The sequence below is a fragment of the Panthera pardus genome, unplaced genomic scaffold, assembly GCF_024362965.1.
Source record: "Panthera pardus isolate Hobbes unplaced genomic scaffold, ASM2436296v1 HiC_scaffold_21, whole genome shotgun sequence".
Lineage (NCBI taxonomy): Eukaryota > Metazoa > Chordata > Mammalia > Carnivora > Felidae > Panthera > Panthera pardus.
In genome coordinates, this window is record NW_026526777.1 from 16,111,895 (window position 1) to 16,256,073 (window position 144,179).

General features: G+C 37.3%; 1 long non-coding RNA gene across 1 annotated transcript; it reads right to left on the bottom strand.

The window, feature by feature from the left end:
• Positions 1–22,644: 22,644 nt before the first annotated feature.
• LOC109276567 (uncharacterized) lies at positions 22,645–54,748 on the bottom strand. Its single transcript, XR_002084728.2, has 4 exons — positions 54,667–54,748; positions 40,008–40,138; positions 23,600–23,745; positions 22,645–22,979 (listed from the first exon to the last, which is right to left on the bottom strand). It is a non-coding gene; the product is annotated as an uncharacterized LOC109276567 (long non-coding RNA).
• Between the last annotated feature and the right edge of the window lie 89,431 nt (positions 54,749–144,179).

Below are 144,179 nucleotides of genomic sequence, written 5' to 3' on the forward strand. Positions count from 1 at the left end.
CACTAAGCCCATAATCCCTGGATTAAAATTTGAAGATGCATATTTTTCCATGAAGGTTTAATTTGTCCAACACATTTAACCCTGCATAGTTTTAGCCATTTATTATGGTTATTTCTACCAGGCCTATTTACCTTGCCTTTTCACAAATGACTGAAGTCAGCTCGGTCAGGAAAAAATTGTAAGTGATGTCGTGAAACACAATCCAAAAGAGAGATAGAAGCAAAGACAAAGAAAAAGTCAAGAAGACATTGAAGATGATTAAGAGATACACACACACAATGTCAGAGAGTCAGCAGACAAAGTTTTCAAATGCCTGCTAGAATAAGAACATCTTCAGGATCAAAATGTACTCAGGGTCAAAATGCTAGGGTCAACCCACATGCTTCAGGAGTCCTAAATTACGTAGGTACACAAAAGGTAGACTAGAAATAGCAAGTTTCTTTTAGAAGATGTGACAATCTTTCTCTCTTAGACTGGCTAAAGAGAATACTTTATGTGCTTGGAAATCATGAGAAGTAGTTCGCTGTGGGAAGCCAAAGTCTAACTTTTTACTCCCCCTACCTAAGAAAAAGTTCTATGGAGGATATAAGGAATATTTTTACCAAGAAAATTCTTCCTGTAAAAGCAGATTATGGGGCTCTTCGAACAGGAATTTCCACTGATGGCTTACAAATGAGGAGACCAAGTAAGTTAAGTATATCTTGGGATGACTTTCAACATATGTGTAGTAACCATTCGGTTGTGAATGAAACAAAACAGCTTTTGCTATATTGCTCTATATCTGATACACACGCTTCTAAAACCTGGTTCCTTCTCAGCTCTGCAACATCTGAGGGAGGAAAACAATTTGGCTATTAGCTTACCAAACTTTGGTTCATTCTTGTCTGACTAAAGGATTTTCTACCTTCAAAACATTCAAGATTGTCGCTATAGATGTTTGGATCTCAGATGTATATGGTTCACATTGTTCTTTTTAAGTTTCAAAATTTCTTTTTACTAGTGTAAGCCCTAGAGGAAAAATGAATTGGCTTTCAATATTGATAATACATACTCTGAGGGGAAAGCCCTTAACACTCTAAATTTTGAGATCAATTACAGAATGAATGGGATATTGGGAGAGTAGACCCTCTGGACTCATGAATGCTTTATGGGATCTATCTTGTGCTTATTATTTAAGTATGAAAATATTTACAATTGAAGAGAAATGAAATACAAAAGAAGCAATAATGAAAGAACTAATGACTTCTTTTATGTCAGGTTCTAGATTGAAAGCTCTATTTGCCACTTGAGCCTTAAGTAGCCAATTTCACGCACAATTCACTTAAACCTAAGTTCCATAGCAGAGAGAAATTTTAACTGCTTCTTTTCCTGTATATAATACACTATAGGAGAAGTTAACATGATTAGTTATCACAAGATCTACTGCAGCAGTTTCACAAATGGCTATGAGGCATTTGGCAATTTTCCCAATTATGATACCCACAACTTTCCTCTCTGTCTTATACTGTTTGGATCTACCAGAAATTCCTCCCACTGGAAGAAGCCAAAGTAATACTAACCCACCTAATCCCTCCTTCTATACTCATAAAACCTGCCAAACTCCCAAACCTGAGACACTTCTTTGGGAGACAAAGGTATTCTTCATTCTTGATAGTAACTCATCTTTTCTTTTTGGTGAGTCTAGAGAGATATGTTGAAAAAATGTTTTTGCATTATTTTCTCTCCTGTAACACAGAAGAAGACGACGACGACGACGAAGATGAAGAAGAAGAAGAAGAAGAAGAAGAAAGAGAGGAAGGGGAGGAGGAGGGGGGGAGGAGGGGGGAGGAGGAGGAGGAGGAGGAGGGGGAGGAGGAGGAGAAAACCCCCAACAACACAGAAGTTATACAGTTCTTTGGTGCTGTAATAGAGAGGTTTTTGTTTTTTTTTCTTTGTGGGTAGAGTCACTCAGTTACGTAAGAAAATCAAGTATGGATTTTGGGGAAAAACAAACTAGTCTTTTATCCCCATGTCTGGCACAAATTTATGATGTAACTTCAGTAAATACCTTCTTACTTTCAGTTTTCTCATTCCATAAAGTGAAAGAGTTGGATGCAATAATTTCTAAAGTCATTTTAGTCAACTAAAGTAAATGGTACTAGTTGTGCTGCTGTTTCTAGGCAAAGAAGTCATGAGGTTGGCAGCTACTAACTCAATTGTTGCATAGCTCATATGTCCTCTAAGAAAACAGGAGAGAAAAGCTGGAACACACATTTGAGTGGCATGAGCATTTCTTTGCTACCTGCAGTGGCGCGGTCATAGCTACCAGGTGCCACTATTCACTGGGTTCCCTCCTGGTCCAGTTCTAGTATGAATCTGGGAGGGACAGGGATGTTCCTCACAATCTCCTTCACAAGCCTCATTGCTCAGACACAATTAAAATAGCCAACAGATTCCAAGAATCTTTCAAATAGAATAAATCTAAGACTCTTCTATTAGACTACCAGGTCTTTGTCCTATTGGTGACAAAAAATAAACAAGAGAAAAGAATAATTTGAAGCTTACTCTCTCAGGTGTAAAAGGAATTGCTGACATTTTCATTGTGCTAGAAAACTAGAGCAGAAGGACACATGGCAGCAGCAGGGAGCTTCTCCAACTATCTTGACAACTTGCTACTTTGACAGTTTCTATGAGAGTCCCAGCTGTGACCAAGGTAAGTGGGATGGCGTCACTTGAACACTGCAGCTGCCCTCTTGGCAAGTCGAGTTTTGTGTGATCCTTGGGAAGACAAAATATATAACATTTCAAAGAGGGGCCACTTTGCTACCAAATCAATCTCTACAAGTCTTTAATGAGTTGACTGAAGGAAATAAAGTCTTAATTCTTCGTTTAGAAGGGCTAGGATCACCAGGTGGCTGTGAATTCCTCCTCAGTTTTACCAGAAGCAAAGAGACTAAAACTGAAAGACAGATGTCTGACCAATTAGGTATGTCAGACTATTTCTTTCATTTTATGCCTTGCATAAGTTCATAGTTTTCCAAACCTGTTCAAAGTTGATGGACAAAGAAGGTGATTTACACTCAACTACTGAAAGGTATTAAATCAGAGCTGAGCAGTTACTTCAGGCTACTTGGGAGAGCATGATAATCTGCAATTATTTGGAAGCTATAAATATTGAGACAAGAGAGGAGGCATTTAATAGGGTATTTCAGAGTATAATAATAAGAATGACATAATGTTTAGAGCCTGGCTATTACATCAGGGATAATCACACGATGTTAAAAGCTCCTAAAAAAAAAAAAAGCTCCTCATATTCTCATGAGGAAGGCTGCAGAAACCCCACTCTTGACAAGTCTGCCACTGAACTTAGAAAAATGGAACAAACAATGGATTGAGTAATATAAAAAAAAAAGCAGACTTGTAGTGGTATCATAGCATGTTGATTATTTGACTATAAACTTCACAAGTAGTGTCTACTCTTGGAAACTATTTGAATTGTGTCTTCTTACCTGTTCCTTAAGAGTCTCTCTTTTTCTGTTGGGATCGTAACAAGAGGCATTCTCCTCTCTCAAGCTGTCCCCATGATTGCTACATGTTGTGCTTCTCCCTCCCCCAAGGCTATGAAACAACTTTTGCTTTTCTCCCACTCTTCTACTTCCTTGGAAAACATTACTTGGCTAATTAGATGGTGAAGTGGTACTGGCTGATAGTGCTTAACATAGGATTTTAAAAAGGCCTCCCACATACAAAGCAATGACCCTCTGAAAGGAAGCTGCAGACAGGCAGGTCAGCAGCAACTGGGGCCTTCTTAGCACCTCGCAGGCCAGAAGATACTCCACAGGTGCCCAATTCTGCACATCATTCTCTGTAAGGACTCGGATTATCATCTAGACTTTTCACTCTCTCCTTCGTTTACTGGTTATGTTGATAAAACTAAGCTTAGTGTTAAGCATGGGATTCCCTACTGAGAGAAAGAAATGGTAGGGCAATACATATCAGTTGTTAGCTAGTATACATAAACTCAAATTTATCATATGCTTTCTTATCAAAGAGTTATATTAACGATGAGCCAATTTAAAGCCTAGTTCTCAGGGGAGGTATATGAGATCATTCAAAGTTCACCATTGGTTCTGCTAAAAATGGAAAACTAAAAGCAGCTTATAATCCCAGGGACAGATATTCCAGCATCCCTGTCCTCTCAACAGATATGGGCGTGACGATTACATGCTCAGTTTTTGTAGAGGTGGTGTATGACTGGCAGAGGTGACATTAACCGGAGGAAGTTGATAACAGCAGCTCGTGCTTTTGAGATATTCTAAGAATAAACTGCTATGTTAGAGCAGTTGTAAAGAGACGCTTTCTTTTTTGGATTTAAAGATTCATCAAAGAAAAATATGTACACATCGCTACAAGGCAAATACAGAAGAATGAACATTATGAACATTGACAAAAAAACTAAATGTAATAATTGCAATGGCTAAGGGATGTGGAATTATGAAAACACGAGAGGCTTTTAGGATTCATCTAAACTTAATAAAACTTTTTTTTTTTTTTAATTTTTTTTTCAACGCTTTTTATTTATTTTTGGGACAGAGAGAGACAGAGCATGAACGGGGGAGGGGCAGAGAGAGAGGGAGACACAGAATCGGAAACAGGCTCCAGGCTCCGAGCCATCAGCCCAGAGCCTGACGTGGGGCTCGAACTCACAGACCGCGAGATCGTGACCTGGCTGAAGTCGGACGCTTAACCGACTGCGCCACCCAGGCGCCCCTAATAAAACTTTTTAAATTGCTGCAATAGAGAAATTCTGTACAAAGCCAAGGTTTAATGATTACTGGGGAGATTGCCTAGACTATAAGTCAACCTTGAATTCCTGAATTCAAGTTTAACATTTTATCATCTATTTTACATAATTAAATTTTGTTACCTGAGCAGTGCTGGTAAATTTTGAAAAGCTTTCCGAAGGTTTAACAGGATACTAGGGTAAGAGGTTGAGTAAGAATTGCTCAAGAATCTGCACTCTTAGAGAAGCCTTCTGCTATGGGTGTAAGTTTGGGGTGTAAAGTGTTTAAGATGAATTTTATCGAAGGAAGAAAATGTGTACTTAAATGTTCCTTCCAGGAGAGGAAAGAGAAGGAAAAGAACTCATCGCCATGACCTTGCTATAGTTTCCTGAAGAAGAAACTTTTCCTCTTAATGAGGAAATTGGTCTCTCTCTTGGAACTGGTTAACTGGGACCAAAAATGTAAAACTTCTGCTGTATTCTTCTTCTCTCTCTTTTGTTTTTTAAATATTAGACATCTATGAGACCTAGACTTTAGAAAGAGTATTTTCCCCTGGACCCTGTATTAATTTGCTTGGCTGTCATAACAAAATACCATAGACAGGGTGTCTTACGCAACATAAATTTATTTTCTCTCAGTTCTGGGGCTAGAAGTCCAAGATTAACATGTTGCAGGTTTCTCCTGAGGTTGGTTTCTCCTGAGGCCTCTCCCTCTTTGGTTTCCAGATGGATATATTCTTGTTGTGCCCTTATGTGACCTTATCTTTGTGACTATGCATTCTTGACGTCTCTGGTGTCCTAATCTCCTCTTATAAGGATACCAGTCAGATTGGAAGAAGGCCAACTGTAATAACCACATTTTAACTTAATTACCTCTTAAAGGCCCTATCTCCAAATAGTCACATTCTGTGGTAGCAGGGGTTCAACATGAATTTAGGAAGTGTAATTTAGCCCATAATGGACCTTTTGTTCAATAACAAAGGGAAAAATAACCATAATTTTTGGCACAGGTAAATGGAGTTTAGACTTCTGATATATGTCATATTCAGAGGTACAGTTGTTAAGAACTTCAGCCAGGGGCGCCTGGGTGGCTTGGTCAGTTAAACATCTGACTTCGGGACTTCGGCTCAGGTCATGATCTCACAGCCCGTGAGTTCGAGCCCCGCGTCGGGCTCTGTGCTGACCGCTCAGAGCCTGCAGCCTGTTTCAGATTCTGTGTCTCCCTCTGTCTCTGCCCCTCCCCTGTTCATGCTCTGTCTCTCTCTGTCTCAAAAATAAATAAACGTTGAAAAAAAATTAAAAAAAAAAAAAAAAAGAACTTCAGCCAACATATTAGGAGAAATTAGCTGTTTGGCTTTTCTCTTTTTCTTTCCCATATTGGACTCACTTTGCCTCTCTTAAATTCCCTGTAAGGTATAAAAATATTTACCCTCAGGAAATATTTAAGCAGTAAACTCTCCCAGACCTACAGACTTTAATGATTCTGATAGACTTTTTCCTTTTTTTTTTCTGATAAAAATGTAGCTTTAATGTAGCATTATATTGCATTATAAAATTGAGATGAGAGAATGATTTTTGTTTGTTTGAGAAATGAAGACATTATGAGGCCAAAAACCAGGGAGAGAAAATAGTGACAGAGGGAGAGAATACTCAAAACTCAGGCACTCATCCTGGGGAAAGAGGGGGATAGCTACTACATGCACAGGGCTCCGGTGGTGGACCTAGAAAAAGACCATCTTGGGAAATCTGACAATAAATGTTTTCACCAATGCCTAATGATGAATATCTGCATAGGCAGACTGTGGTTTAAGTATTATTTACAGTGACGGGAATTAGCATGTAGATCTACTTGTCTTGTCTACCCTATTGTCAAGTCAATAAAATATTCCCTGTGAAAGAGGTTAAGGTAATTTGACACTCCAAATGTATAGGGCAAATGTCCTCGGAGATATGGTCAACACTCTGAGACCATACCCAGAGTGCTTGTGGGTCACCAGGTCAGTCATTATCTTAGGTAGAGGCAGAAAAATGGAGAAAGGAAATAGCCCAGTTTTGAGCTATAGTATGTGATTAAGGAATAGAACTTCCCAGCAATGTCATTAGGGTGACTCCACAGGCATTAAAATTTAGTGTGGAGGGGAGCCTGGGTGGCTCATTTGGTTAAGTGACTTCGGCTCAGGTCATGATCTTGTGGCTTGTGGGTTCAAGCCCTGTGTTGGGCTCTGTGCTGACAGCTCAGAGCCTGGAGCCTGCTTCAGATTCTATGTCTCCCTCTCTGTCTGCCCCCCCCCCCCCCCCCCCGCACTCATGCTCTGTCTCTCTCTCCCTCAAAAATAAATAAACATTAAAAAAAATTAAATAAAATTTAGTGTGGAGCTAGAGGAAATTAGGATGTTGTAGGATTTTGTACTGCTTAGTAAAGTGTCCTGTACAAAATGAACGTTACTCTTTGATCTTAAGTACATTCAGTGTAGACTTTAGTTGTCTGAGGAAGGAATGAGACAAATAGAACAAACCCCGTACATGCATGTGTGTGTATGTTTGTGTGCATATGCGTGTGTATGTGTGTATGTGTGTATGTGTGTGTGATATCTTACCTTCTACCTACCTCACCATCTTCTTATACTTTTAGAAGTCAAGTTCAGAGTCTGATGACTTTGAGGCACTCCCAACAGTCAACTAGTTGCTGTTAGTGGGAGGCTCCCTGTCCTGAATAGAAGGTAGTTGTTTCTGGCATTTCACTTTGGCATCATACAACTGAGAGGTAGGTTCATTATGAGCCAAGTTTTAGCAATGGCTAAATAGAATCCTCTAATGTATTATCTCAATATTAATTAAGTTACCAGATGACTTATGTTTCTTGCTAATCCCAAATCTGAGATGGAAAAGTGCCATAAAATGCAGGTAATTCAGAGATAACAGTTTGGTGACATTTGGATCACACTAACAACATGGGGAATGTTGACTCCAGTATTTCTTTTTATCCAAAAGAATGCTTCCTCATGTATAACCTTTGCTTAAATATTTCTCATTGGAGGTAAGCTTCACAGACCAAAAAAAAAAAAAAAAAAAAAAAAAAAATGGAAATCATGCGTTGCTCAAGTCAACCGGCTGAAGTAATTCCTAAAGCTAGCCGCTCTGGAATCCCCCTGACTCTCAGTCTGCACTAGGTACAGGGTAGCTGAAATGCTTTACACTGAAAAGTGCATTTCCCAAAATATTGAGTCTATCAGTGCTTTTGATAAGAAAAATTATCCCAGTCTACTCCAAAACAGGGCTTGCCAAAGCAGAGAATGAAAGTACTTTTTCTGAGCACAAGCTAAGGACTATTAACTTATCTCAGAAGGTGATGAGAAGGCATAGATGGAAGAGGATAGGGAGGAGTAAGACTCACAGGGAGAAGGTAAATCAAGGTAGTACTTCTGGCTTGGGGGCTCCATTCAATGTCTGTGCGAATGCCACTGTCTGGAGCAAAGCTCCATGAAAAAATACATGTGACTGGTACTCCTGGAGGCACCCATTAAAGTGTCCTGGTAACATGAGGCTCTGAGTGGAAAATAATTTTTCCACGACATGTACATATATACATTCCTAGAGAAATGCATATATTTTCCATTGGGGTTTATTAGATGTGAAGAGATTTGTCCCATGGAATGCACTATGCCTCTAAGCTATTTTTCTTTCTATTGTTTATAATTTAACAAAAATAGCCATGTTTGAAAAGTAACCTCTGGGGAATTCTTTTCTTGAAATTCTATAAGGTTTCAGTAACAAGGAGAAATCTCTGGTAGTGGAAAATGGCAGAACCCTCCTTTTTTCATTTATCACAACTATCCTTATGTTCTGTTGCTCTACTTTTGAAGCACAGACAAAAATATATAAAGATTTACTAAAAGAGACCTTTGAGTTAAAGATTCAATCAGTAAACAAATATTTATTGTCTGTATTATATGAAACTCAGTATAGTAATTTCTTTTTCAGTTTGCTTCTAAGTATAGAATTTTTACTTGATAACCAGAAGGAACCTAGTTAATGTATAGGCCAAAAGCAACAAGAATTGATCATAAAGAGATATAGTCATAGAGAGACCAATAGGTTAAATGTAGCTTCCAAATATCTCAGTAGAAACAAGTAGATTTTTCATAGAATTTGGTGTTGAAAAAAGTCATACATGTAAACTATGTCAGGAATTGATAATTGTCTTCATTCTCTCTCCCTCCCTGCCTCACCCTTGCACCAGGATTGTACACAGGAAGGAAAATTATACGTGTGAGTGTTGGATGCTTGTGTTGTTTGGAAATCAAGAAAGGATTTGAAATTTTACTTGCAAGTCAGGGACTGAGAGAACCTGTAGAATGTAGGATAGTAAGGTGCTCCAACAACATACTTCTATAAAATAACCACAAAATTCAGTTGGCTTAAAACAACCATTATATTGTATCTCATATCTGTGTCAGGAATTTAGGCATGCTTAGTTGGCTGATTGTTCTATTTTATGCACATCAATTTATGGATATTGCTCATTAGTATTCAACTGGTAAATGGGCTAGACTGTTGGTCCCAATATGGCTTAATTCACATATCCTGAATCTTGGTAGGGAGACTGAAAAGCAAGGCTCAGCTGGGATGGTTTTCCAGAGCATGGCCTCTTCAACATGGTGGACTCAGGGAAATTGGTCTAACTTTTTACACGATGACCCATGTAAAATATTTCAGAGACAATATTCAAAAAAAAAAAAAAAAAAAAAAAAAAGGAAACTGAAGGGCTATTTGTATCTTAGCCTCAGAAATCTCATCCTTTTACTTCTAATGCATTCTTCTGGCCCAGCTAGTCACTAAGGCCAAGCCAGATTAAAGGAGAAGAGATTTCGAATCTACTTTTCCATGAAAGAGTCGCCAAAAAATTCATTGCTATTTTTAATCAGTTACAAAATGCTACCCATAAACACGAGTAATTCAGTAGGGGTAGGAGATTGGAGCCCAAGATGTCTTTAAAAATATTAACCACTTCCTCTCCCTCCATCTTTTATTTTCAGAAATCTTATTTCCGTAGCTTATGAAAGAGGGTTTTGGTCAATCTAACCAGCAACTGTGTTGATTACCCATTTTTCCCTATACTCATTAAAAGGTAATGAGGAAGGGCATGACCCATAACCCAACAGCACCACTAAGAGGTCTGCTTTAGAAACAGACTTACCCCTCAGTTTCAGCAGTAGATCTCTGAATAGCTTGGGGAGACCAGAGCTGTGATCTGAAATTTGAAAAGCATACTTCTGCAAAGTTTAGTTGTGATATATTTGAGACTCAGTGGAGGGTGGTGCTAAAGTGCCCTGCAGTCACTAAAAGGGTAGCCATATTTTTGGAAACAGATGGCAGAACTGATGATAAGACTTTGTGGAAGTTCATATGATGAATGATGAGATAAAGTTTTTAAAATAAAGTTTATGAAAAGAAGAACCAATGATTAAATATAGGGTTATTTGTGTCTTGGAATGAGGCAGGAAGAAGAGAGGGAAAGACAAACGCAGAGATACAGAGGTAGAGACATACATGACATACAGAAAGTTGTGCATATAGGGTAATGCAGCTGCCTCAAATCTTCTTTGGGATGAGATGAGATATAATACTGATGCATAAAAATAAATTGTTTAACTCAGAAAGACACAGGTAGACCTAGAGAAATGTAGACCAAGAACAGAGGCAAACTCATCAAAGACACACACATATAGTCCTCCACCCCATATATAAATCCATACAGACCTTACGTACAAATGCCAGAGTTACTTTAGGCACTTTTGGGGATGAAATGGACTTAATTAACTAATGAATAGCTGAAAGTATTCCATGAAGAGAGGCATGCCAAGGCTTCATAGGGCCTCAGACACTCAGATGAAAATACATTGAGACACATTTCACAGACAGACACATCTGCATCATTCTTCCTTATAAAGATAGACTGACCTTGGAATTTTTAAGGATTTTGCCATTAAAGTCATTTAAAGCTATGCTTCATTTTAGTATTATGCGAAAAGAATAAGCTATATTAAACTCATAATAAACTATGTTAAACTCATCAGAGGGTAGATTTTGGCTCAAGAACTGGAGAGTCCTTACTTCTGTCTTACTTTTAGTAATAACATAATGTCTATTACCATTAGCTTACAATTACTTGAGTAGTTTAATATACCTTAAAATTGCCAAGTAGTTATTAAGGTCCTATTTCAATAAGCTATTAGTGATTATATAAGTAATAAGACATTCACATCGTGTAATTCCTTACATTTATTTTTCAGGGCATAGCAGATATTTTTAGTGGTAGGAGATAAGAGAAAGGAATCATTCCATCAGTATTGTAGATTTCATCTTTCTTGAAATTATACATTACTTAAGGACTGATTTTAAATATCACTTTTTTTCTTTAAAGCAAATTTTAAATAAAAATTGTTTTTCTACCCCCAAATTATAAAATGTTAACATTCTTTTTAACATTAAAAAAAAAAACCCTGATAATACACATCTTGCTTCATTCCTAAAGTTCATGGCAATCTCAAACATGAGAATTGATTCATCTCTAGGATGTAGGTGATGTGCTGATACAGATCATGTATACTGATCATTGAGAAAAATAATCTTACTTTTTGTGTATAGAAAAGACTGCATATGTCTTCTGAGGAGATAAACTTTTAAAAATTCTTTTAAATTAGAAAAATAAAAATTTGAAATTTAAAATTCTCAGGTCTCTGAAGAAAAACATCTTTTTAAGGTAAATGCCAAAAAATATCAATTGATCAAAGCAGATTTTGTTAAAGCATCACAAAGTATTGAAACTATATTTTTTAAGTTACCTTTTTGAACTTGTTACTAGATGACACATTGTCAAATAACGAAATATCAAGTGATGATAAGACATGAAATATATTAGTGGTGGTAAAAATTTAATGAATTGTAATGCACTGCCAAAGACCTAAAACTTATGATTTACTTATGAGCTAAAATTGTATGATGTGCGCAGATACCTGTGGTACACAGCTTCCAAGATGGCTTTCAATGGAGTCTTACTTCTTGGCATTCACACCCTTGTGTACTCCCTTCCTACAGTGAATAAAAACGTCTTGTGTCACTGATAGGAAATTGCAAATTTGATGGAGTATGGCTTTCAAAGCTACTTCATTGATAGGTTGTAGCTCCTATTTTATTCTCTTAGCTCAAGAACTCTGGTGGTAAGTCAGTTGTCACGTCACGAGGATACTAAAACAGCACTATGAAAGAAAGATCCTTGTGACAAGGAACTAACTGGCAGTAGCCACGTGAGTGAGCTTGGGAGCAGGTTCTCCAGCCCTGGTCAAGCGTTCAAATGACTGTAGCCCTGAGCAACATCTTGATGGCAACCTCATGAAGTGCAGTGCGCCAGAAATAACTAGGTCAGCCACTCCTGAATTCATGACCCAAAGAAACTATATGACATGTGTGAGGTCGTAAATGTGTGTTGGTTTTGTTGCTGTTGTTGCTAAGTTTTGAACTGATTTCTTATACTGTGTTTGAGAACTAATATACCAAAATATTGATTATTATAGGCCAAAATCTAACACTTAACAACCCCTCAGCATTATGAAAAATCACTTTATTAATTCTGGGTCTCAGATTCCTTATAGATAAAGTATAATAGTATAATTAGATGATCTCTAGGATCCCTTTTAGATATAATATTTATGAATCTTTCTGAATATAAGAATATGAATGTTGAGTTAATCAAGTCCCACTAGATGACTTAAATATTGAAGGAAAACTTTTTTTGCTTAATCACTATAAGCTATTTTCATTTATATTTAAAATCACTCAAAAGAGAAGCAAATATCTTAAAAAGTTGATGTAGTTAGCGAGCTAACTCATGCTGCAATTATTTTAAATTGGCAAGTATGTTGTGGAAGATAAATTGTATAATATATAAGGCATATTAATAAAAGGTAAGGGGAAAATGAGTTAATACGAGTTTTAGTGCAGGATGAACATTTGAATCACCTGGAGAGATTTTTTAAATGTACTGATGCTGGGGTCTCTTTAGATCAATTAAATTAGTGTTTCTGGTAATGGAATGAGATATGAAAAATTTTTGTATACTCCACAGATAATTCGAATTTATAGCCAATATTAAAACTGCTGACACTTGGGGGGAGTTGTTAGTTACCAGATTGAAGAGAATTTAGAGTGGGTCCACTGTGGATGGAGAATAAGGACACTCAAACTCTGCTGGAGACCTCCCCATCAGAAAAAGAACCACTGGCCCTGCTCACTCAGAGCTCATTAATGGAAAGCTGTTCAACTGTCTATACTTGCATAAGTCAACTAGCTAATTAAGATCCTCTCAGCAAGAGTGGAAGAAAGCCTGAGGGATTAGTGTTCACCTGGATTATATAACTGTAAGTTAAAGATAATAGATTAAACTGAGAAAATGCCAGAAGTTGAGTATATCAAAGAATATACAATCTGTGTAAGCAGGTGATATAGCATAGCCTAAGTATTCGGCTATTTATTATTAAAATAAAGTATTTGGTTACTCCCTGTGGAGTAATTTGGAAACTATTCTTCTTGTGTTTTTTAATGAGTTTATTTTCTAATCACAACAATAAAAATAAAGGTCAGCATTTTAGATCTGATGGTCCTCACTATCTCTAAAGACAACAATGCCATCTGGCCATCACCCATAATATGTAGGCATAAAATCTTAGCAATTTTCCAAATGCCATTAGTGTAAGCACTTTGCATAGTAAAAACAAAGCACAACACTATTTAAAAATTAAAAGACTAATGAGAAGTTGGAAAAATTTCACAACGTGAAAAATAGCACATAAATCAGAAGGAAAATAGATTGTATCAATAAAAATGTGGGCAAATAACATGAGCTGACAATTGAGAAAAGAACAAATACAAATGGTCAACAAAAACTTGAGATATTCAACCTCATAATAAATGAACATTTGCCATCTGTAGGATTAGCAATCTTTTTTAGTGACAGTGTTAGTGATATCTGTCACTTCCATCCACATAGGGAGTTAATAAGCATTTTAATTAGAGAACAGTTTAGTACTCTGTATTCAGATTCCATGCATGAAAATGTCTAAAAATTTATATTTAAAATACAAATGGAAAAAGGTAAATATAACTATCTTCAAGGAAGTTTATTTCATTCTTGTTAAAATACAGGCAATTTGAAATTATTCAAGTGACATTAAAAAGAGGGCTGATATTATATTATGGCATATCTCTAAGATAGGTATGAAAGTATAGCACATCTATGAAATGAAATAATATTTAGCTATTAATGATAATGTTATCAGGAAGTATTGATTGAACCTATTATTAAAGGAGAACATTTTAAGTTAAATTCAAATCATGAATAGTAAGAAACTTAATATAGGGATAGGCAATGGCCAGGCCATATGTGATAATAGAATTCTGACTTTCAACCTCTGCATCAAAGGAAGCTTCCACCAGCTGAGAAGCCAAACCACACTTGTGTAACCAATAGCCCCGAACAGGGAGGGTGTGGTCAATGACTGCAAGATTCTCTGTTTTTTACCTCCACCTCCAACTCTGAACCATCCAGAGAAAGCAAAACATGTTCCTCTAACCAATCACACAACATGCCCTTCCTCTAGTTAGCCTACAGAAGGGGGCTCTAGAAGTCCCTCCACCTTCCTCACGCCAGTCATCATCACCCAGAAGAGCACGTCTGAAACTTCCTTCTTCCCACCGTAAGGCATTATCTCCCCATCTCTGCCTTTGAGTCTCTGCCAAATGCAAGTGATGGTGGTTGAATCCCTTGCTCCTGTGAGTTCTGAATAAATAACCTCTGTTTGGTCTCATTTACAGTACTTTGCATTTGAGTTTTTTAATGAGTACACACAATTTATATAAATTGTTCAGTATTATGAAATAAAAGATTTCCATATATATAAGACATTATACTTCTATATATATGTGTGATGAGGCTTAGTTGACTAGACTTCCCTTCTCTCCACCATTCTTTTTTTAATTAAAAAATTATATTTTGTTATTATCATTTTTTAGTCACTTAAAAAAAACAACTTCCCATATTGGGTATCTGGAAAGGTTCATTCTGATAGATATTCTTTAAATATGAAAAGTAGATTGAGTTGAGGAATATATTTTTAATTATAAAAATGATTAACGAGTGTTAACCATAAGGGGACTCCATGATTCAACAGTCTCCATTATCCAGCCATAATTCAAATAACTATTATGATTCCAATGCTAGAAAGAAATCTCCTTAGATTAATAAATATAAATCTTCACGGTCATCAATTTTCCCTGATGTTTCTTTAACAAAGGCCAGAAAGATTAGATTTTTTGAATGGAGCATTGCTCATTTCTGTCAACATTTGATTATTTATCCCTCTAAATTAAACAAAACCCTGGATATGACAAAGACTAAACTTTGAATATATCTGCAAACCTAACTTATACAGCTTATGGGGAAAAGGAAGTGCAAATATAGTGCCAACTTCTCTTAGCTGAACACAATGCTGTTTCTAACTAAAATGATGTTATACAGCCAGTCACAGGAAGAGATATGCTTAATCCATTTTAAGGCATTTTAAGGTTTCTGATCTGCAACTAGTCTACCTTCCTTCATTTCTTGGTGTGACTCCGGACCTTTCATCCATAGCAAGCAAGATAGCAATCAGGGACAGGGCTAGTCACCTGGGAGAGACAGTCATCAAGTACATGAGACCTTTCTGTCTCTTTTGTGCCATGTTTTTTTCATGTCATACTATTGTTGTGAGGATTGAGTAAACATATGTAGGTAAATAAAGGGTAGGTCCAATCAACTGAGAATCATCACATATATCATATATAGAAATATTTATACTTTATATATGTGGAATCTTCATTTTTGTAATACTAAACACAATAACAAACTGCTTTATAGACTTACAATGGTTCTTATTTCTACTTGCATAAATTGTGTGTGATTTTGCTATGACTAAAAATCACCCTATAGCCTACCTCCCAGACATAACCAGCTTTAATATCTTAGTGACAAGCTTTCAGAAATTTCCCTAAGCATATATTCAGAAACAAATATAAAAAACTTAGAAGGCAGGCTTGCTTTAGCCAAGCATCACATGCATGATAGTTACTACTACTATTTCATGTTCCAAATTGTTTTGCAATCAACTCTGATACATGTAAAACCATAGCCAGTATGTTCTCTTTTACTAGCTTAGAGTACGCGACAAGACCTTATTTCCTTTATCGTTAAAAGTACAAGCAATTTTTAATACCAGAGGGCTTCCCATTGCCCAAATTTCCAAGATCCACAAGGTTTGCCTACTCCAGTCCAAAAATCAGTCTTCTTTGTGGCTCGAGAGTAGGGGGACTCAGCTGGGCCAGCACATCCACTGTTTGCAAATGCTGACCTCAGGAGAGTTCCCGAGCCTGCTTTCAGAGCCACAACCAGGCTTTGGGGACAGGAGAGTTCAAGGGTCCATCTGCCTCAGGGATGCTCTGTACCTGAAGGGAACATGGAGAAAAAAATATCCCATCCCCACAGCACCACAAAGGACAAAGGCTTACCTTTTGTCCCTATACTTACAAGACAACACTCTAACAGCCCTTTCCATAATAAAGGCATTGTGTTCCCACAGGAAAATGAAAAATCTAATATTGGAGACCCAAAGCAGGGAGTAAATTTTAAATAGCACTAACGCTTAAAATAAATAAACTGATGATAGAAAAATAAATGAAGTGATTGATAAAACAATATCTAAGACCCCCCCCCCAAAAAAAAAAAACACATCTGAGACACTAATTCTCAGTGAGTAAGCTGTTACACATGTATCTTGGCTGATTTAAAAAATTAAATAAGTCTCATCCTCTCCCAATATGCTCTCTTAAAATACATGCTATAGATATCTGTAAATCTGGTGAGAAACTTTATGTGTATTTATGCTTTTTGGCAGAAAAGGAATTGTTTCCAAATTGAATATGTCCTGAAAATGTCTTATGCACTATTAGGAATGATTTGTTTCTTCCTCTACCATTGCATTTTCAGATGCATCCATTGCCTTCGGTACCATCACCTCAACCCCACAGCAGTGCTGTGGAATCATTCAGTTTACCCATTTTGGAACATTTTGCTCATTTCCTAAGAATTTTAATCTTGTGAAGAACAGATCTTCACTCATATTTCTTTGCATCCTTCTCAGCTCCTTGAACAGTGTTCATCACGTAATGAGGTTAATTAATTTAAATTATTCAGTTTCTGATTTTAGTGTGTGTCACACGGTCACAGTTGTGCCCTTACAAAACACATGTTAATAGTTGTTTCCATTGGTAAAATGATGCCCAAAACTGCACTGGACACACAGCTCTACTTCCAAGTTTGCAAGCACATCTAGACAATTGCAGCAAGTTCAGTGTAAGCATCCTGAGGTGCCTAAAGTTCACATTTAGTAATATGATCTGGTCTTAGTGTTTTGTCTTCAGAATGGGAGCCAATGACTGAATGAGCATCACAGAACCTGAACTCAGTTCTCAAATCTGAAAACGCTTTCTTCCCTTATTCCCTCCTCCAGTAACCTTGTCATATATCCAACTCAGTACTTTCCTCCTCGATGTGGGATTAGTTTTAGGATGCAGCTGGAGGGAAGTGACTGGCCGAAGTTCTGCCCCATCCCTTCTGACCCTGATGAGTCCTCCTCTGCATGCTGGAGGTGAAGGAGAGGACTTCTAATCTGTATTAGCCTTCCCGACTTGCCTTAGGATGAGGGGGTAAGGATGAAGACATGTTATGATAAGAGCCAGAGTAATAGGAAAGATATGTGAAGACAGGCTGAGACTCTCCAAATGCTATTTATTTTAAACCAATTCTTTCTTTCTCCTTCTTCAATGGCTCTCAGATAGTCATTGAATAAATAGGCTGGGAAGGTTGAATCGTCTCTCCATCCCCTTCCTAGTGAGAAGGAAGACCCCCTTTTGTGCTGGCCTGTGTGGGTCTCAGCTACCTAATGGGTTAGTTTACAATTTAAGCTTGTCTTTCCTCACTTTGTTATCTATGTTCTAGATGAAGGTACCCGTGGCTAATATTATGAGTATTTAATAGAGGTGATCTTTTGTTGAACATTTATATGACTGAAACAATTAATTAAAGAGTTCAGCAAAGGGCCATGGAGACCTGGCTTTGGCAAGTTCTTTGAATCCACTTAAGGATGATGGGGAGGGGGGTGGGGGGGGCGGGAACCCAACTGAAACAGAAACAGAGTGTTCATATGGCTGCATATTACCAATGGGAGGAAAAAAATACAGGACCTACCAGACATGACTGGAGCACAGACACTCCCTATAACGGTATATGGTATCTTCATGAACACAGCCTTTCTGTTAAAGTACAGCAAAACATGGGTTCTATTTTGAGACTAGGTGGTTTGGTCATCATTTTTGTCTTGGGCATCAAGGAAAGACAATTTGCTTTGTTAAGAGGAGGTTCCACACACCAGACTCCAGCACTAGGACTTAACTTCCAAGCCACTCTAAGTGGGAAGAGACACCTGATGAGAATTGTTTTGACCCCTAAGAGAGGACCGGCTGGGGTAGGGATCTGTGAGCTTCTGTGGCTGATCCAGTGATGGAACTGAAATGCTCTAGACCTCAAGGAAGTAAAATAGAACAAACTAAAAAAGAAGACTAAAATAGTTTTCTGAAAATATAAAACAATAAAACCATTAACATTTTTGAAATACCCTGTCGTTTTCACTGCATATTTGATTACTGAGCACTTATTTCATATGGATGTCAAACCTAAACTTATTATTTTTGTAGATATAGATGGGGGTAGATTATCTTCCTTCATTTATTTTCAAGCTAAGGTCATTATCATTGTTTTCTTTCTTTCTTTTTTTTTTTTTTGGGAACACACTCTAAAGATTTTTGGATATCAGGATAGGTGGGCATAAGTATAAAGCATATGAAAATGCTTTAAAAATTTTACTGTTATTCAACCACTGAGATAATATATTATCTTCAACCACTGAGATAATATATTATCTTGTCACCTTTCTCGGTAGATGAAAGGAAAAATGTTTCCTAAAGTTTTTTCTAGTAAAATACTTCAAAAGGATCTCATCCAACAATTCTGAAGTGTTAAGATGTATTGCATTACCTCTGGCAGAGAGGTCCCTGAGACCCTTTACAAACTTTTACTCCAGGTTGTGACTTTTGTCACAATGCTATTGACCTGTTTCTTTAGGTAACTCACCGCCCAGATGGTCCACAGGCCAAATCTATTCACTCTGTTTATTCCCAGATAGATGTGGTAAACAGGTGCATTATATCAAAATGACAGTAGATCTGTCTTGGGCTATATATTGCTGATATAGATATCTTCTGTTTTAAAAGCTAATATAAGCTATTCTCTGATAGACACATGACCTACACATAAATTAAACATGCATTTGGGGTAAATGTCTTTGAATTATTAGTAAAATAATATTTTTAAGATAAATTGAAAATATACTTTGGAAAAAATTTCCTGAGTTGTGTCAAAAGTTGATTAGGAAAATAATGGTAACAAACAAGTCAAAGCAAAGATAGAAAGATTTTTATAATATCAAATCTAAAAATAAAGCATGGATGAATTAAAAATTGTTGGCAAAATATTATTTGTTCTGAGTCAACAGCCATGTGGGAAAAATAAAGCAACTTCTTAAATGCGAATTTTCACATCAAAGTAATAACTAGCTTATCCCTCAGTATCAAAAACAGATCTAAAACAAAAAAACAAAAACAGATCTCATGTATCTGGTAACAATGCATTCTAAAGGTTTGTATTTTGAGACGAATTAAGATGTACTGTAGTCACTCTGATATGCAATTAAAGACAATTTTTGCTTTATTAGAAACTTACAAATTAGTTTTGCATTATATATTTACTTTAATGAAAATGATATGTAAATAGTTTTTGCAGGGACACCTGGGTGGCTCAGTCAGTTAAGCATCCGACTTTGGCTCAGGTCATGATCTCACCCTTCTCAAGTTTTAGCTCCATGTCAGGCTCTGTGCTGACAGCTCGGAGCCTGGAGCCTGCTTGGGATTCTGTGTCTCCCTCTCTCTCTGCCCCTCGCCCACTTGCACTCTGTCTCTCTCTCTCTCAAAAATAAATAAACATTACAAAAATTTAAATAGTTTGTTTTGTTTTTGTTTTGTTTTTGTTTTTTGTTTTTTTGCAAACAATGCTGCTGAGAAATCTGTCAGTGCTACAGAAGAAAAGCAACATAACCAGCACTTGATAGTCCTGGCCTGGATTCTCTTAGGCAGCATAAAAGCACATTTCCTCCATGACTCTCCTCTCATTGATGCAGCAGACTCGCACCTCAGTGTATAAACAAATTGCGCATTTTTATTTCTGTATAACAACTTAATTCTATTTTAATCTTCCATTCTACCAGAAATAACAGGATCTTACTATCAATTAGTCTCTTTCCCCTATCATATAAGTATGCTTTATCCTGAGTTTTGTCTAATCTCTGGGAACCTATGCATTAGTCAGGGTTCCTCAAAGAAATGGAACCAGGGGAGCCTGGGTGGCTCAGTCGGTTGGCCGTCCAACTCTTGATTTCAGTTCAGGTCATGATCCTAGGGTTGTGGGATTGAGCCCCAATTCGAGCTCTGTGCTGTGCATGGACCTTGCTTGAGATTCTCTCTCTCTCTCTCTCTCTCTCTCTCTCTCTCCCGCTGCCCCTGTCCCCCACTTACGGTCTCTCTCAAAAAACAAACAAACAAAACCCAGAACTAATAGGACAATAGGATGTGTGTGTGTGTGTGTGTGTGTGTGTGTGTACACATATATGTGTATCTATACATAGATGTTTATTTTTGGAAATCGGCTCACATGATCATGGAGGTGCAAGTTCAAAATCTGCAGAGTAGGCTGGCAGGATGGAGACCCAAGACACAGTCTAGTTTGCATCTGAAAGAAGTCTGTTGGCAGTATTCCCTTTCTTCTGGGAACTTTAGTCTTTTTCTATTAAGGCCTTCAACTGATTTGGAGGAGGCCCACCCACATTATGGAAGATAATCTGCTTTGCCCAAAGTCTCCTGACTTAAATGTTAATTTCATCTAAAACACACCTTCACAGAAATGTCTAGAAGAATGCTTAAGCAATTATCCAGGTACTGTGACCCAGCCAAGGTGACACATAAAGGTCACCATCACAGTTTATTTAGTACCGTTGTGGTAGGGAGGTGGAAAGGAGGGACAATCTCATCTTTGATGTCATCAGTCCATGACTGAGACTGCCAAGGTCACTGTCCTTATGGCCCTGCTTCCCTGACCTTTCAAGAGTGTGGTCTCGCATGTTTCTGTTGGTACAGGAAAAATCTGCTTCCTTAATTGCGAGTGCAAAAGAATCTCCACAAAACTCTCTGCAGCAGCATCTGCTGAGACATAAGAGGAGGCTGCTTCCTGATTGAGCCTGTCTCCCTGGACGTTGTGACAGTGTGGAACCCGTGAACCTGACAAGCTCATCACCCTCTTCTCCTCTACTCCTTCCACATTTCCCGACAGCCCCATCCCTGCCTGCCCACCCAGGCTTTCCCTGCCTGGATCTGGACCATTCTTTCACATTTGTGTCTGAATATTCTTTATTGCCACAAGCATTTGGGCTTTTTGAACCTTGAAACTACACATTAACAGGGATTTCTTTTTGCTGTTGTTGCTGTTGCTGTTTTGTTATGTTTTCATTTTCTCAAAGTTGCCCCTTCTTTAGCTATCTGCTTCAGTAGTGACAAGAGTAAAGGGGGAAGGAAAGGATAAAATGTGCTTTTAAATTATTTATGACATAAATTAGACATACTATCTTAGGGAGTCATGAGCTATCAGGAAGATCAGTGCAGTCCATTAAAAAATTACTTCCTTGGGTGATTTCTAGCTTCTTGAAAGCTCTGTTGATATTACTAAAGCTTAATTTATAATCCTCTTTCTGTTTCTTGAACTCCCACACCATGGTAAGCACTGTGTCTTTCTAACATTGTTTAAAATTGCAACTTGGACTTGCCTGCCTGAGGCTTGAAAGACCTTCAGGATCCCAGAACTGTCAATTCTAAGCAAATGCAGAGATTTTTTATGTGTCCACCAGATGGCACTGTTGACCAGAGAAAGGTGACTGACTAGCTTCAACTCTGAAACAAACCTGTGTTAATACATGATTTAATTCCAAAAATAGAAGGGGGAAAATGTCAGGAAAAAGAAACAAGTAGATCCAGGATGCAAGCCCATCTTAGGTCAACAGTAACAACTCTTCACTTAAGCAAGAAGTAACAACTCTGCCCTCAGAGCCAAGGAACCATCATCCTTGAATTATATTTCATTCACCTTGGATTCCACAAAGCTCTGATAGGTAGACCCCACAGGTGCTTCTGTTAAGTCTGTTCAGTGGCTAGACCATTGGAAGCTTGGGCCCCGGGCTCCACCTGAGGCTTTGTGATCAGAACACCCTTGTCCTCAATCAAGTTATTTAATCAATCTTGGCTTCAATTTCTTTATCTATAAAATAAGAATCTGAGTTTGGTGAACCCTCCCAGTTTGAAAATATAATCCCTGTTTCACAGATAAATTTCAGAGAAATGCCTTTCTCAAGGTCACAATTTCTTATCTTATGAGTCTGTACTAGAACTCAACCTTTTTCACTCCTGAATGCAGGCAAGGGTCCACTAAGATGTGAAGCTTTTCTGCTGTTTCTTTCTGAATCAACAAAAATATATATTTATATTTATATTTATTTAAATATATATTTAAGCAACATTTAAAAAATATAATTTAAATATTATATATATTTATGTTTGGGGAAAATGGCTCAGTTTTTTAAATGGATTGTTTTAGAAATCAAAATATAATGTGCATAGACATATTTATGAATAATAAAGTGAATACACATTTACCCAGCACTCAGCTTTACAAAGTAGGACACCTTTTCTACCTTATTATACAAAGAAATCCAGTCCTTCCCTGTCTATATAAAATCGTATCAAGATCTAACTTTACTCCCCTCCCCACCAAATAAAAAGAGTTTTTCAGCTAGCAAAAGGCCATTTCCTCCAGGATTTTACCTTAGTGGCTTTACACTCTTAGCTCATGCATAAGCTTCGGAAGGCAAAGACAACCATATGTTCCTTTAGGCTCTCATCTCCCCATTACCATCTTTTGGGAGAGAAGAATCAAGTTAATACTTAAACTGCACTTTCTTCCTGCCTGTAATCTTCATTTTAAATTAAATTGTTATTCTCATTAATGCTAAAATATAAATCATTTGCCTCTTTTCTGGGGGACCCTTTGGGGAGAAGAAAAGAGCCAGGGTTCATAGTGGCCCAGAGAAGAGAAAGAGCCCATGAAAATTTTCTAAGGAGGTGAATATTTTCAGGGAAATGTCTGAAGCTGCAATGTCTACATATAACATTTAAACTTATCTGCCATGAGGTAACTCAATTTAATTCTCGTATTGCACATAAGCTTTCAATTGTGGCTCACATTCCATAGAGGTAGCATTTAGGGGTTAAAGAGCAAGGCCTAGAAGAGAGATGAATGGTTTAGATAAAGACGGGAATTTGAGTAAGAAAGGATGAGGAAAAATGTAAGCTCTCCAGATCTCAGTGTGTTTAGGGTGAACTTTTGGGGTTTTTGAATTCAAATGTTACTAAAAAGGTCCTCTTCATTATAGTAAAAGATTTGAGATAGCCAGAGAGCTGATATCCAAGTTACATATGTGCAGAAATATAACATGCATTTGTTGGAAATAGCAAAGTGTCTTCAAGTTCACGCACGTGAATGGTAAGGTTCACTAATAAATTCTTTTAATTTCTTGGAAATTCACATTCTTTGAACTTCTTTGTGATTCACTTATGTTTCTCTCTGTTGAATTTCTTGGTAATCCCAGAGGGTTAGGGATACTTCTCAGATTGTTTTAAGCCTGAAAAGAAGTGAAATAGTGCATTTTTCAGCTGTTGGCCATTTTGTCAGCTTCTAAACCAACATCTCCGCCACCCTCCCAAAGGGTTAAGAGAAAGCCTGTGACAGAAAAGGAGCAGCAATTATATACTTCCTGGGAAAATTGCCAGCCATTCCTGGTCTCTGACCTTCTTTCTCAACAATATGTCCAACCTCTCTGCCTTTGAAATTTATATCTTAATCATACTTCACATTTGACAGTGTTTTGGATTTTTCTAAACAAATTTAAATGCACCCTTTCCCTTGGATATTATCCCCACTGCAGACCTAAATTGCTAGGGCAGATTCTATCATCTGTATTTTGCACATGGGAATCCAGATTAAAAAAAAAAAAAAGTAAACTTTATTGCTCAAGGTCACACAAAGCTCAGAGAAAACCCACATTTTCTTTCTCCAAGGCTAATGAGTGTTCAAATGCAGGAAGCTACTTTCCGTCTCCAAACATAATCTTCACTTCATTGTTGACGATGTAACTCACCGAAGCCCAAATACCTCCAAGTCCCAAATGAGAGCTATCAAGTAGTTGCCTCTGTATCTATCCTTGCTTGATCTTTTTTACTTTCTGCCCTGGGAAATAAGCTCCAGGAAAGTTAGCACCAAATGATGAATTAGTTGTTTTTACAAAATGAATAATCAAAGTCGTGATGAAACTTTGAACCCACTTCCAAGTTTTCTCTTTATACGGAAGCTTCAGGATCATTACTCACAGAGTTGCACAAAGTATCACAGATCCAGGTCCAAGTGAAATGATTCAGTATTTATCCAGTATTTAACGAATGCTTTATTAGAAAAAATTTCCATGTTCAAATTATCTGAAGTCCTTTTTTTAATGTTTATTTATTTTGAGAGAGAGAGAGAGAGAGAGAGAGAGAGGAGGGGAGGGGAGGGGAGGGGAGGGGCAGAGAGAGAGAGAAAGAGAGAGAATCCCCAGCAAGCTCCATACCTTAGTGTGGAGCCTGACATGGGGCTCTAAGTCATAAACTGTGAGATCATGACCTGAGCCGAAACCAAGAGTTGGACACTTAACTGACTGAGCCACCCAGGCACCCCCAAAGTCCTTTGTTAAAGGACCTGTACGTCGTATTTGTACACACCTTCCTTATGAATAGAGAGGTTGAGGAGTGCAGCACGTCCCTAACTTGTATTCCCACAGAACTTTCTACAGAACTGTTTTTTGCTTTGTTTTTCCAGAACATTCTTTGTGAAAAGCTCTGTTAGAGAACAGAGCTTTGTGATGATGTCTATAATACTGCTTCTCAGCATTATTCTAAGGATCTTTATATATTTATATATTTCAGAATTGTATTAAATCAATAATAGTCGAATGAAACCTTCAGGTAAATTTGGATAAAGTGTCTTAAGTTGAAAATATACAAAGGTATTATTTTTTTCTTGACTGAAGAAAAATAAAGCAAAGGAATTTAATCTATATTATATATTTGTGCAAGGCACAAATGACCAAACCATAAAAGATGAACATTTCAGGGCTCTAACACTCACTGAGGATAAGGAATGAGATAACAATGGAAGGAGGCAAGTTCACAACAAAAAAAAAGTAATTTCCTTACGTGTCCTCAGTGGAGGGTCTTCACCTTCAACAATCAGAAATCCTGATGCATCTGTTTGCTCCTCCAGCTTCTCTCTCCGGTTGAGACTGAATCTCGCTGTTGCAAGGCCAACTGGGAACTTATATTTCCCTCAGCAACTTGCCTTGCTCATTCCAGAAACAAGTGGAAGACATCCATTCCCAGACAAAGTGTGTCAAGTTGGATCTCAAGCTCAGTTGTATCTTTGAAAGAGGATGCTTTAACCTACTTCTTCAGAATTTTCACAACTGGTGCAACATGGACAGGAACAAAATCACAGTTGCTTCACTGATGCCAGGTTGGTGGTTGTTAATCTTAATGATTCCAAATGTTTCTCTAGGCCTTTGAAATGTTCATAATACACTTACTTTGAATTCTTATTTCTACTTCCCAAGATGTTATGCACAAGACAGGGGTAATGATCTCTGTTTTAGGAGAATGTGGATGGTAGATGCTAGGAAGGATTGCATCTGTGACTCTGTCCCTCCATTTAGTTTTTTTTTTTTTTTTAATTACCTATACAAGCCTACTTCCTTGAATGAGGTACCATTTTTAAGATAACATAAAAATAAAATATTTTGGTTATTTTGTCAGCCACTGTGCTAAGCTCTGACTTAACTTATGTATCTAGAGCTGTGTTAAGAACTTTATATAAAGATCAATGAAATAGATACTATTTTTCTTTATATATTGTACATACATTACTTTTTAAGTTCAGATATTTATATATAATTACCTTATGGATTTGTTGCTATTCAATATATTTTGGCAGTTGCATATAATCATAATCATCATCTCAAACGATATGTAGAATATTCCCATTACTCCAGAAAGTTGCCATGTACCACTTAGCTGTCAGTTTTCACCCCTCAAAATCCCAGGAGAACTATTTTTTATTTTATTTATCTTATTTTAGATAGAGTGTGTGTGAGCAGGGGAGAAGGGGAAAGGGAGAGAGAGAGAGAGAGAGGGAGAGAGAGAGAGAGAGAGAATCCCAAGCAGACTCCATGCTCAGCAGTGTGGAGCCCAGCGTGGGTCTCTATCCCAGGAACCGGATCATGACCTGAGCTGAAGCCAAGAGTTGGACCCTCAGCCAAGAGAGCCACCCAGATGCTCCAGGGAACTATTTTTAATTTCTGTTGCAGTCATCATCCCTTATCCACAGGGGATATCTTCCAAGGTGCCTCAGTGGTTGCCTGAAACCACAAGTTGTATTGAATCCTATATATATTATGTTTTTCCTGTGCATACATACCTATGATAAAGTTTATTTTTTTTTAAATTTAACGTTTATTTATTATTATTGAGAGACAGAGAGACACAGAGCATGAGCAGGGGAGAGGTAGAGAGAGGGGGAGAACAGAATCTGAAGTAGGCTGCAGGCTCTGACCTGTCAGCACAGAGCCCGACAAGGGGCTCGAACTCACAAGCTGTGAGATCATGACCTGAGTCGAAGTCAGTCACCTAACCAACTGAGCTACCCAGGTGCTCCCCTATGATAAAGTTTAATTTATAAGTTAGGTACAGTAAGAGATTAACAACAACAAATAATAAAATGGGACAATAATAGCAATGTACTCTGATAAAAGTTATCTGAATGTGGTCTCTCTCAAAGTATCTTGTGCTGTATCCTTCTTGTGAGATTACAAGATGATAAAATGCCTACTTGATGAGACAACGTGAGGTGAGTGATGTAGGTACTGTGACACAGCATTAGGCTACTCCGGACCTCTGACTGTATGTCAGAAGGACAATCATCTGCTTCAGACCGTGGTTGACCGTGGGTAACTAAAACCGTGGGGAGTGAAACTGTAGATAAGGGGGCACTACTGTACTTTAGATGTTCTTGAACCTCATTTAATTATAAACATGTTTTCTCTGCTCTTTTGTGTAGGGTTTCTTTCATGCAACATAACACCTTTCTGAAATTTTTCCATGTTGTACCGTGTCTGATTTTTTTAAAATTGATTAGTTATATTCCACTGTATTAATATACCGTACTTTATTTTTCCTGTCTCATATTGATGAACATTTGAATTCTTTCCACTTTTGGCTATTATGAATAAATGTCCTTTGAAAATTCCCAAACAAGGATTTCTTTAGATACACGTTTTCCTGTCTCTTCAGTAAACACCTAGGATTGGGACTTCTGGTCATGTTTAACCTTGTAAGAAGATGACATTTTTTCATTTTCCATTTCTACCAATGACAACATGTGAGACTTCTGGTTGTTTCATATTCTCACCAAATTTGATATTATGATTTGGTTTTAGTCATTCTATAGGATGTGGAATGGTACCTCCCTGAAGCTTCACTTTTCATTCCCCAATGACTAATGATGTTGAGCACTATTTCAGGGTCTAGTTGCCTTTTTTTTTTTTTTTTTTTTTAATCTTTCTTTGAAAGTAAGAGTTTAATGATTTTGCCTAGGTTTTTGTTTTTAATTACTGATTCGAAAGAGTTCTTTATGTGCCCTTTATTTGTACCCTTTGTCAGATATACGTTGTAAATATTTTTTTCTCTAAACCATGGTTTGCCTGTTCATTTTCTTCTTCATATTTTTTAAGTGGTGTTTTTTTTTTTTTTTAATGTCTATTTGTTTTGCGAGAGAGAGCAAGAGTGCACAAGCAGGGGAGAGTGAGAGAAGAGGGAGAGAGAGAATCCCAAGTAGCCTTCATGCTGTCAGCACAGAGCCTGACATGGGGCTCAATCCCATGAACCGTGAGGTCATGACCTGAGCCGAAACGAAGAGTCAGACACCTAACCAACTGAGCCACCCAGGCACCCCAATTTTATTATTTTTAAAATTGAAGTTTAGCTGACATTCAATATTATATTAGTTTCAGGTATATGACATAGTGATTTGACATTTATGTACATTACAAAATGATCACTACAATAAGTCTAGTTACCATGTTACCATACAAAGTAATTGCATTATTGACTATATTCCCAATGATGTATTTTATATATTTGTGAGGTATTTATAACTGGAAGTTTATACCTCTTAATCCTCTTTACCTATTTCACCCATCCCTCCTACCACCCCTCCATCCTGGTAACCACCAGTTTGTTTTCTGTATTTATGAGTCTGCTATTGTTTTGTTTTGCTTGTTAATTTGTTTTGTTTTGTTTTGTTTTTTAATTCCAGATGTAAGTAAAATCCTATGGTATTTGTCTTTCTCTGGCTTATTTCACCTGACATAATATCCTCTACCTACATGTGTGTTGTCACAAATGACACGATTTCATTCTTTTTATTTGCCTGTCCATTTTCCCTATGGTATCTTTTGATAAAAAGAAATTTAAAATTTTGGTAAAGTCCAACTTGTCTTTTTATGTGCATGTGGTTAGTGTTTCTACAGTCTTGTTTAAAATATTCTTTGTCCAACTTCAAGTTTATGAAGATCTTCTCCTACATACTTTCTAGAGGCTTTTTGGTTCTTGTATTTATGGTTAGGTTCATGGTCTAAGTTGAATTGCTTTTTGCATATTGAATAAGGTAGGGTTTTATTTTTTCATATTGGGATAGCGATTTATTTCAACTCTATTTGTTAAAAATACATTACTTTGTTACGGACTTGTTTGCTGCCTTTCTCAAATACTGATGTTATATGTGCAGATCTCTTTATAGATTTTCTATTCTATTTCATTGATTTATATTTGTTCATATCTTGACAATCCCAGACCATGTTGATTACTATACTATTATAGTAACTCTTGACATCAGTTGGCAGTGTAAGTTCTCCAACTCTGTTCTCGTTTTGGTGATTCTAAATCCTTTGAATTTCCATATAAATTTTAAAATCGTCTATTTCTACAAACAGCATGCTGACATTTTGATTGTGTTGAATCGATAGACAACTTTAGAAAAGAATGGACATTTTAACAGTAGTGTTCTCTAATACATGAGCATGAATATGTTGTATTTATTTATGTCTTACTCAACTTCTCAACATTGCTTCCTAGTTTTCAGTGTAGATATTTTTTGAAATTGCATTGTAAATTATATGTATTATTATATTTTATTTTCCAATTGTTTGTTACCAACATATTGAAACACAATTATTTTGTATATTGATAATATATATTGTATACATACTGCTAAAATATTATGACTGCTAAGTATAATGTTACCTATAGGTTTTTCATAGATGACTGAAGAAGTTCCCTTCTATTCTTATTGGTCTGAGAGATTTTTAAAAACCTTCAGTAGATACTAGAACTATTTTTTAATGCATATTTTGTGATATTAGTATGATTTATATCCTTTATTCTGTTAACATCAATACCTATTACTGTTATTTATTAATACGTCACATTAACATCATGGCATACGTTAACAAAAATGACATACAACTGGCTGTTTTCATATGTTAAAGTAACTTTTGCATTCCTAAGATAAACTCTATTTGGAGTTAAATTTTTACATACTGTTGGATTTAATTTGTTAATTTTCTTAAAGATTTTCCTTCTATGCTCAAGAGGGCTATGAAGCTGATTTTATGTCTTTGTATTATCATTGTAAGGTTTTGCTAGCAGAGTCTGCCTTGCGTGGAGAGCAGGGGCTCTCTTTCAGCTCCCACACCCTCCTCACAGCCTTGGGCATCTCTCCCTTATGCTGGATGAAGCATGCGGGGAAGGTTTGGCAGGGAGGTAAAGGCTTGCTCTGTGACCAGTGATCCTTGGAACGTTAACCTGAGCAGGTAGCCTGTATGAAGCTATGAAACACTGTTAGAAGTTTGACTGTCTCTGGTGGTTCCCTTTGACCATGCTACATGGGATGAAAGCTATCAGGTTTCTTCTCTCCTGGGAGAGGCTCATCACTTTCTGGAATTTAGTTCATTCAGGTTTCTTTGCTTCCTCACCCCTTGAATGCTTTCTTTAAAAACTATGATGTTATAGTGTATCTATCTTGTTCTTATTATCTGGGTGGGAGTGATGATCTCACTGATGGTCTGCTTTCTGTCCAGAAGGTTAATTCAGAATGCACCACCACTATCCCTGCTTCACGAATGACAAAACAAAGTTCCAAGTTCTCCCAGCTTGGAGTTGTTCAACTGGCATCTGGAATTTAGTTCTTTCCTGATCCTATTACTCATATTTTTAACAGATTATACAGACTCTATATACACCACTTTTCGTTTAGAGAACACAATTTCATTTTCTTTCTTTCTTTTTTATAAGTCATTTTTACCCTTTCCTGCAGCGTAACTCCAATGCCAGGCAAGGCTTTTCTAAATTAGCTTTACTTGGATCTTTATTGATCTACAAAGAATTTGAAGGAGAATTTACAGAAGAGCCACTGCTTACTTTCTATTGGATACAAATGGGGAGAAGAGTTGGCATGTACTCTATTTGAGCCTCTTAGAATAAATTGAACTTTTGCTCCAAATTAAACATGGGCCTCTAACCTAGTAGTTTTGAATGGAAGAAAACCTCTTTCTATATATTCATTGCTAGGAAGTTGCAGTGTCCAGGACATCAGTTTTTCTATTCATATAATTGGAAATTTTTTGTTCAAATGTAATCAAAATAAAAAACAACTCTAACATATTTTACTATTTTTTAACCTAACCGTATTTTTTTACATGAACAAAAGAATTAACATAAAAAGGCAATGTGTTGTTGTAAATAGAGGGAAGATTTATCTTTTTTGATTTGCTCAGTTGTCTTTAGGAGATAGGCAAGGGGAAGTTGTTTTCTTCTCATTAGAAAGACCCCCAAGCACTTTTGACCAGTCACTGGAAAGACTTCCTCTCTTCTTACTAGACAAGTCCCCAGTTGTCCTTTGTAGCTCCAGGAAAAAGGCTGACACCTTTATCTTCTATGTGTGAAGTCTAAGGTAACTGTTTTGGTTTTCTGGGTTTCAGGGAAAAGTTGAGTCTAAAAAATGAGACTTTTTCTGAGAGTGCTAGGTTGGAGCTTCGAAAAATTTAGAGAATTCTAGGTGGTTGGAGGAACCCAAAGTTTAGTTAGATGAGAAGGGCCTGAAGAGATTTTTTATTTTATTTTATATCATTTTAGAGAGAGACAGAGAGAGCATGAGCAGGGGAGAGGGGCAAAGAGAGAGGGGCAGAGGGAGAGTCTGATGTGCAGCTTGATTCCATGACCCTGGGATCAGGACCTGAGCGGAAATCAAGACGCCAAACAACTGACCCACCCAGCTGCCCTAAGAGATTTTTAACTTAAAGAGAATAAATGCTGGAAAAGTGTTCTTCTTTATAATTTGTCTTATGACCAGCCTAGAATTGTGAATAGAGTAAGTATTCAATGTATTTTTATTAGCCATAATGTAGAACTTCCTTTGAGTAATGAGGTAAGATTTAAAAAGAAAAATGGGGTGGCTGGGTGGCTCAGCCAATTAAGTGTCTGACTTCGGCTCATGATCTCATGGTTCATGGGTTTGAGCCCCACATGTGGTTCTCTGCTGTCAGCACAGAGCCAGGAGACTGTTTCAGATCCTCTGTCTCCCTCTTTCTCTCTCTGCCCCTCTCCCACTTGTGCCCATTCTCTCTCTCTCAAACAAATAAACATTAAAAATAAATAAATAAATATAAAAACTATTTCTTGGGACACCTGGGTGGCTCAGTCACTTAAGCTTCCAACTCTTGGTTTCAGCTCAGGTCATGATCTCCTGGTTCATGAGTTCGAGCCCTGCATCGGGTTCTGTGCTGCCGGTGCACAGCCTGCTTGGGATTCTCTCTCTCTCTCTCTCTCTCTCTCTCTCTCTCTCTCCCCCCCCCCCCCCCGCTTTCTCTGCCCGTCCCCTGCTTGTACTTTCTCTCAAAATAAATAAATAAATAAATCTTAAAAAATAAAATGAGAACAATTTCTCTATTTATTAATATAGCAGTTCTTCATTACATACCATATGTCAGAAATTTTCATCATGGACCTCAAAATGCATATTCCTAGTAAGTGAAAATCACACTTAAATATAAAGAAAACACAAATAAAATCATATAGACCACATGCTCTAGGAGGATAGAAGGGAAAAGTAAATAGCAATCTTTTCAGAGGATGAAATTGGAAAATAATTCAAAGTGAAAAGTTCATCGGATTTGAAACTATGTGCACTTTACACGGACATAAAAGACAGAGGAAACTTCCAAGATAAAGGGAATAGGACCATCTCACTGTGATGCTCAAGTAAAGGGACAGTTGGGGAAAGGTCTTCGCGTTCATTGAGAAATAAATTAGTTCAATTAAGCAAAGTGTCATGGACCTGAGGCTAAAATGAGGCGAAGAAGCCTGGTAGTGAAAGGATTTCTAAGGTCTGAACCACGTTCTGTAGACAATGGGGGTTACTGACAGAATGTAAGCCACTGCTAGAGAAACTGGGATTCTCTACGTATCAGAAAGTAGAAAAGAAGACACACAGAATATGTTGGTTAGGGTAAAAATGGTGGCTACCTTGGATCTCAGCCTGGTGTATTGGAGAGCGATGATGGGATAAGGTTTGAGTGACTCCCCCCTACCTATTGTTTTATTAAAATACATTTGACCTATAACTCTGTGTAAATTTAAGGTGTCTAGCATTTTGATTTGATACACGACGCATTGTGACATGATCGCCATTGTAGTGATAGTGCCTCTATCATGTCATGTAATCATCCTTTTGTTTTGTGGTAGAAATTGTTAAGATCTAGTCTCTTGCCAAGTTCACGATTAGAATACAATATTGCTGTGCATCTTCACTATACTCTGCATTAGATCTCCTTTCTAAAACTGACACTACCAGCACTGTGTTACCTTCATTTTCTCAGTCTCTCTCTTCTTCTTCCTCTTCCTTCCTTGTCCCACCTCTCCCTTCTCCCTTCCTCCCTCTCCCTCTCATCTTTCTTTTCTTTTTTATTAACGGTTTTTATTTATTTTTCAGACAGAGAGAGACAGTGTGAGTAGGGGAGGGGCAGAGAGAGAGGGAGACACAGAATTCAAAGCAGGTTCCAGGCTCTGAGCTGTCAGCACAGAGCCTGATGCGGAGCTTGAACCCACGAACTGTGAGATCATGACCCGAGCCGAAGTCAGACGCTCAACCGACTGAGCCACCCCGGCGTCCCCTCACTCTCATCTTTCTATCAAGAGAAGGAACCTTTAAAGGAGGGCCCAGCTTTGTGGGTACCATACCTCAGGTACCATACCTTTCTTGGTATAGTCCTGCCTGATGAAATTGTGGTAGTTTTGATCATGCAAATTTGGATTCTTTCTTCAGTACAACTTCTACAAAGACAAAAGCTGCAGACGTGAATACAACAGAGTGTTTGGATGCGGACTATGGAGCCAGTGAAGAAAGGGCATACCAGCCCATCTCTGGCTGGCAGACACATTAGAGGCTTGGAACAGTTAATTCAACCTGTTAGGATGGTAGTTTTGATTTACTAAAATGTAAAAAAAAAAAATTCACTTGTGGCTAATTCCAGGTGACTTACAAGGGAAACAAAGGTATTGGGTTATGTTCTAGCTGGAAAAAAGATAACTTCATTCTTTGACATTGAAAATAAACTAAAGAAAAGGAACACCTACTCAGACATTTCTACCACTGACTAGGAACATCCCCAGAACCCTAAGGGAAAATGAGCAAATATATCCACCTCCTTCATAGAAGTCATTCTTATTCATGACTCACCTTATTGTAGTCTAAGATCTCCTTCATGAAACTTTTCCTTTCTTTTAGAAACTTACTAAGAATTCCTCAAATTTAAAAAAATATTAAAACATTTTAATAAAATTCAAGACACACTTAACTGTAAAAAAAAAAACATGTTTGTATGTCTAAAAAACATAAACAAAACACCGGCAAGGCTCTGAACATTTGTTGTCTGCTATAAATGCAGCATGAACTAGACCGGGATTTTACATCGCAAGCAGGCTGAGCCATAGTGTTATTTTCCTCTGGGTTTTGATTTGTTTTTATATCTTTGTACTCTTTTATTTTTTTTACTTGTTGCTTTTTTTGAAACTGATTTGAGTCATATATTCTGAGATGACATGGGCCCTTCCAGGCCCTTGGGCATGTCATAGTGGGAAAGGCATACTAGTATTAGACTCTCTGTCAGTGCTAGAGAACCCGATGCTTTGGTGACACACATGTGAAACTCTGATAGCAAATAAATTCCTGAAACTGGTTGAGATTCTTGGAAAAATAAGCTTAGGAAACTGTTTATACCAAAATGTATATTTTAAAAACTGTCTACCCTGTGATATTCACATCTCCTTTTTTCTCTATCCCCTTTCCTCTCCTTGGACTCAAAAGAACTCACAGTTATGTACCTCAAACATGTCAATTAGTGTGAATATTATTTGGCTTGTTGGCAGAATATTTGACAAGACATCACGGCATATGAATTCTTCATTTAAATGTCAAATTCAATATAGAAATTGGGAACAAAAATATAATGTAGGAAATTCTTACAAATTAATTAGTGTGATATAACTTAAAGTGGGCCATTACCCAATTGGTCCATTTTACTTTTTAATGCACATTGCATTTTATAATATTTAATGTTCCATTTTTTATACAATAAGGTTTGAAAAGAGTAGAGTTACCAATAAGACTGGAGAATGGCAAGGTGATTTTAAAATGGGACAAAATTGTAAAATAAAGTGAAACAGGCATTGTAAAATACAATGAAAAACAGAACACTGGAGCAAAAGTCTCTATTCTGATGCAGAAAACACTAAGGAGTGAATAAAATTAAATATGTATCTCCAGAATAACAGACCAAAAAAACCTTGGCAACAATATTTTGCAGTTGCATATGGTGAGTTTTCTTTCACAGGGTTCCAAAGATATTTCACATGGACCACTAAACTTAGTGCAGAGTTTTCAGTATCAGAAAAATGAAGATAAATTAGGAAGGGCTCATGAGCAGAAAGACAGATAAGGGCCTGTGGAGTTTACCCATTAGAAAACATAATTGAGTGAAAAATATGGTTTGACTCACCACTAATGTAAGATATAGCCTTTAAGAATGTGATAAATGTGAGTAACCCAGGCCTACGGAATTTAATGAGTATGTTTTAGACACACTGTAGGGTGAACAGTTTTTCCCATCTGAGGGACAGGGGCATTCTAACTAGACAGCTGTGTTGTTTCTGTGTATGCCTTTAGGCTTCTGTGAAGGTGAACAGAGACTTTAAGGTTAGATTCTTAGCCTGAAAGGAGAGACAGTCTGTTGAAGAATATAGGTCCCCAGTTGAAGGAGACTCCTGGAGATGCTCAGAGAGCAAGAGACCCCCTATATGAGATGCTCAGAGAGATGCTCAGAGAGCAAGAGACTCCCTATATGAGCATATCCACACTGCATGTGGGGTAGCCAAAGGAATCTTTCCAAGAGCATTGTTTTCCAAAGTAGGAATTAGGAAACCTGAGGTTATGTTGCGGTGACCAGAAAGCTGCAATAACTTGTGTCATCCTTTCTAGTATTTTCCTGCAAATCAGTGACTCAGAAGCAAGGCCTTTGCCTTCTAGTCAAGTTATAATTGCCATGGAGACCATGATGAAGGCAGCAGAGACCTTCAAACCTGTAGTAAGGAGAGCCAAGGCCAGTTGGGTCACAAAGAGCCGTGACAGACATGGTTAAATGGGAGTTCCAACCAATGTGGAGGAAATCAGAACCCAGAAGCACAGTGGGTGTGACATCAGAGAGGAATACATTGATTGTGAGACAGGGCATCTCAGTGGCGTATAGTCCCCCAGCTATTCTAGATTCAGAGGAAATTTGGTAGCAAATTGTGTATCCGTGGTACAAACTGCTTTTCCTCTAGGTGTTGAGTAAGACCAGTGGTAGATAGTCTTATAATGGGTGGCACTAGAATTGCACTTTTGGATATTAGGAGGAATAATGCAAACGTGTGAATAAATCAGCAGGTGAGAAATGACACTGTCTGACTTCAGTGGGGGCTGTGTACAAAATCTTGGCTTGGAGCCTCCTATGTCAAAATGCGCCTGAACCAAGCCCTTGTCCTCAAGGAGACAATTTCTCCCAATCTATGGGTTATAAGTGGATAATGACAAAGTCTCCATTACCAGCTATAGGAAATCTAGTTAGGAGAAAGGGGCTGCAGAAGCATGTGCTGGTCGGGAATGGGGTGCCTTCAAGTCCATTAGGATTATAGTTATGTTTCATATCTATGGATATATTTTTAAACGTTTAATCTCATTTCATTTACTCAAACTCAGTAGTCATGTTCTTGTGTAAGAAACTAAACAGCAATATTGATTGCTTTTATATGTTCTCACTTATAATTCCACCTCTAGATGCGTGCATGAGTATGTTTGCATATGTGATATAAATAGTGGTCTTTTATACATCTTACTTCAGAAAGTTATCACAGCTTTCATGTTCACTGATAGCTCTAAATTATAGTGTTTGTAAACGTGAGTCTGTCATTATTGTGTTGTAAGTAGTGATAATTTTTATAAGGCTGAATAATATAACTAATTAAAACATACCTTTTATATAAAAAATAACACCAATATTTATGCAGTGTTTTACCATTTTATATGCACTGATGTTTGCCGATGCACAACCAGGCAGCCTGAAGATGCAGAAATCCTGCTGGGATCTAGTCTCTACTACCTAAGTACGCGCTATGACTTTTCTGCACAAACCAACAAAGAGAAAATATTCTTTTCTTGTAAGTGAAGAAGCTGTTGGACACTTATAGTTAGGAGAAGTTTTTGGAAACTAGTAGCAGGAGAATATAGTGGGAATAAGTGATTTGGGGCATTCTTTTGGAAACCAAAGACAAAGGGGGGGATGGAAGCATGCAGGTGATACACTCTAAACAACTTTTCCCAAAAGCAGAATGAATATATGAAAAGGAATGAAGAGCTAAAGCTCCTCACAGATGTGCCATTCAGCTGATGGAAGTAAAGGATTTTGTTGACTGGTTTGAGGCTTAAAGAATACTTACTGGTTCTTGTACTTTCTGTGGAGGATTTCTCTGGAAAGCATCTTGAAATCTAAAAACATTTTATGAGAAAAATAAAGGAAAATCTCAAGGTTTCCACAATGTGGCTTCAGAGATACTGGCTTATAAATAGTATTTCAGATGGAGTATTTATGAGGTTGAAAATAGATTATTATTATGTTATCCTAATGTATAATGGGAAAAATTGAAAACATTGTAAACTAATATATTTAAAGACAATTCAGCTATTTTAGCTGACCCTAGCAAGGCAATTGCAAGGATAGTTTTAGAGACACCATACTTCTTGCTACACGTTACTTAGGAAGGGTGGTGAGTTATAAGGGAAGATTCATCTTTGGCTGCAAAGAGATTCACTCTTGGCAATGAACCAGCATCTTCGATCAAAGAAAACTAGATCATGCCAAGGAAAAAGAATTGTGTTCCCTAAAGGGCACTGCAACTTTTTCTTCATTGTTTTATTTATTTTACCAACAAAGAAAGATAAAGGAAATATGCTAACATTAGTCAATCTGGGGTGATGGAAACATGGTCATTTATTATTTTCCTCTACTTTTCTATATTTTCGAATTTTTAAACATAAAAATATGTGGTTGATTAAAACAGAATTGTGTTATAAAGAATCTTTTATCTTACATCTTTCCTTAAGGTGCATGGGTGAATGTAAAAAAAAAATGACAATGAGCAAGTAACAAAAAAAGTCATAGATAAGGACTTAATGTAACATTTTTAATCATGTTTTCTGCCACTTGAAATGATAGCTACACATTTGCAGTTTCTATTTTTCCTATCTGACCCTTTATACGTATCTTAGCACTTCATAATGAAATTGAGGTGAAGCCAGTGAGCACTCACAGACCACGTCCTGCGTGCTGGGCCATGTGTGACCACTGGGGGTGGGACAGGTGGGAGGCAGCTAGCCTTGTGGGTACAGGTGGGGTGCTGGAACCAGGCTGCCTGCCTTTGAAACCTGGCTGGGCTCCCAACCAGCTGTGGGTGTTGTGAAAGCTACTTTGTGTTTTGTTTCTCAATTTCTCATCTGTGCAATGTGGAAGGAAAAACGGTAGCTCCCTCTTGAATTGTGAAGCTGAAACTGTTGAGAAGAGTTAATCGTTAAGAGTTAATTTAATTGTAAATGTGTTATGACTCATTTAGTACTAAGGAAAAGGCCTGGCTCATAAGAAGCATTCAGTAAATGTCTATCTTATTATCATTAGGAAACAGACACTCCTGTTCTCAGAGACATGCATCTAACATTTCTTATGTTTCACAATCCTGTTTATATAGAAATTCTTTTACATAGAAAACAAATGTACATTCTTTAAATAAACTATAAAATCCCAGGGGAATCCCTCCTAAATCAGCTCCTTGGAGAGACTGAGAGAGCATAGAGGTCAAAAGTGAAAATGGCGGGGGTGTGGAGAGCTCTAGACCATAAAGGAAAGACATTAAAGAACATTAGGAAACACGCTAATTTGATACATGTCATAATGCATTAGCATCATGGACTAGGAAGAGGACGAAGCTCAGGTAATGAATACTAATTAAACATTTACAAGAGTTTTATACTCCTTAGAACAAGCATCCACAAGAAAGAACAGGCCACACTTCTCTTTCATGTTGTTTGGAAGAAAGAAAGGAAAAAATAATGGAGAAGAGAGGAAAGAAATCAAACATCTGAGTTGGTTTTGATTTAAGGGGGCAAAATGAGAAAAAAACAAACAGCATTTAAACAGAATCAGCAGCCACCTCCCTTCCCAGGTCATAGAACGTGCACATGGCAGCATTGCCTTTCCTTTTGGATGCGATCTACCTTGGTATAAATTACTGAATGAATAAATCACATTTTTTTTTAACTTAAAGAGACAATCTAGTCTTGAAATATATCCTGGTCCTTCCATTCATCAGGCTTCTAATGTCCTTCTGTGGACGGCAGAGTCCTCTGCGGGAAAGGTTGGCAACAGAGCAGGAGCGAGAGGTGGGTGTGGGGTGTGTGCGCTGTATACGTGACGACCCTGTAAAGCACAACTCAGCATCTCAGCTCTCAAGAGGGATGCAGCCACAACTGACCAACGTTCAGACTAGATATTCCTGGAATTAGGATTTTCATTTAAAATCTTAGGATTTTAAAGCTTTACTAAAAAAAAAAAAAAATTAAACGCCACTTTTCCTGATTCTTTTTTTCTTTTATAACTGTCTCTGTGTAACATGACTCAATGCATGTGGTTTTCCAGTTCTGACTCAGGACATCACAAAGAACGTCCATTTGTATCAGTTGTAGACAAACTAGATGCCTTACTCTTTCCTAAATATGCCCAATCCTGTCTTCTATCTGATGCTTTCCCCCTATTAGCAAAGTTATCCCACATTCCTTCCCTGACAGTCTAGATTCCAGCTTGCACAAACGCCATGATCACCTGAAACTTGATGCAATTACTTTCAGATGGAAGCAGCTTTTCTAACTCTAAACCTGCATAGCATTTTTTCTATGTCTCTTATGATGTCTATAAATTTCTATTTTGTGCTGTATTTGCATACAGGTTTTAAGATCATATTATAACCATTCTCATATGAGCGAAATAATGCTTACATGCTGCATGCAGCACAGATCAGTAATCACTGTTTTCATCTGGCATATTTTTTTCCATTCTTCTCCGAGAAAATATGGAAAAAAACTAAGATCTAAAGTGGTTGTACCAACCTAGCTATGCACCAGCAGAGAAAGAAGATGCAGCTTCCACCGTTCCTTTAATGCACCGAGTATATTGTCATTGTTGTTGAATTCCTGCCGATGTGATAGGAAAAGCACAGTTCCTTGAGATTCTGAATTTCCTAAAAAAAAATAAATGTCCTCATTTATTCAGGTTTTGGCTATATCCAGGCAAGAAGCTGAGGGGAGTATTTTTAAAGGTCATATGGTAAGCATAGTAATGTCAAATATGTATGTACCCAAGTGTTATCCTAAGCACTTTATAGATTTTAACTCATTCAATCTTTATGAAAATGCTTTAATGTATATGATAATGTGATCCTGATGTTACAGAATAAGAATCTGAGATATCAAAATTTTAGATAACTTGTTCACAATCTTAGAGCTACTAAGAGGTCTAGACAGGATTAAAATCCTTTTTTTTTTATGTTTATTTATTTTGAGAGAGACAGAGAGAACATCAGCAGCAGAGAGGCAGAGAGAGAGAGGGAGACAGAGAATCCCAAGCAGCTGTCAGCACAGAGCCTGCTGTGGGGCTCAATCTCACGAGCAGTGAGATCATGACCTGAACTGAAATCAAGAGTCGGTCACTTTAACTGACTGAGCCACCCAGGTGCCCCTGAAACCTTCTTTATATATCAGTGCAGAACAGCACCTCTCAACACACTCCCACAATCTATGCTGTTTTGTGGATACTTTTCAAGCAATGACTTCCTGTCACATTTAGTGCACAGGTACGACTTTAAAAAGCCCAAAACGTCAGTGGCAGTTCCTCTCCAGCTTTCTAGAAGAGTTATTTATTTAAAATTTCCTTTGAAGCATTTATCATACAGACATCTATTATTTAGTCTATTAATAAAATAATGTTTGAAAATAATTTGGGTTTGTAATTTCGAAGGTCTTAGCCTTCTTTGGAACCATAATTAGTGTGGTATTTCACACTAGTTTTGTTCACCCTTCACAGAATTAAGCCCAAACATCTTCTAAGGATAGTTATAAGGATGAATTTACTTGTAGTGAATATTATATGCATACTATGGATGAAGTAGTAGACAGCTCAACAACGTTTCAAAGCCAAGATGGCAGGGGTTTTATAGGATCATATTGGAAAATTCCTTTGTTTGTATATGCCTAAACTTGGAGACTTTCTGGTTTTGCTTACTGCTTCTTGGGATAAAAATTATACTGCTATTCTTAACAGATTTGGAAACACATTTTGTTGAATTATTAAATGCATTCAGTAAAAACAAAGGGAATACTGGTAAGATTGGAAGATCTCAGGAGGCTTTCTTCTAATTCTTTCACCCCACCCCTCCCAACATGAAAGGAACAAAAGCATGGTAAGCTGACTCAGAAGAGCTATTCACAAGCCACCATCTGTCTCTGTAATAGTACAACATTCCATATTTTACCTACTAACTTCTCTGATAAATCATCTTTTCCCTTATAGCATCTCAAGTGTGTCATCTTTTATGACATGTGGGTCAGTCATACTCCTCCTTTGTATTCAAGTACCTCATCTTTTATAACCATAAGCTCCAGGAGTATACTCTTCTCTCTACCCCGTCAGGACATCTTTTCCTGTCTATGTGTCTAGTAGGTGACAGTCTTTTCCTTTAATGTGTTTAGGGAGGGACATCTCTTTTCAGCATGCATTCCATTTGTGACATTTCTACATCCTTGGGGCATCTATACTTAATTTTTTATTTTCAGGACTCAGTACTTTTATTGTGAATGTTGTTTTTAACTTCTGGTTGTCAAAACAAGTTTGCTTGTAATTTTACTGTTATAAGTATCATCAATGAACTTTCATTTCACTTTTACATGCTGAATTTTGTGTTGAGACAGTAGTTGCAAATTTAGCTTTGTAGTTTGGGTGGGGGGCTGATGGAAATTGGTGGGGGAAATGGGATATTTCCTTTTCACATTGGGTAGAGATTTTATGTTCCTACCCATGCCAAAGAACTTCCCTACATTACCTTTCAACTCTGCCTCAATATCATTTTCTGGAAAACTACTGTTTAAGTAATCTCATGAGAGAAGAAAAAAGAAGAGTGTGTGTGTGTGTGTGTGTGTGTGTGAGTTTATTCAGTGAAGATTAGAAGAGAAGGGTGAAAAATTTATTTATGCCTAATATGTGATAAACATGTTAGTAGGTGCTGTCATTTATTAATTCTCATTTAATTGGTCTTTAGTATGTTGCAATAGATAAAATCACAGATTCTGAAGCTGAAGTGCTTGGATTAGTGTCCCAGTTTTACCATTGACCAGCTATATAACCTTGAGGACTTCTCTTAACTTTTCTGTGATCTGATTTCCTTATCTGTAAAATGTGACTATTATCATTTGCAGAAAGTGTGGACTGTAGAGTTTAAACAAGTAAAACTTGAATAGTTACTTTTCAATTTTGGTCCACTCATGCCTGGCATTTATTTTAGAATCTTGAGTTATTATTACTCCTTTAAATGGGTGTGAAATAATAATTCCATCTATTTTTGAAAATGAAATAAATAGTACAGTGGGAGAGGTGGGAGAGTCTTAAGGAATTTGTCTACTATTAAGTACTCAAAGGTGACAGTGATGGAATCACCACCAAAGTCTGTGTTTTAGTTAAGGTATAGGTTTGGCTGCTGTCTATATTATAGAGACCTATAATAATAACATGCTAAAAGATGACAGACATTTTAGATCTTATATAAAAGTCTAATCTTGTATGAGGAACCAGCAAGATTTCAAGGACCCACAATTCTTCTATTTTCTTGTTCTACCATTCTTAAGGTGTCCTTGCAAGCCCTGTCCAAGATGGAAATGGTAAAAAGGGAGGGCATGCCTCTTCCTTTAAGACAGTAGTTTCCAAGATCAGGGTTGACATTAGAATCACTGAGGGGAGGGTTTAACACCTGAGATTTTCACTCAGTTGATCTAAGGTCAAGACATTGTTTTTTTTGTTTGATCGTTTGTTTTTAAACAAATGCTTTACTTGCTTCTTCAGCCCGTTGGCAGGGATTCCTGCTCTAGGGTTATGGAGATAACCAAACACACACACCTGGCACTGGACAGATGAGATTGGCAGCAGTTTAGAAGTTATGTATACTCATAGCCTGAGTGAGATGGATACTACATGGCACATGGGGCCACTTAGGAACAAGAGTGAACAACCAGGGAAGGTAGGGAGCAGGCTCTGTAGTATCAAGAGGACAGTGTATCTCCTGTCCCAGTGAGAGGATGTCATTGTCTGGTTTGAATAATTTTGTGGCTCAGGAGGGTACTGAAACCCACTATTTAGGGATGAGCGGGAACTGTGCCTGCTCAAGAAAGAGTATTATTTAGCTAGGGCACTTTCTCCATGGGGGCAGAATGGGAAGGGGGAGCATGGTTAGACCATTTTAGGCCCTCCCAGTTTCCAGATGTCAAAATAACACATAACGTTGAGCCTTGGTTTTAGACCTTACACCATGACAGTCCATGATGGGTTTTCCAGGTTGGCTGGCAGTCCACAGAAGTACTTATTTATTAAGTTACTTGATTTTTTCTCTTTACTCAGTATGTAACCTTTTACCCACTTGTGCTTTATTTTCAGTGCTACTGTACCCAGAAGCCATACTTCTTTCTTCTTTTTCCTTTTCTGCATGATTAAATGCTACTTTCCTTCCAGGTTCAGCTAACAGGACTTTCTTCCCCTGTGAAATCTTTCCAGGCTACTCCAGGAATTGTGCTTTAAATCCTTCTATCTACGCTTCTTTTGAATTATTTGATAATCACCATCACAGGAAATTGTGTTATTTCTTACACTGTTTTAATTATACAAGTTATTTAATTCCTTTGTAGTATTCCATTTTTCATGTTTATTTTGACTACTTAATTTGATCAGAAATATCTAAAAGATATACACAGTATCTTGTGCTTAGTTTTGTCTTTATGGCACTTTGCATTGGCGTTTCATAGAGTAGGTGAGTATATGCATTTGATATACATATGCAAATACATATCCACAAATACTCACACCCATAACAAATACAGTTAACTGGTATATTTAATGTACACAACTTTTGGGATGTAATTAAAATGCAGTATTATTTTGGTCTCTTGCTCTCCAGTGAAATTGTATTCAGCCATCCGTTTTTTCCCTTGCCACTAAATAAAACCGTGGTAGACTTCAGAGCTTTAATGACCAATACTAAATAACAGAAAATCTTAAAATTATTTTTATTCACAGAACATTCTCAAATTTGAAACAAAACAAAACAAAACTAGAGGGGCACCTGGGTGGCTTAATTGGTTAAGCTTCTAACTCCAGCTCAAGTCATGATCATGCACTGAGTAGTCAAAGCCTGCTTTGGATTCTGTCTCTCTCTGTCTCTTTCTGCCCCTCTCCCGCTCACATTCTCTCTCTATCTCTCAAAATAAGTAAATAATAAAAAACAATTTTAAAAAGAAAAAAAAAACACTAGAGTTTCCTATCCAGTGTATTAACCATCTTCAATTTCCATTTAAGTATGACAGATCTTCCTTGTGGCCCAGTCAGTATTTGCAATAAGCTGGTTACCAACCTGGGGAAAGATGAAGAGCTGATTGGCTTCCTCTTTCTTTTTCTCTGGCTACCAAACCTTTGTCCACCATCATTGTCTCTCATTTCCTATCTCTGAAAGAAACCAATTTTGAGAACTCTTGCATTTGGGTTAAGACTCTATAGGTCTCTTTCTATACATGTTAGTTGTTTCCTATTTTACTTTACTAAATTTCATGGTAAATTTCCCTTTATAATTTTTTTATTACTTAATTTACTTATGTCTTCATTTCCCCCAAGATATTCTTAGAACTCTGTTTTGAAAGTTTTATTCATTTTCTCAGAAAAGCATGGTCTTTTTTCAGCTTAAAAAGCTTATCTTTCTTCCTTCCCAGTGGATGGTCTAGAAAAGTGATATTTTCTTTCTTCTTTTTATATGTCTAGTCTATCAAATTTTCTCATGATTTTATCATTGGATTTCTCCCATAGCATCTGAAGATCAAAGTGCTTCCTCTTACATATCTAGTGTTTTCTTTTTTATATATACTATATACCTTGCCTTCTTTCTCACATTTTTGCCAATACCATGTGTTCTTGTTTTTTGAATGAGCGCCAGAACTTCTCTGCTCTTTGTTCCTCTGTCTAGGGCCCCTTCTTCACTGTAGGGGGCCAGTTCTTTCTTCCTGGCCATCTTTCCTTTGGCTCCCCACAAGCAGCACCCTTCCCTCCAAGAGGCCATTCTATAGGATCACTAGTATTAGTGTTATGGTTCCACGAGCCAATTCTTCCCTTTGTTTTTCAGCATGGAATTCTCTATTAAGTCTATTCAATTTCAGAAAGTTCTTTTCTATTCTCAGCGTGTAAAACTATCACTTTTTCTTCTACTTGTCCCAAGTTATATGGTCATTTCCCCTTGCTCAGCAGATAAATTGCCATTTCTCTTCTCATGCTAAATAAAATTTATCATCAGTTCTATTATTCATCAATTTTCTATTTCATATTATGTCTATGGTTTGGGACTCTTTGAACTTGAGGCTATCGTACTTACTCTTCTGTGGTTAAGAGTTTCTAAGTATTTCATTTCTTCTGCTGCCTTACAAAACTTCTCTTTTATTTGGCACATCAGGCAGAATGCATTATATTTTTCCATCCAAACAGTCAGTAATCACTTTGTTATTCTCTATTATCTTGGCAGTATATCACTGTTTCTTTCCATAACACAGATATTATATTTTAGTGAAGGTAAATCTATATGGATATCATTTTCTCACACACGGTCTTCATGACTTTTGTGTATAATTTTTAGATATCTTAGACCTATTGAAACATAGATGGATTACCATTTTATACAACACTCAAGTTTAACAGGTAATTATTGCATTTTGTTCTTTTAATCTCAGGACACATTAACTTCTGTAATTTAATTTTCTTTTAAAGTCTTCTCTCCATATTATTTTTTCTTTGAATTTTTAGTTCTTCATATCTCCTAGATTATTTTCATTCAATTAGTCTATACTCTACAGATGCAAAAAGAAATATTTTAACATGACTATACATAGCATTTTACAAAATGTTGAGATTAGAAAGATGCAAAGAAATAGTCTTTGCTCTCAAGAAAATCACAATACAGAAGGGAAAGCATATATTTAAGCCAATAGTTAAATTCCAGTGTGATACGCACAGTGACAAAATTATATAAGTGGACAGAAGAGAGAATTATTGACACTGAAGATATCAGAGAATGCTTCACAGAGGGAGGCAGGTGACCCTCAATGGCACTGTTAAAGAAATAGATCATCACACAGACAAGGAGAGAAGAGATTTCTGACAGATGGAATGGCATATGCAAAGTCTTGAGGTAAGGGGCAGCGAGGTCTGTGCTGGCTGCAAAGTAGCATTGACTGGGTAGGTAGGTGTGGGTTGGGGCATTGACGGGGTAGGTAGGTACGGGTGAGCTGTGAGAGATGGGAATAGAAAGGCAGATGTGTGGAGGTCATGAAACTGTCTTCACTATTCACACTCTAGGAGTAGGGTAAACTTTATTTCTGTATGTGGGAAGAAATTATTAAAGGCAAAGAAGCAGGGAAATGATTTAGTCAGATAAGGCTGATTTGGTCACAGCAGAGGATGTACTTGATGGTAGCAACACAGAAGTCAGCAAGGCAAGTTATGAAGCTACTGTGTAGGAGACAAACATGAAGGGGTGGGACAATAGCGATGGTGATGGTGATGGAAAGGAGTAGGCTTGTTTCTGACTGGACACGGACCCCAGAAGGAGAAGAGAGTCCAGGACAGTGGCAGATTTCTGGCTCTGAATGAGGTACTAATCAGGCAGGTAACCCTGGCGAAAGAGTAGTACACCTTATTCATTCTTTGTACCGTAAACAGCGTTCTGTTCTGTCAGAAAGCCTGACCTCTTCAACTTCCTGTCATCACTTTCTGTTTTGTAGCTTAATACAGTATTTTCTTTGTAAGAAACACATCCCACTGAGGTAGCCAGGAATCTCAGGACAGCTGCAAGTGGTGGATGCCAGAAGTGCAGTAGCTACAATTTACATCATGCTACAGCTCATAAAGTGACTTCTGGATGTAGATTCCTTATGCAAGGACTGACCCACAGAATCAAAGTTTTGTTGACCTAGGGAGACCCTAATCTGTGATATTTTTGCTTCCAAAGTTGAACAGTGCTATTTTATACTGAGGAATTTTATTGACATTCTAGGTAAATAATTTATGTTTCAGATATTCCTAAGCATGTTGTGAGGGTTAAGTTGCCTATCCCAGCAATATTCCAACAAACCAGTTTGCTGGTGGAACTCATACACAAATGCACCCAAATACTTTTCCACATTAAAAATACTCAAATATAATCTGAAAAAAGGTAGAATATGAGTCACTGTCTCCTGGAAGAGCCCAATAATATTCAGATTTAGTTGGGATGCTCCATGTGTCCACACTCATAGCTCATAATTTTCTCCTTCCTTTTCCCCTCAGTAAATCCCATGGGTATTGTCTCTTCTAGATACTGGAAGTACTTTTACTGATCTGCCAAAGTTCTTGGATGTTTCAAATGTTCTTCTAGTGCATTCCAGGGTTTTGTTTTCAGACTTTCTTTTCTCCTTGGTAGACTTACCCCCATCCCCAAGTTCCCCAAGAACATCCCCAAGAAAGATGGCTATCTTTCTCCTCTTTCCTTTGGTGTGCTCAAAACACTCAGCTGGAATGGAATCCCTACCACACACTTGTCACCAATGCACAAAGTAGATCTGCTTCCTTTTGCTGTATAATTATTATTTCCATTCTTGATATACTTCTTAAGGCTTCACTTGTAACAACACTTCCCTAACAGTGTTTACATCTGTCAGTCAGCATAAAGTACCTCCCTTTCCTCTAGTGGGACTAAAGAATATTTAATTTTCCTTCAGTGTTCCTAAGAGTATCGTTCTTGCTCACAGTACTTATTAGTTGCCTCCATTCCTCCACCTAATCCCACCCCCGCCTCAACCACATACACCTCTGTGGACTCCAGATGCACCTTTTCCCCCTGTATGCTTCATCTGTTCCCAATGTGATCCAGATGCCTTGTATTTCCTTCCAGGGAAAAGCAGGATCTTTATAAGCCATCCCCCGTGAGTCATCTTTCTGTCTTTGTGCCCAAGTTTGTTGTATTTTTCCCCCCTGTGCCACGGTGCATATGGCTCTTCTCCTTCCCAGCACAGACGTATAATACCGTCACCTTCTGTTCTCTTATTCCTGCTCTTCTACGTGCTCCTGGTATACCTTTTCACCTCATGTGCTGCTCGGCTGTGTCATCTTTTCTCATTGCCAGCATCTATTAATATTTCTTGCTTTAGGAGGGCAGGTTGCTTCTCCTGCTTTAGGAGAGCAAGAGATGTTTCTGTTTCTCCTAGTTTAGGTATACCTGACTTTATACTATTGCATACGTGTAGATTTTACTCTCCGGCACTGCAGTGTTTCCCCTGATCTTCCTCGTCCCAGTAGAAATATGTAGTGTTGTGCCTTTCTTTTGAAACAGACTCTAGAGAGGTGCCTGGGTGGCTCAGTCGGTTGAGCATCATGGTCATGATCTCGTGGTCTGTGAGTTTGAGCCCCACGTCGGGCTCTGTGCTGACAGCTCAGAGCCTGGAGCCCGCTTTGGATTCTGTGTCTCCCTCTCTCTCTGCCCCTCCCCTGCTCAAGCTCTGTCTCTCTCTCTCTGTCAAAAATAAATAAACATTAAAAAAAAATTTTTTTAAATAAAAACAGACAGACTCTGGGTTCATCATTTGCCTTTTCATTTATATTCATTATTACATCAGGTAAACACTTGTTCAGTTTGTTAAGAGCAAGGCCTAGTGTGAGTTCTATGCTCATCAAAATGAAGAAGACCTAGTTAATGTGCTGTTTTGTACAATATAATCTCATTCCTAAGATTTTGGAGAAAGCAAATTTCTTATACAAAATTGTTTTTGTGTCTGTCAGAACACACAAACAGGGTTCTGTATGTCTACAATTTACATAAATTATATAGCTATTCCTCATTATACACGAGTTATTTTCTTTTCTTTTTTATAGAGTTTATTTATTTTGAGAGAGAGAGAGAGAGAGAGAGAGAGAGAGAGAGAGAGAGAAAACAGGGGAGGGGCAGAGGGAAAGAGAGACAGAGAATCCCAAGCAGACTCTGTGCAGGTGGCACAGAGCCCAAGGTGGGGCTCAATCTAGTGAACCATGAGATCACGATTTGAGCCAAAACCAAGAGCTGGACTCTTAACCAACTGAGCCACCCAGGCACCCCTCTAACTTTTTCTTGAAGGACCTCTATTTCGTAGAGCCAAGTCGTCTTCTCTCCCTGTGTTCCACAATGACCCAGGTTGTCAAATTCATAAATTCAGTTTGCTTACTCATCAGTGTGACACAGCAATGCTGTAGCAATACACACTCTCCTTTGTGTCCCACATATTTACTTGGTCTTCTTGGTGTCTTGCTTAGAATCTTCCCTTAGGTAGCCACAATGTATACATTTCATCCTCTATGGTATGTGTTATTCATCATTGACTCCACAGAAATTATAAAATACAAACTATGTTCATTAACTTTTATCTCCCAGTCAGGTCTTCTGTCTACATGTTCAGTTCATAGTAATTCTCCTTGGGAACATTGTAACTTTTCTCCCCTGGCACAGAAAATATCTCTACAAACAGTGGTCATCATGGTCTTTTGTGCTGGAAGAGGTATTGTTTTTCTTCTTAAATATTAAGTCTTTAAGGAACCTTGCTCCTGCATCAGTTTCATCCGTTTATGTAGCTTTCAGCTAAGTAAAAACACGAAACACCTAAATTATCCTCTTTCTGTCCAGTGCTTACTTGTCCTTTGTTCCTCAGGGCTTGGGAATTTCAGTGTTCTTCTATTTGAATGCTAAGCTAGTACACTGTTAATTTTTAAAGTATTCATTCATTCTCCAAATATTTATAGTGCACATGTGTGTGCCAGGCAATCTTCTAGGTCCGATAATATGGAAGCGAACATAAACTCCTGCCTTCATAAACCTTACATCTTAAATAGGAAGACAGAAGACAACTGAATGAATAAGCAAAATGCAGTTTACTGTATTAAGAGGCATTCAATGATTGTTGGAAAAACAATACACCAGGGAATTGTGATAAGAAATGTATATGTGGGTACTGTTGTGTGTATTGCAGGGGGATAGGATTTTGCACTTTTACTAGGCACCTAGAGAAGGTCTCAGTTGGAGGGTGAGGGAGTGAGCCATTGATATCTGAGTGAGGAATATTCCAGGTGACAGGAACAGGAATTTAAAGGCTCTAACCTGGGAGTATGCACTGGTGTCAATGGGATACTGGGAGGAAATCGCAGTACAGTTAGTGAGGAAGACGGAGGAGGTAAGTAAGGTTAGAGAGAAGATGGGTTCAGGCTGGGCAGGGCCTTGTAGGCATTTTACATTTCATGAAGTCCATACTGGAGGTCTCTTCATAAATGCAAACTTTATTCCTCGTGGACCTCACGACCATTACTGTTCCTGCCTCCCCTCCCCCCCTTTCTAGGGGCTGCTGACTTTTCTCCAATGGGCTAAAGGACTTTCCCCTAAGGGCTCCCTCCCTTCACTTTCTCCTCTCTTCTCCTTTTCCTTTTCCTGTTTCGTCTTTCACAATTGATCTCAACAAATATGGTATCTTATACTTATTTACAAACCTTTTCCTTCTATCTATGATAACCCCAGGGTATCAAGTTTTCTAAGGACATCGCATTTTTTATTCATTCTCAGGTCAAACAAGAACATGCACACTCAAATGTTTGCTTCAGGCATGGCAAGAGTGGAACTTCAGGACCATTTTCTGATTTCCAGCTGTTTCCTTTCTTACTTGGCTTTAGGTGCATGACATAAATCAGACTCTCTCCTTGTGAACTGTCGGTCCATTTCTTCCATTCTTTTTTGAAAGTTTGCTTCCCGGAGAAACACAACTTTTGTTCACTCTTCTCATGAGTTACCCCTGAGACCACCCCAGGCAGCGTATCTTTGCTTGCTTAGTGCCTTCACTTTGTCTTTGCTTCTCTTCGGCACCCTCCTCACCTCAGGGACACTACAGATGGTTTACGTCTAACTTTGAGTACACATCCTCAATTGTTGTTTGTTGGTTTTTCTGTTAGCCCTCTAGTGGAGTACAAGGGGGTTGCAGAACCCTCGATTTACAGCTAGAAACGATTCCGTGTAGTACAACATTGCTTGACGCATGAAGAGGCAGGGCTTTCCTCTTTGCCGCACATACATAAAGGTGGAGTGCACAGCCGCATAGTTGGGCTGCCATTTGCTTGAGGTGTTATTTCTTCCTCTCTGGAAAAGGAACAGTGATGTGAACTTTTGGGTCACCCTAGGTGCGTTGTTACATTGTCTTTCCCATTTTCTACTTCCTAAATGGTATTCAGAATCCCATTTTCTCTGTGAAAACTTTCTGAATAACCCCAGGCAACCCTTCATTCTTTCTCCCTGCTCTGAGTTATTTTATCCTTCATGGTTGATACTGCTTATTTTGACATTCACCAACAATGTCTAATACGTGCATATTTATTTACACATATATTTATATTTACTTATATTTCTTGTTCCTTCCATTAGGTTGTTAGGTCCTAAGGGCAGAGTAACCCTCTCTCTCTCTCACTCTTTGTCTCTCAAAATCTATTCTGGGGCACCTGGGTGGCTCAGTCGGTTAAGCGTCTGACTTCGGCTCAGGTCATGACCTCACAGTCTGTGAGTTCGAGCCCCACATCGGGCTCTGTGCTGACAGCTCAGAGCCTGGAGCCTGCTTCAGATTCTGTGTCTCCCTCTCTCTCTCTGCCCCTCCCCCACTCGCACTCTGTCTCAGTCTCTCTCTCTCGAGAATAAGTAAACATTAAAAAAAATCTATTTCTTTCTCCTTTGTATGCACAACACAAAGTGATGATTTTTCTTTTTTTCTAAGTTTATTTATTTTTGAGATAGAGATAGAGAAGATAGATAGAACCAACGGGAGAGAGGCAGAGAGAGGGGGACAGAAGATCCAAAGTGGGTTCCTTACTAACAGCGGAGAGTCTAATGGGGGGTTTGAACTCTTGAACCACAAGATCATATGACCTGAGCTGAAGACTTAACCAATTGAGCCACCCAGGTGCCCCAAGCAATGATTTTCTTAAAGTGCTCAATAGTAAATTTTAAAAATGTCCACAGAACATGATCTTTTTATTCAAGTTCTCTATTTATTGCCCTACCGTTGGAACTACTGATGTGTCATCTTAACACCCCATTCCTCATGGACTCCTGTCTCCTAGTTTTTTGGGAAGGGTATTCATCACTATAGACCCAGGAAAATCAACTTTGATCACTTATTTCATTTTCTGTGTATTTTACTTTTCTTGAAATCTTCCCCATGCAGTTGTTTTTCTTCATAATCAGAGTAAAACAACTTGTTTCTTCATCGTTCTTCCTTTCTCTGAGTTATCTTCTTCTATACCATGATACACATACAAGGATAGCTTTTGTAGTTCATGTACCTTGATTTTCTGCAAACTTCAACTTAATAATTGCTCCCCCTTAACAAAAAAAGTGGTTCTTATTCAAGAACATTTTACAAATCTAATGCAAAAGTGATATACATTTCTTGTGAACAATTTGAAAAAATTACCCATTAAAATAGTCTGGAATACAATTTCCTGAAGTTAATTATGCGTGTCTGTCTTGTGTGTGTGTGTGTGTGTGTGTGTGTGTGTGTGTGTGTGTATGTAGTCTACTTCTCTTCATAAATGTATAATATACATCCTGTCTTATTCTTTTTAAATTTTTTTTAATGTTTATTAATTTTTGAGAGAGAGAGAGAGGGAGAGAGAAAATGAATGAGTGGGGGAGGGGCAGAGAGAGAGAGACAGACAGATAGAATCTGAAGCAGGCTCCAGGCTCTGAGCTGCCAGCACAGAGCCCGATGCAGGGCTAGAACTCACGAACCAGGAGACCATGACCTGAGCTGAAGTCGGATGCTTAACCCACTGAATTACCCAGGTGCCCCTACATCCTGTCTCATAAGTCATTTTCCCCATGGCATTAAACTGCCTTCTACTCTAACATATTTACATTGTTTTTCATATTACTAAAACAATGATTATTTATTGGATAAGATATAAATAAGAAAAAGAAAATAAAAATTGCTTATAACCAACTACTCAGGATAAACACTGTTCATGTTTTCATCTATGTAGCATATAGTGAACGGTATTACGTGTCATAATATATTTTCCAATACTAATTTTTAACATATTAGGACAACATGTTAGAACAATATTTTTCCCTATGTATATTGAGTGATTTGTTTGATCAAATTAGATTATTAAATATATTAGTTCCCAATGCTTTTTTCTTACAACTCTGCAATTAGCTTCACTTTAGAAATATTTTGATTTATAGTCCTGTTTTTATTTTTTTAATCTTGATAAATTCCTATCCTAAATTGAACTGCTAGGCTATGATATACGTTGCTAAATTGTCTTCCATATAACATGCATCCATTTACATGTGAATTGGGGTTAGAGTATATGTGAGTGCTCATTTACATGATATCTTGATATTACAGTTTTACCATGATTTTGTTTTAGTTTTTCTTTTCCTTTTTTTCTTTTCTAAATTAAAAGGCATAATGAGCTATCATATTATTTTGTAACTTTATATTTCCTGAAATAATAATGAAATATAAAAATTTTAAAAGGGTAGTGGGCTTTTATATTTCTTCTTTTTGGGGACTGCTTATTCTCATTGATTAGGATATTTTTTTCTTATTTATTTTGGAGTAATCTCTTTATAGCAAAGTTGGTAACTGTCATATAGGTTGTAAATGGTCTTCCTGGTTTATTTTAAATTTACCTTTTACATTTCTCATAGTGATTTCTGATATGTACATACTTTAGCTAATTTACAGATTTATTTTGATATGTGTATTCAGGAAGGCTATTCTATACTTCAGACTCGGTAAACATTCACTTTTTTTTTTTTTTAATTGCAGTGAATTGGGTATATGATGTGAGGTAAGCAAGGTTTTCCTTTTCTTGAAATGATACAAACTGCATTTTCTACTATTATTCCTATTATTCTATATATTATTCTTCACAGATTTGAAATTTATTTTGTAAAATACATGCACGAAATAATTCTTTCAGGTTTACAGCCAGGTCTTACAGCCTCACTCTTTTTTCTCTTTGTCTATTTATTTATTTTGCTTATATAATGTAATTCACCTTTCTTCATTTGATTCCTGGGTAAGTTCATTTTTCCAGAATCAAGATGTTGGTGTGTTACGCTTTCAGCATCTGTGTAGGAAAATCCTCCCTTCCCTGCCCTCCCGCCCCACCCTCGCCATCCCATCCTTAAATTACAGAAGGCCATTGTCCCATCTCACTTTTGCCCATCTCCTGACTTTGTACCATGGTAATCTAGTAAAGACCTCCGAGTTCTGTGTGACTTTATTATTTCACCTCCCATCCCTTCCTTTCCCCCCACAATGCCAAACAATTGTTCATGAATTCATTTTGCACCAACTGCATCACTTGCCCACACTCTTTGTAAACCCCCGAAACCATTATTTTGGCTTCCGGCAAATCACAACTTACTCTTGCGCTGTGTGGCCGAGTACCTGGCCGCTTAGTCTCTTGCCCGGCGTCTTCGTGTCCCGCGCGCTCGGCTCGTCCAGCGACTCCTGCGTGTGCCGGTTCCTGCCGTGTTCCGATTCCGTGTCGTGCAGTCTCTTCCAGCTCCGCGTGCGCTGTGTGCTGTCGCGTGTATCTTCGTGGTAACGGGGCGTTCTCATTTGGGGCAGTACAAGGGTCGTACTTTTCCCTGCAGCTGAGTTATTCCCTTTGTGCCTCACCTATTTTTAAGTCTTTTAATGTACTCCAAGGTTATCTTTAAAGCCCTTTCTGTATCTCAGCTCCTTCACGTTCCTTCCACCTCCACCCGGTGTACGTCAATCGTGTTCTTGTTCTTCGGGCCCAGGTCGTTCACCGGATTTACGGCAGCTACTTTTTGTCTCTCTTCAGGTGAGTCTGCTTTTGTTCTTCACACTCTTCTAAGGATGTTTTTGCTTTTTTTATCCAGGTGTCCTTATTTTCTGTCTCACCTTTTGATAAATGATTTGTTTTCACCTTTACTTTTTTTTTTTTCTCGCTTAGTTTTTCTCCGTATTGTGAAGTCTCTTGCATTTCACATTGCGATTTTCTTTTTATCCAGTCTCTTGTCACCTTTGTGTCTGAAGAGCATTATGTCTTGTTTAATCTTTCATGTTATTGCAGCTGAGCTAAATCACCTTTGCTTTTCATAAATGATCCATTCTCCCTTTTAAACCATAGTAAGTACTTTTATATATATTTACTTTTTAAAGTGATGGTCCATCTGATTTTTTTTTGTACCTAATATTCTTTTATTTTGCTTCAACTTGTTTTATAAGTCTGTCACTCTCCGCATTCCTCAATTACTTGTGGATTCTGTATTTTTCTCTTTTAAATTCTGAAAACATACTGGCTTTCTAATAGATTCAGAGTGTATTATTTTTTTACTCCTTAAATCCTAAATTGCTTTATTAATTAAAAATAATTTATTCAAATGGAGACTTACAGAATACCTATTTATTTATCCACATGCCGAGAACAAAGAGGGATACACAAGAAGTGTTGGGGGAATATTAATCTGGTCTATATGAGCCAGGGAAGACTTTAGAGAGGGTAAGAATTTGAGCAAGATTTAAAGGATTGATAGGTTTTGGGTGGTTTAACAAGAGGAAAGGTTGCCAAACACCACAATTTTTCTTTTATGGTTTAGACAACAATTCACAGTTTTGGAGACAGACCAAACTAAAGTGATTCAAAGACAGTCAGGCACTAACAATCACCAGCATATCAGTTCCATTTATTTTCAGTGAGAAGATAGAGAAAAAGGATACAGGAAAAAATGAACTGAAAAATGACCTTTAAAACCATTAACATGAGGGTAATCCCTTTAAAGGATTACAGCCATATGTCTCAGGTGGTTAGAGAGCTACAACCTTTCTCTTGTCACCACTTTTCTTACTTTCTGAATCCTTGTTGCCTTGTTTCCCCTTTTTATCTATTATGCTACATTCATCATCGACCAATCTGTAAATCAGTGAATACTGTTCAGAAAAATGCCATGTGCTGTGGGAGATAGAAAAAGGACTGCTTTCAAGGAGCTTTTAGTCTCATACAGAAGCAAATAATTAAACTTATGATTTTGAATAAGTTTAGAACATAAAATGAAATGATAAAATATTGATGAAGCTGTAAGGCTGTATGAATTCAGAAAATACAAAAAAAAAAAACCCACCAAAATTCAGAAAATAACTGGTGGTGGAATTAATCAACAAAGTTGTTATGTAGATACAAAAATGTAGCTGGACCTTGAGAGGTATAGGTAAGTAGAACAGAGCAGGAGAAAATTCTAAGGATATTAATATCTAAAGATAATTACATATCTTAGCTCATGAAGTCAGTGATGAGCATGACATATACATCCTTTAACTTGTTAATTTATCTAACCATCAAATAATGAGCATGTTTTACATGCCCAGTTTTCTTTTCAGCTCTGAAATGTGATATAGCGATGAATAAGATAGACAGTGTCTTTGCACAAATGAGGTTTAGATGCTCTGGAGAGGCTCTACTCAATAAAGAAAAGAACAAGTGAGCAGAGAAGCTGATATTCATTCAATAGCAGAAGTGCTATGAAGAACTTAAATAGAATAATGTGATAGGGAGAGAGTGAGGAAGGAATATAATTAGTTGGGTAATTGGGAGCTGCCTCCAAATGATGAGAACACAGCCACATGAAAATGTAGACAACATATTCCAGAGAGTGGGAGAAACACTTAGATAGAGCTTAAGGCATGAATGTGATTGGATTTGTTGTAAGAATGGAAAGAGTCATGGTTGAGGTAGAAGGTGGTAGGAAATAAGATATGAGAGGTAGATGTGCACAGACCATACAGGGCTATTCTGGCCATGAAAAGTGTCTTTGGTCATTGAATGCACCCCTTTGTGAATTGTTTGTTCAAACTTATGCCCATTGTTTTTGATTAAGTGTGGTTTTCTTTTTTTTAAATTATTTAAAAGTTTATTTTATTATTTATTGAGAGAGAGAGAGAGAGCAAGAGAGGGGCAGAGAGGGAGAGAGAGAATCCTAAACAGGCTCTGTGTCATCAGAATGGAGCCCCACATGGGGCTTGAACCCACAAACCTTGAGAGCATGACCTGAACTGAAATCAAGAGTCAGATGCTTAACTGATTGAGCCATACAGGCACCCATTGTTTTCTTATTATTATCCTGCTTGAAGTTTATATAACTTCTTAAATTTTAGGCTGGATAGATGCCTTTTATCAGTTTTATAAAAATCTTCAAGCAAAACATCTTTTTTAAAAAAACATTTACTTATTTTGAGAGACAGAGAGAAATAGAATGTAAGCTGGGGAGGGGCAGAGAAAGAGGGAAACAGAGAATCCCAAGCAGGCTCCACGCTGTCAGCACAGAGCCCGATGTGGAGCTTGAACTCATGAACCCTGATATCATAACCTGAGCCAAAATCAAGAGTTGGACGCTTAATTGAGTGAGCCAAACAGGCACCCCCAAATTATCTTTTAATATTGCTTTTGTCTAAATCTTTCCTCTTCTTCTGGACCTCCCATTACATATGTGTTAGGCCTCAGCACCCTGTTCATATGCTTCTTAAATCATTTCCTATGTTTTGTACCCTCTTATTTCTTTGTGCTTTGATCTGTTTCTATCAAATTTTTTATCTAGTTGACTAGCTCTAATTCTTTCTGCTGTTTTATTTATTGAGGATTTTTTTAGGTGTGTAATTTCTATTTGATATTAAATAGTTGTTTTAAAGTCTCTTTGCTTGAATGTATTATATGGTTATTTTAAAGTCCTTGTCTGTCTACTTCAATATCTGGACTACTTGTGGGTCTACATATATATGGTCTGTTTATTTTTTTAATTCATGATCATAATCCTACTTCTTGGTATGCTTGGTTTTTGTAAATTAAATGATGGATATGGTATATTGACAATTTTAGAATCTTCAGGAAACTCTGTTTTGGCCTGGAGAGGATTTGATTGTTTTCTGTCAGGGAAATAGAAGACAGACAGATCATGTTTAGTGAAGTCAAATCCCTTTTGAGTTTGCCTTATTCTTAGAGTTCAGTTTACTATAGGTCTTAACTGACCTGAGATGTCTATCATGGGATGTCTATCGTGGCCCTTGTTCATTAATGACTCTTGAACTCTATATCCAGTACGAGGAAATTGCTGATGTTTCTGTTTGGCTTTTTGACTTCTTAAAGTTCCTTTCTATTTTGTTGGTTGGGAGAAAGATCTGGACTATGGGTATAGATTTTGAATCATTGACATAGATATGTTAACTGAGGGTTGCCTGGGTGGCTCAGTCAGTTAAGCATCTGACTTCAGCCTAGGTCATGATCTCGCTGTTCTTGAGTTTGAGCCCCACATCGGGCTCTGTGCTGATAGCTCAGATCCTGGAGCCTCTTTTGAATTCCGTGTCTCCCTTTTTCTCTGCCCCTTCCCCACTCCTGCTCTGTCTCTCTATCAAAAAAAAAAAAAACAAAACCAAAAAACAAAAAAGGTTAAGTGAAAGCATGCAGAAAGAGAAGAGTGTTTTTGGACAAATGTGGAAGGATTAAGATGGAAAAGTAAAGAGAGACAGAACTTTGAGGAACACCAACAATGCACACATGACTACTGTAGGACTAAGAAGCAAAATACAGTAAGAAGAGGTAAGAGGAGAAGCCAAGAGTGGAGTTTAGTGGAAGCTAAAGACAGAATTTCATGAAAATGTTCTCTAGTTTCCAAAGACTGAGATATCCAAGAGCCTGGGAACTGTGAAGGGTAAACAAACAAAAGAACTGTGGAGGGTTTATTCACTCTGTTTTGCCAGCTAACAAGTAAGTCTACCACAATTTCAAGGTACTGATAGAAGCCATGAGACTCTTGAGTCAGAATACAAAGGACTATATTGTCTGTGACTAAAAAGACGCCATGAACTTTGCATTTGCATCTGCTCTCATGTCTTCCAAGTTCCGCGAGGCAGTGAAGAGTGGACCCAGGTGATGCTGCACACACCGTGAGTGTACATGACAGATATGGATCTTGACCCAGTCTTTTAACATGTACCATGAGCAAAATTACCCAAATTTTCCTGGGAGGGAGATATTATCTCCACTATACTGGGTAGCAAATAACATGCTTACTTCTAAGAAGACATGGTATATAGAAATCTTTGAAAAGATATTCCACAACAAAAAGCTATCAGTGTCTCTGTTCTCAAGATGTGCAAAAATATGAGAAATTCCTAGAACACTGTCTCCTATAAAAGGGAGAGACAAAAATAGTTACCAACAAAACTAATATTTATTTATGTATCTTGTGCTATTATTTATCTCATTTACTTATGAAAACAACTCTTAGGTACTTTCCCTTTTTGTCTTCGTTTTACGTATAAAAGTAGATACTGATGAACTTGTCCTAAGTCCCATAGCTAGCAAGTGGCAAAGCCGTATCAACTTGAATACTCTTTGAAGTCCTACTGTGTCCTGACACACGGTCTATGCAAAAAGGGTGTAAACCACATTCATTGGCTATAGTAACATCATGGTCACTGGTGACTTCACTGAATGTCATTTCAGTGGAGTTCCAGGGACAGAATACAGATTAGAGCAAATTGCAGAGTGATTGGGGGCAGGTATAAATGGAGGTAATGTACACAAAAACTTATTTGAGATGTTTGATTGCAAAGAGAGAGTAGAAACAAAGGACTCAAGAAAGGATTTTTTTTTTTTTTTTTTTAAATTCTGAGAGTTGTTTGCTTGGCTATGCAGGGGAAGGAATTTAAAAAGGAAAAATATAACATGGGAGATGGAAGGGGCAATTGACAATATTTCAAGAAAGAAGGTCAAAGAAGATGAAGTCCAGTGTGACACATGGAGAGATAGGAGAGCCAGCTCCTCTTCCATTAGAACAAGAGGATTTTGCAGCTGTGCTGAGGTTGAAGTACCTATTTGATGGCTTCTCTTTGATCTGTGAGGTGGAAGGTAAGGTCATCTGCTGAGTTTAAAATACAGGTGACTGAAGAAAGCGGTTTGATTTTGAGAATGGAGTAGCCCTCTGTGAAGAACAGGCGAGAGAGTCTACAAGGAGTAGCATGTGAGTTTCTTTAGTGGTACTCAGGTGCTGTGCTGCGGAGATGGACAGACTGGGCAGCTGGGTGGATCATGGTTGAGATTTGCCAGGACAAGGGAAATAGGGGAAATGAGGATACTGGGGAAAAAAAAAGTGTGATTGATGTGGTGGGCCATGAAACCTAAGCTGGACAGGAAAAGAAGTGAGGTCAGTGGGAAATTGAGAAAGCAGGAGAAATAAGGAGAAGGCAGAGGGGTGGCCAGTGAACTTAAAATCCTCATAAGTAAGCATTATATGGTAAAGTAATTGAGTGAATAAGCTGGAATAAATAGAGTGTTGGAGTTCTGTTTTTTAAAATGAAGTTTTGCTTGGGGCGCCTGGATGGCTCAGTTCACGATCTCATGGTTTGTGAGTTCGAGACCCGCATGGGCTGGCTGCCGTCAGTGTGGAGCCTGCTTTGGATCCTCTGTCCTCCTTTCTCTCTGCCCCTCCCTCCCCAAAATTAAATAAACATTAAAAAATGAAGTTATGTTTCATTTGCCATCAAAAACCATAACCTCTGCTTTTTTCCACCCTGTCAAGAATTTTATGATCATAGACAGGAAAACTTGAGAATTAAGACCATGAACGTTTTTTTTTTTTTCACTGATCAAATGTTGAAGTGGGCAGTTTCTATGGCAGACACAGATAAAATACTTTGTGATGTTGCCAGGAAGAAAGACTCAGCCAGGACAGAGCACCTAAATTATAGGAAGCTCTCTGTCAGAGGAAATAAGGTGTCCAGGGCAAAGAAAATGTACGTTCTCACATTGTTAAAGCACTAGTGTACACAGCTATGAAACACCTGGCATGAGACGTGGGTATGGTGAAGAGCAACCCAGTGAACGTGGGGGTGCAGATATCTTTTCACGGTTCGATTTTGTTTCCTCATGTATATACTCAGAAGTAAAATTGTCGGGTCGTGCTGTAGTTGTATTTTAATTTTTGAATAATTTTGATTTCCATAATGTTTACCAATTTATATTCTGACCAACAGTGCACTGGGTTCCTTTTTCTCCATATCCTCACCAGAATTTGTTACTGCTTTTTTAAAATTTATTTTTACGTTTTTGTTTGTTTTATAATAGCCATTCTAACAGGCATGAGGTGATGTCTCACTGGGGGAAGTGGTCAAAGGGTACAAACTTTCAGTTACAAGACGAGTAAGTTCTGGGGATCTAGTGGTGACTATAGTTAATAGCATTATACCATGTATGTAAATGTTACTGAGATCAGATCTTAAAAATTTCACCACACAAAAAAAATTGCAATTATGTGAGGTGGTGGATATGTTAACCAGCCTTGCTGTGGTAAGCATTTTGTAATGTATACATATATCAAATCATTACATTGTATACATGAAACTTACACAATGTTACACAATGTTGTGTGTTAATTATATCTCAAACAGCTGGGAAAAAATGAAGCACATCTGTTCTCAGCATCACCCTGATATCTAATGTTGATACTGGTAGTTCTGATAGAAGTGAGGTTTGTTTTCATTTGCCCTTCACCTCTCCTTCTGTGTTTTACCCCCAGTTCTTGATAACCTTTCTCTTCTTAGGTATCCAGGGCACCTGAACTCCAACCCATGGCTGCATTAGCTGCAACACAACTGGCGGGGGCGGGGGGCGGGCGGTAATTTTCAGACTTTGCAGCATGTGATTATATGGTGAAAACTTCCTCTTGAAATTTACTCTTTTCTTGTAATTTCTTTCACTTGTTACAGTTTTTCTCCATTTTAAACAGTCCTTTCCACCTCCTGAATGACCTTCTCTTTCTCCTTCTCTTTCTCTTATGTATTGATGTGCTCAAAGTCTTGATTATTACCTTTACAGAAGACATCGCTAATTGCTTATCAATGTCTATTATATTCTTGTATGCTAGTTGCATGTCAGTTTTTCTTTTCCTCTTAGTAGAAAACCCTGGTTTTAATTGAATTCATTGTTCAACAGCTTAAAAAGCATTTGTTCTAGTCTCTCAGGCTGCAGGATGGGATCACGTGACTGGAGTGTCCAATCATCCCAGTCTGCCTGGGACTGCCGGGTTTTCTGTTTTGGGAGACATTCAATAATTAGACTGGGAAAATCACAGGCAAACCTGGGTTAACTGGTCATCTCACATCTGACTTGTTTCTAGTCAATAGTATGTGAAGGAAATGTCATGTGGGATATAGCTTTCTCTTTAAAAGACAATGGGCCAGCTCTCTTTCTCTTTCTGCCTGATGAGATTATTAGTGCTCCAGAAACCATCTTGGAATTTGATTAGGCCTTCAGGAAGTAGAGCAGAAAACTTAGGTGCTTGAATTCCTGATGATGCTGTGGAGTCACCCACTTATTATACTGCTTCAAATACTCTAGATTTTTTTTTTTTTTTTTTTTTTTGGTGAACATAATTGCAGGTATATGGCCCCCTTCCCTCCCCTTCCCTCCCCTTCCCTTCCCTTCCCTTCCCTTCCCTTCCCTTCCCTTCCCTTCCCTTCCCTTCTTTCCTTTTCTTTCCCTTTCTTTCCCTTCCCCTCCCCTCCTCTCCTCTTCCCTTCTTCTGTATTTCTAAGGCAGAAAGATAACATCTTTCACTTTATTGGCATAATATCATTGTTTGGTCTTACCTGGAGTTCTAGATCCATGTGGGTAGCTTTATTGGCCAGCTCTATTTAGATGATCTACGTGCCAAATCAAAACTTATCATCATCTTGTGAAAGTACGCTTCTCCACTGCATTCCTTATCACGGTACATAGACAGATCTTCATGTTGTACTAGACAAAAGTCAGGTAGTCATTCTTGAATTTCTCTCACATCCAGTTGATGGCCAGGCTCTTTTAATTACATATCTAGAGTCTGACCTTTCTACTCCAACCAAATGTGTGTTGGTTTAGGTCCTCATTATGTTTTTCCTGGGTCATTAAACTGTCTCAAATATTTATAAAATACTACACTCTATTGATAGTTATGCTAGAGTTATCTTTTTAGAATGCAACTCTGACTCTGTGCCTCCCCAGTATTAAAACCCTCGCTATTGCCTTCAAGAAGTAATATTAAGTTAATGGTTAAGTCTATAATGTGTGTCGGAGCCAGCCTGCCCTACCTCTGCCACATCCTATTGTGCCTTTTATTACATGCGTGTGCCAGTGTTTACTTGTACGAGATAGACACACTGATCTAAATATGCCAGATGTGCCCTTACTGCAGGGCCATTGCACATGCAACTTCTTTTACCTGGAACATCCTTCTCTCAACTGTGATCAAATGCTGAAAGAGAGGTTCCCAAATTTTCTTGGTTCATGACGTCTTTAGTGCCTCGGTAATATTTACTTAGCACCCACTGATGTCAATACATATTTATTTCCCAACAACTCAGCAACCATTTTAAGAAGTATTACACTTAAAGTGAAAGAAGAAAATGTTATATTTCTTTCTTAACCATGGTTACTTATTAGTGGGATGTGTGCATCTGTTGGGTACTGCACAATATCTCAAGTCTTACAATTGGATTGGATCTTGCCACCTTCATTTCTTATTCTACATTGATTTTTGCATGTCAGTAGTTTTTTTCATCCAGAAACTGCAGCTCTACAAAGACTCATCATTAAAAGGAATAGAGTTTGATCTAATGTTAAAATTGTGAACTATTTTGAGGTGCTATTTCATGTGCTATCTGACATTCTTGTGTTTCCTTAGAAATTTAGAAACATTCTGTGGGTCTCCAGTGGATTTACTATAGTACCCCAGGTATAGTACAGTATAGGGGTATAGTACCCCAGTACTTTGGCCCATAGTTTGGGAACATGATGCTGAAAGACTGGCATTGAAAATAGTACCACAGGAGTTGATTTTTTTTTTTTTTTACTTTTAAATTTATTTATTTGTTTTTATTTAGAGAGAGAGAATTTTAGGCAGGTTTCACATCCAGCCCAGAGCCTGATGTGGGGCTTGATCCCAAGAACTTGGGATCATGACCTAAGCTAAAATCAAGACTAGGACACTGAACTTATTGAGCCACCCAGGCACCCCATCACTGAGTTTATTCTTTCACTTAAAAATGTAGCAGTTGTTCTGCTCAAGAAGTCGTAATTGTTAAGTCACTACGAACTCAGAGTCGGTAAGTCTAACATTTTAATTTTAGATTTCACTTTAAGAATTTCTGCATTAAATGGTATTTGAATTTAAACTATGGGCTGGATATATCAGATGAGTGAGGAAGGCTAAAAACTAAAAAAATAAGCAATGGGGAGTTTTCCTTATCTAGCTCTAGCGAGGCAGTGGACATTGAAGTGTAAGGCCCAGATTGCCCCTTCAGGTTAGAAGCCTTCATTCACCAGCTGTCGGTAGTACTGATGGCTGCTAGATCCTGGGAATTACATTTGGTCAAAATGAGCTGCCTTGCATAAGGTCATGGGGTCTCCGTGTGGTCAGCCCACATCTGATGACTGCGCAGTGAAATGGTGCAAAGGTCCAGGTCCCTTGCCTAATTTTGGGACACCTCTGAGGATCCATCTTTGCTCTGGAACTGTCGAAGGGATAGACTTATACTTCTGTTGAATTGCATCATAGTTCAATCTTTCCCCTCTACCTAATCTTCCTTCTCTGGTTTGCCCAGGAGTTTTGGTAACACGAGTGCTATCTGACAAACTTGCTTCATACAAATCTCCATTTTAGGAAGAAACCAGAGGACTTGACCTAACAAGATGTTACAATGATCACATAAAATGTCTCTTAAGCAAGGTATTATCTTTACTTACGAATATACACTTTTGAAGTACTGTGGATTTGTTAACTTCTTTGAATTTATACTGTTTTATCACTGTCATTATATTGTATTAAATACAAAGCCCTAGGAACAATAGATTGAGCTATATCTTTTTTCACCAATAAATTTTCAAAAATTTTTCTTCTTCATATTATGATAAAGCAAAAACAGGGGAGGGAGGGAGAGAGGGAAGGAAGGAGGGAGAGAGGGAGAAAGAGAGGAAAAGAGGGAAAGACGGAGAGTTATATTTAGAATCTGGGATGCCTCCTTTTCCCATTAAAAATTAATACATAAATTCTAAGAGTTGGGGAAATTTTGTACCATTGGAAATGCAAATTAGTATATATAATCTTTTTTAGCATTTAAAAATAATAAAATTCTTAATTATTTCCAGTGAACAAATTGTCTCCAATCGATTTTGTTAGATACAACCACATGCATAAAAGTACAACAGGATTTTATCTCATTTTATTGCTTCTCCAAAGACATGAAACAACGACCTTATTAAATTTGTGCAACTCAGAGTCTTCTCAGAAGTTGAATAAATATATATTCAGAATTTTTTAATATATTGATTAAAAAATATTACATTGTCAAGGGAACAGTAAGAGCAAAGGCCTCACAATGTCACAGTGGAAAAATAGTGTCACATTAGTAAAATGGCCGATAGAAATCTCGAGAGTGGCCCACACCCGGGAAAGGCAGAGGGCTCGAGTCCATCCAGCCTTAGAACTGAGTAAGTTTGGCCTAGCAGCCCCGGTAGGTAGTGAAGCATCACCTGGGAACACTGCAGAGATGCTGGGTGATTGTTGCAATGAGGTCCGGCACACACAACACAGCAGTCATGGAGTCAGTACTCTTCTCTGAATTGGCCTTTTTGGATACGTGCCTGTTAGGAGCGGAATGGTTAAGAAGATTCTGGATCCACAAAATCTATTTCTAAACTATATCTTTGCTGTTTATTTCATTTTTTTGAGTTATTGTGGGAGAAATGAAAGAAGTTTCTTGATTCATTCCTTCAAGGTTAAAATCACTTTACAAATGGACAATTTAACTGTTTTAATTTTATTTTCATTTGGGTCAATTTTAGAATGATGCCTTACAAGACAGTAGTTGAGAACAACGGTTAATGAAAAAAAGTCAAATTCATGACTCCTTTTGGCCAACAGATGGCGCTCATGTACCACTTAGGCAGCTGGGAAGAGAAAAAACATCTTTCAAAGAATCTGATGGTATGAAACCTCCAAGGCTGTGGAATAATGACAATGTACTTGAATTTTACCATATTGCATTTGAAATGTAAACAACTTAATTTAAAAGATATGCTTTTTTTTTGAAAATGTATTATTAAACAGCAGCCATCCACAAGAGAGCTAACAAATCAAATTAAAACACTTGTGAAAAATGCAGGATCCTGCAACCATTTTACTGTCTTCCATTCCAACAACAGAGCTGGAAGGGAAGTATGAGAGTGGCAGAAAAAAGGAAATAGTGAAATAATATGTTAAAGGCATATATGCTAGTTTGAAAATCAGAAATTCATTGTTTTGTTATGTAAAAATGAACACCGGGCTTTCTATGTCTATGTAAGACATGTGGTTTAGCATTACCCGTAACATTTATTGAACATCTACTGTATACCTGGTATTGTGATACGTGTTTTACATTCAGGATGTACATTCATCCTCAAAACAGCTTTGAGTAGGTGTAACTCTTATCAAATGCATCTTGCACAGGGGGAGAGTGAAGCTTGTGTAGAGATGGCAAACATTTGGAGCCAACATTTGAACCTAATCCGTCTAATTTCAAAATTCGTAGTCTTAACCACTATGCTGTAACAGCCCTATAACTATGTTGCCTACAATTTGAATCCATATTTATAAAATGTATTATTTAAACTTCCCCAGATTACTGTTACTCTTTTGAGCAATTATTTTTCATAAGCATATTTTTAAAATGTCTATTTATTTTTAAGAGAGGGAGAGAGACAGAGAATCTGAAGCAAGCTCCAGGCCCTGAGCTGTCAGTAGAGAGCCCAATGTGGGGCTTGAACTCATGAACCGTAAGGTCATGACCTGAGCCAAAGCCGAACACTTAACCAAGGGAGCCACCCAGGCGCCCCTCGTAAGCACATTTGAAAGTGTTAGGCATATGTTCTGGAGTCCTATGTATTTGGACAGAATGCCAACAATGCTACTCACTAGATTTTCTTCATCTAGAAAATCAGTGCAATACTGGTGAGTTTAAAGGCTGTTGTGAAAAACAGAAGCACGTACAGTGCTTATATTTAGTACGTACCCATTATGTGGCAGTAATTATTTTCAGAAGATATCTAAAAAAATCTGATTTCCTTCTATAGGCAAACTCTAAGTCAGCAGAGAGGAAGGAAAGACCTGTGGAAAAAAATGACTAAGGCAACATCCTTTGAGTAAAATTAGAACATGTATTTCTAGTACAGGTCTGTTAACTCTGAAATAGTCATTAAATAGATAGCGACAGAATTGTTCATATGAAGATTAGTTTTTAAGTTGCAAAATAATTCCTTACTAAGAGATTCCTAAAATGATACATTTTGAAATTGTAATTTGTTTTAATGCATTCATAATGTGATACAATTGACATGTTTTGGGAAGTAAATTACATAAAGTGAGATGAAAGTTAAGTGATTATTCCAGATCATCAAATCCTAGTACTTTTATTACCGAATCAAGATTATGCAAAATTTTATGCTATTAATTATCTTGCATATTTCTTTTACCCATAAAGTTCTAGATTAGTTTATTTCCTGGGGAAAACCCTGTGATGAATCATATGTGAATCAAAATTTTACTGAATTTAAACCATTTTCTTGGAAATAATAAGTGTACAACAAATTTAGTAAGCAAGGGCTACACATACGATTAAGGTAGTCAGGTTTGTTTGTATGGTTTGTGTTCTGACTAATTATAGCTATTTCCATTGTGATTTTTTTTTTCAACTCTAATTCTCGGTATAATTTAAATCTGAGAGTTCCCCAAAGTCGGAACATAAATGTATGTTTAAAAAATCCTCAGTCCCTTGATGAATTTATTTTAACACATCACCTCCTGCATTTCATTACACGGATTAGTCTTTAAAAATGGAGAACAGCTGGCCTTAGCCTGCTGTACAACATTCTCCCATATTCTTCTCCAGGCTAAATAACCCCAATTCCCTCAGCCTCTCGTCCTAAATCCTATTTTTGAACATTTAAATCACTCTGCTGATCAACCTGGCCCTCTTCAAATTTACTCACCTCTCTGTTATGCTAAGCAGTCATAATTCATTAACCAGTTTTCAATCAGTAATAAAGCAGCTGCCACTCACTGTGTTCCCTGCCGTGTAAGAAAGGGCACACAGAGCGGAACAGCCACTGACACCAAAGATGGAGTTGTTTCCAACCACTCTTTGGACCCACACATTGGTTTATATTCATATCTACCCAGGTAAAGGTTTACATATGCACCATGTGCCAAGCCTGTGCTTCCCCTTCATCAGACTTGGGTTGGTACATACAATGGTTCCGGCGAAGGATGTAGGGTCTGTCCACTTGGTGCTTATATTCCAGTGGGGGAGTCAAATAATAACTGAAATAAACTGTAATTGTTATGAAAAAATAAACTATTTGTGTCAAGAAGAAAAATAATTTAAAACTTTGAAGAAAGTTTATGCATAGGGAATGATAAGAACTCAAGTGTGGTTATTTCTTTTTATTGGTTGATAGGTAAAAGTTTAAATCTGGGCGCCTGGGTGGCTCAGTCGGTTGAGCATCTGACTCTTAATTTTGGTTCAGGTCATGATCTCGTGGTCTGTGGGATCTAGCCCCACGTGGGGTGCTGGGCTGTTCTGAGGGCCTGCTTCGGATTATCTCTCTCCTCTCTCTCTGCCCCTCCCGCTGCTCATGCTCTCTCTCTCTCTCAAATAAACTTAAAGTTTGAATCTATAAAAATATAATAATGATGTCGATAAAGACATATTCGTAGAGTGTTCATAGGCTAAGTAATCATGCATTACATGAACCACTGTATATGCATTATCTCATTGAATCAACAGACATATTTTATAAAACAAATACTATTACTAGTCCCGTTTCCTACTGCTAAGCCTGAGGCTCAAAGAGTTTGAGTTTCTAAAGTCATCCAACAACTAAGCAGGAAGGCCTGGAAGCAAAATCAAGTCCTTCTAGAGCTTAATTTCTTAACCCCTGTAATGGTGTTGTTGGGGCAAGAATAGTGAGGGAAATTCTCTACTTTTTTTCTGTAGCTCTGAGAAACAGTAATTATTAAAACAAAAGCTTTGTCCTTCTAAGATGAGGCTCACTCTTCCCAGAAGGGTATTTCATGACTGTCTTTTATTACTCAAGCATTTCTTTGGGGGCTTCACCCTATTATCTCTCTCCAAGTAGCTTTACAAAATATTCCTTCCGACTCTGATAGTTCTCTCCCTGATATTATGGAATCAGATTTTCTTGTTAGGGAGTTATATCAGTTCAGTGTCTTAATTTTTTTCTTCTTGTATATTCTGAGTTGCTATGGGCCATTTAACTGGGTGTTCTGCCTCTTAATCTGGTTGTTTCAGAATTAACCACACCAGGTGCAACAGCGGCTCAAGATCTTGGGTCTGATAAGGTTGTCTATCTACTCAGGGCATATGAATCCCATAAGTAGACTCCCATGCTCTGGACGATAGAGAAAAAAAACATGGAGAAAAACCCATGCTTTCATGTCTGGATAGCCAAACCTCCTAGCTAGACCACACACAAACTAACAATGAAATTCTTCAAAGGTGTGAGTTTTTCTTAAGTTAGGAGACTATACCCTTAACCATATGATCTATTTAATTTCTTTACCATCACAGTATGTTTAAACAAAGCTTGTGTAAAGATATATGTTTAAAAGAATCACTCTGAGATAGTTTATCCCCAGGACCATTGGTGGCTGTATTTAGATCATGGATAGTGGCACAGATGACTTCAAGGTCAGGATCTGCTATAAACCCCTGTTCCTTGGTACCCCATTAAAGCTTATTCACTTCTCTTACCTTTCACTCTGAGCTCTCCTCTCTGCTGTCTTTACCGTAGGAACTGCCCTTCCCATATCATTTCTTCTCCCATCCATTGCTATTCCTTCCCACCCACAGGACCTCCCCATCCACTCTTTCCCACAGGCACTGCAAGAGATGAGTTTCACGGGCAAGAAAAGCTGATACTCCTCTTTTACCTGGATGCCTTTCAGGGAAAACTCTCCCTTCTGGCTCTGCTCCTACTCCCAGTGACGCTGACCCTCTTTGGGTGCTTTGCATTTACAAATTGGGCCTGGCTTGTTGTGGATTAGTGACCCTTTTCTGGCTAAATTTATGATATTCTGCTTTCTTTCTGTAGGAGACAGAGTCAGGCTTATTATGTTGAAATAATATTTGCTGCTTAAAAGTTCTCGAAGAGAACCTTGAGCTCTTCAGGGGAAAGATACTATATAAATCCAATAAAGAATGAATACATAAATAATAAGAGGCTGGTCAATGCTGAGTATAGCGAGAAGATTTTTCTTTTCTGCTACTGTGTAAGAGACACTATAAATTACAATTTTCAAAAGTGTGGCAGTCTTATTAGAAACAAAATTATCAGATATCTCCCTTTTCTCTTGAGGATAAAAGAAGAAGAAATGGGTTTAAGTTGGAGTAGAAGGATTTGGTGCTAGATACAGTTTGTTTCTATGGGGCTATTACATTTAAGTAGATCTGGTCAGTATGTAGGATTCATTTAAAATGAATTAATGAAAATATGGGCCTGCAAATGATGCTGATCCTCCTTTCCACAAGCTTATTTCCATGCTGTGGGATATTGTTCATGTTCTGAATGACTCTGTTGATGAGGAAAGACAACTGTATTGAATTGAGTTTCATTCCTGACTCAGGAGTTGAGGCAGCATTGGGTTCTAAGCATAGACTCGGGGCTCAGAAAAAACAGTCCATTTCAAAGCCTTTATAACTTTGTGAGTTTGACAATTTATTTATCCTCTCAGAAACTCAGTTTTCTTGGGGTGTGTGGGTGGCTCAGTTGGTTGAGTTTCCGACTTTGGCTCAGGTCATGATCTCACTGTCCATGAGTTCGAGCCCCACGTTGGGCTCTTGCTGACAGCTCAGAGCCTGGAGACTACTTTGGATTCTGTGTCTCCCTCTCTCTCTGCCCCTCCCCTGCTCATGCTTTCTCTCTCTCTCTCCCTCTCTCTTTCTCTCTCTCTCTCAAAAATAAAGATTAAAAAAATTAAAAAATAAACTCCGTTTTTTCAATTCGAACTTGGAGATGATACCTTCTAGCTATTAGGATTATCAAGCAATTTAAGTTTATTTACTTTATTATTATTATTTTTTTTGAGAGAGAGATATGGGGGCAGAGAGAGAGAGAAAAAAAATCCCAAGCAGACTCCATGCTGTCATCACAGAGTCCAACATGGGGCTCGATCCCACAAACTGTGAGATCATGACCTGAGCCGAAATCAAGAGTCAGACGCTTAACTGACTGAGCCACCCAGGTGCCCCTGATTATCAAGCAATTTAAAAGAGAATATATGCAAAGTGTCATACATAGTGATTAGCACATGTCAAGTCTGCAGTAACAGTGGGTCAAGTCAAACCTGTAGTCTCATTGGTCGGGTGTCTCTGAATCTCTGATAAGTTATTGAGAACAGGTATCACTTTTCCTTCCTAACTCTCTCCTTTCTCCTCCTCCCTTCTTCCTTTGCTCTGAAAAAAATTAATTGGCCATCCATTAGGTAATGGTCTATTAGGCACTTCAAACTGAGAAATCCATGGTCTGCTAAGAGGTTGGGACAAACATATAAAGAAATGTTTCCAATAAACTGTTCATAAAATGGTATACTAATTGTCAAACAGGAAGAACTCCTAGCCCAAGGCATAGTAGAGGAACCGTGTGTGCTGGTATTATTGGAACTACAGCTCCTTAACATTTTTTCCTGTGGCTTAAATACGGGTGAAATATCAACAGAGTTTCTCAGGACTTGTTGAAAACAAGTCCTGAGAAACTCTGTTGATATTTCACCCGTATTTAAGCTCTCTTCTTCCGTATTTTGATGTTGTGACTTCGAGGTTCACATTCTTCATTAGTCCAATTCCTAGCTGGATTTAGAACCAGTAAGAGGGAGATTTATGGTTAAGCATTTAGATTTTATCTAAAACATTTAAAAAATGAAAATAAAGAGGCATAAAAGGCACAAATACACCAAAACAAAAGAATGGCACAGATTAGCTGACAAAAGAAGTCAACCTTCTAGGAACTGTAAAGCAGAGAGGATGCATGGTAACTGATTCAACAACCAAGAGAAGCCCAACTGTTTTATAGGGGGTGGGGGCAACCCACAAACGAGCAGATTTCCCCTGCTGAAGTACAAAATTCTGGAAAGACTCTGAAACTCAAATGATCAGACACCTGAGCTGAAACGGGTTCATGGTATGTTTTTAAACTTTCCAGATTTCCCCTTCCAACTTCTCACAGTCAAGTGACACCATTTTTCCCATTGGCAACAGACTGGACTTTTATTTTCTGGAAAGGGTGAAATTGTAGGGTTTCTTCACTTGGGGCACTGGACACTTGAGGGTGGGGGTGGGACTTGCTATTAAAAGCATAGGATTTTGTATGAGTTTACTCATATAATAAAACCCCATCTCACTGCTTTCCCCATCTTCATACCTTGCATATGGACATCTTGATATTCTTGTCCTCTGTCTTACCTCAACTTCCCAATCCAAGGAGACTGTAAAGCTTCTTTCCCCAAACAGAATACCTAGTTCCAAATGATGCTAAGGGTCCACCAAGATTAGTCATTTTCAACCTTGTCTGCATGTTAGAATCTCCCGGGGGGAGATTTTAAGTATTCTGAATCCTGTGTCTCACCTCCACTCAACCAAATCAAAAATATCTGGGGATAGACTGAACTACCAGTACTAAAAAAAAAAACACTTTTGTAAGTGCTTGTGAGTGGGGGAGGGACAGAGAGAGTGAGAGGATTCAAAGAAAGCTCCATGCTGTGTGCTCAGAGACCGGGAACACTCAGAGCCTGGGGAGGCTCAGAGCTGAGGGAGGCTCAGAGCTGGGGATGCTTGAACTCAGGAACCATGAGATCATGACCTGAGCTGAAATCAAGAGTCAGACTCTTAACCAACTGAGCCACCCAGGTGCCCCTGAAATAGCATTCCTTTTTAAAATACCCAGCAGCCAAAGTTGGGAAGTATCGCCCCAGAGTGAGGCCCATCAGTCAACAAATCTGATTATTATATGCACCTGCCACTTTGTCTTGAAGGCTTCATTCCCTATCACTAAGCAGTTAAAGAAAATTTTAATGTGAAAGAAACAAAAACCAAAAGAAAAATGACAACATTAAATTCCCAAGAACAACATAGAATGGAGCCAGACACTCCAAAAATCCATAATGAATTTTAAAAATAAAGATATTGCATATGTGAAAAACAGAACAAGTCATTACACAAGAGATAAAATGAGAGAACAAGATAGAACCTTAGAAATTAATACAATATTACCACAGGGGGGAAAAAATCAACTGAAGATTTGTAAAGCGAGTTGAAGCAGTTTGTTTCAAAGAGGAAAACTGGTTAAGAAGTAGCTCCACCACATAACCAGCTGTGCAAATTGTAGGCATCTAAACTATCCACCATCTTTCTTCCTCAGTTTCTTTATTTGTACAGTGAGATAATAGTAAGCATTCTGTATAGTATTCTTGTGAGGACTGAATGGGCTAACAAAAGCAACATGGTTAGAACAGTGTGGTATTTTTAATAAGAAGAAAAAAGAAAGAATAGAACACTAACTCATTCCTGATTGTTTCACATGCAACTGAAAAAATGTCCAGAGAATAAGCACAGAGGTCACAGAGGGCCAGAAACTATTAAGGAAATAACATGAAAGCATTCTCCAGAACTAAAGCATTCACGTTGAAAGGGCTCACTGAATATCGACCTATGAGGTAGAGAAAAATAAAATGAAAACAGCAGCACATCATTGTGAAATCTCTCCAGAAGACGAGGGGGAAAAAAGACAAGAGATTCTGAAACTTTTCAGAAGAGAAACACAGATTTACAAGGTTTGAGACTTTTTATTGTTAACCCTGGAAACTGAAAGACAAAGGACAATTATGCACAACTTAGAATTCTATACCCAACCAAATTACTACAATTTTGAGCATAGAATAAAGGCATTTAAAACACGAAATGAATAAAAAAAAATCTGTCTATCCTAGGAGTGCCCCATAGGCTGTGTTACAAGATGGGAAAATAAGATGAGAAACAGAGGGATCCAGAAAGCAAGGGATTGAACATATGGCAAAGAGAGAGTCATGACAAAGTGGAGATTCTTGAGAACGTGTCATTTCACACATATTGGGTATATCTGCCAAATATATTCATAGAAGTAGAATTACTGTATCAAAGGATATATGAATTTTACATATTGACATATTTCATCAAATTTGCCACCAGCAAATCCTGACTTTCTGACTTACTGTCTGACAGGGTAATAGAGTACCCTACTTCACTTATAGCTTGTATTTATATTTTTCTTACTGTGAATGAGGTTAAGCATATTTTCACATTGCTGTGGCCATTTATGTTTCCTTTTCTGAAAAACATCTGTTCAAGTATATTGAACATTTAGTATTTTTACTCAGTCCAACTAATGTATCCTATAATGTACCAAGTATTAGGACAGCCGTGGAAACATTTACTTTGGAGGAGGGTTGGGATGGAATCAGTAAATATTGAAACCACTTAGCAGTAAATGACATAATAATGGCTATACAGAAGGTGCTGTTTAGAACCATAGTAGTCTCCAATATTATATTGTAATTATTATGGCTCTGAAGTGATGTTACTTTATTTGAAGCAGTTAATTTTTATCTGGTTTATTTCCTTATGCAAAAGTCTTCAGTTCATATCTGTTCTGAAATGTGTGAAGCTCACAGGAGTTAACATGCTGTAAGACAGCTCCCAGCCCTCGTGTCTCCAACCTCCTCACTCCACCTCCTCCTACACGCTGCTCAGCTCCAGCCACACTGAATGCTCATCTACTCCCCTCCCCACCTCCATGCACCAGATTGTGTCCCACCTTGGAACTTGTCTTCATGCTTCAAGCTCCAACTCCCGTTTGTTGGAATGCCAGGTCTCTGCCTCAGTAGCCTCCTTATCTTGAAGACTGAGCACAGATTTCACATCTCTCAGCATGTTTCTTCTCTCTTCCAAAGTCAAAATTAGATAAACCTTCTACATAATAATTTCCTAATAATAATGTGCTCCTGTCTCTTATGATTTACTTCTATACCATGGAGGTTAAAAGTACCGTCATGTAATCAGATCCTGGGCTTGCCATTTGCTGTATTTGAGTTCTGTATATTCTTTAGCAAGCGACATTTTCCTGAGAATCAGTTTCTTCATTTTTAAGTGAGGCTAATAATAATAATAACACCTACATTACAGGGTTGGAGGGAGTATAAAATATAGTATGTACCCTTTGCCTGGCACATAGTAAACATGTACGTGTTCAGTTCCACCTAGAGCCAGGTCATGGGGCTTTTCCAGGACCACTTTGGTGGTCCACTGCTCAGGTGTTAAGTGATTCATCCTCTTTTATTTATTTGTTGTTATTTATTTTGGGGGGTGGTATGATGGTGTTGGACCATTAAAAAGGAAAATCACAGCGTGCTGCTCAGCCAAACTTGGGGTCACTTACTGATAACTACTGATGATGTGGTCTCACTCAAGCAGCTACTGGAAGATAGTAGTTCCTCAGCTCTTCTGCAGGTTTTGGCTTCCCCTCAGCTTCCAGGTGTTGAGTGTGAATGTTGTTCCAAGATTGTTATGCTGACCATCCTCCTTTCCTTGTGGTCTCTCTGTCCAGACGTCTTATCTCTGTCTCTCTGATGACGCTTCACACCTGCCTTCTTACTTGCGCCCATGTGGAGGCTGAAAGACTGTTAGAGGCCCAGACCCTTACTCTTCTGTGTTCTCTTTGCAGTCTGTTGAGGGGGTGTGATCTCTGTGATCCACTCCCCTTTTCACCTTTCATGTTTTATTCTCTGGAGTCTAGTTGGAAGATAACAAACAACAATAACAACGACCTTCTTTCTATTGTTTCTTTCTCTTAGTAATTTTGATACAGCAATCTAAATTCTCTCTGTCACAGTGTGGATGGAAATGTCAGAGAAAGTATTAATATTTCAGAATAATGTGTCTTGCTATGCACACTCAGATTGCATATGATTTTAAATTTTATTTATCACAGATGGCTGCTTATTGGTCCATATCTTCCACCAGAACATAATCTACTTGAGGACAGTGACTGTATCGATGACATTTTGCTTTCTTACAGTCAGTGTCTGGCACTGTTGATTGAATGAAGATTCTGCCAAATACTCTAAATGACACTTGAAATAAGAATTTCGATACCTCACTGGCCTTAAAATTGTTTTGTTCACTTATGGTTATTTATCACAAAAAACATTTAAGGGATGTAAGTTTACCGACCTCAACATACCTTTTTAAGTTAGCACGATTTTGATATAATTCTTTTCTCTCAATTTAAAAATTCAATTGCAACAGTTCCCGGGTTCAATATTGAATGTTTACGTTACAAAGTCCAATAACATGCACGTGGAATTTTATGCTCTCGGAGAGTGCTTCTTTATAATATGCATAGAATTCACCTGGGGATCTTGTTAAAGAATAGATTCTGATCCAATGGGCCTTAGATTCTACGTCCCTAAGAAGCTTTCAGGTCATGCTAATCCTTCTAGTTCATGGACTGTACTTTGAAAAGGACTTTGAAGGCTCTAGATAAAACAACAAACAAACGCCCTATGGAATATAGAAATAAAGCAAAATGATTACAGGTTCTATTATACGATGTCAGTATGTCATCAAAGAATAAAGGAAAAAAAAACCCAGTAAAAATAGGATTCATAATGTCAAGTAAATAACATCACGAAGTGTCCAATAACATTTACCGAGACTACACAAATAATAATCACAACATAAACAGTCCCTCTGCCTCTTAGTGACTAGCAGTTGCAAAGTAACTTTACTTTTTGGTGACTGTTGAAATACCTGCTGATTTTGAATTTCATCAGATATTACAGTAAAATTTCAGCAGCCAGCTTACTTGCTAATGTAAGTGTTAACAAACGTCCATTTACCTTTTATAGAAATTCTACTATTACAAATGACAATTATAAAATTATAGTGATGAAATATTAAGTCCTGAACAATCTGCTATTCTCTTAAATTATGAATCACTTACAGTTAAACTCATGTATGGACTTATTCTTAATTGTACTAATGAGAAATAGCAATGTCTACAGTTTTTAGAACAGGATTTAATTTTTAGTTCCAGAGACAATTTCCACTTAAACCAGATCCTATTAAGAAAATTCAAAGTATCCAAAATCAGGCACAAAAACATATTAGTTAATGCTTAAAGTACTCTATAAACAAGAAATAATTTTTGTTACACCGTGTCATGATTTTTGTGTGTCCTGTGCTTTGGTGAAAACTAGAATATGTTTGCTAAACAATAAGGTGGCATTTGTTTTGTATTGAGAAACAGCTACGGACAAACATCTGAACATTTTGCAGCTTAAAATTTGAATTAATTTAATAGGAATTAAGAAAACTTAAGAAGCTTAAATCTCATAGAAGTTGTTCAACAGATCAGGAAACAAATGTCTCCTCTCATGTAAAGAGATAATTTCCAATAATGTTTAATGACTTGAGTAAAAATTATACTGTGTTCTCCAGCTAGGAACCTGCTAAGTTTGTGGGCATACATGCTTGCTACTTGCCCTCCACATTTTCCACATCTGTGCCTTTTCACGGATTCCTGCCTCAACAAAGCAGCAGAAGATTTACTTGATTACATGTGTACTTGCCACTCGAGAGTGTGTGTGTATGTGTGTGCGTGCACACACACACATACACACACACATACTACCACCACCATTGAAAGGTTACTATTATAGATGCAAATTAATTGAATAAATTTGGGTCCAAAGAAGTAAGGCTTTAAGAAGATTATATCTATTGCTTCAAGTCCAGTAATTAACATTTTTTCTAAACAGTTTTATCAGTGGGAAAATTTGGGGCTACCTTTTACATTTATCTATTACTTTTTTTTTTTATCTTGTTTGCTTACTACCACATTGAAGTGCACACTGTCCATTCGCAGGCTTTACTTTTCTGAAGGAATTCACTCATCCAGAATAGACTTGGAGACTTGAGGCTGAAGAATAATTATTCATTCTTTTTCAAGTCTTAGGACAGCCGAAACACAAGTCTTAATGTTCATGTAATTTACTTGTTAGAAAGTCCCCTTGGGGGGGGGGAACATGGGCATTATGGTAGTGTAAATCACTCCCTTTGACTCTCTCCTTCAGTTTACAGCCACTAGGACATCCATGAGCCAACAAATATTTCTCTGCATAGCCCACTAGGATGCCAGAATGATGCACACATCTGTAGAGCTAAGTGTAGGTGGGTTGGACCTCATGGTGGTGGCAAATCTGGGGGTCAATGGCAGCATCCTGTGGAGCAGCAGCAGTGGTAACACGGATAACCTCAGTGGTTCTAGGAGCAGTGGTGGCTCGCAGGACCCCGACAGTCTTGGTGCTCTTTGCAGCAGCCATGATGCCTGTGACCTTGGTGACCCCAACAGCAGCTACTTTGTCCCAGACCCCAATGACTGCATAGATCCTGGCGGCTGGTGCCAAAGACCGTGGCGGTTTCAGGAGCAGCTCCTGGGAAGATGCCCCCTTACCCCCACCCAGCAGCGGTGTTCATGCCTGGTGACCCTGCTGACTGATACTACAGAGAAAATTTTAAATATTTGTAAAAAATGCAAGAAAGCATGATCCCATATGTTGATAGACCTCAAAAATGCGTCTATAACAGCAGTTCTAAATAATAAACATGAGTCACAAAGACAGGTAAAATTAACTTCAGTATACTTGAAGAAGATAGAGTGGTGGGGGCACCTGGGTGGCTCAGTTGGTTAAGCATCTGACTCTTGATTTCAACTCAGGTCATGAACTCACAGGTTCGTGAGTTCAAGCCTTATGTTTGGCTTACACTGACAGTGTAGAGCCTGCTTGGGATTCTCTCTCCCCTTCTCTTTGCCCTCCACTGCTCTCTTTCTGTCTCTCAAAATAAATAAGTAAACTTTAAAAACATGAAAAAAGGAAGATCGAGTGATAACAATTTGGACTTAAAAACATGATTCAAATTATTTCAGGTATCAAAGATTGTATCATCTGGAACAAAGTTTCCCCTAGCAAAGTCAAACAAATAAAATGGCCTTGTGCTATTAGGACTATAGCATGAGAAAACCTATAGTTACATAAGCTACAGTGCTTAGGTGCCCACAGTCTGATGGGACTTGAGAAGAATAATAGCATGGCAACTACAACTATAAGTGTATACCAAATATGCTTTTATTATTATTATTTTTTTTTAACGTTTATTTATTTTTGAGACAGAGAGAAAGCATGAACTGGGGAGGGTCAGAGAGAGAGGGAGACACAGAATCCGAAACAGGCTCCAGGCTCTGCGCGGTCAGCACAGAGCCTGACGCGGGGCTCGAACTCACAAACAGCGAGATCATGACCTGAGCCGAAGTCGGCCGCCCAACCGACTGAGCCACCCAGGCGCCCCATGCTTTTATTATTGAGTAGGGAATGATCAAATAAGGTGGGAGTAAGGAAGACTTTATAGAGGAGAGATTATTAAACTGGGTTTGGAAGGAGTAATAGACACTCACCAGGGAAGAAAGGAATATAAAACGTGGAGGTTTTAATAATAGTTTATATATATTTCCCCCATTGATTTCCTTTTTGCATCTAGTCAATTATCCATTACCCCAGGAATAATAAGGACTATTAAAGCAGAAGGAAGTAGAACAGAGATTATACCATAAATGGTAGTTCATGTATGTATACTACCCATCCAGACATCCATCCATCCATTCACCCATTTATCATTGTGTCCCTACTTTGAAAGAACGATTACTACTCCTAGGTGGATTGGGTTGGTGTTGTTCAGGTGGATAGTGGGGAGTAAAAGCTGATAAGGCACACTGCTGGAGAAAGCTGGAACGTAACCAATATGATGAGTCAAGATCTGAAAGTAACAGGTGAAGGATTCTGTACTTAATACAAAGATACTGATCGCTTTCATTCCATCCCATATGCTGCATATGGTCTGCATGCTTGTGTTGCCCCACAGATTCTTATGTTGGAACCCAATGCCCAACGTGATGGATTTAGGAATTGGGGTCTTTGGGAGGTGCTTTTGTCATGAGAGTAGAGTCCTCATGGATGAGATTGGTGCTCTTATAAAAGAGACCCCACAGAGATACCTTCCCCCTTCCACCACATGAGGACACAAAAGAAGTCAGCAGTCTGGAGCCACAAAGCGGGTCTCCACTGGAGCCTGACCATTCTGGCACCCTGATTTTAGATTTTCAGGCTATAGAACTGTGAGACATTGTTTTGTTTTGTTTTGTTTTGTTTTTAAGCCACCCAGTCTATGGTATTTTGTTATAGCAGCTTGGACAAATTGAGGCACCACACTACTGTCCTTCACACAATAGCTAAGTCAGCACCTGCAGCTTATCAGTAATGAGAGCTGAGAGTCTTCATTGACTTTCTTTTGCCTTCATGGGAGGTTTTCCTGTGATACCCACTGGTCATTTTCTTCGCAGTTTTTTCCCCATTGTATTCTGAGGCTTTGCCAAATCCCAACTGAAAGAAAACCCCTTTTCTGAGAGATCCAGACCATTCACTAATCCACCTAGACTAGAAAATGGGGCTCCCATCAACCTAGAAGTGAGGGTGGCAGTCTAAATAGGAAAACTCCCAGCAACCATACGGTGTAAAATTTCTGTAAAATTTAACAAAAATATCAAGAAGTCTTCAGTGCCCACCTTCTCCCATCATCCCTTTAGTGGATATTTCTCTGGGCTCCCATAATAATTTTTGTATGACCCTACTGAAAATTTATCACTTTCTGTCATTTCTGTTGATTTATATGTTTGAATTTCTCCCAAATACCAAATTCTTTGCAGAAAAGCATGTTTTACCTAACTTTGGATCCTTAGAGACTAGCATCTGGGCATTAGGTTGACTTTAAATACATAACCATTGAATAACAAAGGCATGGAGAGAGGATGCCATGTGTGAAGGCAGGAATGGAGCGACATAGCATGGCAGAGCCACAGAACAGTAATATGGGCATTTGCAGGAAAGGAGGTTTTGATAGGACAATAGTGAGAAATAATAGCAGAGGAAAAAAAATCGGGGGCTAGGGCACGAAAGGCCTTTTGTATCACAGTGAGAAGTTTGGACTTTACCTGGCATGGAGTCATAAAGTGTTTTTAAACCGCAAGTGATGTGTATGTGTCTGCATTTTAGAAAGGTAACTGGTTGCCCTGCAGATGATGAGTTAAAGTGAAGTGAGGCTGAAGTGTAAGAGGTGGTCAGACTCTGCCCTGAAGCAGGAAATGGATAGGAGGCAGTCATGTCACAGCTCTTGAAAGTAGAGTCCACAGGGTTGCCTGGGTGGCTCGGTCAGGTAAGCCTCCAATTCTTGGTTTCCGTTCAGGTCACGATCTCACAGTTCGTGAGTTTGAGCCCTGCGTTGGGCTCTGTGCTGACAGCATGGAGCCTCCTTGGGATTTCTCTCTCCCTCTCTCTTTTCTCCTCCCTGGCTTGCTCTCTTTGTCTCTCAAACAAGTAAGCAAATAAACATGCAAAAAATTAAAAGGGAAAGTGGAGTCAACAGCATTGATATGGTGGTGGGCGTGGACCCATCTGCAGAGTTGAAGCCTCAGTAGAGCTGCTGGTGAGTGGGAAAAAGTCCATGGAAGTATTCGTTTTTTCTGGAGTATGGTGAAGCCTGAGGACTGTCACAGACCCTCCACTAGCCAGATACTACCAGATACACACAACCCTCAAATCTGGGCTCCTTCAGCTGGTGGATTTTTGTAATTCCATGTGGCCTCACTGACTGTCACTCTCCTGGCACAGCGCTGGGAGAAATTAAGGAGGCTATTGGGCAGCTGAGTCCACTTACTTGGGTTTAAGTTTACTTGTGTACGTAACCTTTGCACTGTTTGTTGCTTGTTTCATAGGTAAAGTGAAATGACAGTAAATTTAAACTCAGTCTCAGCCTCCCCGGTCTGGATTCACTGCTGGAGCCGGTGAGTAATTGTGTGGCAGCGGTGAGGATACAAGAATTGGAAATAGCTCCTAGGCCCGTGGTATAAATGACTTGTAGCTCCATTAATTGGAATGAAGCAGGAAGAGCTTATTGAGGGATGGGAATAATGAGTTTCGTTTCCGACATGTGGAGCTTGAAGACTTTTGAGATGTCCCGTTTAAAACCCCGGTCAGTGCAGCGATGATGAAAGTTTCATTCTGGACAGTTTTGTTTGAGGGGCTTCATTTGAGCATACGTGTTATTTAAATCCCTTAGTTCTCAAGCTGCTTTCGTTCTTGCTATCTCTCTGCTCCATTTTCAACTGGAGATTCAAATTAAGCGGTGTGGCATACTAGCATTCCCATGGCAACTAGCCCTTAAATTTGCTGACTGAAACCCTCTCCAAGGCGGCATGGGAACAGTGATGGTCACAACTGAAGAAATGACTGAAAGAAAACTTGAGATGTAGCTACTAGTGTATTAGCTTTGAAGACTTACCACCAGATTGTCTCTAATAATGCGAGGGATGGAGAATTTCTAACAGAGGACTGTGTAAGCACTTTTCTCTCTGGATCTAAAGAAAGGCTGCAGCTCCTACCTGAAGACTGCTGTTGTAGATTTGTTGCTAAGAGGGATATTTTCAAGTGTTTAAATGCTGGGATAAATAAAGATATGTGATGGTCTTTCTTTTTAGTTTAGACCCTGGCTCTCATGCCTCTCCAGAAGATACTGGGTAACTAATGCTGCTGAACAAAAATGATTTTCGTCAAAGGCCAGACAGGACCCATAGTAGTAATAGAACTTCTTAAATCACCTGCAGCACAGACTAAAGAAACCTACACACAGGCAGAGAACCAGAGTTTCTGATGTTTGGCTGGGGCTTCAGTGTGTGAATTGGTTTCCGTTGCACAAGATTGTCTCTGTAGGTGATTTAACTCTTGAATGCTTATGATAAAAGTAACTCTGTCTTTCTGAAACAAATGGATGCAGTCAATTAGAGTTCTGTGATTGCATCTAGAATTAGAGAAATTAGACCCTCTGGTTGGATACTAGGAAAAACAGATAATGACTGATTCTTGTAGCTCCCAAAATGCATGAAGGGTAAGTTACATATTTAAAGGGAAATTTTTTCCCCCTTGATAGTCTGTTTCGATGGGCAGATGTCCTGCAAAAAGACCCAGACAGAATTTAAACTAGAGCTAAGAAGCCAGTTAGAGACTGCTAAGCTCTGATCATATTTTAAAAATATGTATGTTCCTAGCACCTAAATCATGTCTGGCATATAATATATGCTCAATAAATCCCCACTATACCAAATTAAATTTACCATACTTTTTATTGTGCTGTTTCCCTGATTAGTCTCTAAATTATTTTCATTTAGAAATAGATTACTAGTTCCAAAATGCTTATAGAGAGTAGATATTGTGTGTAAACACTTGTTGAGTTTAACTGATATGCTTGAGACAATAAAAATCAATTCCTTATTGGCAAATGTAGTAGGTAAAGAGATTTCTCAGATATTCAAAGACCTTATGCAATAACAACTTTTTTTTTTTTATTCCTAGCATTTATTACAGTGTCTGACATGTAGTAGCTGGGATGACCAACCCGTCTTGGTCCACCCAGGACTTTCTTAGTTTTAACAGAGAAGGTCCCACATCTAAAGGGCACCCTCAGTCCTGGACAAACTGGGATAATTGGTCATCTTACATCAGGATGTTTACTGAATGAAGAAATAAATAGAAGAAGAATCAGATTTATTAATCTCTAAACCTATTCATCAGATTCCACATAAGTGCATTCTCTCACTATATTTATTACATAGGAAGTTAAATCTGAATCATAAGTCCTACTCCATGCAATCATTTTTAACTTGTAAGCAGACCTAAGAAGGAGTCAGAGGTTGATTGGTCAGAGTGAGAGCCCAAAGAAGTTCAGCAGAAGAATTTATTATTATTATTTTTTAAATTTCTATGTATAGAATTTTGAGAGTGGGGAGAGAGAGGGAGAGAGAGTGATGGAGGGGCTGAGAGAGGGAGAGAGAGAATCTCAAGCAGGCTCCACACTGTCAGCACAGAGCCCCATGTGGGGCTCGAACCCATGAACCATGAGATCATGACCTCAGCAGAAATCAAAAGTCAGGTGCTTAACTGACTGAGCCATTCAGATGTCCCTCAGAAAAATTTAATATTAATGTCATTAGGCTAAGATAACCTGAGACATCTAGCTCACCAAATCACCAGTGAAGCTGGAAATCCTTTGCAAAGGCTTTCATAAAGCAGAGAGCACTGATAAATTTTGTGTCATTGATGCTTTATGCCTTCATGTTGCTGTTCCCTCTTCTCCTTCTCTCTGATATATTCTCTCTTCACATATGTGAATTTATTAAATTTAGGCTTGTCTTGATATGGAAGCTGTATCATATCTTCAGGGAATTTGCATATCTGTTCCTTTATAAATCTTTCTTCTATGATTCACTCATTCCTTTATTTGTTCAGCAAATAATTCTAGAGTTTCTACCTCATGCAAAGCACTGGCATGGTGCTGGGATACCATAGTGAATAAAAAAGACAACTATTTCTATTCTGTTGGATCTTGCTAATGTGGAGAAACAGATAATAAACAAAATAAATAAAATATGTAGTAAGTTAGATGGTAAGTGCTATGGAGGCAAATAAACCAAGAAGATGATGGGGTGTTAGAAGAAGTCAGGGGTGATCAGTGACGTCATTTTGAATAGGGTCATTAGGGAGGCCTATACTGAGAAGAGGGAATGGAATCAGGATCTGCAGAGAATGAGGAAGGCTGGCGAGACTCTCAATGGCGTAGAACGCTCCAGGCAAAGGGAACAGCAAGTGCTGTATTCCTGAAACAGGGCTTGGCCTTTGGAGTTCCATGAATACGTGTGTGAATACTCATGAATACCCTGTGGCCAGAGTAGAGTGAGCAAAGAGAGGAGTAACAGAAGATGAAATGGGAATTGGTTATGAGGGCATAAGTAGGGTATGGAGGGTGTGAAATCCTACTGGGCCATTTACGTCATTCTAAAGATGTTGACTTCTCTGAATAACTTGGGAGCCGTTGAGGGAGTTCAAGAAGAACACTTGATCTAATATACATTTTAACACATCGTTCTGGTCGCTGTGTTGACAACAGGCTGGAGAGACACTAGGCAGAGTCAGGAAGACCAGTTGAGACTATTGCAACAGTACCTCCAAAAGAAATTCACGTTTTGGAAAGGAATGGAGACTATAGAGGTGACAGATTTTGATGGTTGGGCTTTCAGAATGTGTTGAAGAATTAGAAGTAAAATATAAATAGTAGGAAGAGAAAGTGATGACTGCAAGGTCCTTGGCCTACACAACTGGAAAAAACTGGACAGTGTATTAGTCGTATTAACCCTAACTACAACCATGGCCCATAACAACAGTTCCTACAGTCTGATTCATTACCTTTTATTTCCATATTGTAATGTTCAGTGGGCAACATGATTTTCTTTATTTTCAAGTTCTTGAAGTCTTGAAGTAGAGGGGTCATATTGATATAGACTCCAAGAACTTACAAAAGTGGCTATATATTTTAAGGTTAATTTCTGGGGAAAAAACATCCACAAATGTTCACAGGTGACTCACTTCACATAATCGGAAACTCTGCTGACTACTAACTTCAGTTACAGGTTATGCCCTATAATATTAGACATATTTTTTAAGACAGAATAAAATATTCTTCCAAGTTCAGCAATCAATCATTTCACACTGGCTTTTTTATTTTGTTTCCAAACATATCCTGGGTTATCGTTGTGATTTGTCATTTGTGTGAAACTTCACTTGTAAAAATAATGTTTGTTGAGAAAATTGGCAAACAAAAACAAAACCACCTCTAAGTCCATGTTAGAATGTGTTCAGAGCTTAGAAAAACTTTCCCATTACCTGCAAATTTGACAACATAATTACCTCTAAGGAGAGTTTAGATGTGTATTTTTATTTTCCCCTCATTATTATCCACATAAAGTACCATGTTGGATAAATGTCATGACAAATGGCACACTGAAGAGATACTAACCATTAGAAAGATAATTAATTGGCTAATGCACTATAGATCTTTTTGTAATAAAATAGTTTACTTCTAATGATGATAATGTGACCTATTTAGATTTAAGTCTTAAAAGACTATACTTAACACTTTTATGTAAGATTGTTGACCTTGGTGAAGTTTCCTAGGGAGTCAAAACTTACACAATAAGACTGGATCTTTTCTGTTCTGAAAAATGAAAAAAGAATCTCCATTACACTTCTTGTAAATTGAAGTCATTGCCTGCAATGGAAGATAATCATAAATTTCAACTCTTCAGAAAATGAACTAGAATGATGTATTTTTAAAGGTATGAAAGCATGTTTTGCAGCCTGAGAGAAATCAAACCATAAACAGATTCTATCTTTCTTAAAATAGTGGCCTAATATTTCTTAGGATGGAATTTAAAGTACCAACAAAATAAAACATGAAAGACCTATAAACTATGAGACACAAAACACCGAATTGTGAACCCCATTCACATAACTCATGGAAAGAAATTTGTAATTTGTCTCTAACACATAAGTTCATTTGTTGGGTAAATATGCATAGTTAATTTCCCCTTCTTAACATGTTTTCTACAAGTATCTGAAAATTATCAGTTAATCTATTTTAAGGTATTTTCAGCAGATAGTTTAGATACTCAGTGAGTTATTTATGGCATCATCTTATTGTCACGCTGGAGCTAGATGGCACTTTGTTTGTTCGTTTACTTTGTAGTGTGTGACAAACTGAATTCAGTTTTAGGCCCCAGATCTAAAAAGGAAATACTCAGTATGTGTTAGTTATTAATGATCTGTATCTGCAGATGACAATACAGTAGACTGAAAAAATATAATCAAGTACTATTTCACTGCCTGTTTCACTTGATTTGTCTTATTGTTTTAGTATCAAGTAGACATCTTGAGCGAGAAGTTTCTGGCACTCACCAGTAGAGCTGGTGTTTTCTCTAGCCTTTAGAACTTGTCTTCTTAACTTCCTATGTGTTCTTAGATCCCTTTGGCAATCTCATAAAGGATATGAGGTTCTTCTCTAAATGATATTTTTTACATATATAGAGTAAAATGCATAAAACTATGACAGAAACGAAACATATTGAGAATTAATTTTATCTACAGACACTTTGAGATCCTGAACTGAAAGTACCTACTGTCTTAGTCTGTTTGGGCTGCTATAACATAAGACCATAGACTGAGCAGCTTATGAACAACAGAAATTTATTTCTCACAGTTTGAAGGATTGGACATCCAGGATAAAGGCACCAACACATTTGGTGTCTTGCGAAGGTATGCTTCTTGTTTTGTAGATGGCCGTCTTTATAGTACATCCTCACATGATGGAAAGGATTAGGGAGCTCTCTGGGTCTTCCTACACAAGAGTGCTAACTAAACCCAGTCATGAGGCTGTACCCTCATGACCTAATCACCTCCCCAAAGCCTCACCTCCTCATGTCATCTCATTGAAATCCTAACTGGCTTCCAACATACAAGTTTTTGGAGGACACAGATATTCAGACCATTACATGTACTTTAGCACAATATGCAAAAGAAATGAAAGCCTGTCGTTAAATTTGAAGTTAGGTGGTCACCAGAGAAAAAGCCCTTACTTCTGTCTCTAGATTAGCTTTCTTGCTGAGAATAAGCAGTCCTGATACAAGTTTTGTGTAAATTCAAGGGGGGATTTTAGTGCTTCAGTGTATACCTAGGGATGGGAAATAATAGAGAATATCAACAAGGATGTAATTTTTCTTTGTGCAGCGATCATTTTGACTCATGACCTTCAGAGTCAAAATGATAGCTTCACAAAGAAAAGTCCTGAATCCTTGTTAATTTGTATCCACCCCCTGGACAATTTTTCTCACAGTTTAATGCTATATGAATTGGCCTTGAAGAAGTTGTGGATGTTCCATCTTTTCCACTGTACATGCACTCAGCAATTGGTTTATTATGTAGATTGTATCAGGCTCCTGGGACAAATGCTAAAAGGAGAATTTTTCTCCAGATTATCTAGTTACTAAGTTGGTGTGATCATCAGTGCCTGAAGCAGCATTGTTTCTAGAATTTTATAAGGTTTGAATAGATTCAATTCAATTGAATAGATTCAATTCAATACCTACCTCCTGGGAGTGCAAATGTCAGAGTATTTAACAGTGTGCATTTGAGGCACCAAAATGGAAATACATTTTGGGAAGAATTCATCTAGGTTTCTCCAAGTTTGCTATCCTGCTCTGAAATGAGGCACCTGAATTCACCCTTTGGTCCATAATTTGGTTCCATTTGGTTCCATCTCTGGACTTTAAGTTTTTTACTCTCTCCACTATCTTCTCACTTTCATGTGGATCTTTCACCTTCTTTGTATGAACTCCCTGTGCTATGATATTTCTTTCAGACTCTACTCATACTCTTGTTAAACTGAATGTCCCTAAATGATAACCCAAGCTGTCCCTGGTTACAATTTCTAATAAATAGCAGGTTGCAAAAATTTTTGCATACCATAATCTAAGATGAAAACAGAAGTTGTAAATCTGGTTATGGGATATGAATCTCACCAAAGTACAAATACAGGCAGGTTTTTTATTGCTTTCAATATTTTGAAAGACAGCCATTAGGAAAATCTCTTAAAAAGATCTCATTGATTTCCTCTTTGTTAGAAACATTTTACAGGGGAATAATAAGTTATATTGTGTGTCCAAAAGGTTAGATCCCTCATTCAGACCTTTATTGGCTTCTGTTTCCAGATCATGTTGGCATATCACAATGTGAATGGGCAAAATAATGATGACAGATGGGAAGGAGAACAATCACGGCAAGATTCCAACCTGCACACTACATTTCAATAGCTAATAAGAAATTTTTGCTCAAGAACATGAATGTGACAATGTTGGACAATAGCCTGTATGCTTAAGTCGACCTGTCTCAGTGAACTTAAAAAAGATAATTACACAATCTGGACATGCATATATAATAAATCCAAGTGTGTCAGATAAATAATAGCTTCAAGATAATCTCAAATAACTGAAGGAGAGACATTAAATGATGCCATGAATGCAAACATTTATTAACTTCCCCTTGATGGAGATTTGCAAGTTGTGCCTAAATGAGTCTAGAGTCCAGATTTATGTTTTGTCAAGTAGATCAAAAAGAAGTAGACATAAAGCCGAATCCCACTGTGAGAAACAATGAAGGAGACCCTATCTTATTATTTTGTTCCCCTAGGATATTTGTCAGAAGTCAAAAGAAATTTTTATAATGCACACACCCATGGATCATGGCTGGGGGTTTTCACATCATCCATATACATATGCAATTATGGAAGTTGCAGTTCTCATTTTTTAAGTGAACTTGGTGTTCCAACATAATTAGTTTAACAGACAAAAATCTCAGTAATCAAAAAATAGAACATAAATGAAGATAGCTGATAAAATAGTGCTCTGGTAAAAAAAAAATCAATCAAAAGAAGCATGAAAAAATTAACTTGTAGAAATGTATGCCCTGACAATGGATAAGTTAGCTGTAGGTAAAATGATCATTGTTTTGCTCAAGATCGAGTATTATAACATTTGCCGTTCTTGTAGCCATAAATGAATTTTTCTGCCTGCCTGACTTTGTAATCAGAATCTGCCAGAGTGCTATTTACATGTACCATCATTTGCAAAAGCAGAAACACACTCAGGGCATCAAAGTTGATAATACATAAAGTAAAAGCACTTGCTGCTTTACCGAAACTTTGTTATTTAAGTGAAATACTGACTAAGATGAATTGTGCTACTCAAAAGTTAGGTTAGTCCATGCACAATTGGGCAACTTTCAATTATAGAGTTCTTGACGCTTCCCTTGAATAGGACTAGTTATTAACATTGGCCTCACACTGAGATAAAACTACATATTTAATCTTAAAGTACTCATGGAGTATAAAGCACCACTGCTGTTAGAGCTTTCCTAGTTTCTATTGCTCAGCTTCACTTTGTCAGCACCGTGAGAAATCTAGTCTTTGTGAATGCTCAGCTTATGGCATTAGGAAGACTGTAGAAGAAATGCTGGCTATTTACATGGGTAGTGCATATTTAATTTAGTCTCCATCATTATCATACCCATGCTTCCAAAATGCAAACTTCTTTTATTAGAATAAAGCATGTCATTATTATTTTGTGCAAAAAAACCCTCATTTCTTCCTAGGAGTGGGGGGGGGGGTGGAGAAAGTCTAAATGATCATAATGGAGATTTAGGGAAGCAATTGAGAGGAGAAGAGCTAGTTTTGAACTGCTTCTCTGACTCAAAAATTGATCATCTATCACTTCAATAACGAGAATTCATTAGGGTTACTGTGAGTTAAAATGTGATGTAAAACTACTATTGCTCAAATGGGTAATCTCTGCTCTTTGTTTTCATTTGTTCAAAAATAAAAGGAAGTAGATAATTTGCCTGTCATGTAAAATAAAGCTCTAGAAACATTAAACAAGATAAAAGTGCTTTTAGGTTTTGCTGCTTTCTCAGTTCTAATCACAAGAATATGTTCTGTTCAAGCTTTTGAAATGAAAGTATTTTTAAATCCTGAAGGACTGGTGCAGTGGTCATTATAAGCATGGATCTCTAAGGTGAGCATCAGGTTGAGCATTAGAAGGATAACAGGATCCAATGTTCTTCTTCTTCTTATCATTAGAATGTGATTCAGAGCAAAGATGAAATAAGGGGAAAACACTTTTTTTTATTTTTTTAATGTTTATTTATTTTTGAGACACAGGGAGACAGAGCGTGAGTGGGGGAGGGGCAGAGAGAGAGGGAGACACAGAATCTGAAACAGGCTCCAGGCTCTGAGCTGTCAGCACAGAGCCTGAAGCAGGCCTCGAACCCACGAACCGTGAGATCATGACCTGAGCTGAAGTCGGATGCTTAACCAACTGAGCCACCCAGGCGCCCCACGGGGAAAACACTTCAGATAGAAATGTACATGCATACTACATGGAGCTACATTGCCACAAAATTGACCTCAGTCTTTTACATTGAAGAGAGATTGAAAAAATAAGTTGTTTTTTTAATTTTTATTTTAGAAATCAAATGCAGTTTGAAAATCACTGACCATTGCTGAATCCAGCAGTGTAGGAATGGGGGAGAAGGAACATCCCCATTAACATTCCCACACTTTATGGTACTGGCACAAGAACAGACACTCAGATCAATGGAACAGAAAAGAGAACACAGAAATGGACCCACAGATGTATGGCCAACTAATCTTTGACAAAGCAGTAAAGAATATCCAATGGAATAAAGACAGTCTCTTCAGTAAGTGGTGCTGGGAAAACTGGACAGTGACATGAAGAAAAATGAACCTGGACCACTTCCTTACACCGTACACAAAAATAAACTCAAAATTGATGAAAGACCTAAATGTAAGATAGGAAGCCATCAAAATCCTCAGGGAGAAAGCAGGTGAAAACCTGTTTGATCTTGGCCACAGCAATTTCTTACTCAACACGTCTCCAGAGGCAAGAGAAACAAAAGCAAGAATGAACGATTGGGACCTCATCAAAATAAAAAGCTTCTGCACAGTGAAGGAAACAATCAACAAAACTGAAAGGCAGCCAGTGGAATGGGAGAAGATATTTGCAAATGGCCTATCAGATAAAGGGTTAGTATCCAAAATGTATAAAGAACTTACCAAACTCAACACCCAGAAAACAAATAATCCGGTGAAGAAATGGGCAAAAAACATAAATAGACACTTCTCCAAAGAAGACATCCAGATGGCCAACTGACACATAAAAAATGCTCAACATCCCCTATCATCAGGGAAATACAAATCAAAACCACAGTGAGATACCACTTTACACCTGTAGGAATGGTGAACATTAACGACTCAGACAACAACAGATGTTGGTGAGGATGCAGAGAGAGAGGATCTCTTTTGCACTGCTGGTGGGAATGCAAGCTGGCGCAGCCACTCTGGAAAACAGTAGGGAGGTTCCTTAAAAAATTAAAAATAGAACTACCCTACGACCCAGCAGTTGTACTACTAGGTATTTCTCCAAGGGATACAGGTATGCTGTTTTGAAGGAGCAAATGCACCCCAATGTTTATAGCAGCAGTATCGACAATAGCCAAAGTATGGAAAGAACACAAATGTCAATCGATGGATGAATGGATAAAGAAGATGTGGTATATATATACAATGGTATTACTCGGCAGTCAAAAAGAATGAAATCTTGCCATTTGCAACTATATGGATGAAACTAGAGGATATTATGCTAAGCAAAATTAGAGAAAGATAAATCTATGACTTCACTCAAATGAGGACTTTAAGATACAAAACATGAACATAAGGGAAGGGAAGCAAAAATAATATAAAAACAGGGAGGGAGACAGAAACATAAGAGACTCATAAATATGGAGAATAAACAGAGGGTTACTGGAGGGGTTGTGGGTAGGGGGATGGGCTAAATGGGTAAGGAGCATTAAGGAATCTACTCCTGAAATCAGTGTTGCACTATATGCTAACTAACTTGGATGTAAATTTAAAAAAAATAAATAAAAATTAAAACAAACAAAAAAAAAAAAACAAAAAAATTCCCATACTTTATGAGGGAGAGTATGTACCAATACTAGATTATTGATCCTGGTTCTTTTGTATCCAATTTATATTCTTTTGAATTCCCATGTTCAACTTTCTTGAGAGTAGAAAGAAATATGGAAGCCTTTAGATAACTTTGAGATCAATAGTCCAATGTAAATATTAAATAAATTGGAAAGATTATCATGCTAAAGAAACTAAGGCTAATAAGTGACTATTTTATGCAAGAAGTTACAGTTTTTGAAGGAAGGAACAATTATTAGGCTGTGCTTGCTTCATGAAAATCTCCCTTAACACCACACTTTTGCTCTTCTAATACTCATAAAGTATTCTGATTTTCAATTATTTTCTTCATACTAGGAAATAAACAGCACAGGAAAAAATGACCATTTTCCTGAGTCTAGTATATCTTTCTTTATAAATTCAAAAAGTTATCATTTTGATATACAAATGAATCTTTGTGGACTTTTGCTTTGTTTTGTTTTAAAAAGTTTATTTATTTATTTTGAGAGAGAGAGTGGGGGAAGGGCAGAGAGATAAGGGGAGAGTGAGAGAATCCGAAGCAGGCTCCACTTTGCCAGTGCAGAGCCCAATGTGGGCTTGAACTCACAAACCGTGAGATCATGACCTGAGCTGAAATCAAGAGTCAGTCACTTAACCAACTGAGCCACCAACGCCCCCAAGTCTTTGTGGACTTTGATGAGAAACAAAGCTTGAGTCACATGGGATGCAAGAATAATAGATAAATAGGAACTTAGACTAAAGATGAACATACCACATACACTCTGAACAACCACCCAAAATAACATTTACCATTAACATCATCCCATGATTTGGAACAAAAGATATATTGTAGAATGCATTTGATAGATTGTAACGTTGTTAAAATGTCAGCATGTAGAACTAAGTACTCTTACCATAATATAGAGGAAAAACAAATTTGTTGTTACTGTTGTTTTTGTTTGTTTAAGACAGTTTTATAACATTTGGCTTAACATTAGAGACCACACTATAGGAGAGAATAGTGAAATCATTTTCTCAGATAGTATCCAAAGCTAGTGACATTTTTATCCTGCATGTATTGATAGGAAAAAAATAATACAGCACACTAGTGCACTGTTGGTGGGAATGCAAACTAGTGCAGCCACTGTGGAAAATAGTATGGAGGTTCCTAAAAAAAAGTTAAAAATAGAACTACTCTACACCCCAGCGATTGCACTACTGGGTATTTACCCAAAGAATACGAAAACACTAATTCAGAGGGATACATGCACTCCTATGTTTGTAGCAGTATTATTTACAATGGCCAAGATATGGAAAAAGCCTAAGCACATTGATTGACAAATGAATAAAGAAGTGGTATAAGTATATATGACAGAATATTATTCAGCCATAAAAAAGAATGAAGTCTTGCCATTTACAATGACATGGGCAGAGGTGGAGATTATAATTTTAAGCAAAATATGTCAGTCAGAGAAAGACAAATAACATTTGCTTTCACTCATATGTGGAATTTAAGAAACAAAACAAATGAGCAAAGGAAAAAAGAGAGAGTGAGGCAAATCAAGGAACAGACTCTTTAAATTATAGAGAACAAACTGATGGTTACCAGAGGGGAGGGGGTGGGAGGATGGGTTAAATAGGTGATGGGGATTAAGGAGGGCACTTGTGATAAGCACCAGGTGATGTGTGAAATTGTTAAACCATTATATTATACACCTGAAACTAATATAACACAGCATGTTAACTAACTGGAATTAAAATAAAATCTTAAAAAGCCAGAAAAAAATAGAAAGAAAGAAAGGAAGAAAGGAAGGAAGGAAAGAAGGAAAAGAAAGAAAGAAAGAAAGAAAGAAAGAAAGAAAGAAAGAAAGAAAGAAAGAAAGAAAGAAAGAAGGAAAGAAAGAGAGAGAGAGAGAGAGAGAGAGAGAGAAAGAAAGAAAGAAAGAAAGAAAGAAAGAAAGAAAGAAAGAAAGAAAGGAAGGAGAAAGAAGGGAAAGGAAGAAAATAGCACATGTCTATACTGGTCTATATTTATTGATCTATTTTGAAATTTACTGATTCTTTTTCCCTTTCATCTCCTTTCTGCTGTTAAACACAACCAGTGGATTTTTTTATTTCAGAGGTTTGTATTTGCAATTTGAGAATTTATATTTGATTCTTTTGCATACTTACTATTTCTCTGATGAGATTTCTCATCTGTTTATTCATTAGGGCCATAATTTCATTTATATTGATGAGTTTAATAATTAAAAGTTACTTAAATTCTTGTCTGCTAATTCCAACAACTGGATAATCTCACTGTTGATATCCATTCACTGTGTTTTCTTTAAAAAAAAAAATGTTTACTTATTTTTGAGAGAGAGAGATAGAGCATGAGCAGGAGAAGGGCAGAGAAAGAGAGAGACACAGAATCTGAAGCAGGCTCCAGGCTCTGAGCTGTCAGCACAGAGCCTGATGCAGGGCTCAATCCCATGAACCCTGATATCATGACCTGAACCTAAGTCAGCTGCTTAACTGGCTGAGCCACCCGGCCGCCCCTGTTGTGTTTTCTTTTGAGAATGAGTAACATTTTCCTGGACTACATAATGAACAGAGTTACTGTGATATTATAGAGGCTTGGAACGCTGTTGTAATACAAGAGTCTTGATTTTAGTTTTAGTGCGCACTTAATGTGTTTGGATTTAAACTGCAAAAATTGCCTTTTGTGTGGCAGCTCATATCAAAGTTCAGTCTTTTTTACCTTTAACTGGATGTTTTAACTTTAGATCATGCATAGTCTCACAATCAGCCAAATATTTTGGCAGGTTTTATACACAAAATATTGGGCTTCCCCCTCTTGCCTTCGCTTTTCTGGGATTCCCCCCAATTTCCAGTGACTTTGGTTGTCATGAACTCTGTCCTCTGGTTTTTAAGGGCAGAAAGACTATTACTATCAAAGTTTTAGATACCCTGCATGGTGCCATCTGCAACCCTCCCTCAGACTACAATTCTAACTTTATAAACTAAAATATTTATTGAAGTGTCCATATAGAGCCTGTCAACCACAACTATTGGGCTGGTTTTAAATTTTGAATGTGTAGGAACCATGTTATTTCAGAGTGACAATAGTTTATATAAAAATGCAAGTACAACTCTTATAGCTAGTTCTCTAAACTCATGAAAACTCTAAAATAAGTTGCTTTAATGTGTATGGTTAATTTAAAGAAAATAGCCCATGCAACCCGTTGCTAAGAGTGAAATCTCGGCCAATGGTCTATCCTGAGCAGCTGTATTTTGAAAAGATGATTAAGACAAAGACACGGATAGAGAAACACAATATTTCTTCTAACTCTCAGTTCTGGAAACAGGTTTGTTAAACTGAATTTAGATATATTTATATAATTTAGATATATTTCTTCCTGAAGTATCATTGTACTTGAAAAAGCTTAGCAACAACACTGACCTTGGTTTGAATTCTGGGTGTTGAGTAAGTTAGGGAGCCTCTCTGACCCTCAGTTCTCTCACAGGCAAAGTGGAGTCCTAACCGTTATCAGGCAGCATTTTTAAGTGATTTCAGATAACATACAGTGGCCATTTTAATGCTTGGCACACATTAGCTGCTCTATTTCCTTATTTGTATATGTATGTCACTGTTTCCTCTGGATAGGGATTAATTATAATGAATAATTTAGGTATGCAATAATTATTTACTGAATAAATGAATAAAAGGAATTCAGGTGGTATTTTATGCTCCATATCCCATGTCTTCATAACTGATAAAAATTTTTGCAAAAAGAAGCTTTTTTGGTCATAAATCATAATTTTAGAGTTATGTCCAAAATTTATGTTCTTAGTATTTTTCTTTTAGCGTCATGTTGTAGTTTTATTCTGCTTTCTCTTTTAAATTCCATGATCACTGTGGCTTATAAATTAGCATCTCAGACTAATAGAAATTAACACTAAATTTAGTTATGATTATTTGTAATCCCAATGACAAAGAGAAATAGACAATGTTTAAATAGAGCAACATATTTTCTCAAATGGGATAATTTCCCTCAACTCAGTATTATCTTACGATGTAACATGTTTGTCTTTTTTCTGTAGGTATGAGAGGGAGTGATTGTGCCTTTTCACCAGTATACTAGCACCAAAAATTGACAACATGATGAGGTTTAACTTTATGGTTAATTTTATAAAGGTGAATGTCAAGGTCATTTTATAGATAATTCTGATTAACTGACACATCTTTACCACTTTCCAAAGTGCTTTCTTAACATACTCATTGTTTTCCTTTATGTGAAGAGACATCCTTTGGAAACCAGTGGCTAGTTTTCCCACTGCTAACCATGAATAGTGCTATGTAATTAGCTCAAAGGCAGACATTTTATAAATATGTTTAATTGAGCCTTTTCTACTTGAACTGTTTATTTTATAATCTGTTGTACTGACTGGACAGGGCAGTTTCCAAAACACGAACCTGGGATTGATTATAAGAATGCTTGACATTTTGCCTGCTTTTGCTAAGGTTTCAAGAAACTGGTCCATTTGATTTTAAAGTACATAGTCATGAAATTTAAAATGGCTCTGGACACTGGGCTTTTTTTTTTCCCCTGTGAAAATGTGTAGTATATGTGGGAAGACATGTCCTGTCTTATCAGTCAACATTATTTTAGACAGAGTACCTGCCTTTCCCTGGGTGACATATATGCCAATTATCCAGAGGAATTCAATTCTGTTCCAGCTGCTTCCAGTTCTTATTTATAGGCCTGATTATCTGACAGACCATTCCTAAATATGTAGCTAGTAGGCTAGAAATGTCATTCTTACCTCTACAAGACAAACAATTTTGATAAACACTGCATCTAAACTTCAGAAGTAACCCAAAGGAACACAAATGGCCTTGATATTTTTAAAAAATTATATTCTTTGATCCAAACACTTTTGAAATATAAACACTCACATGAGAATAGTAGTAATTGAAACTTGTTTATGGCCCCCAAATTGTACATTGTGTTCATCTTTGAAAATGCTCACATCGCTTAGTAATAACTATTTGCACTCAGAATAGATCTTTCATCTTAGATTGTCAAACTACAATAGTCAGTCTGAGTGGTGAGGGAGATAAGTATTGTATTCCCTTCTTAAGTGTTTGTAGTTAAAGCCACCACGAATGCCAAGACAACCAATTGAAAAGATAAGAGGATTCAGTCAAAATGGATACCTGTTTACCACACAGCAAATTTAGACAATTTTACTGCCCTGTTCCAATTTCATAGATTTGACCGAACTGACTTTAGGTTTGAGGTTTAGATCTTAATCTGTGACCATACACTTGCAACAATGTGGTTCTGAGAACTGTGCTGACTTTTCTTAGTACCAACAGCCATGTAACAAAAGCCTGTGCAGACATGGGGGCAAAGTGGCCATTTTGGTCCCCCTGCCGGTGTTAGAATAAGATGGCAATTTGGTTCAAAGTAAGATCAGAATATCCTTAGAATGTTTCTACTATTGTTTGTATAGACAGTTTTGATATTTAAATGATTATAGACTGTTAGAGCATATCAATTTTTTGATAGTGAGGAAATATTGTCTCTCATTTTCTTTTCTTAAAATTTGCTGAAATTTATCCAGTGTTTTTTTATATCTGTGCCATGATTTGAAACACTTTGCGAAAATTAATTTTCACAAACAAAAATTAAGTAGATACTATTATTTTCTCCATTTTACAGATGAGGAAACCAAGGCATAGAATGGCCAAGTAATTTGCACAAAGTTATGCCTTTATCTGCTAAAACCACAATTCTAACCTAGACAGTTTGACTCCAGGTTTACTAAGGATAGTTTTGATCATGAAGCATCAATAAACCAACATGCTCTGTATTATGCCACGTGAAATTAGTCACAGAAGGACAAACACTTCATAATTGTATTTATAATGCAAGTTGTATATGCATTTGTATGGAGTTGTGTACATTGTTTTATACAGAAAATGCTTATATGCATTTTCTGGGGAAAGGAGAGGTAGTTTGCATCAACTTCTCAAAGGAGTTCATGATGTAAAAAGAAGAACCACTGTGTTGGCTCAAGGCAAAGGCATGATAGCCTGGCAAGTGCACAGTTCACTAGAGGAAAGCTTCTCCATGGCTGGCCACCTGCTAGAGTCTGCAGATTATCTATGTAGAGGAACATTGAATAAATACATAAATATATTGAAGATAATGGGAGGCAGGCTTTCGCCACTGGAGAAGGGGAGTACAAATATGAAATGGTGAAAACTTGAATGAACCCTGTGTATTGGAATGGAATTCATGGTATTGGTGTAAACTCATGCTGTCAAGATGTAGAGATAGATATATGTGGATCTAAATACATACGTATTTTTAGCTCTGCCCACCCAAGTAACCATGAGCATACCCCAGCAAAAACCAAGAAACTTCTCTAAAGTCCCAGCCAGTGAAGGGCAAGACCAGGATTTGAACCCAGGCAGTTCAATTCTATGCATTACACTCCTTTACCACAATGCTTATAAGAAAATTATAGTCAGTGCGTGGAATGTCAGGAATCATTCGTGTCTACTAAACAAACAAATAATTTTTTTTCTGAACTCATTGATAGAACCCTTCCATTATAATGTTAAATCTTTCCATTCTTTGCAGTATTGTCTAAAACCAATCAATTATAAATATTTTCCTAGGTTAGCCTCTATTGCTATTACTCTTTGAAAACATAAAAATGCATGGTTTTTTTTTTTTTGTAATTTAAACCAATTCAGTATTTGTGTGCATGAATCTAATGGTAAAAATTAAATAATTGCTAAATTTATAGAAAACTTAAGTCCAGCCTGGTCACTGCTTTGCATACGTTTTCTCAATTCATTGCACAGCAGCAGTCTGAATTCAGGTCTGTTAATGTCCCCATTTTATTGATAATGTATCTCAGAGAGCGGTTACATAAATTTTCTCTTGACAGTTGATGTCACTGGGCTTTATACTTTGCAACTGTTTGTTGTAGACTCATAATGCATTCATGGCAGGATCATGAATGTGTGGTACTATGACTCACAAGTCCTGGATATCTATGAAGAAGAGATTAAGTTGAAAGATATCACTGTTTCTCCTTTTGTGGAAAGTGACTACATGACCCCATCTCTGTAGTCTGTTTCACCCTGGATAGAGGGAATTTTGTAATATTTTAGAGAACTGTTTTAAGGAACTTAAGGAGAGTTCAACATGAAAGCACATATCAACTTTTGTTATCAGACTTATTTTTCAGACATTGTGTTGCACTGTTAAAAAAAAAAAAAAAAGGTATTTTCTCATGTAGAGATGGGCCTACAGCTAATGTGCTCCATACATCTGTCACTGACATAGGGACTGGTCAATTGACAGAAATGTTAGTGAACTAAAAACAAGGCTTAGAAAGGCTTTCAAGAGATCTAGCAGCACTGAACTCACTGAGGAAGGTGTAAAAGTATAAGCCCCAAATGACTCCGCTGAAATCCCCGTAGAGATTTGAACCGGCTGCAGTTAGAAATACAGAGCAGAACCAGTGGCGAGCAGCACAGATGAAAGTTAAATGGTAGCATAAAGCAAACAGTCAAATTTGAAATCAAAACTATATCATTCAATTGCCAGTGAGGGTACGAAGAGTTTCTCAAGTTTGATCAAAATAGGGCATTTCATAAGACATATCTCCCTAGATAGGTAGATACAATATGGGGAAACCAGGTGAGACTGTAGTTTTTTTCATAATGCATTTACTTTATTTAAATTATTAAGTTATTTTTCATTTTATTGGAGTTTTATGAGGATGGGTAGACAGAAAAGTTGAAGGCCTGTCTGTGGGTATAAAATTAGACAAGTTTTTGAATCTACATAATCAAAGCTGGGTTATGCCAGGAAGACTCTGGGTTAAATTGGTTATTATTCAGAATTGATAAGTATTTGGAAAAATGTTAAAACACCTTATAGTTTTCATAGTTAGGGATGACTATAGACAAAAACATGTGATTTTTAAAATTCCTTTCCTATCCTCCCTTCTTAAGGGTTTTTTTCTTTTTTTCTTTTTTTTTTTTCTGTCTCTAGTTTTTCCAGGCACAGGGTTCTAATGCTACCTGACCTCCTCATTATGGTTCACTATCCTGGGTCATCTCGTGCTGGAAATCCTTCCTGCTTCTCTGTTTCCCCTGGAAAGGTCTTAGACATCATATCCAACTGATCTATTTAGACACCCATGTTATGCTATTGGCTTAGTCTTATGATTCGACTAAGGTAACATTCGACTAAGGTAACAGTGTCTCTGGGCTTCATTTTTCCCTCAGAGATTAAAAAAAATAATTCCTATCTTTGAAGTATATTTTGAGAATTAATTAGAGTATAGATCAAAAGCTTAGCACAATCTATGGAACATATTAGGGTGTCAGTTAACATTAAAGAATGATGATGATAAGATCTGCCCACAATTCTGCTGCCTTTATGTTAGAAGGAACATAAACTGATTGTAAAAATTTATACTGAACTGTTAATGATTCATTTCCATAGACATTGACACTTAAAAAAATGAAATGTTTAATGAAGTTACTGATACATTGCGTTTTTAAGGACATTTAGGAAATATATTTTAATGTTCTGGACAAAACTTAAGTAACACTATGTAGTTCTAAATTTTTACTACTTTTAATAAAGATCAATTATAAGCATCCAGTATACATATATATAGTGGTAAATCTGGCTCTGGCCAGAGTTCTCACTTTCTCTCTCAGAAACAAGTATAAAATACTCTGTTGAAAATATTTTAAAATTAAATGTGTAGATACATCAAATTCATGTACATGGAAACCCTAGTTATTAAACCCTCTCCATATATCCACATCCTTGAAAACATAAAACTGTAAAGCAAATTGTGTAGTATGTTCTTCACCAAAATCTTAAAAGATGCCTTTACTCTGCATTCAGTCAGGTTGATGTAAGTTTCAATAACGGAGCTAAAATATAGCAGGGTAAAATTTCCAAGAGGCTGGAAGGATGTCGAATCAATGGAAAATTGGAATTTATATAAGAAAGAAACTACAGATATTGATAAAAAAAATCTATTTGTAAATAATCCGTAGTGAATATGTATACATTACAAAAATGGAAAGAATGAATGATGATGTTTATAGTGCCATTAATCCTTTTTTTTCCTTCCTTCCTCCCTCTTTTCCTCCTCCCTTCCTCCCTCCCTCCCTCCCTTCTTTTCTTCCTTTCTTCCTTTTTGCTCTTATTTTTTTATTGTTGTTCTTGATGTTCATTTTTTGGTGTGTAGTGCACTGTATGCACGCAGTTCACAAATTAATAGTAGTAGTAAAAGTGGTAATACACTCAACATCTTTTGTACTTGGGTTAAGAATCAATCATTGCAGTATCTCAGGAGCATTCATGTGCTCTTGTCCAAAATATTCCCATCTTTTTCTTTCCTTTGTAGTGTTTCTACCTATGTACATATCTTTAAATAATGCAGTGTTTAATTTTGAAAAACATGTAGCAAAGACAAACCTGGTTGAAAAGGGAATAACAATATCACTAATGTTAGAAGAAGGATCCAAAAGAAGTTAAGCTAAACAGAGCCTCTGGATCATAGTTTGACTTCAGCCTCTTTGAGAGTTTGAGGAAGTCAGTGGGTAAGGACATGAAACAATCCTAAGAAACAAAAGACTTGGTAAAATTGAGTGATCTGACAGGCCTAGAATATGACTAGAAATTGTGGGGTGATAAGGAATTCCCTGCTTCTAAGCTCCCGTGGGCTACTTCCTGCTCTTAAATATAGATCAAAGAAGACTCCTTGCTTTGAGGGAGAAATGGGGGGTCATCAGCTGATCCAGGAAGGAGAAACATAAAAAAAGAAGAATTTTGACAAAAGGTCAAATTGATACAGGTGTAGATATGATTATGAGTAAAGTTCATTTGGGCATTCTGTTCTGAGGTTAAAAAGATGGTGGCCAGAGTGGCAATGGGGATATTGGTGATAAGAACCCTCCTCAGCCCTGTTTCTTGAGGCACAGTGTTCCAGTCTGGACCCATCGCCCTATGTCATTGCTGTGCATCTACTCGTTTTGGGCACTTCCTTCCCCATCCTCTCTGGAAATCCATTGCTATGTCCTTTTTGTTGACTCTTGTCTTGTAGCTCATGTCTTCCTCTTTCTTGGTTTGTGTTTCAGTTCAAGTGTAATATTTCCTCAATGGCTTTTTAAGAAAAGGTATGTGGGAGATAAGATTTTTAAGACCATGAAGGTTTATTTATTTTTTATTTTTTATTTTTTATTTTTATTTTATTTTTTATTTTTTAATATATGAAATTTACTGTCAAATTGGTTTCCATACAACACCCAGTGCTCATCCCAAAAGGTGCCTTCCTCAATACCCATCACCCACCCTCCCCTCCCTCCCACCCTGCCCTCCCTCCCACCCCCCATCAACCCTCAGTTTGTTCTCAGTTTTTAACAGTCTCTTATGCTTTGGCTCTCCCCACTCTAACCTCTTTTTTTTTTTTTTTTCCTTCCCCTCCCCCATGGGTTTCTGTTATGTTTCTCAGGATCCACATAAGAGTGAAACCATATGGTATCTGTCTTTCTCTGTATGGCTTATTTCACTTAGCATCACACTCTCCAGTTCCATCCATGTTGCTACAAAAGGCCATATTTCATTTTTTCTCATTGCCACGTAGTATTCCATTGTGTATATAAACCACAATTTCTTTATCCATTCATCAGTTGATGGACATTTAGGCTCTTTCCATAATTTGGCTATTGTTGAGAGTGCCGCTATAAACATTGGGGTACAGGTGCCCCTATGCATCAGTACTCCTGTATCCCTTGGATAAATTCCTAGCAGTGCTATTGCTGGGTCATAGGGTAGGTCTATTTTTAATTTTCTGAGGAACCTCCACACTGCTTTCCAGAGCGGCTGCACCAATTTGCATTCCCACCAACAGTGCAAGAGGGTTCCTGTTTCTCCACATCCTCTCCAGCATCTATAGTCTCCTGATTTTTTCATTTTGGCCACTCTGACTGGCGTGAGGTGGTATCTGAGTGTGGTTTTGATTTGTATTTCCCTGATAAGGAGCGACGTTGAACATCTTTTCATGTGCCTGTTGGCCATCCGGATGTCTTCTTTAGAGAAGTGTCTATTCATGTTTTCTGCCCATTTCTTCACTGGGTTATTTGTTTTTCGGGTGTGGAGTTTGATGAGCTCTTTATAGATTTTGGATACTAGCCCTTTGTCCGATGTGTCATTTGCAAATATCTTTTCCCATTCCGTTGGTTGCCTTTTAGTTTTGTTGGTTGTTTCCTTTGCTGTGCAGAAGCTTTTTATCTTCATAAGGTCCCAGTAATTCACTTTTGCTTTTAATTCCCTTGCCTTTGGGGATGTGCCGAGTAAGAGATTGCTACGGCTGAGGTCAGAGAGGTCTTTTCCTGCTTTCTCCTCTAAGGTTTTGATGGTTTCCTGTCTCACATTCAGGTCCTTTATCCATTTTGAGTTTATTTTTGTGAATGGTGTGAGAAAGTGGTCTAGTTTCAACCTTCTGCATGTTGCTGTCCAGTTCTCCCAGCACCATTTGTTAAAGAGACTGTCTTTTTTCCATTGGATGTTCTTTCCTGCTTTGTCAAAGATGAGTTGGCCATATGTTTGTGGGTCTAGTTCTGGGGTTTCTATTCTATTCCATTGGTCTATGTGCCTGTTTTTATGCCAATACCATGCTGTCTTGATGATGACAGCTTTGTAGTAGAGGCTAAAGTCTGGGATTGTGATGCCTCCTGCTTTGGTCTTCTTCTTCAAAATTACTTTGGCTATTCGGGGCCTTTTGTGGTTCCATATGAATTTTAGGATTGCTTGTTCTAGTTTCGAGAAGAATGCTGGTGCAATTTTGATTGGGATTGCATTGAATGTGTAGATAGCTTTGGGTAGTATTGACATTTTGACAATATTTATTCTTCCAATCCATGAGCAGGGAATGTCTTTCCATTTCTTTATATCTTCTCATGAAGGTTTAAAAGTACTATTTGACTACTGCCTTTTTTTGGGTATAGAATTTTCTTCATAATTTGAAGCTCCATTATCTTCTTGATTCTGATGAAACAATTAAAGCCATTCTGATTCTTGATACCGCATATATGATCTCTGTGGTTTCTTTCTCCCTCTCTACAACTAGTAGATTCTCTTTTTACTCCCAGTGTTAAGAAAACACAATATATAGGTCTATTCTCATCCATTGTGCTAGGGATTCAATCTGGCAACTACTGTTCCATCAGTTCTGCACAAGTTTCATTCCCTTTGTTTTCCCCTGTCTCTCTAGAACTTTTTTGCGGTGCTCTACTTGTTCCCTTTTTTTCTTCTACCTCTTTGATTTTTTGCTTTTCTTTCTCGGAGATCTCCTCGGTTTTAACTTCCTAATCTAGTAGAAGAATTTTAATTAGACTATAATGTTTTTAAATTGAAAAGGCCTTTTCTTATTCTCTTGATGTTTTTGTTTCTTTATACCACACAGTCCTGTACCATGCATAAACTATCATCTCTTATCTCGCTGATAGTGCTAATAATAATGTTCTTCCTTTTGAAGATAATGTTTTTTCTTTCTAAGATGCATTATGGTTTTTGTTTACTTGTTTGGGATAATTTACATGTTACATGTTTTGTTAAGGTGTTTGATAATACTCTGTTGCCTTTTCATGTTTAAGAATATGTAAGAAGCTGACTGGATATGTCATGTGATATGGATGTATGTGTGTGGTTGGGGCTGTTTTCAATGTGATCTTATGGAGTATTCTGAATAGGTTATTATTATTTTTTTCAGGTAATGACCAATGTCAATATATTCAATTTAATCTTGGCCTGGTTATATTCCCCAAGAAAATTTTTTTCAGTTTCTGCCTGGATGATTCTGCATTCAGGATTCTGACAACCTAATAGGAAAGTAAGGCTGGAGCTATCGGCATTCAATATGCGGTATGATCACTAACTTCCCTTGTTCTTCCTCCAGTACTGATGCCCCGTGTACATGTAAGAGTCCCTAGTTCTGAGCACTCTGTTTTACCCTCTACATTAACCTAGTGCTAATGTAACTTATGACCTGTTCTCTCTCTTGGAAGAATCAGGACCCAGCTAGTCATCTTTCTTGCTACCCTCCTTGGCTCTTGCTGCCTGTGTGGATCCTCTGAAGTTGGGTTGTGATCTTTGATAGGAGATACTTTACCTTCATGGTGGTGACCCTGCTGGAGCCAGCTCCCCAGTCCGTACCTCAGTTCATCCTATGTCCCCTTCGTTTAGTGTATGTCCCCCCCGCCCCAAGGTGCCATCCATATCTGGGACTAAAGTCACCTCAAGAGAATAAACCAAACTCTGTCCCCACCCCACCGCACCCCTGACTACCATGCTGTAATGCCAAGATTCCTCTGAAGTGGCAGCCTGCAGATTCAGGTTGGTGTGAGAGCAGCCTCTGAAGCAGTTGCCCGGAGTCTTAGGTAGGAAGCAACTTATTTAAGACCTTCCTTCTCCAGGAGTCACGCGCAGAAAACAGACATGTAGACACAAATGTATTCAACAAACACTAACAAAGCATTTACTGTGTACCAAACGTGGTTTTCAGTGCTTTGTTTTAGATTACTTTAGCATTTAATCTTGACAACCACCTTATGAGAAAATGATTTTTAAAGGTAGTTATTATCATCAATCACCATCATCATCAGATAATAATAAGGCTGAAAATGAGGAAACCAAGTTCACAATAATTTGCCTAAGGTCATGGGCAGGATAACTATTGAAGCTCAGATTCAATGCTCATTCGAGCCACTAGGTGATGCTGTCTCCAGGTATATCTCCCCTTTGTTTCCTTCCTTCTTCAGACTACCTCCTTTGGACTCATTCTGCTGAGACCCATCTACTCACCTTACACAAGTGATCTCCTCATCCAGTCCAAGTGTTTGTTACCTGAAACAAGAGCTCATGCACTAACAAATCCTTTCTCTTACAAAAGCCAGAGTCTTAGGACTATCATCTTGCTAAAGAAGTCCAGAAATAATACCTTTCCTGGTACCCTAAAGCTAACCCAAAGCTGACCAAAGGTGTGTGTCTTTTAGTAAGATTTGCCCTCATCTTCCCTTAGAGAAAGCCTTAGGAAGCGAGGACTTTAAAAGAAATAAAGTGCGTAGTTACCCATCTGCAAGTCATTATTCTTGTTATATTAGAGAGATTACAAAATGACCCTGGATGGTCTAGCATCACAAACACTGTAAGAAGATATTTAAGATGGAGAGAGTGATTACGTTTTAAATAGAGGTTAGGGAAAAAGCAGATTGATGTAATTTATCCCTTATATTGGGTAAGAGGTGACCTCTGAGAAGCAGCACATCGCCAAGGAATAAGAACAAAGACTTCAATGGGGATGAATTAGTAAGGGAAAGAGAAGGCGGGCGTGCCTGGCACATTCAGGACGTTTAACAATGAAAAGGAAGATAAACTCACACTTAAAAAACATCAGGTGCTGAACACTGGCTCTACTAATTCAGTGTGTATGTCTGACGAAGAAAAAAAAAATTAATCAGGAAACACAATTACTGAGAAAAATAAAATAAAATCTGGTTGCAAATACTTAGAAGCTGCAAACCTAATGGCTCCACTTCAGTAATTCTCCAATTATTTCCCTCAAGTTTTCTTTACATTCTTTTCCCTTTAAACACCAGGGTGTCTTAAAAGGGGCGTATTGATTGAACTGGCCACGTCAAGAATAGAAGGAGGGAAAGGTCAGAAATTTCTATTGGCTTTCCATTGCAGTGTTAGTTTGCCCAGATTTTCCATGCTGTTTAATGAAGTACCAATTTAGAAGGCTTAACGAGAACATTTATAATTTGTGCTTGACATGACTGTGTTAAACTTGACTATTTAATTACCGAATTAATTTTATGATTATAACTATTGTATTGCACAATGTTTATGATGTAAACATTTGGGGACTTTTAAATATAAAAATACTTAATATCCCTAGACTGTCCCAGTGTGTAAGTAGCTATCAAATTTAAAAGGTCTAAGAAACATGTGAACAGCTATAAAATAAATATATACCCTTGATAGAGCACTACAATTTGTACAGCACAATTGCTTTTCTAATATCGTTTGCCCTTGGATCTCAGTTGTGCTTCACATGTTTGATGTACTTGAAAAATCTGTATTGTCTCAACAACAGCTGGCCCAACCATGAAGTGATAATAGTAGCATTTCATGACAATTATGGTGAGGACAGCTTTAATGAAAGGTTGTTGCCTGAAGTTAGCAAATCCCCCACTCTTGTTAACAGTCAGAATTTACCATGCTATTACTAAAGAAAGAAACAAACAAAACACACCCCCCCAAAAAAAAACAGACCAAAAAATAAACAAACCAAAACAAAAATCTACATTGCTGAGTATTCCGTGGGCAAATCTATGTCATTACATCAAGACAGTGACGAAGCCCATGTTTTTCTCTTGATAAAAAAGCGGAAGTGATTTTCTTTAAAAGGTCTGAATTTTATGTATCAGCTTTCCATTATTTGTTTTTGAAAAGGCAATGATACCAAGTAGTAGTCAGTTGCTCTACCCATTGGAATACAAGTAAATGTGGAAGCTGCCATGGACAATAAGCCATTCAGTGGATGCTATGTCCTCATAAACCATATACATTTTCTAGTGAGGATCCCAAGACCAATAAAGAGACTAGAAAACAAGGGAAAAGTGTGGACTGCCACAGCTACCAGAAGATTGAAAACATAACACTTAGGGATCCTTGTTGTGGCACAACCTTGTTCTTCTTTGGGTCATGAAATCCTCATTCTAGGGCCATACAGCAAGTTTGCAGCAGAGCTGGGCTTTTAGAACTGCTTTTATCACCGTGGGAAGGTGTGCTCTTTTAGGTTCTATTCTCGTTCTGTCCAATATGGTAACCACTAGCCACATGGTTATTTCAATTAAAATTAAATAAAATGAAAAGTTTAGTTCCTCAGTTGCACTAGTTACATTTCAAGAACTCAATAGCCACATACGATGAAGCCACAAAGGAAAAAGCAAATCTATTTTTGCTAGCTCTATGTAATTTTCACTCATTAAAAAAGGAAAAATCCCTTTCTAAAGTTATCTAAGCTTGGGTACAAATGTTGTGTTACATTGGACAGGTTTGAACAAATCAAAATTAAAATTCATTTCAAAAATCTAGAAAACAAATCTAAGCATTATCACATTTGGATTCTGTATTTACCTGAGGTAATGGCAGAGAATCAAAAGTAAAATCATTTTATAGCAGATGAGCATAAATGAAACCCTCTCTTGATTTTTTATTGCCTGTTTAGCTTTAGGGACCAGGGAGTAATAAAAGCAGCAAATAGTACATAGGTGGCCTGAATAAGTTAGTGATCCTTCCGAAGGTACAAACTTCCAATGAGTGATTAGTTTAAGCCCCAGTAAAACCTAGCACAACAAATGTGATTTATACTAATTATCCCAGTTCTTCCCTATAGGCTTTTCCAGATGATTTGTGATGGAGTCAGACTAAATAACGTATTGGAATAACAGTCTGGAATAACAGTCTTTTACATTATAATGCACTAAAACACACTTCCCTTTAAATATTACATAGTTGAATTTTTAAATAACATGCATAGTTTCTGGGACAGTGTTATACATAATTTTTAGTTAGTGAAGAAATAGAAATTTTAAAAAGTATATTTTCCAATCATAGGGTCAACTTATAGGAGGTGTGCAGGTCAGATGAGCACAAGTTGGGTGCAAAGAAAAGTGAGTGTCAGAGAGGAAATGGCAGTGTTATTCTGAATATGGTTGCATACCTCTACATCAGATAATTCCTTAAACCAGTCACCATCATCTTGTGTGTCCTAGGAGAAACCTAGATTCTCCTCTGCGAGGGGGGGGGGGGGGGGGAGGGGGGTGGTTGCCATAAGAGAGTAAGTAAAACTCAAAGAAAGCTATTTGGCTGAAATGTCATTTGGACATCTGTAGGACCAGGAGTCAATCACTAGTGCTAACATTATTTAAAAAAGAGATTGTTTAAGGATCTTTAGAGATGGTATCCTTAGTCTTTGGCCCGGTCATTATCATCTCCAACACCAGGATACAAGGACACCGGGACTCAACAGCCTTAGCATGCGTGTCTCACCATGTCGTCAGCATGCATATCTTAGGCAAGCATCAGCAGCCCAGCTACCACTTGGAGCATGAGCTGGAACAGCAGGCAGCCCCATAGCAGTTCAGAGACCAAGTAGCAGATACTGGAGCTGAGGGGGCTAGATTACAGCACACTCCTTAATCACTCCTTGACTTGTTCGTGGTGAACGCTGAAATTTTTGCCATGGAAAACTTCAAACAACAGATGCACACACAGAAAAAAGTATAGTGAACTCATATGTACCCATCACCCCCTTTAACAATTATTAATTCATGGCCAAATGTATTTCACTTTTTCCTTCATCTATTCTACTCTGCCTACTAGATTGTTTTAAAGTAAATTTTAGGGTATTTCAAGGAAACAGGTTTTTCTCTACCCTGAATTAGGACAGATAAATAATGACCTTTGACTCCTCCTTTGACCTTAAGGACATCAGGGCTTCTGCAGGAAAACAGAGAAGTGTGTGAAGTGGTTTCATAGAAGCAAGGGCAGGAACTATGGGAACAGGTAATACCATGGCTGGCAGGAGGCTGAGGAGGAACCCGAAGGGCCTGCTATCTAGGCTGAATTGCAGAGGACAAATAAGTTAGTCAATGGAAGAAGGGAAGGATAGATTTCCAGGTGGAGGAAACGGCACGTAATGACTCGATGAATCAAGCGCATTTATGAAAGTCTTACTTTGTACATTGCCTTGTATGCCAAGATTGCAAAGAGGGGGAAGCCCTCATTCCTCAAAGATCAGTAGAGTGAATGTGTGTAAGACACATGTGAGCACGGATTTAAAAGAAGATGATACATTCAAGATACTGCCAGCTTTCAGAACATTAGAGAAGGTATTCGTGTGGTGGTTGCAGTGGTACAAATTGCAGTAATAGCACCATAGGACAAGGTTCTGTGAGGAGCAGCAGCTGGAGGAGAACGGAGACACCACATGACATGGTGTTTGTTGTTTACAAAAGGAATTATCTAGAATTTGATGTACCCAGACCATGGAATATTTTTAAAACTACCGCCTTTTTTTTTTTTTAAGTTTCATTTATTTACTTTGAGAGAGACAGAGCAAAATCAGGGGAGGGGCATAGAGAGAAAGAATCCCAGGAAGGCTCTACACCATCTGTGGAGCCAGACACGAGGCTCTAGCTCACAAACTGTGAGATCATGACCTGAGCCGAAATCAAGACTCAGACACTTAACGGACTGAGCCACCCAGGTGCCCCAAAACTACCTTCTAATATGAGCATGATCTTTGAAACATTTGAGTGGGTACTTTGGATTATGATAACTGATGTTTGTATGAATATAAACAATGATTCTTTCTTTAGAGGAAATACACATTATTATGAACTTGCAAGATTAGGTCAGAAAAAAATTTCAGATAATTACAATTACAATTACATGAATAGCTTCTGAATGTCTTAAGGTATTCTCCAAAGAATAATAAAAATAATTGCAAATTCTTTATATCAGATTTCTGTGTAAGAATACATAAACTCCTCTAGATTTTTCAATTGGAAAGGTATTTAATAAATGGAAGTGGTACCTACCTAAATACATTGGGAGGTTTGGCATAAAGAAGTTGGCAGGAAGGGGGGTTGTCACAAGTAGGTTTTCATGTCATACCTGAACTGCAACAGAAATTTGTTAGTGGTACCCAACATCACAGCTACCCCATAGTCCCAAATCTAATGGGAGTCACAGAATGCAGAGCTCGGCTGTCCACTGAAAGTTTACCTCTGCTAAAGCCTATGCTTCAACTGCTACAAGACAAGAAATGCCCTCTCCTCCATTCAAAACTCATTACAGTCAACCTCCCTGGAAAAAAAGTCAATTATCTTCAGAATTCTTGCACCATGGGAATTTAGAAATATATATCCCAAGGTCCCAGTCCTTGCAATACAAAGAGAGAATAGAGATAAATAACAATGAATTCTAATCACCAGTGGACAATATCCAACACGTTATTTAAAATTAGAAAATTGAATTATCCCAATGAATTTAACGTTATCATCCAATATTAATGCTGAAATGTGTAATACTACCAGGTCTATTTGTGAATCCTTAGTAAAATTTTGGGAGGCGAATTGTATTTAGAAACGTAGTTCTGAATCCTACATATGATCATTGCTGTTCAGGTAACATTGGTTCTGTGCCCTTTTAGCAAATAGAGCTAGAAAATTATTGTTATTTTTATCATTATTGTTATTATTAATCATCATCCTACACTGATACCTCTAATTCAAATTCAACTATATAGGTTTCTTTATCACCTAAGTCATTCCACATTTGTGTATTTGTGTCTCTTTTCTAAGGAGAAAGGTGCTTTTAAAACAATATATAGGGGCGCCTGGGTGGCTCAGTCAGTTAAGTGTCCCGACTTCGGCTCAGGTCATGATCTCGCGGTTTGTGAGTTCAAGCCCCGCGTCAGGCTCTGTGCTGATGGTTCAGAGCCTGAAGCCTGTTTCAGATTCTGTGTCTCCCTCTCTCTCTGACTCTCCCCAGTTCATGCTCTGTCTCTCTCTGTCTCAAAAATAAATAAACGTTAAAAAAAATTTTTTAAAACAATATATATATACTTTATCCTACTTTACCAATATAATAATTTTAGAGTTGTTACACAAATACCACCCCCACTCCCCCAAAACTACTAAGTTCAAGATGTTTCTTTTTTGGCATTTCCATTTATCTTTAGAATGCTTCAGAGTATTTGTTCATAAGTTACTTGATTTAAAGTTTTTTTTTTTTTTTTCTGTTCTTATAGTCTTATTTTGGTGTAGAATTAGTTTAATTTCTTTCTCTCTGAATTCAATTTTCTATTTTTTCCTCTATTTACTTTTTAAAGTGTAGAATATATACATGGCTTAAAATTTTGAAAGGCATAAAAAAAGTATACTCAGAGAAGTTTCACTTTCATTTCTATTGCATTTGTCCTCATTCCCACATCTTTTTTTTCCGTTTCTGGTTTATCCTTACTGTGCCTCCAGTAGGACTGTTCTTTCAGTCTCTGATTGTTCTCTAGGTCCAGAGTTTTTTTGTGTGGGAAAAGATGTACTTCCTTTCTAGCAAAATATTCATATCATTTCTTTTATGTATGGAGTGAGTATTATAATATGAATTGCTAAGTGGATGCTCCTGGAACTGTCTCTGCTCCTGACAAAATAAATATCACATCCCAGGAGGGATTGATGAGATTGTACACGACTGGTGTTTCCAATCTCATATCCATTAATCTTGCCACTTTGGTCTGTACATAAACCATGAGTCAAAGAGAATGACTGTATCTTAAAATGACTTAATCAGGTGGTAATGCCAGTGTTTGTGGTTACAGATGTGATGTCTTTACTGGAGCCAATCAACATCAGTTCTGACACCTGATGTATTCATCCTAAATCCTTTGTCTTTCCCTCTCATCTATCATAAAAGGAAAACAGAAGCATTTAGCCTTCATATGATAGAGACATGTCTTCTTTTATTGACTTGCTTCAAGGCTATGTCAGTTCTCTGGCTTTTTTCTTACTATGGTTAAGTGCTATCTTGATCATCTTGATATCTAATAGAACATCACAGTGGTTCATTACATTTATGGTATTATGCCAACTGGAGCTGATGAGCAGGAAAGTACAAACATCCTACATGCTTTACTAAGACATGTGTGCAAGAGGTTGAAATATAATCTCAATGAAAATCTAGGGCCGTGCCACAATTGTGAAGTTTCTAAAGGTCCAATAGTCTGTGGCATGTTGAGATGTCCTTCCAAAGTGAAACATAATTTCGTGTCCTTTCAATCATCCACCACAAAAAAAAGAGCTACAATAGCTAATGGGCATCTGTGGATTTTAGATGTGATACATATATCATTTGTTGTATGACTCTACCCTATTTTCTGTGCATTCCAAAGGCTGCTGGTTTTTATATGTCTTGGAGCAAGAAATGGGCCTGCATGAGACACAGGGTGCCATACAAGCTACTCAGACACTTAGGCATTATGAGTCAGAAGTCCCAAATGTCTGTGGTAGATGCTAAATAGCAAGCTTCTACATTAGCCTAAGAGCCAGACTCCTAGTGATTTTTAGGAAGGCTGTATCCTATTCTAACAACACATTTTGTTCATGGAAAATCAGCTTTTGTTTTGCTACTGGAACACAAAGTGACTATGCACCCCCAATTGCCCACTATAAACCGAGTATTATCTAGTCTAGCCAACCATAAAATTGGATGTGCACAGCAGCATTCTCCTGTAAAATGGAAATGGTACGTAAAAGACTGGGACTGAGCAGGATCGGAAGGAATGAGTAAATAGCACTGGTAGGTAGCTTAGACTTCCATCATAGCTGCTCCCACTGTTGTGGATTCTTCCTTAACTCATGGTTTTGATCAAATGGGGAGTTACCTATGAGTAATTAACAGAAGAAGAAAAAAACTTAGGCCTGACTCACAGATGCATCTGCATGATATTCTGGCTTGAACTGAAAGTGGATGACTCCTCCATTGCAGCCCCACTCAGGAGAAGTTCTGAAAAACACAAGTGAAAGGAAAACTTCCCCGTGGGAAGAACTTCCTGTGGCACGTCCGGTATCATACACAATGGTTTCATCATTTGACTCATGCTTTTTTGGCTCAGTTCATGATCTCATGGTTCTTGAGACTGAGCCTTGCATTAGGCTCTGTGCCGACAGTGGGGAGCCTGCTTGGGATTCTCTCTCTCCCTCTCTCTTTGCTCCTCCCCTGCTCTCTCCCTCTCAAAATACATAAATAATATTAAAATAAACTAAAGTAATAAAATAAACTAAAATAATAAAATAAAAAATAAAGTAAAATAAAATAAAATAAGGTATCTGCTGTACTTCACCTATTCAACCTCTCTCCCCTTCACTCAGTCTCCTGGCAACCACTGATATTTTATCATCTCCATAGGTTTTCTTTCCCCAGAGTTCATATAATGAAAATAGAGTATGTAGCTGGCTTCTTTCACTGAGCAATATGCATTTAAGATTCATCTATGTTTTTTTCATGATTTAATAACACTTTTACTAAGTGTCAATGCACATAACACAAAATTTACCATTTTGATCACGTTTAAGTGTACAGCTCAGTAGCATTAAATACATTCATATTGTGCAACAATCGCTGGAGCTCTTTTTATCTTGCAAAACTGAAACTCTGTATCCATTAAACAAGGGCTCCCCGCTTCCCCTTACACCAACCCCTGGCAACCTTCATTCTACCTTCTGTTTCTATGAAGTTGGCCATTCTAGGTTCATATAAGTAGAATCATATAGTATTTGCCCTTTTGTGACTGGCTTATTCACTTGGCATAGTTTTCAAGTTTCATCTGTGTTGTGGCATGTGTCAAAATTTTCTTTTTAAGGCTGAAAAATTACCCATTGTATTTACATATTTTTTAATCCATTAATTGGTCAATGGCTATTTTGGTTGCTTCCAGCTTTTGGCTATTGAAAATAACACTGCTATGAATATGAGTGTGCAAATACCTGTTAGCCTGCCAAGCAGTTTCTGGTTGTTACATAGACTGCACTTGGAACTAACATTTATTTATTTTTTGTGAGTTACTGGTGTGTGTCTTTGTTGCAATTTTTAAGTATATTTGTATAACGGTTATATTTTAGTGCAGGAGATTTTAATGTTTGCTATGTCTTATCTTGATCCCCTAAGTATCTTGTTTTTGTTATTTGTTATTTGTTTTTTGGTTTTTTTTTTTTACTACTTGGTCATTAAAATATGTCTTTAGTTAAAAAAAAAAAACCTTTGGATCGCACATTCACATGGAGAGTTAGCAGCTGCAGGATCCAGAATTTATTATGTCTTTGAACATTTCTCTTTAAATTTCATTTGTGTTCTGTTTTTCTTCTCAGGATCCTGAATTTTGCTGATGTTTGCTCTTCGTTTTTCTAACTTACTAAGATCTTCTCTATAATCATTTTTATATCTTTGCCCTTTTGCATCTCATTTGTGTGATTTCTCCAATCTTGCCATCATTTCCCATATTTTTATACTGTTTATTTTATACATAATGCTCTAATGACTTTCATCTCTCTAATATTTTTTATTATTTTCTCCAACTTCATGCTGAGCTCTGCCGGCTCATTTTTAATTCCCTCCTTTTGTTTTACAGCCATTGTTCCTCTCTTTTGAGCTCTCTCTCTTCATAGAAATGTTGTCTTTATTTTTTGTGACGATGCTTGATCATTTTTATAGTGTCCTTGAGCAATTTCTCTTGTTATATTTGTTGTTAAACTTATTTTGCTTAAGTTTATTCCTTTCATTTAGAAATTTTCTTATGTTCTTTTCTTTCAGGTTATGTCTTATATTTGAGTGGGGTTGGCTATTTGCTCAAGAATTGTGTGTGTGTGTGGGGGGGGGGAAGGGTAGATAAGGCCAGAAGTTCATTTCATATATATTTTTTATGTTTATTTATTTATTTTGAGAGAGAGAGAAAGAGAGAGAGATAGAGCATGGGTAGAGGAGGGGCAGAGAGAGAGAGAGAGGAATAAAGAGGCCCTGAAGCAGGCTCTGCACTGACAACAGAGCTTGAACCCATGAACCTTGAGATCATGACCTGAGCTGAAGTCTGATGCTTAACCAACTGAGCCACCCAGGCACCCTCACCAGTTTATTTCAAAGGTTATACTTGGCTACAAATCTGAGTGGGGCCAGAAGATCTTTTATATACATTTCCCCGCCCCAGGGATAAGTCCTCTATTGGTTTGGATGTTCATGAAGTCTCCATGGCTAATAACTCCATATTATGGAGTTTTGCAAAGTCACAATTCCTCAGTTCTTCAACCCTCAGCCTGGTGGTCGACTTTAGCCAGAAATTTCATGTCAGCAAGATTTGTTTCTTTAGCTTTTCTTGCTCTATCTTTTTGTTATACTGAATTTAGCTTTTTTCAAGAACCTTTTCTCTTTCTCCCATTGATCATCCTCCTCTTCCTAGTTTTATTCTGTTTTCTGTCCTAGTTGAAGGATGACTGGATAGGACTTTTAAGACTATACTGATTTTGTGCACATTTATGCCATGTTTTGGCACATAGAATGTATACTCAGCTCTTAGAACACAGGTTTCCAAGATTTGCTTATTGACATTCTTGTTTGGGGCTCTGCTTCTGCTTCTGCTTCACTGAAGATGGAATTTTGTTATGTTGTTCAATTCTTATATCCATTTAAGTGTGTTTTAAGAAAGGAGGGGGTGAAATGGAAATATCTTTGATGGCATCTTTAAATGAAAGCTGTGATTCAAGTATTTGAGAAAATATTTCCTCCGTTCTCATGTGATACCTCTTCTGATAAAGAAAGAGATGTGTTGTTTACAAATTGGGAGAGCGACAGTTCAATTGCTAAATCTGATACATTTAAAATGTAACATGAAGTTAAAATCTTAGATTCCATATTTTTGTGTTTTCTATGCTTTATACAAATTTTCTTTCAATGTGTTCGTAAAAATCCTTTAACATGTGGGTTAGACATAATACAATGTTCAAAAATGCTTTGGGATATTTCTACTGCAGTGGGGTCTTCTCTTGCTCATCAGGTATTGTTTGTGTCTCCAGTGCGACTGATGAGAGAATGCCCTTGTCAGGATGTTAGAAGACACTCCTCAGAGCCTTGATAGAGTTGATGAACTAGAATTTTTCCACACATCAGGGGATCATTAGAACCTAAAGCTAGGGTTTCCTTCTGACCACCATTTAGATCAGAGTACAGCCTGTGGGCATCTCTTAGGCTTTACATAGTTTACTCCAAATGTATTGAAAACTTTATAAAATCAAATCCCAGACTCTTAAGTTTGGCAATGGACAAAGTGACTTCTTTTAGGAGGGGTGGCTGGATTTTGCTTTACTCTTAACTTCAATGTTTCTCCTCCACATTTGGGATCTCTCATTGGTTTACTTGGTTATATATGGCATAGTCTAGCTCTGTTTAGAATAATTACATATTGTTTTATTAAGATTAGGGAGCAATGGAAAAATAATACAGAGAACAATAGAAACGTAAATAATCTGGTTTAAAATTAATTTGTCCATTTTCAGCTTTCTCCCTGGTTCCCTGATTGCCTCCATGTAGCAGAGGATGTGTTTAGACATTGTCCCTTAGAAGCATACTAGGGAGTCTTCAAAGACCAGATCCGAATGGGGGAATCCAGAAGTGGGTAGAAGTTTCCTTTCCTTATTTTCCCCTTAGTTTCTTCTTATTGTTGGTGTGAAGACATACCTCCTTTAAGAGCAACAAAGGAATGTTACCTACCCTATTGACTCAAAAAGTTAACTATATCAGAGTATATTCCAATAAATGCAACATGTATACAAAGGACATGTAATATGAAAGAATATTATTTCAACGTTCTAAGACTCATGGCAGGGTGGGGGGTGGGGGAATAACATTAACGTTAAACACTGACACTTATTGAGTGCTTCCTCTGTAGAAGATGCATTATCTCATTTGGTCCTAAGAACAATGACATATGAGGTGGCTATTACTATTTCCTCTATCTGGCAGGCAAGGAAACTAAAGCTTAAAGAGGATGTATAGCTTGCCTAAGGTCACGCAGCTTGTTAATGGTGGAGTCAAAATTGTACCAGTCAGTTTGTTGGATTAAGCTATCCAAATTCTTGCAGCCCATCCCCAGCTTTCTCCTTAGGGCTGGATATGTCGCTAACTTTCTGTATTTTTTTTTCAGTGTTTCTGCTGAAACCAGACAGAACATGGACGAGCAGAGATAGGGCAGTATCATGGATCACCAGGAAAATACTCCTTATCCATGAGCAACTGCATCATGGGGGGAGACTCTAGTCAATTTAGTGCTTAGCTTAGTAGGTGAGCGTCACCATATTTTTCACTGGTGTGGAACCCTGAAAGGAGTTAGAATGATCTTCTTCAGAAGCCAGGGGACAGAAAACTTGAATGCCTCTTAATGAATTAATGTATCATTCCAAATGACCGTTTTTTTTATCTTGTGATAACATAACTGCATTCTGTAAAACACATTTTAAAATGATATCAAATAATAATTATCGCAATGACAAATAGTTTGGTGTACCTCATGCAAAATATAGGTCAATAATGAGAGCTTACATTGAGCTGTACTTTTTAATTTTTTTCTTGCTATTATTAAGTAAGTTCTATGCCCAATGTGGGGCTTGGCTCTTAGACCCTGAGATCAAGAGTAGCATGCTCTACTGACTGAGCTAGGCACCCCTATTAAATTAGTATTTAATGTGGAATTCTTTATGTTTGCCTCTCTTGATGTCTTAACAGGTTATTCTAAGAGAGGTAAAAGAGCTAAGCAAGATTGATAAGGTGATGAAATTAAGATGTGTACAAAAAAAGAAACTGGAGAGCCTGTATTCACAAATAATATTTAAATTTTTAACTGATTAGATAAGTAAACCCAGGAAACACTCAAATTGTTTTTTGTATTGTTATTTTTCATCACTAGGGAAGTTGAAGTGTTCTAAAGAAGAGATGCCAGTTTTTAACAAAACCTTTCTGGAGAGCATCTTTGAAATCATCACCAGTCTTTGCAGGTCTGGGTTCAGATAGAATCGTCTGTGTTGAAAATAAATTGATATACTGTAAAAAGGACTAGCAGGATAATTTATATTCAGCAGAGGCTCAAATACTAATTCAGAGAGAAGATTTCAAGATGAAATGTATCCTGGAGTTAAAAAAAAATCTAATTACCTTGACTACTGCATTTCTTAGCAAACCACATTTTACTTTTGTATATGAGCTATGAAGGCAGTGTTCTAGTAGGGTCTTATGGAGTGTGTTTTTTCATTAAAATCTATAGAATTTGTATATTCATGAGAACAAAAATGATAAAATTTTCAGAAAATTGATTCAGAATGGTCATTTTTAATAAGCATATCTGTCTCTAAAACCAGATTCTTCATTTATATTTTATTAATTACTAAATATAATAATAAATAATAACTATAAAATATAAAATATAAAAATAAATAATAATGTTAATTATTATTTATTTCAAGTCTTATTAGAAAACATGTTGAAATCATACAATCTGGATTTCAAGAAAGAAAAATATATATGATTTGCATCTTCTTACTGCATTTTTTTCTATATGCTAGTGGTATGTATTTTTGCTTTTCATCTTCATGGGGGTTCACAATCCTGTTTTTTGTACATTTTTCTAATCCTTCAATTTACAATGTATTTTAGATGCCCTTGCCTGATTAAAGCACCCGAACAAATTACAGCCAAGAGAAAAATAACACATGTCACCTTTGCAGGTTTAAGCTATCATAATCTTTAACTTTCCTGTCAAAGGAATTCTTGTCTTCCTTTTGTGCAAATATTTAATTGCTCAGGATAATCCAATTTATGTTGTCAGGAAGTAGGAAAATATAGTGTATTCTGAATATGACCTTCTTTGTTAAATATTCTGCTGGCATCACTCATGGTTGCTGAATTGCACAAGCTATCGAAATAGATCTGGAAGCCAACAAGGACCCTGATTATGAATAACAAGCTATGCTTTATTAATCTTCCAAATAGCTACACAAATGTTCTTTTTCTCCCAACTTCTTAGAAGAAGAGCAGCATAATGGGTAGATCAATGGAGTTAACAAAGAAAAGAACATCACTGTTCGATTTTTAAAGTTTTAGTCTGCTCTTATTATGTTTCTCTTGTTAGCCACAAAGCAATTTAATACTCTTTCTGCTTCCTTATGATATTGCATTTCTTGAAATTAAAAGGTGAATACTATAAGACTTACACCTGTAAGACGATTGATTGTATAATGTATTTGTAAGGCATTTTCATTAATTTTATTACATTGCAAGAGAAAATTCAGAGTAGTAAGTGATAGTGAAAACAAAGTAATGATTGTGTAGAGATAAAAGTATATGTGTTAAAATCCAAATTCAGGCAAGTGATTAAAATGCAAACAGAAAATCATTACATCAAGATCACAGAAGATAAAACATCTAGAGAAAACTCAAAAGCAAACTTAGCCTCTAATTTAAGAGTCAGCCAGGTTTTCAGCCTTGAGCTTAATTAGTAGAACATAAGCGTGGGCATAATGACTGAAAAAAGACCCTCAACCAAGCCAGAAACAGAGGAGAGTGAGAAGTAAAAATAAGAGGAAAGAAATACACCTAGAAGAATCAAATTAAAAAGGGAACTGATGAAAGAAAGAAGAAAAGAAGAGAGAAGTTATACAGTGTCCTGATAAAATACTACTTTCAGGTAGGTAAATATATAACATCTTTCAGGTAGGTAAAATATATGCATCAGCTTTGCATTTTGAATAACTGTGTCTTCAGGGTAACCAAAAGAGATATGGTTAGCATCTGTTTTACATATTTTAATGAAATATTTAATTAAACATTAATATCAAGTTTAATTAATTGTATATCCCTTGTGTTAGATATTGTTGTTCTGTTATCCTTTTAATTTTTATTGTGAATGTATATCCAATAAGAAATTCCTTTTATTGACTATGTATCTAATTAACATACATGTATATGTGAATTAGTTTTATGTTTCTTTCAGTGGTTATGTATATGATGACAGAGTAACACAGATTATCCCAGAAATCAGGAGACTTAGATTCTAGTTCTGCCTATTATTTACTATATTTGAAACACTAAGTGTGCTCCACTACTGTAAGGTGGAAATAGCATTCCCAGCTATGCCTACTCGGGAAAGATGAGTATTTAAGACCACTAGTGGCCATGTCAGTCTTCCTTTACAAACCTGCCCCCACTGAAGAACTGGCCCCTGCCCCTACTCCCACTTACCAGTACCCACATATCCTTTACTAGCCTACAACAATATACCTTGCTGTATTAGTCATAGATTCAGAAATGCATTTTTAAGACCAATTTCATTTCTGTGAAATTAGGATCTATTTTATCATGTGTGGGGACTTCTAATCACTCCTGGCTAGCCAACAGCTATGGTTTAGTTGTTATCATATGTGTGAACTTGGTTCCTGATTAGACAGTGACACTCAGAGTTTCAGTCCACAAACCTTTTTAGAGCCACTTCAAGAAGTACGCTATGTCTCACATTGACACCTTCTGGTATGATTAAGAAAGTGACAGCATCAAAACTTGGAAAGCTTGGAAGAAAATTCCATTGCCAATTCATTTAATGATATTGTGTGAAAAACACAGACATAAATGGCTCTGGGTTGCAAAGTTATTCAAAAGAGTTGAACTCAGAAAGTCGTGTTAGAAACATTCCAGCCAATTTCTTTTGCTTTCCATTTTCCTTTTTATACATGCACAAGGGTGATATATATTAAAATTGATGTGTAAGGAAGTCCACTATAGTTTTAAAATGAGTAGACTTTATACAATTTCAAGTTGTAGGGTAACATTGTGTCATGGTTTAATTAGCAGAATTTTAAATTTTGTAGTGGTACATTAAGTAATAGTGCATCTAACAACCGATAGTGTCTAGGACTTTATGTGATACATGTGTTTCTTAAGTGGATTTCCTAAATCAAGTCTCATGCATCAGAAATTTCTTTTCTCCCGTATCCGTTATAGGACACATTTTCCTAGACTCTTGTTTCTCCTGGGCCTTCCTCTATGTAGATTAGTCAAGTTAGACACTGATACCAGCCCTGATAACTTCACAGAAAATAATGGCTTCTGTGCTAATGGACCAACATAATATATTTGCATTTTATCAATGATTTTTTGGAGCCCAGAAGCCCAAGAGTATGATTCTAATGATAGGTAGCTCAAGGACCCTGTTGAGCACATGCTTAGACCAACAATTGCTTGTCAGTAACAGCAATTATTAGGTTTTTCCCATATGCCCTCATCTGGGCTCAATGAGGGAGACCCTTTTTTATTACCATTGTTATTTATTACTCTGTTTATGTAATAATATGTGTATATCATTGAAAATGTGTATAATTCATAAATGTAGGAGAAATGGCAGAATACTAATCTTACAAAGAAGACATCTATAGTTTACATTTTCTTATACTTCTTTTGTCACTTTTTTATTTTTTTTAAGTTTTATTTATTTTGACATAGAGAGAGAGCATGAGCAGGGAAAGAGAGGAGAGAGGAAGAGAGGGAATTCCAAGCAGGCTGCATGCTGTCAGCATGGAAGCTGACATAGGGCTCAAACTCAGGAACCATGAGATTACAACTTGAGCCAAAATCAAGAGTCAGACACTTAACTGACTAAGCCACCCAGGTGCCCCACTTTGTTATTTTTAATATGTTTGTGGGCATGTGTGTGTATAATAGTATTTCCTCCTTTTGTCAGTTAACACTAACAGTTTATCTTGCTATCCAACTCATAGTACACATTATTTGAATGTCTGTACATTCAATCAAGTACATAGACTCCTTTCCCTATAGTTACAAATTAGGCTTATTATTATTATTATTAGTGTTTATTTATTTTGAGGGAGAAAGAGCAGAGTCGGGGATGGGCAGAGAGAGAGAAGAAGAGAGAGAATCCCAAGCAAGCTGACAACACAAAGCCCGACATGGGGCTCAATCCCATGAACCGAACCATGAGATCATGACCTGAGCCGAAACCAAGAGTCAGGAGTCAGATGTTCAACCGACTGAGCCACCCAGATTCCCCAGGCTTATTTTTTAATTTGTATCTCTTCAGAAATATCTTTGAACACAAATCTTTTTTTTTTCTTGCATAATTTGAATTATTTCTTTAAGATAAATGCATGGCTTCAGAATCCTTTGTCAAAAGGATGACTTTCTTAAAGGTTTTATGTTTTTATCACCAAATTCCTTTCTGAGAGCTTTAAAATCCATTTGTAGTTCTCACAGCAATGAGTAAGTGGACATAAGCACATTTTCCATCAAAGATGAAAAAAATAATTTTTGTAACATTTTCTTCAAGATTCTTTGATTTTCTATCAATATTATTAAGATGTCTGATGCAATCAGATGAGAGCCTGGCTCAGACAAGCATGTAGCAAAACAGAGCAAAGCAAACAAGCAAACAAAGGAAAGTAAGACACAGAGCATGATTGATAGTAGAATTTGGACACATAATTTAAAAGAATCCAGATGAAATCAGGCTGTGATTATAATAACTATTTTTGGCTAAGAATTTCACAATCATTAAGTGGGAAGGGAATTGAAACTTGAGAGCTTTATATAATATCTGGGGTGTGTATTTATATTTCTGTGTAAATTGCATAATTTGGTGCTAATAAAAATATCCGTGTCCGGGCTGAGATATTGCTCTTTTCTGTCATAGCTTTCTGCTTATGAAAGAGTGTCTGTAGACATGCAATTCCTCCAAGTTTACTTTGAAAACAGTCTTCTGGGGACATTCACAATTTGAGTATGTTTGCCAAATTTTTCCCACTAATCATTTATAACCCTGGGGATCTTTCACTGCCTGTTTACATGGCCCTGTTACCTGTGGGCTTTTTCTTTTCTGAGCACTTTTGTCTTTCACATGCTGTGATGTGGTGACAATTAAATGTTACTACTTTAAATGGGAGCAGGACCTGTATGATTGAGGCACAAGTGTGTCCATTGTTAACACTTTCTTTAAGCTATTAAATGTCCTCCCTAACTCACAGAGAGATCAGCCTTTTTCTGCTTTATCACTTAGATTAACCTTCCATGTTGGTTTCACTTACAAAAATCGTAACCTAATTTGTGATCCATAAGGAAAATGCATCAATTAATCTCCTTAAAAAAGGTTATTACTGTTTTAGATGTATATCCCAGAAATCTGATTGTTTCCCCAAATCTTTCCATTGTCTTAATCATACCTTTGACATCTTAACATATCTATAAATAATTTCATATATCTATGTATATGTATCTTTCTAATCCATATACAAATTTTGATTACATAATTGCAAAATTTAAATTTTGTAATAGTAGTTTTTTTATCTCTTCTATTCCATCTAGTATATAGTTCCCTTCTGCTTACAAAACATGGCAACATCTTTCCTTGATTCTGGTACATTTAACTACTGTATCCCCTACCAACTATTTACTGCATACGTTTATAAGAAAGCACGTGTCTTATCTTTCACTTAACACTAGTATTACACATCACATGCGATCTAACTTGTGTATTCACTGTTCTCAAATTACTCATTCCAGCCCCACTATTGATTCTCTAACATGAGAAAGCATTTTACTGTCTTCATTAAGTTGATCTAACTAATAAGCACCTACTCTTTCCTAAAATTTCTATTTACCTTGATCTTGGAGATAATGTGATTATAATTCTACCATTCCTTAATCTCCTTTACGATTACATGTGACCTTAAACATAGATATCAGGGCAAATCTTCAGATCTGGAATTCTCTTCTATTGCAATGGCCTGAATGAAATCAATTTCCATATTTGTGTGTTTTCTGTCTTTGATGCTGTCTTAGAATAGTCTCCCCCAATTCATTTCCTTCTACTTTGTATGATCTTGCACTCTCCAGATACTTTATCTATCTGACTCTTTTAAAATTTTTATTTAAAAAAAATTTTTTTAACATTTTATTTTATTTTACTTTATTTTATTTTATTTTATTTTATGAGCACAGAGCATGAGCAGAGGAGGGGCAGAGAGAGAGAGACACAGAATCAGAAGCAGGCCGCAGGCTCTGAGCTGTCAGCACAGGGCCTAACGTGGGGCTTGAACCCACAAATGTGAGATCATGACCTGAGCCAAAGTCAGATGCTCAACTGACTGAGCCACACAGGCGCCCCTTATCTACTTGACTCTTAATAGTTGTTCCGTATGGTTCAGCTGACACTTTATTCCTTTTTGAATTACAACTCTTTGAAAATTCTCAAATTCCACCAAATGGTACTTCTCTTTGAAATTCCATGTCTATACTTTCAACTGCTTACTGAGTCTCTTTCATAAACATGAATTTATTGTTCAAATTCAGCACATGCCACACCAAACTCATAATTTCCCCCCCTCCCCATTTTATCTGGGTCTTCCTCCTATATTTTCATTATTGGTATACTGGCATTGCTATCTATTCAAGTTCCTGAAGCAGGAAACTGAATATATCTTTGACTTTTCCCTTATATCTAATATCCAATTAATCACTCTCTCCTCTTTATTTCCTCTCTTTGCTGATTTAATTCAGACCTTCATCATCTCTCACTTAAAAGCTGCATAAATCCATACTTACTTCTCCTGCCTTAGCTCATAATCTCCCCACAAATCATTCTCAGCAGTGTTACTAAAATTGTCTTTAAGAATGCAAATCTGATCATGTTCTTCAGTTATAAAAAGAACCTTAACTTGGCACTGGGATTCTTCGGTATTTGGACCCAGACAATCTCTCCAAAACTCAGATCCTCCAAACTCCATCTGTGTTACAAAAAATAAATGTCAAAATGCTAAGCTACCTGCCACGCTGCCCAAAGACTCCCTGCACTCCTGCTCATGTTCTAACACTGGCTGGAGTATGCATTCTCCTTTCATTGTCCTGTTTTCTTTAAAACTCCATGCAAACATTTCTTTCCAGACAGATTTCATTTCACACAGATAATCTCTTTTTGAATCTTGAGTGCTCCTCCTATATTCTCTTACACCATTCATATCACACCACATTATAATCACTCAATTGTTTCACCCATTCAAGATCTCTATACAACTACAGAAATGAAAAGGTCCACTCTAATTATTTCCACATTCCTATAAACCAGTACAGTGCCTTGCAATTTTCATTTATGGCTCCTGGAGGAAATTCTGTTCAGACGTCTTCCCTGCCACTTGCAACACTGCAAGAACTTTGGTGCTGAAGTTACTTAGCTCTCCTCTAGGCGATATTGGCTCATGTCTTTCTTCATGGGAATGCTGAAAACAAAACTACATCCCAACCATTTGTTACCTTAATGAGAGAAGGCATCAACTATGGTCTGAATGTTTGTGTACCTCCCTCCCAAATTCATATTTTGAAATCCTAACCCTCATAATGATGGTGGTAGGAAGTGGGGGTTTTGGCAGGTGATTAGGTCATGAAAGCCAAGTTCTCACAAATGGGATTAATGCCCTTAAAAAGGGGCCCAAGAAAGCCCCCCTGTCCCTCCAGCTATGTGACGTTATAGGGGAAAATGACAGTGTATGAGGAAGTGGGCTGTCACCAGACACGAAATCTGCTGGTGCCTGGGTCTTGAACTTTGCAGCCTCCAGAAGTGTAAGAAATAAATTTTTGTTGCTTATAAGCCACCCAGTCTATAAGATTTTTCTATGGCAGCACAAATAGACTAAGACAGCATTCCTTCTCATAAAACAAATTTAAAAAGTTATGCTAAGGTAAAGACCCTTTGTATGAATGAAAAGATGGATGGTTTCAGCTGTGTACTCTGGGAAAAGCCACACAGCACAAGTTTTGAGAATAAGTAATCATCCAATGAATGGTTTTACAGAAACTTTACCTCTTGCTATATACACTGCTATATGTTTCTCTAAGCCAAGAACCATGACCATTTTTAAAACTTTATTTAAAAGGTATTCTTACTTAGAAAACATCAGGGTGGATTGTCTGTACCAGAGAAGTATTGACATAATTTCAAACTATTTTCCATAGATTTTGTCTAAGATTCCATCTTAGGCCAACAAGATGCCTAGAATCTGGGTACTAGGTTTTTCATTAACACATCTCTAGTTGTTTTAAAATCACCTGTAGTTTCTGAGACTCTCATTCCATCAGTTTTATTACTCTGTCTCTCCAATGAAGAAAATAACAAATGTCAGCTGCTTTTACCTTCCTCTGAATTTCAAGTACAAAGTTCCATTTGTCATGGAACATGCAGGCAACATACAGGATTTGAATATAATCTTTTTAGTCAGATACTCTATTGTTCTCTTTAAAAGCATCGTTTTCAGTGGCAATGAAACTAGTTGAGGTTTTTCGGTCTGACAAACCTAGTTTCAATTCTGACTCTATATGGGACACTGTGAGACTGTTGCCAATTTAATCATCCTATCCAACCCTGGCTTTCTCATTTGTAAAATAGGAATAGTTGTATTGACTCAGGAGCATGTGCTGATGTTTTCTTGCTTAATATCCATTTCTAACTCTTTTTTCCTAAAATTCTGACATTATTCAGGTGTCTACCCATCATCCACAGTCATTTATCTCCAGTAAAGCTGACGTGACCTTAGAGATCTGTCTAATTGTAATCCCATTTCCTCTATCAATGGTTGTTTTAGGAATAGACATATGTAAGTGTGTCTCAATTTCTAACACTTTCTGGACCCTGATAAATTTTATTCAACACTTTTTTCAAAAGTTATAATTGCCCCAAAGCTGTACATTCACTGGGTGAGTATGGGGGTGAAAATTATTTGCTTAACCATCACCACCACCCAGGCTCTCTCTTCCTTCTCCCAATTCATTCTGGGATCTTACATTTGCTAAAAACTGAGGATCCTTTGAAATGTCAATGGTTTTCTCAACTGGTTCGTTTAGAGTAATTCCATAAATTGAGGGAGGCACATCTGATCTCAGTTTCTGTTGCCTCTGCCTACATGGAGCTGGTCAGGGAGGCTATGAGTAGAATGGGTGTTGATAGGAATGAAGAATATGGCCAGCGACTATATAAGTGGTTTTGTGTTTTTATAGATTTGACTAAAAGGTTAAAAATAACCCCACAAGAATATCTTTTCTGGTAACTCCATCAGAGTATATATGTGCACACACACACACACACACACACACACACACACTATGTTCACCCTGCAAAATAATAACTCTCAACATTTTCCATGAAGGGCACAGTCATCTTACTGTATTCTCTCTAGGGCCCCCTCATGTAGACATACAACAATTGAAGCAATGGACAAATCAGCTCTCTCTAACCTCTAGGACTCTCCTTTGACCATGGGCTATGGTAACAGCATGTTCAGTTTGTTCTACCATATTTCAGAATCATCCCACCCTAGTGTCTATCTTATTATTTGAAATGCTCTCCAAATATATCTCTATACAAATGTTCCAGGCAAACTTATATTATCATTACCTTCCAAATATATTATTTGGTCTTTCTTAATCTGGCTCCCTGACCCCCACTCCTCAGACCATCTCTTACTATCCTTTTTATTTGCCTCACATTTCTGAGTACTCTTCTCTGCAGAGCTGGTCACAGAAGGGATATAAGCAAAATCTTAGAGGTAAAAATCTTTTCCTAAGCCCTGCTCCTGATATCTAAAGTTATATAGAGCTGTCAAAGTGGACCAGGATGGGCCCACTGAGGGTTCACTGGCAGAGTAAAGCAAGGAATTCACTGAAATAGAAAATTACCTTTTACCTAGGAAAGGGGTTGTATGGGCTAAAATCAGAGCTTAGAACATGAGCATAAGAGTTCACAGAGGTAAAGCTTTTTCTGGAAGAGAGAGCACCTAAGTTTGAAAAGGAAAAGAAAGAAGAGAGAGAAAAAAATATATATAGTTTATAAGAAGATACATATATCTTGTATATATTTTATAATGTGTAATATATAATGTATATAATGCAAAAGCAATAAAATCAATCAATCTATCTATCTATCTATCTAATCTATCTTCCTATCCATCATCTATCTATCTACTGAGAGAAATCCACCTTTAGGAAAAAGGGAACATGTCTCAGCACTGTGCTTTGGGAAATAATGCCTGAGAACTAGTGTTGTGACTTTGAAACTCAATTTTTGTGCTTCTCTGCAACCTGTGCAGGCATTTGAACCAGCAAGAGCATCATCTTGGATAAAAGACTGTGAAGATCAAACTACATTTTCAAAACAACAGGCCAACAAGATGCAGTAGAAGTAGGGGACTATCAAAACTTTAATTTTATGTCAAATTGGCATTTAGAAACAAACATATCTCATTTGTATCTGACAAGAAGTTGGGGGTTATTTCAGGTAGACTCAATTATTCCTGTCATGGAATGTAGGTGTTTGGATGATAACATCTAAAAACTAAAGCCAAATAAAGCTAGTAAAACCCAATTGCGTTGTAAAAATTAAATAGGGGAATATCAAAGCTACCTGCAGCTAAAATACATCACAATAACAATTTCATCTTCCACTTGAAACACAAGGAAAAAGCAATTAATAAAACTGTTTCAATAACTCCTCCAGCTAATGAAAGAAATTGCTTGCCAACCAAGAGATACAACTTTGGTAATCATTGAAAGGTGGTTGACATGGTATGAAGGTGTATGTAAGACACATGTCACACTGCAAGGAAGTGTGATTTTGAGGGAAAGATGCGTGCATAAATATTTCTGTGAAATTAGAAGCAGTGAAGACACCGTTATGCCAACAGAACTGACTTTTACCATTGCAATGCTAGGTTCAAGAATTTTAAAAAGTACTTTTTTTTTTTTTTTTTTTTGCATAATGTGAACTTAACAGAAGAGTCTGTATCTGATAGCCATGCTATTGCAGATGGGGTTACTCTTAAGAATTTAAAACACAAACTATCAAGGTGAAATATTATGGGTCAGGGCAAATGTTCAACACAGAGGAGTCTGGTCTGTACTAGAAGAAAATGCCTCGGAAAAGATACATATTCAAGGAGAAGCACAAGGCAGGGTTGAAAACAGCCAAGGTTTGTCTTTGTGGAAATGCAGTAGGCATTTTGATTACTTTTGGCTCTTCCAATCCCATTATATTAAATATTAAGAAGAAAAACCTCTTTCACATGTATATAGGGTCTAATGGAAATAAATTTTGCTGGGGTACAACTCTTTTTTCTTTATTTCATAACATTTTCATGGTAGAATGGGGACAAGTATCCTGCTTCACAAATCTTCAGGTTAAGATTGTGCACATGATAGATTTTTCTATATTTGCATGAGAAAGATATATGTTTTAGTAGTTTCATATTACAAAGTTCCTCAAGATAAACTTTTCATGACAATCAATCATTAATTTTTCTGAAAAAAGGAAAAACTAGTGATTAAGTATATCTGCCCCCAAATCAAAGTCAATGGGCCCATTCAATAATACCAAAGCTTTGGTACAAGGATGCATTCTGAATAATGGTAAGGGGACCAGTGGTCACATCTGAGTGTCTTAGATTTTGTTGTGCTCTAATATGAACATTTTCTGAGCAAGGCAATAACCTTATGATCTGTGCTATAGGGGAGGTTTGAGAGGCATCAATATATAAGGAATGCTTCTCTCTAGTTAAGTCTTGGCAAGTTCATCTATAAATATCAGTTAAACTGTCTTATGTGAAGCAATCCAAGTTACAACCAATTGCTTGAAGAGGTGGATTTATTTATTTTTTAATGTTTACCTATTTATTTTGAGAAAGACAAAGCCAGCAGGAGAGGGATGGTGAGCTTTGGGGGGGGGCGCAGAAAATCCCAAGCAGAGCCTGACATGGAACTCGATCCCACGAACTGTAAGATCATGACCTGAGCTGAAACCAAGAGTCAGACGCTTAACCAGCTGAGCCACCCAGCTGCCCCGAACAGGTGGGTTTGAAACAAGTTTCAGTGTGGAATCAAACCTGAAATATTAAGCATTTTATTAGACTCATTACATAAAGAGAGCTTATTTCACTGTTAAATAAAATTACTAATAAATGTGAAATATGGATATCCATCAGAAGTCAAATGGTCAGAGGCCAACTTGATGGTTTCTTTTAGGTTGTTGAGAAAAACAAAAAGACTAGAGAAAAGACAAGAAAAATGAGAAAAGAGAAAAAAAGAAAAGAAAATAGAAAAAGAAAAGAAGAAAAAAAGAGATTGGGCCCAATTATATAGGTCCACTAACCTAGAATTTGATCAATAAAATTATGCTACTAATATCTTCAAGGTCATTTAAAAAATAGTGTATATACAGTTAGGACTTTACACTGCTGAAAAATTACTTGGTATTTATTACCGCATAATTCCTTGAATATCTTAAGTGTGTGTGTGTTTGTGTGTATTTTCCATTAAACCATTTGCCTAACATTTGCCTAAATATACAAAGGTAAGCAGCACCTTTGTCATTCTCAAGTTATCTGTCCCCCAACCACCAAGGGGCCAAGACTTAAAAAAAAAAAATGAATCCTCAGGAAAGAAAGGACATTTAGTAGTGCTATAGTGCAATTAAGTTCAAGCGCGTGCCCTCAAGTAGAATATTGACCGCGTCGTGGGCTGTGTTAGTTTGCAGTCTTCCACTGACCTGCAGACCATACTTTAAGAAGTTATTTTGAAGAATATATTTGTGGGGGTAAAATTTTTCCTGCGTTGGAGATTTACTTGTGTAAGTACAGAGTCAATGCTAGAGAAAAACTTCTAACATCTTGTAGCACATAACTATTCAGATTTTATATTAAGGTGTGCGTTTTGATCACTTTGTTGGCACATCCAAACAGTACGGGTCTGACATTTGGGGCATGTGATGCTATTTAGGTAACTGTGTTATGGGACAAAAAACAATTAAACACCTTCTTTTATAGCTTAAATTTATGATCTAATTTATATGAGAGTACATTGTGGCTTACAGTTTGGAGAGACCAAATTTTAATTATAACCAGAAGGGAATCTGATTAAGAGAGGATGATCTTGATATACTCAGCAAGGATAATAAATAGCTTCTCATCCCATCAGCATTAACAGAGAGTGTCCGTAACAACACAACACTTCATCTGACAGCTTATAATGAGTCTGTAAGGTTCTCACCCTGTCTAAAAGCTTGTAGCGGTTTTATATTACCTCAAATTTGCTGCATTTCTACACAAATAATTCTCTAATTGCTGCATAAATTTACATTTTAAGCTTAACAGCAACTTAAACAGCTTCTAAACACCATTGATATTCAGGATGGTATCTAATGCACATCAAGACAACAAAATATTTCTTGAGACTCAGAAAATTATCCATCCAATTATTTCTATAAATTTATCATCTCAAACAATTATTGAGGCAGCGCTATTTCGCCTTTTCTTTTTTTTTTTTTTCCTTGAACGTATTCATTCCTACAATAGATAAATGTTATTAGGAGTCTGTGGTAAAAAAAAAAATAGGTTTGAGATAACACATCATATATATGTATGGTATGTTTATTCAAGATATTCAATGCTGTAAAAATTTTAGTTGTCTAAGGGAAACTATACTATGGTATATAACTAGATGATAATTAACTTTATTTGTGGAAAATATGCACATACCTACCTTTGGACAAATTCAAGTTGTAGGACAAAACCAGCTTTAAGAGAAATACTGAATAACCTTGAGCACACATTCCCTTCATCATTAATTAAAATATTAATGCATTCTAAAAATGTAGAGAAGTTTGATTCATGAAATTAAATGTATTTACCAAATCATTTTTTCTTAATATCAAAATATGCATACATATGTATGTAGATGCATGCACATACATGTTATATATAGGCAATTTAGTCCCACTCAATAAGCAAGTTTTTTTCCTATATATGTGCTGTGCTTCTGGTGGAATTTATGTAAATTTGTAGCAGAATAATTTATGTAAAATTCTGGTTTGTTCCAAAGTCTCTTATCCTGGTCTTCATTTTAATTACATACTTTTTTCTCCCAATGCTTAAGGCCCTGAATATATGATCTTCTTACATACAGTGTTTCTATCTATTGATGTACTTCCAGGGTGAAATAAAAGAATTCTGATGATCAGTTCAAACTCTTTTTATTACCTTGTTACTAAATATAACATCTTACCCTTTAAACAAAGCTTCTTAAAGGTAGTTGTTGCCTCCTGGTTAGTCCTAAACTGACTATACTGTACCTTCAAGCAATCCCAATAAAACTTCTCTTGTTAAGGTCATCGTTGATTCTAGTTCCTAACTCAAGGGTCAATTTTCAGTTTTTAATTTATTTGAATAGTTTGTATTTAATTCCATTTTCTCTTTCACCCTTGTAAGTCCTCTCTCCTTTTGCCTCTGTATGACACTGCTCTCTTTTACTGAAAAGAGACAGCACTCCTATTCAGTGACATTTGAGGACATTTATTGATTGATCTATTTTTCAAGTGATAGTGTCACATAAAGCTCAGTTCTTAGAATATTTTCTTCTTACATAATTTTCAGAAATATTTTCTGCTTTCATGGTTTTAATTACCATACCTAACTGGATAAATGATCATTTCTTTAGTAATGAGAGACTAGGCATTTTGTAGTAATGAGCTAGCTCCCCATCTCTCCATCTTATCCCAATAACGGTTAAATAAACAGATAAGCTAGGGACCAGTACTCTTGATAGTCACTCAAAGGAAGTGGTGAGTTACACATTGTCTCTTAAAACATATTTGCAGATGTAGCGTATATTAATGCTCATCACATTTTATTGCCACGGCTTCCCTTACAACAACAGGAAAAGAGGTAGACTATTTGTGAATAGCTCTACCATCCCCCAACTTCTATTGCCCACTCATCTTAAGACTTATATATTGTTCTGTCTTTTGGAAACCTATACTTATACAACTATATGAATTTGAGACAAATGTCTAAAATGGAACTCATATCTTTTCACTCATGTTAGAACATCCCCTTTTTATTTCTTGTCTTAATGAATGTCATTTATTGCCTATCTGGTTGCTTCAGCTAGAAACCTAGGAAACCATCCTCAATTTGCCATCAGAGTGATCTATCTAGAATTAACTTTTTCATTCAAAGTCCTTTACTTTGACAAACCTTGTAAATATAATACAATTGAAAAGTAATTACTCTAGCAAACAGGGTTTTCATGATCTTTCCCGAGTTATCTCAGAAAACTGAAGATCCACTACTATACAATTTGCAACTTATGCTCTTTCCAAATTGAACTATGGATTCTCTCTCATTGTGAAAATTTCTCATGTTATTTTTTGTCTTTGGCATAAATGTCTAGTAGATCTTTCTCAGGACTGTGTTAAACTAATTCCTGATGGTCTTTTTGGATTCAACACATACTACCTTTTGTGGTAAACCTTCTTTGACTTCACATCTCCTATCTAATCTGGGACACATACAGTGCACTCAATTCACCTCTTCTCTTAACTTTTATTCACTTATATAATCATTTGTTAATCACAAATACTTTTTGACTACCCACTATAGAAATGATCCTTATACTCATAAAAATAAGCAGAATTAATTAGAGGTAAGTGGGGAAATACTCAATAAAACCTTAAATAGATAATATACAACATAATCATGTGCCATGGTACCACTTTTTAATAAAAATTTTAATGTTTTTTATTTTGAGAGAGTGAGAAACAGAGTGTGAGCAGGGGAGGGGCAGAGAGAGAGAGAGGGAGACACAGAATATGAAGCAGGCTCCAGGCTCTGAGCTGTCAGCACAGAGCCTGATGTGAGGATCAAACCCAGGAACCATGAGATCATGACCTGAGCCGAAGTTGGACACTTAACCGACTGAGCCACCCAGGTACCCTGCCATGGTACCACTTAAGGAAATAAAGAGTCACGTGATAGTATCTGGTAGTGTTGGGAGGTGCTTAATAATCAAGAAGCAGCTTCTCTGAAGAGATAATAGTTGAACTAACAATAACCTAGAAAGAGACATCTTCAGAAACAAACAAGACAAAAAAAAAAACCCAAAAAACAAAAACAAAATCATGCCCAAAGGTTATGACACAAGAAAGGCCTAGTTTAAGGGACAAAATGGAGATGGTGTGTTCCCATTAGTAAGCAAGAAAGAGAGAGGCTTGAGATAATTCAGAACAATATTATGTAGGGCGGTGTAGGTCAAAATCAGTTTTATCTTAAGAGTAATGGAAAGCCCGTTGAGGGCATGAAATTGGAAGAGAGGTTGGTGAAAGAGGGGAATAATAAGAGAGTGAAATGATCTGATTTATAATTTTGAAAAGTGTCCTCTGGCTCTTTTGTCATCATTGAATTGTAAACTGTATAGGGAACACAGGGGACCATTGGAAATTGACTGCGGTAATCCTGTGAAAAGACATCACGTGTTAGCATATATCATCATCTGCGTTACCATCACACTATAGCACATCATAGTGTTCCAGAATTTTCTGTGGTATTTATGTGTGAACTTCATGTGGGAAGTATGTTGTCATCTCAAAGGCATAGCTTAGTGATATATGGATAAAAATCTTTTAATAATATTTGCTAAATGAGTTAATAGATTAAAAGACCAAAAAGTGAAAAAAAAATGTTGATGCATCTTAAGTGTATTTTTATAACATTGTTTTCACATATAATTATCCATTAATTATAAGTTAAAAATAATTTTGAAGAGCTGTCGGTTTACTTTTCAGAGGTAAATAATTTCAGGAAAACCTTAAAATTGCCTATGAAGTGGTTATGGATACCTTTAAAAAGTTTATATTTTTGTTCTGGGAAGAACTTTAAATAAGAGCAGAGGGACAACTGGAAGGCATTTAAATGTACAAAAAGCTTACAATTGACTCATATGCACCAAATAGTTTATTTGTGTACATAAAGAAACTCATGAACTCATGGGGGCGCTTGGGTAGGTCAGTCAGTTAAGTATCAGACTTCCGCTCAGATCGTGATCTCAAGATTCCTGGTTTTGAGACATGTGTTGTGTTCTTTGCTGACAGCTTGGAGCCTGGAGCCTGCTTCAGATTCTGTGTCTTCTCTCTCTCTCTGCCCCTCCTCAGCTCGTGCTCTGCCTTTCTCTCTCAAAAACAAATAAACATCAAAAAAATTAAAAAAAAAGAAACTCATGGATTTGGAACAGACTTCATTTTCTTCTCTTTTTCCTTCTATTTTTCCTCCTTCTTCTCTTTCTTCCTCTTCCCCTCCCCCTCTTCCCCTCTCCTTCTCTCTTTCCCTCCCCCTACCTCTTCCCATTCCCCTCCTTCTCCTTCTTCTTCTCCTTCTTGTTCTTCTTTTTCTCCTTCTTCTTCTCCTACTAATCCTTCTTCTTCTTTCTCTCCTCCTCCTCCTTCTTCTCTTTCTCCTTCCCCTCTTCTTCTTCTCCTTCCCCCTCCTCCTCCCCTTCCTCCCTCTCCCCTCCTCTTCCCCCTCCTCCTCCCCCCCCCTCCTCCTCCTCCCCTTTCTTCTTCTTCTTCTTCTTCTTCTTCTTCTTCTTCTTCTTCTTCTTCTTCTTCTTCTTCTTTCCTCCTCTTCTTCACAAAGTAGATTCACTATGAGGCTTTTCCACAATTGCTCATTTAAATGAGCTGAGAACTGAATGACTTTTGAGTTTGAGGTAAGATCATAAGATCATAAGAGCCTTACTCTTTAAGGATGAGAGTGAACTTAAGATGAAGAAATTCAGTAGAACAAAACAGATTAACAAGTAATGAATATCTGAATGTTTAGTGTGATGTGGATGCATTGAATGGAGGAAAATCCTCACTTACATACAAGAAATTTGATTGTGTATGCTCCTTCAAGGAGTAGATTGTATCTATGGGTTATTACATCTTTGACAGTTTCTGGTTTATACACAAGCACACACAAAAAACCCATATATGTGTTGAATATGAGGGGTGCCTGGGTGGTTGAGTCAGTTAAGTGTCTGACTTTTGATTTCATTATTTCAGCTCAGGTCATGATCTCACAGTTCATGGGTTTGAGCCCATGTTGGGCTCTGTGCTAATAGCATGGAGCCTGCTTGGGATTCTCTGTCTCCCTCTCTCTGCCTCTCCCCTGCTCAGGCTCTGTCTCCCTCCCTCTCTCAAAATAAGTACACATTAAAAAATAAAATAAATGAATGAGAAAAAATAAATTTGAAGATGATAAGGGTAAGTAAGGATGCTTGGTGTGATATGATCTTAATTAGAATTAACTGCACAAGTGACAAGAGGCTATAGTCTCATGTTCGAGAGAAAAAGTAATGCAAATAATAAAACAATCAGTGCAAAAGAGCTTAGAGAATTTTTGCATTTCTGTTAAAAATTAGAAAAGTGAATTAGAAAACAGTTTGTGGAGGATAAGCTAAAAGATTAAATGAAGTAGAATAGACAGTAAAGGAAATAAAAAATGGTAAAAGAGTCTTCAAGGTGATAAACATAGATTACAAACAATCAAGGGTGACTCTAAGTATGTGAAAAGAGAAAATGGTCTATTATTGGAAAGTTTTAAGATTATTTTTTAAATGTAAATTTCTCCTCTAAATCTGATAAACATTTTTATTTGCATATTCTGCATTCTTAGGAAAAAACGAAAATACATGGGTTTTTGATATGTATGGCAACATTACCCTGCCCACAAAGTGAAGGTCTTTAACTAGCAAAATTGTCCTAATTTTAGCAGTCATGATTTTTAATCTTTTCTTTATTCAATTTATTTTGTAATCACTCTACTTTCATAAATTGTTAGCTTTTGTCATTGGTTTTCTAAGGAGCAGGCCTTATTGGAAAAAATCAGCAAAAATATTTGAACTAAGCATTTAGCAATCAAGATAATTTTCTTTCTTTCTTTCTTTCTTTTTTTCTAGAAGGCAATTGAAAGATAAAGGGTCCAAATCATTACACAGTGCTCACACATATAATTGGAATCACATACCTTTTCAGCATAAGAATTATCTTATCCATTGTGGGCTTTATTTCTTAATTAAAAGAAAACAACACAATTCAAGTAATGATCATAGTTTCTTAATATTTATTTAAAGAACAAGTCACTTAAGAATCTAATTTATTGGGAGAGAAATCTCTGTGGTATGTTTGTGTAGATGTGCAGAGAGAATAAAGACTACTTAGAATAATAACACTCTCTTGCATTCATTCTCTGACCTTTTCTCTATAAAATAAATACTTTAGTCATTGGACTCTATCAACTTAAAATTTCTAATAATATTGTTAGGGACTGAAAGGAAGATTACCTTATATTACATATGAATGAATGTAATTTCAATGCCATTATTTTTAAATTTCTCTAAATATAAAAATAAAACTTATTTAGTAAGTGAGGAGAAGAGTGTGAACCCACATCACGGGCAAGCAAGCGCTCTTAACATTTGCATAATTTTCCTTCTAAACATTCATCTATGTATTTACAAATAAATGTGATTAATATTGATTAAACAATCTTGTATCTGCTTTTGCACTTAACAGTTTCTCATGTAAACAGTGGTTATTTCACAATCTTTGCAAACACAGTTTTAACGACTGCAACATATTTCAGTTTTATAGTTTTGTAATGACCTCCTTAACTATGCTCCCATTGCTGAACATTCATTTCTATTTATTTTTTTCTTTTATGAATAGTCCTAATATAACTGCTTTACATGCAAAGCCCTTGACCTTCTAGATGAGATGACTCACTCTTTTACTTGAAAATGCCATACTTTGTCTCAGGTCATCATCTCGGGGTTCACGAGTTTGAGCCCCAGAAGGGGCTCTCTGCTGTCAGCACACAGGCCGCCTCAGATTCTCTGTCTCCCTCTCTCTTGGACCCTCTCCTGCTTGCGAGCTCTCTCTCCCCCTCAAAAATAATAAATATTAAGAAAAACAAAATGCCATAAACAAGCTCAAGTTACTATAAATTAAAACAAAAATAGTGTGTTGGAAGGCCAGTTTGACAATTTGATGGGTCACAGAATATACACAGTTTGCCAGAATAGAAAGAATTCCAAAACCCTTGGAGCTTGTGACGCAACAAAACCATGTCAATTTTCTCTGGGTTTTTTGTTCTGCACAAGGCTGTGTATTAACTTCCCTCTTCTCTCCTTTGCTTCTTTTGGGTGCATGGAGTATAGGTGTGGCAGCTGCTGTCCTCCTAATATCTTTGATCACAGGTAAGAAGCTCACACAACTTCTCTCTGTCTTGCTCCAGACATGAAAATTCAGGAGGGTGTTCTTTAGCTCCACTTGGGTCTGACACTCATCGCTGAACCTTCATACTTACCAGGAGGGGAGCAGGGTACTATGAATAACCCAGCTTGAGCCAGGTGTCCACCCCTGGACAGATGCCATAATATAGCACCTTTGCTTTTGCTTAAGCTAAGTGCACATAGGAGATGTAGACAATTTTGAAGGACCTTGTGACAGGCAAGCTACAGCACCACAGGAATATCCATTATTCTATTGACTGGAAACTAGATCCTTCCCAAGGCAGGACGTTGCTGCAAAAACTTGGACACTATGATAGGTAAAGTTGTTTGGTCTAAGTGGACTGGTTGAGGAAAGAGGAATGCGGGTGAGATCTTTCTACTAATAAAACAAAATGAGTTGTTAGTAAATATAAGTAGGCTTTCTGATGAGCCTCAGTCTGAAGTCTAAGGCTTAATATATTACCCGTGAAGTCAAGAACACAGTGTCTTGAGCACAGCTGAAAATCCAGCTGCAATAAAATTCTGTTAAAATGAATGACAATATAAGTGTCTGGCCTCGTCCTGTAAAATTTAACATACAGAATGACTTCTGGACCTTCACACGTGATTCCTCCACATCTCCTGGGATGTGGCATTTATAAAACCAAATGAGTCCAAATGAGGAGTCTAAACCAGGGACTCCTCCCTGGTTACAATGTTTAAGTCATATAAACCCATGCAGCAAATTTTCCTCTTTGCACCCACCCAGCCAATTAAAAACTGCGTGTTAGCAGCATGTCTGGGATAAGCAGATATGACCATCGTGCTTATGAAGTTAGGAATACGTTCTTCACTCCTAGCACCACTCGCCCTGCCCCACCACCATCAGAAGTACTCAACCTGCTCTGATACATCTTAATAAACATTGACATTTGAAAAGTGTTTATTTATTTTTGAGAGAGTGCAAGCAGGGGAGGGGTGGGGATGGGGGACAGAGGATCTGAAGCAGGCTCTGCACTGACATCAGCGAGCCTGATTGGAGCTTGAACTCAAAACCACGGGAGATCATGACCTGAGCCGAAGTCAGATGATCAACTGACAGAGCCACCCAGGGGCCCCAAACATCGACTTTTTAAAACAAACTTTATACAAGATTATAGGTAGCCACATTTCTCAATTTGCATGATCCCCAAGAGACTAACTAGAAAAAATCTGAACTCTGTTCACATTTTCACTAAGTATGCCAAGACATACCTTACAAAGTTTAGGGAGCAAAGGAATAGTCTACCAGGTAAAGTGGAATGAGTGTCGGGTCATGGAGGCTTAGGGCTCTCCATTAGCTCCTGCCTCACTCACAGCCACCAGGGCTCTGGGGTTTTAGTGCCTTGTACTGACAGAACACTTGGCTAGCAGAGACTCCAAGGACTGTGTGGTCAGAAAAGCTCTCTGAAACTCGAGATTAAAATATCAAATATTTTTGCTACAGAGGGTGGCTCATGTGTCTTAAAGCTTCTGGAAAAATAGAATAGCAGATACCACTGAAAGAGACTTGAGATGCTCGGGATCTTATTAGGTCTGAGACCACTGTTTCCCCACCAGGTAAGGCAGGAATCTGAGCCTCAGGACTCACAATACAGCACTGTGTAGATCCTGAGATTCTTGGCAATGCTGGGGACAGAGAATCTCTGGATGAAGTGAGACTTTCTGAAAGACACATAGATGAAATTTCAGTCCCAAGATTCAGGATATAATTGTAAAAGTGACACATTGTATATACCCCTTAAAGAAATTCAAGGCACATCAGGTACTCTAAGAAAAATCAAATATTTATCAAATCCATGATTGACAAGAATTTTCTAAATTTAAAAGCTGTAGAAGATACCATGAAGGCACATAAACATGCATTTGATTACTGAAGAAGGAAAAGGCATTCTTGGATCATAAAAATCCACCCCAAATAATAAGATAATAAACAGAAAACAAACTGCCATAAATGTTACAACATTATTCTTAATATGCTCATACCAATTTCAAATTGGTTAGAAAAACAAACTAATAGTGTAAATAATATGGTGAATACCTACCAATTTTAGAGAAAAAAACTATTTTTGTACCTACACACACACGCACACAGACAACACATGCTTACGTGTACATGTATTATTGTTATGCAGCAATTAAAAGGACGATCACCATTTCTTATATGTTATCTCTACTTTTGGCAGTAAAAATTTTTATTGTTAAGAGATAAATATGGTTTTCTTTTCAAGAGTAGTTTGAACTTATATGTTTTTAAGCATATTTTCAAATTGCTATTTTTAAAATTTACATGTATCAGCTTATATTTGTATCACCTGGTTGAAGCATAAGGTCCTCATCAATTGGGTTAGCTCGCATGTAAGGAAAACAAAATACACTTCCTATTCCATGATTTCCCTGACATTATCTGGGAATGAACAGTTTAGTAATAAAGGCTTTTAAAGCTCACGTATTTCAGGAGTAAATTTCCACTATGTTGCCCTATGAGGGATGCATCATCCTGGGACTCAATTCTGTAAGAGCAATAAGGACTAGTACCTGCGAACATAAGCACCTGTGAGCGTTACACAGATGCTGGGAATTCATTCTCCATCAGTCCGCTTGTGCAGTAAGTAGGTATCTGGCTTTTCTCTGTGCCAGAGGCTGCACTCTTACGGATGAGTAAGAGTGTTCTCTAGTTGCTTACAATGAGGAAAGAACAACAATATTGTTTGAGTTTCTCTTGGGGTTAATTCAGTGTGTGTGTGTGTGTGTGTGTGTGTGTGTGTGTGTGTGTATACACACATATATACTGGAAAAATTCAGAAAATACAATGTTTTTTATTTTGTTCATTCCTAAATTTCATGATGTAGGAATGTTGGATTGGTGCATTTTTTTAAAAAAAATTATTTATTTTGAGAGAGAGAGAGAGAGAGAGAGAGAGAGCAGACAGAGGCGGAGAGAGAGAGAATCCCAAGCAGGATCCACACTGTCAACACAGAGCCCGGCACGGGACTTGATCTCACGAACTGTGAGATCATGACCTGAGCCGAAATCAAGAGTTGGAAGCTTAACTGACTGAGCCACCCCAGCACCCCTGGATGGGTACATTTTTTAATGAACATAATTGTGAAGAATATGAAGAATGTAATTTCATTTAATATTCATAATAATGATATCAGCATTTGGCATTTACTGTGCTTTCAATGTGTGCCAGGTACTGTTCTGTGTTCTGTCATGTGTATCTCTTTGTATTTTCACAAAAATCCTAAGATACTGAGGTACAAAAAATCCTTTTATCTGTTATGACAGTTCTACATATAGAAGAGCATTTGTTATGGACTCAATGTGCGTGTCCTCTCAAAATTTATATGTTGAAATGCTCACCATCCCCCCCCCCCCCACTCCCGCCTCCCACACAACAGTCAATGTGATGATATTACGAGGAGGGACATTTGGGAGGTAACTAGGATTAGATGAGGTCATGAGGGTAGAGCCCTCATGGATGGGCTTGGTACCCTTCTAAGAATCAGAGAGTGTTTGCTTCTTTTCTCTGTCTCCGTCACGTGAGTGTCCAAGTCAGCGCTCTGCAACCCAGTAGAGGATCCTCACGAGAACCCTGCCTTAGTGGCACCCTGATCTTGGACTTCCAGCCATCAGAACTGTGAGAAATAAATTTCTATTGTTTGTAATCCTACACAATCTATGGTCCTTTGTTATAGCAATCCAAAGGACTCACATAACCTCTGAAAATGGAAAGCTATTATCATTTATTTTGTGACGAAATTTATTTGGTGCTATACTTCAGAGCTGAATTGATTTGAGGTTAATAATAGTCTTTAACTAAACCTACTTAGTTTGACAGTTTGTATGTTCAGCTGAAAAAATATTGTCTTTTATTATGAATAATGCTGTGGGTTGTTATGGAATATATGGAATATGAGTGAATTACCTCACTACCATACAGTTTCAACTGAGAAATACATACAGATCCAAGGGTTTTGGAAAAGGTATTGTGGATCTCTTTCTCCCATTTACTAATGAACAAGCTGAGGCCCAACGTGCTCAGGAAACTTAAGCAGGGTCACATAGTCTGTAAAAGAACTAGTATAGAAACCCAGTGGTAGATGGCTAAAAGTAATTTTCCTAACTAGACTTCAGGAATGACTAAAATATTCACACACAAGTAAAGTATGAATAGCCATTAATGAATAAATGCTGTAGAAACATTATAATTAAGGCGGGAAAGCTTTTGCCTGGATATCTTGAAAAGAAGAATTCTAACCCAAGTTCTATTACTAACCAGCTCTGTGACCTTGAGCAAGTCTGTTAAATTATCTCTGTCCCAAATTCCTGTTCATGTGA